This window comes from Aptenodytes patagonicus, chromosome 15, assembly GCF_965638725.1.
Source record: "Aptenodytes patagonicus chromosome 15, bAptPat1.pri.cur, whole genome shotgun sequence".
NCBI lineage: Eukaryota > Metazoa > Chordata > Aves > Sphenisciformes > Spheniscidae > Aptenodytes > Aptenodytes patagonicus.
Genome location: NC_134963.1, coordinates 13,775,538 through 13,915,465, shown reverse-complemented (window position 1 = coordinate 13,915,465; position 139,928 = coordinate 13,775,538). Strand labels below are relative to the sequence as shown.

The window sequence follows — 139,928 nt, the reverse complement described above, 5'->3', positions numbered from 1 at the left end:
AGTCAGGTACATAAGAGGGATTTCTCCTGCTTGCTTATGCTGTCCCTTAGATCCACCAGCATCTCAAGAATCAGACTCATTTAGGCTGGGAAAGACCCTTAAGATCACCAAGTCCAACGAGAAAGGATTTGGGCCGCTCATAGTGAAGGGCTATCTGCCCCACAGCCATTCTAGAGAGGTCCCTGCTTAGCTTGCTGTCTCTGCATAGTCAGCCTTCAGCTTGATCTTGATTCTTTTGCGAGGTGGTAGGTCAGGAACCTCTGATCTGAAGAGCATTTGTGTGTTGGAGTTGTACAAAAGTACTCTTCATCCACTTGGATTCTGTGCTTAGCTGAGTGCTGATGTTCTCCGGAGTTACCAGAGTGCAGGCAGCCGTAACCTCAGCCTTCTGCGCTGCTGAGAAAAGGCATCAGAGTCTTTCCATTGACTCAGTCCTCGGGGGTGACATAACTTCCCGGTACGCTGAGGGCAGCGGAGTGCTGGGAGCCAGAGCCCGTACAGCTGCTGGGAATGACTGGATCCCCATGAATGGCCTCCTGTCTGAGTCCCTGCAAGTACCAGAGAAGAGCTCATAACCACCAGCCCTTCTTGGCCACGGTGCAACAGTTCTGGTTAAAGCATACTGGAGCGCTGAGGGCTTTTTGTGAGGCCGCTCTGAATGTGGGTCCTGCCCATCTCACCCAACCTTGTTGGCCAAGGAGAACATTACCTGCAGAGCACACCTGCGGGTCACCTACTGAGTACCACTCTCCTGTCCCTTGGCAGCTGACCAAAAGCCAGGGTGTCTACGTTTGACCCCTGTTTTCAGATATTTGGCTTCCTGTGCCAGATGCCCAGACTGACTGAAACTATAAATGACACCATTCCTTGGAAGAAAGCAGCTCATGCCCCAAGTTCTACGTTCTCTCCTTTTTCCTCATCCACATCACGGGTCTCCAGGAAGTCTTGTGAATGGTTATTTATAGGCAGTGGGTAGTAAAAGGTAGAAGGAGCCTGACTTGGGACTTGTTTTTTTTGCAAGTCTGCAGGGGACTCTTGTGAGTCACCCCAGGGCTGAGCTTGCCTGGAGGGTGTTTCTTGGCGGTGTCTGCAGGTGTGGTGAACCTTGCCAAACTACAGGGGAAGCAGAGGAGCATGAGACCACAGAATTAGTTCGGGCACCTTCTGCGATGGCTCTGTGGGCAGCGTAACAGCAAAAACAACGTGTAAGAGCTCTGAAGTCGAGGATGGGTCCAAACTGAACTAGCCCAGCTGCAAGCCATTCCCAGGAACCGCTTGCACAAACTAACTTTTGCCACCAAATGTCCATATAATTTTATGGCCCTGGTCTATCCATCGCGCCTAATACATGGATATATAACCCATGTTTAAGTAATGAGATATGACAGGTTGTACATTTCTTGGCGATTATGGCATGTGTCATAAAGCAAAAAGCTGAAGGCAATAATCCCCTGGAAACACATTGCCCTGGGGTGTCTTGTTACTATTATGAAATAAAATTACAAATGAAAAAATAATGAAAACATTCAAGAACTTGTGCACTCGAGCCATAGGTATGGTAGAACTGTCAGGCAATCAAACCTCCAGCCCAAACTGTGAGGATCATTTATACCCAGTGTAAACACCTGCTCACCCACCCCACATGTGTTACTGACAGCCTGGCCCTGGATTCTGTTATTTCTGCAACCAGGACCCGAAGAGAGGCAGCCTTTCCTTGGTAGCTTGAGGGGTTCACCTGCACTCTGCTCCCCAGTGGCTCAGCACCTGGGGCTACTGTCCTCGTTTCAAACCCTCAGAAATATTAAAGAAGTCTCCACTCTAAACTCATTCAATAGAAAGCTTCATCTTTCTTTTTCCCCCCCCTGCATTTAAGGTGAAGAATCTTGTGAACTATTTGGGCTAATAATATCTCTCCTATTTTAACTAGGCTCGAGGCAGCAGCTTTCTGTGGAGTCAGAGAGACGTGTGGTATCTCAGGACGGAGTCACTGGGAAGGTGTCACTTGGGTTTCCTTTGGTTCTGGACTCCAGTTCAGCACTTTAATGAAGCCCCTCCTTCTCCTAGCCTCCACTCCCTGCATCTCGGGCTTGGTCTCCTTTTCCAGGTAGTAGCAAGATTTTTTCCAGTGAAGGCTGGGAACAACAACTAAGGGAGTTGCCTGAAAGCACAGGGATATGACTATCCTGCCTCTTATATATATATATATTTTTTTTTTTTGACAGTAGTGTTAGGATGTCACAATTTCTAGAGGTTCTCGGTGCTGTATGAACACACAGCAATAGGTCTGTCCCGGAGAACAAGAGGTGTGATGAGAAACAGAAGCAGAGTGGTGATGCCAACATTAGTCAGCTGGTTGGTGGGAGAGGGCTGGACGTTCCCCAGCTGAGGCTGGAGTCCTCAAAAGGCATAGCGAGCCTGGTTGTGGAAAAGAGAAGCAAGGTCATGACTCTAGCCGAGGGACTGAGAGAGGGAGAGTGGGAATTGATTTCTCGCAGCGTGGGTTCTCCCAGCACAGCCCTGACTGCTGCTGCTATGAAGTCACTAGAACGTTTTTCCAAAACAGCTTCTCTTGGTGGTGCCATAAACCCAGCAGTCAATAATGGAATAAGAAGTTTACTTGCATGCTGTGACTCCATCAGGGAATGCCTCGTAACTCTGCTAGTGGGTGAGTAATGCAGGCAGACCAGATTCGTGCCAATAAAAACTTCGCTATATGTGCTCTGGATGAGAGACATGTCATGTGAACTGACTTAATAGCGATGTTGGCAGAAGATGAGGGGTGACCACACCATCGTATTATGTCCTTTGTTTTGCTTGGTGGCTGATTCATCAGCTGGGAAAAACTGAAGTTCCCTAGACTGGGTGAAAGTGTAGCGCTGTTGTCAGATCACTTCTCCATCCCAAGATAGAGATGTAGAGCGTGGTGTCATGTAGTACTTGGTGGTCTTGGGATCTGACAACCCCAACCAGACCAAAGAACACACCAAAAAAAAAAATGTTATTAGTCACGAAGGAAAACCATGTACTAATATGATCATGGGGAAGGGGGAGGGGGTTTTGTAGCTTTTTGCTGGACAGAGGGCCCAGGGGGGTCACGGGATCTCCATTCTTGGAGATGTTCAAGGACCGACTTGAACATCGACAAAGCCCTGAGCAACCCAGTCTGAATTCAGTGTGGACCCAGCTTTGAGCAGGAGGCTGGACTAGAGACCTCCCAAGGTTCCTTCTGAACTGATATATCCTGTGATTCTACAGAAATACTGTGCGTTTTGGGGGTGTTTAGGAGCAAAGTTTGCCTTTCATTTCTGTGAAATCTTATCCGTGAGCAGGCCACTCACGCTAGTACAAGGGAATAGTTGTTATATTTTTTTATCTCTTTCCTCAGCTTCATTTGCATTAGATAAGGGATTGAAAACAGCACCATGATCTTGCAGCCAGAGGTTTGTGGGAGGGCTTTCACCACCACACATGTGAAATTAATACACGTTTTTTCCCCCATGTGCAAGCTGTAACCCCACACTTGCCAAGCCACCAAGTGGGTTGTCTGCAGCTGTGCAGATAGTCCATAACTATCTGTTATGAACTGAGGACTGTCACCTGCCTCCTGCCCATTAGCTCCCACAGAAACAGTCTTTAATGGGAGAAGATGCTGAGAAACTATAGCACAAGGGTATTTCTCTTTTCTTCTTTCTCTTTTTCTTTTTCCCAAGCTTAAGAAAAACATGCAACAAAGAGGATTTATTCCTTTTCCTTCCCACAGGTAACGACAGGAGTTGCCAAGTGAAGACGTTGCTGATTGAGGACCAAGATGTACTGCCTACCAACCCAGGAAGGTAAAATGTCCTTGATGTTCTACAGGATCCAAGGTGCCTTTGCAAATTTTTGGCTTTTTAAGAAAAGTGTGTCACTAGTTCCATTTTCTTGGCTTGCCAGAAGCTGAGTCTTTTCTATCAACTGCCCCAAGTTTTTGCTTAACTGATAACTCAAAAATGTTGATGGAAATGAGTGTCTTTTCTTCCTCCTTTCCTTCTGAGGGGAAAAAGAGTCTGAGAAATTCCAGTACCTTGAGAGCTGATTGAAAATTGCAGTTTTTGTTTGAAAACAATGAAATGAAATGTTCACATTCTGAAAAGCAATTAGAAGCCAGTATTTTTCATGCAGTAAAATTGGACAAAAGCAAACAAGTTTGTTGGAAGTCTTAAATGCTTCCTGACCGTGTTTTTTAAAAAACTCCATTTGTTTAAATAAAAATCTGACATTTTAATATGAGAAAATATTTTATTTGGACTTTTGTATACATATTTTACATTTAACATCATAAAATACATTATGACATTTAATATATAATAATATGTCATTAAATATTTTAATATATTTTAAACAAAATGCTCCAACAAAATAATGTCCAAAATGAAATTAAACATTCCAGCACTGCTTCTGGAAAGTTGAGGCAAACGCTTTGACCCACTTCAAAAATTTTGTAGAAATCGACAAGTTCTTGCAAAACGTTCTGATTTTGGTCCAAATGTGGTTTTGGAAGGAAGGCCTCCATCAATAACTTTTTGACCAACTGGTTTTGATCCATGGCTTTCGCGTTCCACTTGGTACTCAAAAATGCTGCTTTTCATCATTTTCTTAAACTGAATTATCTCAGCCCCTCAGAAGGAAAGGCAAAATCATTCATTATCCTCATTTTACTGACAGGGAAGCCAAGTTGTAGGGAGAGAGCTTGGCCAGTGCTTGTGGGGAGGGAGAGCTGAAGAGGAAGCCAAGACTTAGGGGCCAACTCAGCGCTTCCCCCGGTGCAGATCATACCCAGCTCCTCCAGGACCAAACGGGGCACGCGGTCTGTGCTGGCCAGGAGGGATGGGGGGAAGGACTGTGGGAAGTCAACCTCTCCATTAAACCCGCTCGGATGTATAGTACTGTGTGCTTTGCTGTGCCGTACCCCGAATAAACTGGGGTGTTTACGTACTGCAGCTGGTACTTGCTCGCATCTTGGCTTGTTACCTCGTGTTGCAATTGCCTAGTCTAATTTTGCGATTGCCCAGTCTAATTACCCTGGCAAGGTGCTGCACCACCAAGGCTGCGCTCAGTGTTTGCCAATGCTCCATTTTCTGGTTTGGGGTTTTTTTTTCCTGTAGAACTGGAAGCGGGGATGGGCGAGGGGAGGATACGCACTTGGAGAACGCTTAGCGTTGAATGAAGGTTGTATCCCGTTTCCTGAGGCTCTGCTTGATCTTGATGTTAGAAGAAGCTTTGTGAAAATAACATGACAATTGTCATTTGTCCCATCACAGTCAAGGTTTGTCCCATCAAGTTATCCTCAATAGATCTGCAGTGGGCTGGTTGTTAACCAGAGTTCTGAGAGTTAAACCATGTGTTTCTTTTTTTATTTTTAAAGTGCCTGGTTTTACCTGGGGGGGAATCTCTGTAGTACTCGGGAAGACTAAAGAGTGAATGAATAACCTCTCTTCTTGTATGTAGAAGCATTAAAAACTGGTTCAAGCTGAAAGGGAACATTGGGAATGTGATTGATTTCTTTTTTTTTTTTTTCCAAATTCCTATTGAAAACAAATAAATAGCCTTATGGAATGGCACCGCTATATTTCTTTACTTGGAAAACAAGCTTTTAATAACCTAAATATTGATGTGTTAGTTCTATTCAAAAGTCGTGCTAAAGAAAGGTGTGCCTTTAATGAGCCAGCTCTAGCTTGAAATTGGTAATGAATATAATCTTCACCAAAGTGTCTGACTGCAGTCACCTCTCCCAGTCTCCGCTATTTACAGTCGACCACAGCAGCATTGACCTTGGTGCACAAGGTCCTTTGACCTAAAACCTTGGTGGAGTTTTGCGAGACAAGCTCTCTGAGGCCACTTCCACCTTCTGGAAGTACCTGTTTCTCTCCTTGGAGGAGCTAACATGTGGAGGTCTCCGTAAGGTGAGGTGAATTCATATATTTCTGCTTTTTTTTTTTGTCCTTTTCCAATGCACTAAGCACCAGTCCCACTGCTAGTTTTGCAGTTTTGAGCTGTGTTGTCGTTGCAGCAATGGGTGGGAACCTGCCCATTCCCAAATCTTCATTAGCCCAATGCCGTGCTTAGAGGCATCTGACTCAACAGCTTCTAGAAATGTGCGTATCCAGGGTAGCTTTGTGGTTTCACGTAGCAGTAATAATAACTCAATAACGAACAAGTGACCCTCCAAAGAAATCCCTTATCTTTTCTGACAGCCACCCACGGGAAGAACGTTAATTTCCAACCTGTTTCTAAACATACTGACAGTGGGCGATTTGGGGAACGAGGGAAGCAATATACTGGGTACTTGGCCATAAACGAGGAATTAATTGAACACTTTCTCTTAATTTCCCCCCCTTACCCAAGGCTGAACCAAACTTGCATCTCTTTGGCTGACAGTGTGCTTCCTGGTGGAGGAAAGGTGCATGGCGATTCTTTTTCTCTGTTGGTTGGTGTTTCCATCACTTTCTGCTCGATTCGGACAGTTCTTTGCCAGTTCTTTGCTCCTTTCACACCAGCTCTTGCTTCTTGGTGCTCCTTTTCCAAGTATGGTAGAGCAAGGAGGAAGGTTTGGGTCGCTGCATTTAGCGTAGTTTCCTACAGTTAGTGGTGTCTGTGTAAAAGATGTTTCCTTCATGGTATCAGGTCCAGGTAGTGGCAATGTTTAGTCGATGCTATGCCTTGCTATCAGCTGTCTGCATCCTGCGCAATAGCTGGAGACCGTGGGCTGTAGCAGCCCTGGTTCAGGAGGGTTGGCTCTCCCCTGTCTCCCATCACATCCCTTCTTTTCGGCTGTGGGTGCTCCTGGTCTGGACCTTGGTGTGACTTCGGAGAGACGCTGTGATCCTTGAACTTGGTAGCAGGTAACTTGCAAGGGAAGCTGCTTTCCCCAGGGGATGTGGCCAGCTCCAGAAAAATATCTGCTGCTGTGGAAAAATGAGCTTTTTCTCACCTCTCAGTGTCCCTGAGGCTGGGAATCCCCCCGCAGCAGAGCCGTGCTCCTGGCTGGCTGTGCGGCATCTTTGTCACCTGCATACTAGGGAGAAACTCAGAGGCAAACAGAAATAACCAATTTGGGGAAAAGTTCTCCTGAAAATGATGGGAAAAATGAATGTGTCCAAGGAAGAATAGGAACATAACGTGGTCAGCTTACATGCTTTTCCCCCCTCCTTTTTCTCCCCACTTATTGGTAAAAAGGACCCATGGACACCTCTGGGTCTCCCCTTCCAGCTCAGATCTTTTTAGCTGAATTAGTCTCTTTGCCCTCAGTACTGGGCTTTCCTGGTGTGACCTCAAACACTTCTCCCAGAGCAGTGGGTACCATCCCTCAGCCTGAGCACTAGGCAGGATTTGACCCTGCCTGTACCACTGAGGAGATCCATGGCCTGATGCTCACCATGTTGCTCCTGATTTTCGGGAGCACGTGGTGTCAGCTGTCCAGTAGCATATTTTGCAGCAGAATATGGATTTACGGAGGAGATCTGTCTTTGTGCAACACTGAGAGCTGAAGTTTTCCTTTCTCTTTTTGTCTCTCCCTCTCTTCCCCCGACCGTTGCCCGGCCCCAATTACAGCCTGGGCGCTCTCGGAGGAGACAAGGAGCACTTCAAATGCAACAAAGCCCCATTGCACGCCGTCCTGCCAGCCCTACAAATGCGACATCTCCTGGACTTCTGCCCTAATGAGAGCAAATTTTTTTTTCTCCAAACATTTGAAGCGAGGAGGTGCCTTTTCTTGCCACCCCCTGCTGGGATTAATATTATTATCCAGTTCACTCTGGTTAGAAATTAAAACAAGGGCATTTGCTTCTTTTAATGAGAGGTGACAGTGGCTCCAGCACTTCAGAAGGGAATTAGGAAAGGAGGGATGGCTGCGGAGCCCGTCTCCACGGAGTCTTATCCACCAGCCCTTCTGCCCCAGGCAGCGCACGGGATCAAAGGCCACCTACCTGCTGCTGAGCACAAAATCCCCTGGGACACCCCCTCCAGGGGTTCTGCCCTGCCCTGGAAATAATGGCTTTAAAGGGCAGTGTAACGCAGGGCTTTTCTTCCCTGGCGAGGATGGGGAAAGAAGGCAAAGAAGACCCCGTTGAGCTCCTGGGCTTCATAGCCAGATCTGCTAAAGCGGGGTTTTTGGAGTGCTAAACCTCTCCAGGTTTTGACTTAGGACTTTGGTGGAGGGGAGAAATGTTGGCGTAGCCAGGCTTCAGGCAAAACTGGTGAAAATGCAGTAATTGAAATGTTGTGGAGGGAATTTTTTTTTTTAATGAAAAGCTTTGAACTTTAAGTTTTCAATGGACCTTTTGACTTTAGATAAGTGTTTCAGATAAGGGTTTTTGTTAGGAATTTAAAAAAATGCTTATTAGAAATACCCACCAAAGGCTCCCCATGGCTGATGGTCTTATCACTGAAAAATAGTGAGCTAAACCCGTTCTTATACCTGTCTCGGGACAGGTTTGATTAGAAACGTCAAAAAAAAAAAAAAGGGACAAAAATGTGGATTTTTAATCCCCTTTTAAAGGACTTTTACCCATGCGTGAACTTTTCTTTTGAAGTGCTGCAGTCGGCTCTTCCCCAGTCTGCTTGGAGAAATGCCTCCTTGGAGGGGAAGATGGCCTGCGAGCCCAAACAAAGGTTTCTTGCTGAACCCTTAAAGCGGACGGCATTGGTCGTTACTCGTGGCAGGATGCCAGAGCGCCGGCTCCTTATGCTGAGCCAGGCTGGGCACTGGGACATGACCCTTTACTGGGATGCCAGGGAAATTGCTGGTGCTCTGGAGGTGGAGGGGGATGGTGGGGAGCAGACTCCGAGCCGCATAACGCAGACCCCAGGGTGTGAAAATGGATTGAACAGGCTGATAGCAGGGATTGCAGTGAATTTTCTTGGTATTTTTTTTTGTGTGCTGGAACAGCTTATAGCTGCCCTGTGAAAGGAATGGGGAAGGAAAATAATTCCCTGTGCACAGATCACATAGAGGATGCTTTTTGCACGCCTCTGCTGTGGGGCTGGGGTTTCGTGAGCCTTGGCCATGTCTAAATGACTTCGGTAGCTGATATGGGGTGAGCTCAGCCTGAATCCCAGCCTGTCTCATGTGATGGTGCCCTGCTTGGGGAACATCCCAGCTTAAAATTCATGCTTTGGGTTTACTGGCACGAACCCGTTTGGGAAGACAGGATGTTTGCTGGAAGCAAATGGAAGAGAGCAGTCAATGGCCGTGTGGATATTCCCTTTCTCAAAGAGATGGGTCAGAGGTGCTGTTGCCGGTGGCTGGGGACCTGCTGGTTATTGCTGTCCCCTTGGTGGCACTGGGAGCCAAGGGACAGTAAATAATAGCTTCACCAGGGCATTCGCCGCGTCAGGAAAACATGAACAGATGTGTCGCAGCTAAAGCTGCTGAGGGGAAAAAAACCCATCCCTTTCCCCCCATCTCCACCACAGAGGAAAACTGCGCTTTTTCCTTGATTGGAAAGCTGAAAATGAATGCAGTTTTATGTTTCTGAATGAGAAATTTTCCATTTTCAATGGATAGCTTCGGGAAAGCTGACACTCTTAGGAAGAAATCGGCCTATTTTGGCGCTTAGCTCTGGAGCGGGGCAGGACCACGCGTGAGCCACCGCAGCACGCAGCTGCCAGGGAAAGGCAGTATTAACAGCGTGAACCCGCTCGTCCATCTCCATCAGGGCTGGGGGCTGCCGACAGCACGAGTGGAAGTGGATGGGGCTGTCGTCCTCGCTGAGAGCTGGGGGGGGGGAGCCGGGGAGCAACCCCTGGGGAGCAGAAACGTTGCAGCTCTCCAGTGCAGGTACACTCAATAAATAGCAAGCGATAAAACAGCCGTCTCCATCAGGAAATCAATTAGATGTGGGGCCTTTGGGTTGGGTTTTTTTTTTCCTATTTTTCTTCCTCCCTTCCCCTCCTCTTTTTCCATTTTTCAGGCAGATGTCTAAGGTGAGGGTTGTGGAAGCAATTGTTTCTTGAGGCAGTTGCTTTTCTGTTCCCTCCATTCACAGCTAAAGTGCAGCGAAGCCCATCGCTCTGGGGCTTCGTGCTTCTTCGCCGTCCCCCCCCCATCCACTGGGAAGCTGGGTGGAGAGAGGCTGGAGCTGGGGAGGTTGCTGGGGTCGCGCGTTTGAGATGCTCGCAGCTTGCAGGAGATGCATCAGCCTTGGAGCCAGGCCCAGCCGGCAAGACCCAGAGCAAGGCATTAGTGAGAGAGAGGAGGACTTGGAAGTGCTAGCTGCAACGCGTTTGCTCTGCGTTTGGCTTTCGAGCTTCCTCAGAGATGAGGAGGGGCTGAGAAGGGGGTTAAATCCAGCTCTGGTCAGGGCAAAACAGCGGGGTTAGCTGCTGGTCCCGGGGATGTGCTGGAAGTGAATGGGCAGCATGAGGTGTTTGGCAATAAAAGACTGAGCAGAGTGGTTTGGGTGAGATGTGCTGGTGACTGGGGAGATGCAGGTTCCCCCCCCGACATATCAAAGCTTCCTTGTGGCCCACCAGCCCAGCCCTGGGGCACCACACGGCTCCCCCGGGGCTTTTCCTCGGCTCCCGCCTGCAGCTGTTTGCGGCCACGGCTCTGCCAGGGACTCCGGGACCTCAGCTCCCATCCCCTCCCAGGCAAAGACGGTGCATCTGCATTTTAGCAGCGATGCTATAATCCCCTGTGCTCCTTCCCCAGCCCTTCTGCCCTCCTCACCTCATGTTTACAAGCGTTTCTGCCCTCCCAGCCTCTGTTGTGGTCTCCCTCGTGCATTTGCAGCATCCACCCAAATTGCTTGCAGTGCTCTGTCGGGTGCAGCGAGAACCACCCAAAACCATGGTGTGCGTGTTGGGGTGGAACTGGAGCTTTCCCTCATTCCTAAAAATATACAGACAGATTTTGCTCATAAGTACGTGAACGAAGGTTTTACAATTAGCATGATGTGTCTGAAATAGCTCACCTTTTCTTTTTTGCAGGCAGTACAGATGTTACAGAAACCCAAAGCTCTGAGTTAATCACACCTTGAGAGCACTTGCTTGTGTCCTGCGTGAATTCATAACCGCAGTAAACAGGTATTTGAAGTTCTGCTTTGCTCCTCACACTTTCCCGACTCATTCCTTACACTTTCCTGATTTTATCAGAATTGCAAAGTCCTTGAGAAATTTCAACTTGTTGAAATAGTGATGGGTTAATTTATTTAATTTGGGTTGAGGAGGAACTGGAGATAGAGTTCCAGAGACAGGCCCTTAATGATCGAAGCAAAATCCAGCCTATGGAGGTGGAATAAGTATTTCCATCTCTCTTCTCTTTTTTTTTTTTTTTTTTTTCCCTTCCTTGTCAGAATAGGAAAAGCAAGGTATTTGATGGGTTGGGCTTGGGGGACTCAGCAGGGCTGTGTGTATTTGGGAGCAGACCTGCCTTGGCTTTTGGAACTAGAAGTTCAGGTTGAAGGGTGACCCAGCTTCGAGGCACCGGCTTTGAGACTAAGTCTTTGATTTTTGTTGTTGTTAACGTCCTCTTTGTCACTTGTCCTTCTCAGTGTTTTATGACCTTGTCTCTTGTTTGCCTCGCTCCTCACTTAACCCTCAGAAGTTCAAAACTGCTCAACCCTTTCTCCTGCTGGTTGCACAGAGACCTGGGCGTGCGAGGAAGACACGGCGTTGGCTTAGCTAAGGAGGGCCAAGCTGATTTATTTTGAGATCTGTGTTCTTTGCAAAAATGGAGATGAATTTAAGAGATCAAACACTTACCATGGAATTGAATTTCAAAAAACTTCCTGCTTTGAGAACATCAGAGTATTTGATCGGCTGGGGTTTAATGTCACGTTTTCGTAAGTCAAAATATAAGCTCCTAAATAGCTACTTTGCTAACCTAATTGTCAGTGAAAAGGATAATTCGGCCTAAGAAGTCAAAATGAAGGGAAACGAAACAGCAGGGGCAAAGAGAAAGGCTGCTTGTCTGCCTGAGCTAAAGCACTTTGTTATTTGAAGGAAACAAGTAAATTTCTCCTGGTCAAAATTTCACCAGCGTTTTCTGCAAAATATTGTGACTTCTGCAAATCTGCTTTTTCTGCTGGTACTCTGTGTCACAAAACGAGCAGCAGCCGCCTCCTGCTCCATTGGAGAGTGACGGGTTTTTTTCCTAGAGAGCGGGAAGCAGGGGATGCTCTCCTGCTGGTGCTGCCGAGCAGAGGACAGATTGCCTTGAGTCCACGTCCTACACATACAGTACCTAGATGTAGGGAGAGGGAGAGACCTTGATGTATCATCTGTCCCTTTGAACAATCACAGGTCGGACGGGCAGGTTCATTCATCTTCTCTTCCAGAGAAGGAAAGGAGCAAATTCTCTCTGGTCTGGATTCCAGATGTTGGGGGGGGGGGTTGTCGTGGCAGTACATGGGGTGCAGAGATGGTGTGTCTTATCAGAGTCCTCAGATCTGGAGAGCACTGGGCGCTCCTGCTAACAGGAGCCAGCAGCAGCACGTACGTGTGCACGGGCAGCCGTACGCACGCAGATGGTGTGCACGGACAGACCTGCTCCACCCTCCGGAGCATCGTGGGCTGTAGCATGGAGGGGATCCCGTCTCCTGGTGGGGTTACCACCCATCAGCCGAGTGGAGATAACTGGCTGCACGCGTGTTCCTTACCTGTTGCAAAAGTAAAGTATTATTTAAATGACTTCCCTGACCAAATGGCTTAAGCTGATGGAGTTAACTTCACAGCCTCGTCATTAAGGCTCAGCTACCAAGAGATGCCTCAGCTGCTTTTAATTGTATTGACATCCCTTGAGCTCCCAGATGCCAGACTTAGGCTTATTACCCTGCAGGAACTTGTTAGGCTGTCAGCCCCAAATGTTCAAATACACCAGGTGAACCACCTCTCATTTAATTATATATAATAATTATATATCTATACTCATACATATATATATAGAGAGAGAGAGTCTTGCAGCTTGTAGGTTAAAATAGATGACACTGAAAGGAATGGATGTAAGAGCATGTTTACTTTGCCTTTTGTTCTTTAACCGTCAAACATAGATTTTAAACCACATGCAGACAGAAAGCTTTAGGATTCAGTAACAGGGGCTCATACATTTGCTGCTTGCATGTCTGATCTGTACAGGAGATGTGTTGAGCTGGTTAAAACGTGTGGTTTTTTGCTCTGTTAACAAGTTTGATGTTGGGAAAGGAAATGTCGTTCTGGTTCATAATTTCAGTGAAGGCTCTGGGAAGGGGATAAGGGAGTTGAGGCCACTGAACATGACCTGGTTTGGGCAAAGTGATATTTTTCACTGTCCTTTCCTGGAATTTATTGGGATTCTGCAATTAGCACAAGGGAACTCTGCGGTTTTGTTCAAACCGAAAGCAAATGGAAATATCATTAGAAAGCTTCGGAATGGCTTGGGTTGGGTTTTTTTGCTTGCCTGTACATGATGTAATCTTTACACAAACAAGTTTTAAAAGCACCGTATCTGCAGTCAGTCAGCCTGTTGCAGCCAAAGCGCTGTGTTGTAGCTCACGTTCAGCTCGGTGGGTCCCCAGGCTGGTCCCCGCAAAGGAAAGATAAAGCCATGAGTTATGTTTCCACCTCTCAACTGTGTTTTCCTGTTCACCCCAAATTAGCTGAAAACACCCAGGAAGACTTCTCCTGGGGTTTTTCTCCGCTTGCCTGTGAGCAGAGACTCTGCCCAGGCTTGAACGCTTGGAGCATCGTTGCTCATCACTGCAAAGACCAAGAGGTGCCTCCGGCTCTTATGGGGGACCGAAGGCTGGCCGGAGAAAGGGGGGCTTGGAAACCAAGCACATTTCCTTTAACGCTGCCTGCCTCCGTCACGGGTCGTTCCCTCCCAGCCCATCCTGTTTCAATCGCGCCAGCCTGGCAATGTTATTTCAGCAATCAGCTGCAAGACAAAACAGCTGGCCCTGTCAGCCGGCGTGCGGAGGTGTGGAAAGTCCACTGGGGGATTAAGCTGGTCTTACCATCAGTCCTCACTTGTGAAAATACAACCTACTAAGTTTTCCTAGATGATGCAGTTTTCAATTGCTTTTGTTTGCTTTTCAGACAGGTCTTAAATCAGGCTGTCAGTCAGCCTCCCTTCCTCCCACCGCCTAGCCTCCAAGGCAGCTTCCAGGCACTTTCTGGGAGGACCTATAATATCTTTCCTATCGCCATTTATTTACGGGGCTTTCCCTTCCTCCTGGTAGGAAGGGAGGTGCTGTGTCTCGCAGGGTGAAACGTGTGCTCTGCAGATCGTCGTTCGGAGCCCCCCGGATCGCCATCGGCCCCGGGGTACCTGGCAGCGATGCTGCGTGAGGCAGGGAGGCAGCATCTGGGGGAAGGACGAGGGGGGGACCCTCCCCTGGTGCTCGGTGTCTTTGCATCGTAACTCCGACCCGCTCTCCAACTTTCTGCTTTTGCCTTTGCGACGCAGCGGACTTGGGAGGGTGGGGGGATCGTTATCGGTGTCTGACAAACCTCTCACCCCTCTCTTCACGCCTGTGATGGGGGATTTCCCACGAAGAGCTAGGGGGGACGGTTTATCTATGTTTCCTCTCCTTCCTCTCCTCCCTTGGCTGTTACATCCATCTTCTTGGCTGCAAAAGATATTTGCGCAGTGTCCTGCGGGTAGAGCAGAGCTGAAGGCTCGTTAGAGCTCATTGCTAGAGTTTCCTATCCTGGCCAAAAAGGGTGCCATGGTTTTTGGAGGATGAAGTACTGGCTGAGATGTGGAGGAAGCAGGTCTGCAAGGTGCAAGCCTGCAAGTTCAGTGGGAGTCAGCCGCTCGGCTCGGCCCCGCGCTCCGTCCCACCAGGCACATTTTTATATATCTTTAGGTGCTTGAGTACAGTTCTGTCAACACATGGGAAAGGAGGTGGTCCTGTCTGCGTGTACGCAGCAAATCCAACACGTCGCAGGCAGAGGTTGACTCTGCTTGACATATGGAGCAAGTCAGTGCCTCCGGGACGTGGCAGCCCCGCGGTAAACGTAACGCAGAGCTGCTCCGCATGTGTTCAGGGGAGGTTGGTCCAGGATTTCTGACCATCCAGAGCAAGCCCTGACCCAGGTCTCTGGGCATCAGGTTACTGCTCCAAGTCGTGGTGCGCAGGTCCCACTGGCAGCGGTGGCCGATCTCCAAGGACCTTTACAAATCTGGCCCAAATCTTGTAAGCAGCCATGGCAACTTCTCTTTCCCCCACCCCGGCCTCAATGTTCCAGGTGTTTTCTTCCGCCTTTGTCTCATAACACAATACACAAAGGACAGACCTCTTCCAGATATGGGAATCTGTGCGCCAAGTCCACTCCCAGCAGCCCACTAAATCCTACCCCTCCATGTAATTTAAATCGCAGCGGTTGTGCCTAGAGGAAGGTGGGGGAGGTTGCTGGATTTGAATGTCACCTGGTTAATGAACGCGCTGTGATACCTTTTCCCCCTGTATCTACAGCAAAAGTCAGGGGATGGAGGGGTTTTGATCAGCAATGCTGGCTGAAGAAGCTGATTCCTCTGGCAAAGTGCTGTGGCTGGTATAACGCAGACCCGGTGTGCCGGCAGAGCCGGGATGACGTTAGCAGACAGGGTTTGCAGATCTCCCCAGGCTCCTGGGGGAGCACGGTGCTGAGCTGCTGGCAACTCTCATCTCGGATAAGGAAGAAGGCAAAGAAAACCCAGGGCACTTCCCTGTCCTGGAGGGGCCAAGGGCAAGCGACTGGGTTTCTGCATGGTGCAAGCGATGCAGGAGAACGGTCCCTTCCTGGCAGAGAGATGTGCCCTCCCACCTGAGCTGCAGAAAAATGCAAATGCTAGTCTAATATGCCCCATTGCTGCCACAGACACGCAAAGAATCATCCCCAAATATTTTTATTAGTGAAAAGGATGGATATCTGAGCAGATCAGCGAGGCAAGGTACCCTTAAAGCTGTTTGAGGATAGGGGAAGGGCTGAGTGTGATTTGGGGGTGCATGACAACCGAGTGAGCGGTGATCCTCTCTGGCTGGTTGCAGGAAAGCAGCGGTGCTTGGCACTGCAGGATGAAGGAAGGGGCTTCACGGGCTTTCCTCCTGCTCTTGTTGGTTGATGTGCAAAAGGCTTGGGCAACTGGAGAGCCCCTGAGAGCCATCGTGCAGACATGTGGTCCCTGCAAGAAGGGGACAGAGGGTGGCCGCCTCTTTGACTTACACAGCTAAATCCACAGGACCTCCTTGCTCCAAGCCTTGAACTGGTTTTACATCTGATTTTAGCTAAGCCAGAAGCCATCTAGATAAGGCTTTGGTTTCCTTCTCCTCTTTGCATCTCCTGCCAGGCAGCCTGGAGACACTTGGAGAAAGCTGCATCTTCCAGTACTCCAGTGAGGTGAGGAGGACCCAAATTCCTGGTCTTAATGTTACGTAGCCAACCATAAATCAGACTGGTCTTGCTCTGGGCAGCAGGAATAAGAGCCAGACTGAAACGTGAAAGTGTCTGTGCTGTTAAAAGGTCCAGCCCATGGAGCAAGGGGAAATATGTTTTCACTTGGGCCAAAGCAAGCTGAAGGACCGAAAATCCCTCGCCTCGCAACCCTGATGTGAAATCCAGGTTGCCTCCCCTGCACACATCTGCAGCACTGTTTCTTCCGGTGCCTTCGGGAGAAAACAAGGCAGGGACAAGCCATGCCAGATGGTCTCCAGCGCAGCGTGGTGCAAAGGTCTCAGGTGCTTTGCAGGTGAGGAAGGCAGGCTGTGGTGCACAGCATGGCTTGAAAGTCTTTGAGGGATGCTCTGGATGAGAGTCACCTTGTTGTCCTGCTAGCAGCATTGCCTGAATAGCTTCATCGCTGGCAGTTTGAGTAGGGGCTTATCCAATTCCCAAGCTCCCCAGGGCCATGGCTCACTCAGCTGTCTCAGCTCGAGGAAGGAAAAGCGTCTGGCTGGTGTCGGGGCTGTTTGTGGCTGATAGAGCAATGAGAAATCACTGTACTGTGCTTTGAACCATCCTCTGCTGGATCTGGGACCTCCTGGATCCATTGACAGTCTATCTGCTCTTGGACTGTGCTCCCAACCTATCCCCCAGCCACTGCTGCTGGGCAAGGAGAGGGGATCAAAGGAAGTCCTTCAGGCTCTGGTGATGGGAGTGATGGGAAGCCATGGCCCGCCCTTGTCCTGGCCTGGCTCCTCCTCCTTTGCGTCTTGCCCCAGGGGGTTTTGAAGATGTCCAACTGGCAGCCCTTCAGCGCATCCCTGCAGAGACAGGAGTGAGCTACAGAGCGAGGCATCAGACCAAGAGCTCTCTGCAACCCAAGATCATGAGCGTGCATCAGCCTGACGACGAGGAACAGCATTCCCCCCTCTCCCAGGGCTCCCAGAGGAGGGATACACAAGTAGATGTCTGTGTGTCCATCTCTGGAGACTTCACTCCTGGCATTAGTGAAGCCCTGGCATTGGAGAGCATGGCCCAGAGCCCAGGTGAAAGTTCTCACACCACCTGGAGCCATTGGGGTTTCTCTGCACAATGCATGTTGCTGATAACTTGGAAGCTCTCCCTGGTGAAGGTAATGACTGAAGATAAAAACTTGCTTTGCCCTGCCTAGGGAGAGAATCATGTTTGTAACTGAAAGCGGGGTTGTTTTGGCTGGTTTCATCCTTTCCTCGTGCAGCCTAGGAAGCAGAATAGCTGACTGATACCCTTGCAAAGCTGCTGGATTCATTAATGATGATATGTTACTTGGAAAATGCTGCTCAGGAGTCTTTATGTGCGAGCTTGGCTGTGGTTAAAATAGAAGCATCTCAAGTAAAAAACCAATTCCTCAAGGAACTCCAAAATACCTGCTGTGGGATGTCAAAGGGTTAATGTTTTAGCTGAACTCCTCCTCTTTCCATGCACCAGCCTCCCTGGGAAACAGTTTTTTAACCCATTATAGAAAAACTAAAAAAATGGCACGCATTTTATATTTGAGTGGGATTAACCTAGCTGGGAGCATCCAAAGCCAGCACCATTTCTCAGAGGGGTTCTGGTGGGGAGAGCTGGAGGCAAACCAGGCTGTGATATGTACTACAGATGGCATTGCTATCCTACTCGCTGGAGCAGGTCTTGCAAGGGGATTTTGGAGCAACTGGAAGCAGACCTGGCTGGGAATTTTTTTGATAAAACATGTGTTGGAGCTTCTTGGTCAGATGAAACTTCCCATAGCTACGTGTGGTGCCTGCCAAAGCTGAAGCTGGGAATGGTTTCCTCCATCAGTAGGGGAGAAAAAACGTGGATCCAGGAGAAGCAATGGCTTTGTGCAAGTGCGTCCAGGCTGAGAGTGTTGGCTTCAGCTCTCTGCAGCGGTCAGAAGCACAAGGCATGGCTGCCACTGACACCAGGGGTGTTGGACCTCCTTGCCCATCCACCCTTGCAAGACCCCCGACGCGGTGCCAGGACCCACCATGTACTGCTTGATGGCGTGTCCTTCTCAGTGGTGTGACGCGTGCCAGAGCCTCTTGTCCTGCGCATGGTGTCTTGGATGAGCTGCCAGTGGGCAATGCTCCTTCAAATCCCTACCTTGAAGCAAACTCTTCAGCCCAAGCCAGGGGACGGTCCGAACCCCCTAAGCTCTTCCTTCACCTTCCTTTTTCCAGTGCTAACAGAAAAATTTTGGAGGCGGCCCCTCCCGTGTGGTGGGAAATAGGAAATTCTTGGAAATGTCCCTTTTCGGCAGGCGAGCAGCGTTTCTGCTGCTCTCAGCACAGCGACGCCGGCCGGGAGAGTCTGTGCTGATGGCGAGCTCCTTACAGCTGCTCCTCCGGTATAAATCTGACCTGCGAGCTTACCCAATTCATTAGACACTGCCTGTTGAAAAGGCAGTAAATCAGCTAAAACCTCAGTCAGAACTGGCTTTGGCATGTTTTATGGTGGAATTAGAATAATGAATGAGGAGCCGGCTGTTTATGTTAGTTTTGGCTTGCAAGCTGAAGAAAAGTTCTGGTGTTGAACTTCATGATAAACTCTCCACACCAGCGGGCTCTGAGGTTGGAAACAACTTTTAAAAGCCTCGAGGGCCCGAGAGGGTGAGAGACTGGCACATCACAAGCTGAATGAACACTAGGGCTTAGGTAAGAGGCATGGGCATGTTTTGGGACATGGGGCGGGATAAGACCTTGCTGCTTGAGGGGCTCTCCAAAGCTTGGACACCTGCAGTCTTGTGCTCCTTGGGGTTGGTCTTCACACCATGTGCTTGAGGAGCAAAGTGAATTAGCCACACCTGCAAGTATCCAGCTATTTCCACGCTCTGACTGGCTTATTTATACCTTGCTTGGATGCTTTGGGATTCCTCCACACCTTGTGGTGGGTCACCCATCATCTGTCCTTGGCGGGTTTCTTTCCAGCTTTGCTCTAATATCCTTAGTTGAGCTCATCTATATAAAATGGGCTTCGTGCTCTGAATCTGCCAGAGCTGCAGGAACTGGAGTGAACTTTGCTGTGGTTTTCTCCAAGCTTTAACGTGGGCCTGGATGGCTCATGGTGGAGCTGGTCCAGTTTTCCTCTGACTCTGCAAAACCTGATGAGTGGTTAATGGGACACATCCATCTAGCTTGATGGATGGAAGGCATTTCTGTATTAGTATTAATAATCCAATAATGCAGTTGCAATGCATTATCCATAATCCAGGCATGCTGCAGCGAATTCCCATTTTCTTGAGCACTCTGCATCCAGGCTGCCCCTCTGAGGGTACGGGGAGGACTGAGCACCTTGATGTGTTGAGCTCCCTCCACCCCGTGACTCAGCAGGGCTCTCCAAATAGCTGGCATAACCTCCCTTTGCTGAATCCAGGCTTTCATTTCCTGGTGGTCCTTTTTTCCCTCTGACTCTCGCTGCTCGGCTCAGGGTGGGACACTCCTTTCACCAAAGTTTAGGACCCTTCTGTCGCAAACCCTTTTACCTCAGCCAGCAAACGCTAAGCAGACGAACCCAAATCTCTGTGCTTCCACAGTTTTACCAGTGGTCAAAACTTGGCAGTGCTCGTGGTCTCCTTTTTGCTTCAACAGTTGATCGACTTCTTTCCAAGGGCTCTAATGCATGTCACCTTTCCAGCAGAGGAACCCAGACCACTTGGCCTTGTCATTGTTCACCTTGTTGTTTTTCCTGGAGTTTTGAACTTTGCCTTCTCAAATTGTCTAAAAAGAAAGTGCATGGTTTTGTCACGGGAAATTACTTAGAGTTGCACGAAAGCGCACCAGGTGGACTATGAAATGCAGTTTGTAGATGGAGCCTCCCCATTTGTACGTGTTGCTTGGACAGGCAGGCTGAAGGCTTTGTGGAGGGCTGCTTAGAGCATGGGTTTTGAAGCATCCTCTGTCTGAATGCAAGCTACAAAATTTGCAAAGGGAGGAAATCTGTGTGCAGCTTTCCACCGTGCTGCTTCTTCTATAAGTAATCCTGTGCAAAGAGTCCAGGCTTGGACTTCCACAACAACGATCACAAGATCTAAGGATGCGGTAGTTCCCTCCCGACCTGTGACATGACTATAGTCTTTGCACGTCCATTTTGTGCTCGGAAGCATAAGGCATGTGCCATCTCAGTTCACCTCTCTCATCCATCCCTTGACTGTCGTCCCCAGACAACGAAATGCCCCGAGGGCTTAATCTGAACTCAGCTGGAGATGATTGACTTCAGAGGGCTCTGGATGAGGTCTGCTCCTGCAGGTCCAACCACAGCTGGGCATTGGCAGTCACAACTTTTTGTCATCTTCTAAGCTGTTTTGAGCTCAAACTGTCCATATGCTTGCCTGGCAGGAGGAGCAGAGCTTGGAGGGAGAAGAACACAACGAAGCTTCCCTTTGTGTCCCCTGGTGCCACCCCCTGCTCTCCCAACAGCCCCGCAAGACATCACCCACCGCTGGATCCACCGTGTCCTTCTGTCCCCTTTTATCTCCTTTCCTGTTATCCGCTGAACCCGACCACGCTCAGTTCAAGTTTATCCTGGGCTTATTCTGTGGCTGGATTAACCTCCCCGAGCGCCGGGGCCGCGGCTGCCTCCTGGCGGAGTGGCTCGCCCAAGGGCAGCTGCCCTCCTTTATCTCTTTGAAGATTAGGGGGCTTTAACATGTCTTTAAAGTGAATTTCTCCCCCCCTCCTCTGTTTTATTATTATAATTGATGACCAGCAAACTTTTCTTTTCCTTTATCTCTTAAATATGTTTCTTTACCCTTAAAAATGCAATATTTCTTTTAACTCGGAATATGGATGGGTCTGTGCGTAGCAGGGCCGCCTTTGAATCATCTGTCAATTTGATCGTGTAAAGCCTCTTTTTTCAGCTGGCATCCAGTGCAGATTTCAAAGCCGTGACTCACCAGTTCTTGCAGAGTTAGGACCGAAAGGGAAGGTAAAATAAAAAAAATTAAAAACAAAATAAACATTTTCCAAGCAGTTAATTACTAAGTTTTATTTTGTGAGGTCTCTCTATCGGGGCTATCAGAGAGTTTTGCGTGTGCGTGCACAGGAAGGATTAAAAGCGCTGCAGGATTTCAGTAGTGAGGACTACAAAATGAATGGTTGCTCCTTGGAAAGAGTGGGTTGGAAGAAATAAAATGATCGTAAATGAAGTTGGGAGGCCAAAATGTAAACTTTTTTTTACAAAGCGTAAGGCAGGAAAGGGGGAAGGCACTTGAATCATTTTATATGTAGTCAAAACATTGCACTTACGTATAATGTATATATGCTTATGTAGCAAATGCTTGAAACTGAAACTGCTTTTTCTCTCCGTGCATGTCTGTATAAATAGCTAAAACAAGTCTGCTTTCAGAATGAAAAGATCGGCTGAACTGAAAAACAGAAATTCCCTTTCCTCTGAAAATGTGAATATGCCTTTTTTTTTTTAAGCAAAATTCCCCCCCTATTTATATAATTTACCAAAAAAGATCGTTTCTTCCAAACGCTGTTTTTATCGGTGTGATTGCAGCCCGACATACCCGCAGCTGGGGACCGGTCCGTCTTTTCTGGGCCTGATCCCCCAGACCAGGGTGGACCAGCATTATGGAGCACCGTGCCCCCCCGGAGGTGACGGGGCACTGTGCTCCTGCCGCTGGTGGCTTCTGTTGCAGAACCCCAGGCTTTAACCAAGACAACTCTACAAATAGTGTCAAAAGAATATGCGTGTAGCAGCTCAATGTTTCCTCTGTTGTCAGATATTTTTATGACACCTTATCATATGCATCTTAAATCCACATGTAGAGAAAGCAGGCATTAAAAATGAACATTTGTAACCGACTGATGAGCACCGGTGCGGTCTCTGGGTCAGCGGCAGGATGCTACCAGCGGACGGGACGTTTCTTACGTCCATTTATTTATACAGGCAGTCCCTGCTCAGAGGTAGGGCAAGACTCGTTGCGCTCTGTGTGACGGTGCCAGCTTCCAGCCCCGCTTATTTTAAAACACCACACTCCAGGACGGGGTGAGCCGAACTCTCGGCAGGCTTTGCCCCGTTAGCTTTGGAGATGGGGGACGGGGTGATGTTGCTGGTGAGTGTGTGATGTGGGTCCCACAGCTGTCTGTGCACCCGTGGTGCTGTGAGGCTTCCATCGGGACCAGCCTTGCACTGGGAGCACGTGGGACCCATCAAGGCAGAGTGATCTCATGGTTAAATACCACCTTTTAACGCCACTGGGGACCCCAGAGAGGCCGCGTGTGGCAGCGGGGCCATGGTGGAGCTGTGTCGTCAGGAGGTGGGTGGGTCACAGAGGCTCTTGGAGCACACGTTAGTACCTTTGCATCTTTACAACGCTTTTGCTTGTGCTAAGTGGAGCCTGGGAGAGGCTGGTGTTATTGTCCAACACACTGGTCAAGTGCGTTGTCTATCACTTTAGCTCCTCGTTCCTTCATTCCTCATTCCCAATGCTAATCTCAGCGCTTATTTGGCAATCCCAAGCAAGCTGGGTTTGAGATGATGGCTGCTACAAGATCTTCTGGAACACAACACAGTTTTAAATCAAAATTTGCAAGCAGCTGCTGGTGGAAGGCACTTCATGATGTCAAGCACTGAAGAAAACCAGAGATCTGATGGCTGTTCATCCTTTGTAGTCAAGAGTAACACAGCAGCACAGGAGGGGTGTGAAGTGCATGGAGCTAGGTGCATGAAGCACAGAGCCCATGTGGGTCCAATCCCATCTACTGAATTTATTTTGCTTGCAGCAGCCAGTTTCTGCAATTATTCCTTTCCTCAAGCGCCAGTGTTCTCCAAAGCACTTTGCATATTGGCGCCTGCAGCCTCTCTTCTGGACTTGTGTGGGAAGTGCTACCTGACCATCTCTGCTGGGTCTTCAGCCCACCATTACCACGTGAAATGGGCCACATTCATCTTTCCTTTGGCACGTGACTGATGCTGTTTCGTTGTCAAAGACCCTTTGGCCAAAACTTGTTCAGCACCAAGTTCCACTTGAAAGTGGCCTCAATGTTTTCTTAGCCTCTGAAGACCAACAGCTGGCCACCAGGAACTATGTGCCAGGGGCACTTGCACCATCTGAATGTGGCCTTACAGGTCAGCCTAGAGCAGCTGCGAGCTTGAAATTAGCACTTTTCAAAACCTCATCGTTCATCACAGGGTTGTCTTGGGCAACCCAAAACAAAGTAGAAAGTATGAGACAGGGAAGGGAATGTTGGAAGGAGACGGTGGGGCAGACAGAGAGGAAGGAGGCCACCGGTGCTCAGTGGCCATTGACTGTCTTCATCTCCAGAAATACAAGATTCATCCCAGAATACCCCAGAGTCAGGGTTGTTCTCCTGGTCTCAGGATCTGAGAACAGGAGCTTTGTGGTGACTCCCAAGTTCTCCGGCTGCTCCCAACACACGATAGCGAACTGACTGCGCTCACATAGTCCTCCACGGCTTGGTCCTCCTGCAGACACCCATCTGCTCCTGGGAGAGGCGATGAAGATGGAAGGAGACAGTTTTAAAAGCAGAGCGTGAGTCAGCCGGAGCTGGGGAAAAGCTCTAAGCAGAGTCCCCCTTGCCCAGCCAGGCACCCACTGTTATCGGGGGGCTTTTGGGGGCACCGCCAGCGGTAGCAACTGGCTCAGGCTGGATCTGAGCCTGTGAAACGAGAGATGAAAAGCTGCCTTACAGGTCCGGGGAGCCCACCCAGGGCCCTACAGCCGGCCAAGCGCCAGGCGTGAGGATGGATATGCGGGCCATTGAAAGACCTCATCCAGCGTATATTTGGTTTGTCTTGTGTGACACAGAGAACCTGAGTTATTATTTGATCCTGCTCTGAGTAATAACCAGATAAATGGGCCTGCGGATTTCCAAATAAACATTTTAATAAATGATGGGTGAATTAAAGGAGAGCTGCTCCCCCCCTTCCCCTGCTCCCAATATTAATGTTCAAATGAAGGCAGGCAGTGTCTAACAGAGCCCCGTGTACTGTAAATACATTTCTTGCACTGTCACACATAAACACTGGAGAGACGGAGATCAAAAGGTCTTGCTGTGCCGAGCAGAGCAGTGTGATGAAGTGAACATGTTGCTTTGTGGCTGGGGTGGGGTGATGGGACGCCTGAGAATAACAGACTGGCTGGAGACGTAGGAGCCCAGAAGGCCTGGGGGGCCTCAAAGGGGGGGGGGGGAGGGGGGAAGTCCCCACTAGCAGCAGGAAAAATAAATAATTCCGTTATCTCTGATGAATTTCTGCCTTTGATCTAGTTTTTCCTCTCCCTCGCACTGCCTTTTCGTTCCCTCTTCTCCCCCCGCTCTCGCAGCCCCCCCACCTCCCCCTCGGACACTTTTTTTCCCCCTTCCCCTCTTGCGGTTTGATTTATCCCACGGCCGGCTCAGGGAGCCTGACGGGCCCTGATGAATGGGCAGAGCTCGTCTGCCTGTAGCCCTGCCCCGGCGTCTGCCAGGACATCCCCGGCTTCTTTTCATTCTTCGAAACCCGACGTCCCGCCGGGCAGCCTTGTGCAATATATTTGGTTCGCGGGTTCTGCTTTCCTCGGCGGTCTCGGGGAAGATGCTTTCTGCCTCTCCTGCTCAAACACACACACACGCACAAAGCCCAGCCTTCCCCATCCCAGGGTTATTTAGCTTAACCCTGACAGCTGCTAAATAATTGGGTGTTTCTTCCACAGCCAGTACCTCCTTTCTGAGCCAGTGGAGGCCACATGGGTGCCTCTGATATTTCCCTGCAGCATTGCCAAAAAAAAATAATAAAGATGGTTTTTTGGAAACAGGGCAGAGCGGGTGGAAGTGCTCCGAGTTGGGATGGTGGCATGGGAGGGGGAACAGCCCCCCAGGGGGTTGAACAGGGAGCTGTGATGGGAGGCGGCGGGTTTCCTCCTCCTCGGGGCTCGCAGAGCCGCTGGGCTGACCCTTCCAAGGGGAGGAGAGAGGAGTAACACCAAAGCGTTGCTCGCCTGCAGCTCATGGTCAGCTCAGCTCTGAAATTCAGGTCCTAGAAAGGGCCCAAGTCGTGGCACAGGTCAGCACGAGTGACCGACTTGGGGCACTTCTGTTTCAGTGCCCTGAGGAAGATGTCTTTAAAAAACCCTGTTTTTTTTGACTCTCCATGCTTGATAACACTGTGAAAATCCATCAAAACCATACCATGAGCCTTTTGTAGACCACCATCTTCTCCCTGAAACTACAAAGCCTACAAAATTTTGTAGCTCAAGTTGGAAAAAGACGCCAGCGAGATGCTGTGTAACAATCCTCCCGGACCCGTCCCTGCCTGCTCCAGCTGTCCTCCACTGTCCCATTCCTCCACTGGTGGTGGAACAGGCCCCTGGGTTGATGCATCAACCGATTCCCATGGCTTGAAGGCAAAACTCATACAGTAGCTTGACCACTGAATCATTAAAAGGTCCATTAAAAAAAAAATCTTGCAATTCTGCTTTGACATCTCCTCTCTCCCAGTCCAGCTGGTAAAAACTTTTGCTTCTATGTGATGCTTAATATTAACAATTTCCATAAAAATCACTGTGAAATACGTGACGTTTCTGTCTGATTCAAGCCCATGGATCCAGCCCAGCCCCTTGGTCAGATTTTTTCCCCCTCTGTTTCTTTGTGCCAGCAGTGCTCTTCTGGTTGATCATTCCTGATTTTCCATCCCCTGGAGATGTCTCAGTAATGGCAACCTCCCCCTTTGGGCTTCTTGGCCCTGAGTGAACTCATCCTTCTCCCAGAGGAGGTTAGCTCAAAAATTCATGCTCTACCCTTGGTGATACGTATTTGAAGCTGTTCGTACATCGATACAGGGGTCTGGTTTCTCCCATAGCCTGTTCACTGACCCACTTCCTTCTTCAAAGTCCTCTATCCTCTAATCCTTTTCTTTATGTAATTTCCTATTTTTGTTCCAGATGAAGATAACTTTTTGCATCGAAGAATTTTAAGAGTTTTTGTACAGTCAATATATTCATGGAGCCTGCTGACAATGAAATACCTTCAGACTTCTTATCCCCACCAAAAGGTACGTAACCCTTGAAAATTCATATATAAACAATGACTTAAAGCCCTAAAATCAAACCCACCCATCACGCCGAGCACGGTACAACCCATCGTGCAAGGCGTTCCTGCCCTGAACACTCACAGCAAGGATGAAGAACTGACAGCCAAAAGTAGAGAGAGATGAAATAACTCTGATAAAGTTGCAGAGCAGGTCGGAGGCAGAGCTGGGAGGAGAAGTCGGGTCTCTCAATGTCTCCGTGTTTCTTTTCGTAACCCGTTACAATGGTGCCTGCTCAGCCCGGGTCACTAATGGCTCTTGATGAGAAACCTGCCCCTGATAATTATGCATTTGTGTATTGAATAATCAGGAGCTCATATACATCCCAGCAATGTTCTTTTGGGGGCTGTAAGGTGAACGGTAGCAATCGCAGCGCCAGGGAAGGTCACATCCAGCCCCTGGGCTGGGTTTCGGGAGCATCCAGCCGTGGTTTGAAGACATCCAGAGATGGTGAATCCATCACTTCCCGTGGTGGGCTGTGCCAGCAGTTAATCACCCTCACTTAAATATGCGTGCCTCGTTTCTCACTGGAATTTGCAGGGCTTCAGCTTTTGAGTCGTCTTTCGATTTTCCTTGCAGGACCGCAGACCCTTCCACAGCCGGTGCACGGCGAGTTCGCAGCGCCGGCTGCGCTGCTCGGCACCCTGATGAAGGACTTGGACAGTTTTTCTGGGCTTGCTATCTGGGGTGCTTTATTCATTCACTTTTTTCTATAGCTCAGTACTGAGCTCTGTCCTCCCGTCATGATCTCCTTATGTTAATAAGGAATAAGCAATTGTGTTTCTATAATAAATCAAGAGATATATTTCCTTATCTGTGGATAGGAATTTTTTAAATTAAAAAAAAATACTCACTTAGAATGGATTTTTTTCCCCACTAAATTTCCCTAAAATGGTCATTTGCAAAAAACAATCAACAATCAAAAGGCTGCACAGCAAGTAAGGTGCCCTCTGCGTTTCTCTAGCATCATTTTGGTTCTTTGGTTTTCATTTGTCTATGCTATTTAACTGTAACGCTACACTAGATATGATAAATACTACGTCATTTAAGGAAACGTTTTTTAAGTGTCATTTTGTTTCCAACCACGCACCGCAGACCAGCTGTAGGGCTCCGCACAGCAGAGACACAAGTAAGAAGACCTCCACTCTGGCTTTAACAAGGAATGGGATGTCCTTGTCAGCACAGCTGGTGAAGACCCAGGCGTGAAGGAAGGAGGGTTAATTAGCTGAACAACCTGCTGGTAATTAGAGAAAGGGCAGGACTTTCCCTCCCTGGGGCGGCAAACCCTATATAAGCCCCAGCACCATGGTGCTTGCAGCCATGCTGGTGGTGTTTGGGGGATTGCAAGATGTGTTTCCCACAAGGCGTGTGGAGTTTTTTCATGTGGGGAGGAGGGTACGTGGGGGGGAAGGTGTTGTTTGCTTATTTGTGTTATTTTGGGGGGCATGACTGTTCTGTCCTGGGCGCTGCTGGTGTTCAGGGAGTGGCGTTTGGAGGGGATGCCCTGCTGTGAGGATACGATGGTCCAGGATGCACCCATGGGTGTGGAGTCCTGGGGGACCAAGGGGCAGGATTAAATCTCTCCCTGTCCTCTAGAGATGAAGATTACACTGTGCCCCTTCATCAGACAGAGGCTGTTTCATGCTTTTTGAAGGGAAGAGCTCCTGTTCCAGCTGGGGCAGTTTTGGAGCTAACACAGTAAACCGGGTGGATAATCTCTAAAAATCCGAAGAGGAGCTAGCCTGGGGCTTGGGTGTCTCTAGAAGTGAAAGTAGGAAGGAGAAATGGATGCGCTGAGTTCTGGTTTTTGGTTTTTTTTTCTTTCCTCTTTCTCCTAAAGTGCAATGGATAGACAGCCTTCAGGTGGCCTTACTGTAGAAGTGAGGGGTGAGGCAACTTCTCTGCTGGAGTGGTGTTAAACAAGGAGAGGTGAGGGCTCAGATGAGCCTGGTGTGGGTCATGCTCTGGTCGCTGGGTGCCTTGCGCGCCCCGGCTGGGGGCAGGGGGTGATGGACACGGGGGTAAAGGCTTGCACCTTCCCTCCTGGCCTCCAGAGGGGGATTGGTTTTGGGGAAAGCTCTCAAATGCTTCAGATGAAGCAGCCCCTGGTGAACAGAGCCCTTGGAGTTAGGAGCAGGAGCGGAAGCTACTGCCTGCTCTATATAAAAAAGTCCTCCATCGCAGATTTCTTAGGAAGTGGCTTGAAATACGCGACGTTTTAACTCTGCAAAGTTTTTGCTGTGTGCTTCAACTCTCTGCTTTTGACTGAGGGTTTGTTGCCTCCGGTCTCATCTGCCCGGGCTCCGTGATGCACTGCACAGCCCTCTACGTGGGTTGCAGATGGACGGTGAAGGCTTTGGGAGATGCTGGGGACCAGCAGCGTTGAGCTGAGCAGGCTGGAGCTCGCCTCCCAGCACAGGGTGACTTGCTTGTAGCAGCAATATGAGGAGGAGGCTGTTGATCAAACATTTCTGGAAGACCAGATTTGTGTGCGCTTTGCTGAGTGACTCGCAGAAATAGCCCAGGCTGCCATCCCTCCCGGGGAGCGGCCGTGGCCGGCAATCGCGCCGTGGCCTTATCTTTTCCTCAAACATCAGAGAACCGATCTTGCTCCTGAGGCCAGGACCTGACAGCCTTGTACATTAGCACTTTTTTAAAGTGATGTCCACTTTTGAAATAGTACCTGTCCCGAGAGTGGTCACTTCATTTGACAAATGCCAGTGATGACAGCTGGACGCCACTTTACAAACTCCAGCCTTCTGCTCGCCCTTGCTCCGGCCCTGCTTGCAGCTTGCCTGCCCCAAGAGACGCGAGGGAGGAGAGCTGTGTTCCCCTTCGCCTTGTCGAGATATTTGTACGTAGTGCCCTCTCTGAGCCTGCAGCCATGGGCCGAGGCCTGTTGGGACCTTGGATGCGGGCTGCTCCCCTCTGGGACATGTGCCCAGACCCCACCAGCAGCACGGTGCACGGAGCATCACCAAACAGGGCAGCTGACGGCAGAGAGCAGGTAGATGGGGATTTTCCCAAAAGGACGGTGGGGTTTTGTCACCCTCTAATGTCTGCCCGGTGCAAGGAGTGAAGCCAGGCGGAGAAACCAGTGTCTTCTCACTACGCAGAAAGGCTTTGGCTGAAAACTTCTGGCTGAGGCTCCTGGACTCTTTGACTGTGCCGGTGCTTGGCTCAAAAGCTGTCCCTAAATGTGTTTTTTTTTGCCCTGGAGAGACCTCGCTCTGGTGTCCAAAGGGACTTGTCTGGCTTCATGGGGTTGCTCTAGGCACTGTGCTGAAGAGCCGTGACAGCCTGGGCAAGAGGAGACAGGGCTGAGGCTCCTGGTGACCACGCAGCTGAGCAGAGATGGTAGAAGGGAATTCGCTCCCTGCTCTGCTAAGCCGGGACAAGAGCCCTTGGGCTGTTGCTGGAGCATTACTGGGCTCTACAAGTCACCCCTACAACCTGCATTGAAACAACATCATTGAAGTGACAAACCAAGAAAGCTGAGAAATACTAGAATTTGGGTTGCTTGATTAATTTTCTGCCTTTTATTTTAGTAGGAGTCTAAACGCACCCATTTCCTTGGATTGGGGTGCCCTGTTGAGGATTTTCCGACGGCGCTTGGGTGGCGGGCGTGCAGGCAATGCAGGCGTGTTGTGCTTACTGCGCGTGGGCTATTTGCAGCACCTATGCGAGGAGGTGGGGGGAGCAGCTGGGGTGCGGTGGCTGCCCGCCTGCGCTTTCGGATGCCCACCCGCTGCTGAAATGGCAGCGGGCTTTCGGAAAACTTAAATCTCAGCCCTGTAATTTAATGGGGATAATCTGTGGGTGGGAGCAGAGGGAGCACCTGGGAAGGCTGGGTGCCAGCTGTGCTCATCGGGGTCTTGACTGTCTTCTGCGGTTCAGTGAAGCAAAGGGATTCAAGTTGTCGAGTGTCTTGCCAAAGTTTCCCGTATTGCTCAGCGGGATTTCCTAGAGAGCAGCGTGTGCGTATGGGCGGTACGGTGAGTACGTATGGAATGCTGTGCTCTGGGAAACACCAGCTTTGCTGCCTGTGCCCGATGCGCTTCCCTCTAATCTGCATCGCGCACACCAGTGGTTTTTGGATGACTGCTGCCAGTGATGCCACAGTTCACGTGCAGTGCCCGGGTGGGCAGGGGCATTTGAGGCCTTAGGGCAGCCAGTGAGGCATCCAGAAATCCCCGACCCTGGTAAAATTTTTCAGGTAGAGGCAGAGAAAACGTGTTTGGGAAACTTGGGCATAGCTGAACTCCAGTCTGCCACTGATGTAATAGAGGAAAATGCTCTTAAGTGATCCTTAGGTCTCGCCTTGGCTGCTGTCTCTGCTCTGCAGGTTTCTGTGTGTTGGTTTTCTTCTCTTCCTTAACTTTGTGGTTCTCCATCATTCGGTCCCACCTCGCTGTGTGTTTCTGCACACCACCTCCTCTGCCAGCCCTCTCTCCCTACCCTTAACGTAAATCCTGTTGGACAGGGAAGGCCTGGGTAGACCGGCTTCATGGAGAGCTGGCACCTTGCAGGAGGATGGTTGTCTCTGCCGCTAAATGGCACAGGGAAGTGCTGCAGGCTCATTCATGCTCTTAGGAAATGGGGAGTCTCAGCAACTTTTCCTGACTCATCAGCTTTTTGGCAATTGTGGGGTGGGGAGGAAAAAAAAGTAGATCGGATGAATTCTCCTTTTTCTCCCTGACCGGCTCTTGGATGTTTTCTTCAACCAGCTTGTCTCCTCCTGGCCATCCCTCTGAGCTGTCTCTTGGTGCCCACCTCTCGATGGGGGTGACCCTCCCATGCAGCTGCCATCTGTCCCCCTATACGTCTCCCTCCACGACTCCACCGAGACCCAAGTTATGATGTGAAACTTGGACCCGTACGGACAACTGGCACGGCCCAAGCTGAGCCTGCAATTTCCTGGCTCATAAAAACATGAGCTTCTTTCAGGCCCGGGCCTCTGCCAGGTCATACTGATCTGAGTCCCACACCTCCTCCCCAAGGTCCCCCCACCCCTAAAATATTTCGTGACACCAGCTACGAGCTAGATTTTTTTTTATTGCTCCATATGTTGGAGACACAGGGAAAAATGCATAGGAGAAATCCCCTTAGCGAAGGATTAAAAAGCCACCGAGTTTACAGGGTGTTGCAAATAATCTGAGGCAAAACAAATGTTTAAGGCTGACTTGACTGCCAATTTTGAGTGCATTGTTTTAAATCCCGAAAAACAGGCCAAGGGGCAGTTGTTAACGGACCAGTAATTTTCTTCCTTTCTGGACACCCCAGAGCAACACATATCAAATATTCCTTGGGAAAGAAATCAAGTGTGGGGGTCTCTTTATTTAACATATCAAAAGGCATCATTGACTCACCCTTATAGAGTGCTGCTCCTTCCAGCGAGGGACTTTTACAAGCAATAACCTGTTTGCGAAGCCACGCAGCCAAGCTTGCGGCTTATTGTTGGTGCTGACTTTTATAAGACACTGGGGGGGCTTACAACAGACGTGCTTTTTGTAAACCAGTCCATTAAACAACGCAACCTGAGCTAAACAGTGGTGAGGGACGGAGCCTCCGGGGGCCTTGCCGAGCTGACTCCTCTGCTTCTGTAATAAACTCAGCAGCATCCCACTTATGGCTCGAGCAGCAAAGAGCCTCTGCAGAGAGGCTAATGTATTGCTGCAGAGAAGGTCAAGTGTGAAAAGACCCAGGCTGGGATTTTTCCAGAGGGTTTGGTTGTTGCTACGGGATCAGTTGGCCAAAATGCTGCTGGCCCATGTGGTTTTATTGCTGGTGGTGCTTCAAGCCCTGGGTTTGGGATTTTTGGATCCTTGTTGAGAAGGTTTCTCTCGCCCAGGGTTGGTGTGATCTTGTGGGTATTGCATTGGTCTGCAGCCCAGGAGAAGTGGCTGTGTGCTGGGCAATGGTCCCCAACCTGCCAGGGGACCATGGGTTGCTTGTTGTAGCTTTGTGTTCCCATCTCTCGCTGGGCATGGTGTGGCTGCGGTGGCTCTGGGCACTCCACGTAGCTGTGTTACAATTTCTCCAGCTACCTTACAGGGACAGGAGCATCTCCTGGAAACTACCTCAAACAGACCTAGCATGAATTTTGATGATAAATTGTCTCTCTCTTGGGCTGCAAGAGAAGGAAGGACCTGTTGTCTTCCAGCATCAAGTGCAGGACTCGCACTCCTCTGCGCTGTTCGCATGCAGTGAAAGCGTGGTGGCACAGGAGCCCTGGCAGCAACATGGGGTTAGGGGCAGCGATCGTCAGGATCTCTCCTGGCACAGGGGAGGCTTCTGGATGCTTGCTCGAACAGCACGGGTGAGAGCAGGGTCTAGCACGATGATGCCATATGGTTTGGATGAAAAATTCAGTTCTGAGAACGCAGTCTAAAGTATCCAAGCCAAAAGTCTCCATGGTCTTGTTTGGGCCAAGGAGACTGAGAAACCCCAAAGCTTGCTGCTGTCAGTGTGTCTTGTAGCCGTCAGTGGCTCCGGAGCAGAAGAGGAAGGAGATGGGGAGGGCACTTCATGTATCGTTTGTAATTGGCACTACTGAGCATGTTGCTGAGCTCAGCCTCCTCCACCCCTTGCTGCCCGCAAGCCCCTGATGCAGCGGGCAGTGATGGTCCCGAGTGCAGCCCTGCCAGGGATTGTGTGGGTCCTGTTCCCTGGCTCGAGCTCCTCTGAAATCCCATCGCTCCTGGGCACTCCTGTTGGTCCTGGTACAGGCTCCACCTGGGCTCCCGGTTCTGCCCAGGTGGGCTTTGGCCGCAAGGCAAAGCCTGTGACTCTTCGGAAGAGCAGCGGCTGCTATGGGAAAGCTGCAGCTCCGTAGGGCACTGGGGGAAGGTGTGTTTTGGAGGGGTTCAGGGAGGAGGACGAGGGGAAACCACTTTCCTGGGGGGGTCACAGGAAGGGGATGTGCTTGATGTCTGGGCAGGGACCACAGCCGGCAGCATGAGACGCCTCTGTGGCCAGTCTCTGCGGACCCTGGTGACACGTGCTTGGGGATGTTGGCTGAGGGATGTCCCAAGCCAGAGAGGGCAGCCAGCCCTTCTTTGAACTTCTCAAATCTTTCTGAGCTCTCAGTTGGTCTCCATGTCTTGTGGCAGGGTGTTCTCCAACTGGATTATGGGTTTAAAGGGAAAAATCTCTCTTTCTGGTTTAAAATCTGCCACCTGATCAGCACCTCGGTCCTTTTCTTGCACTGTGAGAATGGATGAGTGGGTGCCCTGTTTGCTCTGGCTGCCCATGCCATCGCTGGACGTGGGGCTTCTTGGGGTGGATGAACAGCAGGAGCAGCTCTGGGTGAAAATGCCACACCCTGAAACCTGGAGACCCAAGGAGGGGTTGGGTTCCCCATTTGAATGCTGAGCTGCAAAACCAGGCTCGGTGGGCCGTGAGGTGGGAAATAACCACCCGGCATCCCTGCCCCATCCGCTTTCCCCTGCCCATCTGTTTTTGCTATGGACAAAGGGGAGAAGAAAGGATTAAGCACTCACTTTTCACAGCAACCAGGAGAAGCTGTTGATGGGCGAAGCTCCTGCGAGCGCAGACCCCAGCCGCCCTGGCCGCGTGCGAAGGGCACAGGCACTCGCTGCCTTATTCCCTTCCTGAATCTGTCGGTGTTTTCTCAAGAAAATGCCATCCAGAGCGCTTAAATTCTTCCCTTCCCCTCGCAGGCAGCAGGGTGGAAATCCTGGGGCCCCCAGCCTGCTGCATGCAGGGCTCGGGGATCACCCAGCTGCAGCAAAACTCATGGTGGACTTAACCTGGGGAGGGGAAAAAAAAATAAACAAAGCAATAATTTTGACATCAAATTTAGCCTTGCTGAACCCCGCTGGTGTCCTCTCTCTGCAACAGCTGCCCTTGGTCCTCAGCTGCTGTCACTTGCTGTGGTTTGAGCAGAGCTGAGCAGCTTTGTGCCTGTCAAGGAGGCTGTAGGCAGCGAGGAAAGACCTGCTCATGCTTGTCCTTCCCTGAGTGCTTTTAGTATTTCACTTTGAGCTCGAGGCTTTTACCTGCTGGCAGGTCTTCTACTCCCTACCGGGGCTGGGGGAGGAAAAGGGGTCACTAGAAAATGCTCGAGGCTTGCTGCAGGTCTGTGTGCTGACGCTGAGGTTGGCACTGGTTGCACTTTTCAACAACGTTTTTAGCTGGGGAAAAATACAGACCTGACAATCTGGGAATGTTGTGGGAGTACCGGGCTCTCTGGCATATTGCTTTAGAAAACTGAATTTCCCCCTGAGTCAAAACTGCTTGCCTCTCTGTATTTGTAGAATAGTCCTGCCATTTGTCTGGTTTGGAGCAGTCTTTCCTTTTAATTTTTTTAATCCTGAATGTTGAGGGTTTTGTTCACATTGAATGAATTACTTTGGAGCAAAGTGTCTTGATGAGTCCATGTTTTAAAGATGTTTCCAATTTACTTACTTGCAAAAACGGGTTGTTTTGTTCTGAGTTGGGATAATACTACCTAAAAACCCTCTGTGCTAATTCATTTCTTGCACAGATACCTACTATTGCACTCTGGAGCCAGAAAGCTTATAATTATTAGTTTGAAAGCAATTTATTCCACTCATTTTTGACCTAAAAAGCCTGGGTTGCAGGTCTCTGGGTGGATGAAAAATTTAAGGACAAATGATTCCCGTCCAGGAAGGGGTTCAGGACCGGGACTGCGAGGGCTGGCCCTGTTGCCCTGTGCTGAGCATCCACAGCATCCCGTGGTCCAGCGCCGGTCACTGAGGGGGATGCTGCAGCCGGGGGTTTCCATGGAAACGGGAAGATGCTGAGTCTGAGATGCAATTTGGTCCCCGCCAATGTTGCAGGGGATGAGGCGGCAAAGCTGGAGCATCCCAGAGGGGCCGGGGGGACCCCTCGGTGCGGGCTGCCCCCGGCCCCGCTCAGGAAAGCAGCCCTGCGGGGGGCTTTCGGGGGGCGTCGGGCGAAGGGTGCGGGTGACATCTTGTGGCGATGGTTCCTAGCCAGGGCTGTGCAGTGATGCGGCCGCAACAGCAGAGGCTGCTCGGCCGTTCCGGCTCAAATCCCGGAGCCTGCGGTGAGGAGAGCCCCCCCGGCCCCTCGGGCTGCAGCCTTGCCCTGAGGCTTCGCTGCTGGCTCCTTTCCGAAGCGCCCACACATGCCCGCGCAGCTCGGGCTCGGCCAGGGCGCGAGGATGAAGCTGATGGTGAGGCAGCCCCGGTGCCCTGCAGGAGGCTAAAATCCTTTATTTTTTTTTTTTCCCTTTTGCCAATCAGTACCTGTGCCAGCGAGTGAAAATTTCAGCCATCCTAATAAGCACAGATGTGGCCAGGCTTTCCCGGGTTCGTGCTTTGATGGGGACAGGGGGTGCTCGGTTTAGTCCATCCTGATGCTCTGCGGCAAGACCTTGTCCTACCCAGTGGAGGGTCCGTAATCAAACGTGAACTCACTGCTGTGAGATGCCATGGAAGCCAGAAATATCAAGGGGCTAGAAACCTTCAGAAAGAAGAGTGCTGTCTATCAGGGGATGTTAAACACCATGGTTTGGGGATAACTTGGGATGTCCCTTGACCACTGACTCCAGCTGAGGCAGGAGTAACTCCATGTGTATGTTGCTTCCTTGCCCGATGCCGGCTGGTGCGAGGATGCTGCTGCTGAGCCAGCTGGGTGTCTGGACTGGCCCCTTGTTGCTGGTTTTTATGGACTTTGTGTCTTTTGGGGATCTCTTTCAGTCCTAGACGTTGAGATACAACATTGGGGCAGAGCTCTGAAAATTCATCACACCCCAAACTGCAGCCAGTGCCTGTCCTTGTGCTCTGGCACGCGGAGGAGGACTAGCACCCTACTTTCTTGGGAGGTGGGGAGGGTTTAAAAGTGTCTGGCTCTTTAGGGCTTTGCTCTTGCTGCTTATTCTGTGGAAGGAAAGGTTAATCCCCAGGTAGGGGTGATGGTTGGGACTGTGCTACTGCTGAGCAGCTCGGGGATTTTCTCATTCCCCTTGAGCATCGTTTGTCCCCTGGCTCCCAGTACCCTCCTGCCACCATCCCAGTCCCCATGAGTGACGGGGACCTGCCTCCTCCGAGCTGCCATGCGAGCAGCCTTGACCTTTGCAGACGGCAATGCCCAGCGTGTCCCCGGCATGTCCGTGCCTCAAGTACCCAGCGCTGCAGAGCAGCTCCAGCAGCAATCAAGGAATAAAGAGGTTCTGGGGGGTTTTGGTACCTGTAGGTCACTGGGGACCTACTCTTTGGCTCTGACATCCCTTCCCTGACATTAGCAGCATGAAGCAGGGTCCATCTCCCGCTCTGTGTGTGTATTTTTGATGGTGTGAGGTCCCTGGTTTGAGTCCCCACGGCTCTTTTGGGGTAGGACCTTCTTGGTTTGTACGACTCTGAGTGCAAGCAGGACTTGGGGTGCAGCTGGGATTTTGTACATGATGAGGGGGCTGTAGGTACCACAATGCTGTCATTAATCGAGTGGGTTTTGTAGTGCTGTAGGGAAGGAGACATGGGGTGAGCCCCTATTTTAGGGGTTGTGGCTCTCCTCTCCCCCCATGGACCCATGTGGGGGGCAGGTACTTCCCAAAGCGACTTTTGAGAGCCCCTCTTTGGGCAGCTGAGTTGATGGAGGGTTAATGAGTCGAGAAGGCCTCCTGGATGGAAAGGTTTAACTCTACCCTGCCTCAGCCACCATTTTTCTGGTCGGGTGGGCAGAAGGCTTAAAATGCCACTTCGGCTGGCAGAAAGATGGGGGCCAGGGGAAGGGCGAAGGAAAAAAAGCTTTTACTTCCAAGAATAACTCTGGAACAAAACGAAGAGGTCGGAGGGCGAGCAGGGAAACGAAGAAGTACCTTCCCCAGGGGTCAGCACTGACATTTTCATCCTCCGAGTACCCGAGGAAGGAAAGCTCAGCTATATTAAAGACTGGCCCCCGCTGCCAGGGCTAAAACAAGTCATGGCATGGTGAGCGCAGGCACGTGTGAGAGCAGCTGGGTGACCGTGGCACAGAACATCTTACTGCCCTTCCTCCCCACCGGCTGTTTGTTTTTGAGCCTCCCCCAGCCCATCCGCTAACCGAATTTTTCTCCTCCGTGCTGTCAGAGCCAGGATGCGGCAGGGCATGGCATGGCCAAACAGGACAGTGGTGGCATCACGGTGTTGGCCAGGCCTGAAGTCGCGCCAGAGGAGGTTTAGATTGGACGTGATGAAAAATGTCTTTACTGAAAGAGTGGTTAAACATTGGAAGAGGCTGCCCGGGGAAGTGGTTGAGTCACCATCCCTGGAGGTATTTAAAAGACGTGTAGATGAGGCGCTTAGGGACATGGTTTAGTGGGCATGGTGGTGTTGGGCTGACAGTTGGACTCAATCTTAGAGGTCTTTTCCAGCCTTTATGATTCTATGATCTTACTGCCCTTCCTCCCCACCGGCTGTTTGTTTTTGAGCCTCCCCCAGCCCATCCGCTAACCGAATTTTTCTCCTCCGTGCTGTCAGAGCCAGGATGCGGCAGGGCATGGCATGGCCAAACAGGACAGTGGTGGCATCACGGTGTTGGCCATGTCTCTGCTGGTGGGAGCTCTCGTTGCCCGGGTCTCCAGTTTTTGCAGGATGATGCTGCGGCTGCTCCCCAACCCCAGGACCCGTTCATGGCTGTGGCAGGGGTGGCACAGGACAGGAGGGAGATCGAGGGGCTCCTCTGCTCCACCGGTCCCTTACCCATGCGCGTGCTGGTCCGTGCCCAGGCACAGGGCTGTCTGGCCTTGGAGATGAAGATGGGACAGGGTGGGATCAGCGGAGGTTGGAAACATTTGTGGTGCTGCGCCAGGCTCTGCCCTCACCGGAGGGCAGATCAGCAGAGAGGGAGGAAGGATCGGGGTCTGCTGTGCATGAAGCCAAGCAGAGGCATGAGGACATCTGACATACCCTTAGCTGGGGACCAGTGTCCAGCTCCTGTTTACAGAGCAGGATTTGATTTGGACAGAGCGAGGTGCTGGGGCCACATCTCTACTGGCTGTGGGGGAGCTCTGGCTGGAAGCGTTACAGGTGGTGGAAAGGGGAACTTGCTGCTCTGCTGGCTTCCCCCCCCCGACACACACACACTTGATTTAAACACCAGTGTCCCACCCTTACACTGAGCTCAGGGCTTCTTGAAGAAGCTGTTCCCTCCAGCTTGGCGCTGAGCTGGTCAGAGGCAGCGGCTGTGCCAGCAATCCCCGAGCCATGAGACCCAGGAGCTGGCACAGCCCTCGAGCACCAGGACACAGGGAAATCGGGTACCAAAGTGGAAAAAAATCAGAGTAACGCCCCAAAGGGTGTCTCCTGGCCGAGAGCAGGCCATCCCGCGGCATCACTGTGGCCACACTGCCCAGGGCAAGGCGAGCACAGGGGCTGTCCTTGCTCCCCACCCTGGCACCCATCCCTGCCCCACGCGAGGGGCTTGCCTGTGGGTCCCAGCACCTGATGCTGCAAAAGCCACCTCCCGTGCACGGGGCCCTCCCCAATAAAAAGGGATTTACAGAAGAAGAAGATGCAGAGGGTATTTCCCGGAGCAATTGTTGGGTGGGCATTTTATCGCCGGCGGTGGCCGGTGTGCCAGGAAATACTGTTATTTCTTCCCTTCCTGAAGCTGGGAGATGATAAACACTGGGGTCTGCCTCCATTCAGCTGTGATCCATCAAGGCGGGGGGGGACTCGCACCAGCGAGTGGGTGAAGGGAGGTCAGTGATTGTGTAAACAGGCACTTTAGAGTTCACTCCGAGCTGGTATTACTGTAATTCATTAGAGGTGTCAGCCCTCTTTGTAGTTCCTCGCTTGGAGAGCCCCTTGCCTGGCAACTTCTAACATCCAGCCTTGCCACCAGAAAAATAAACTGCACGAGTTGCCTTTGCAGGAGACAAAGTTGCAGTTGCAGCATCGCCCTGCAAAAATAAGTGAGATTTAGCATCTCTGCAAGTTTTCAGGCCAGGCTCTGTTGCGCTAACAAAGGCTCCGCCTCCGCTGGGGCACCTGGTGTTGAAGAAGCCCTGTTTGCTCCTGCCAAACTGATGCTAAGTGAGATGCAACGTGGTGCCCAACCGCACTGGTCTGGCAGAGCCCACCCACAGCAGAAATTACAGAATTTGCTTAGGAAAAAAGCGTGAGGGCACTGAATGCGCTGCGCTTTCCTGCAGCCAGGATGCGGATTTGCTTTGGGGGGACCCCTAACCCCCTCTAGGCAGGAGGTTGGGGAGCACGGGAGCCTGCCGCCTCTCCCTGCACGCTGGGACCCACGGGCTGATACACCTGTGCGGAGCATCCTTTCCAGCTCGGATCAAACCGCTTGCACCAAACCCCCACCGAGCAGATATCTCCATTCTGCCCAGGGTGGCGTGGGGTTCAGGAAGCCTGCGCTCTCCTCCGCAGCCCACCTGGCTGCTGTGCTCGGTGTAAAGCTCGGTACCTCTCGTCAGCATCCAGGGACGGAGCGGGGCTCCGCAGGGAGCCAGCCAAGCCCATGTGCCAGAGGAGGAGGAGGGCTGCAGCGCTCTCCCTCGTCAGAACAGCTTGTTCCCGTCCCCTTGTTGGCTTGCTCTGCTGCAACACTTCACCCAACTTAAAAAGGCACTAAAATTCCCCCTCCCAGCGGCGGGGAAGCCCAGCGCGGTATATAAACTGCTGGAGGTGTCTGGTGAGCGGTTCATGCGGTGGCTTACGGGGCTGTAAACAGCGGGGAGGGCGAAGTGCTGCAGAGGGCAGCCCTGAGGCTGCAGCAACTCGGATGGGCACTCTGGCACGGTGGTGGTGATGCTGATGAAGACCAAGCTGCAGGGAAAGGAGGGAGCCATGCGGTGTTTTGCTCTGCCCAGAGGGTAATTAACGCCTCCCAGGCAGGGTGAAACTGCTCCTTCCAACCAAAATATCCCCGCAGGTGTGCTCAGTGAAGCAGAGGAAGGGACCTCACAGATGAAGGTGTTGGATGGCCGCTTCTGCGACGGCTTCTGCACGTTGCCGTACGTGGGAGATGCAGCGCGCTCTCTTAAGAAGAGTTACGGCTTCAGCTGCCTGTTGGCAGGAGATGAGCTGAAGATTGTGGGTCCACTGCGGGGAGGGCTGTGCCTCGCTGCGCTCTCCAGCTTGGTGGGGCTGCTCGGGGCGACCCTGTGTGGGACCACAGCATCCTGGAGAAGTTGAAGGTCGCCTCCCGGTGCAGGGGGCACCGTCCCCAGTGATGTGATAGCAACAGGCAAATAAATGCAGAGAATTCAAATCTGCTTTCAGATCTGGGGGCCTGGTGAACCCCTCTAAGGAACTGGATTAGTTCATCACCAGCCTGTAGATGACATGAAAGCCGGGTTTTCTGGCTTTCTCAGCATCAAAGGCTTGGGACCAACTTTTCTGCTTGTAAGGAACGGTTGAGATGCGCACGACGTGAGCGGTTGGGGTGGTACAAAAGGTGTAAACGGGAGTGAAATCCCTGGCAAAAATGGGAGATTTTGCATCTCTGCAAAGCCCAACAGGTCTGAAGCTGCAGCAGAGGAGCTGGTGTGGGGAGACAAGCTACTGGCCTTAAGCATGCAATGCCGCCTAAATGTTTTTATATTCAGTGTGAAACTCTTCTCATAGGATTCCCATGTTTCTCTTTTATTTAATGCTTCAGATTTGCATGTTTTCAGGCCAGGCCGTGTTGCACTAACAAAAGCTCCTCCTCCGCTGGGGCACCTGCTCTTGAAGTCCTATTTGCTCCCACCAAACCGATGCTGAGTGAGACGCAACGTGGTGCCTGACCACGCCGGTTGGGCAGAGCCCACCCACTGCCGAAATTAGAGAATTTGCTTCGAAAAAAGCGTGAGGGCACTGAATGCACCTTGGGTTTTGTGAGGACGCTTGGCTCTGCCACAAGCCTATCGAGAAGCCAGTGGTTCGGTGCGTCTCGCCCAGGCTGCTCGAGCGAGGCTGACTCCCTAGGGAAGGGACATGCGCTTCGGATGGGGTGGGAGGAAGAAACGACCCTGGGATGCAGTGGAGCTGACATCACTCGTGGTCTTTGCATCAAGCGCTGATGCTCTGCTCGGTGAGGAGGGTGAGCGGCGGGGCCGGGGCAGCCTGCGGCACAGCACCTTGTTTGGCCTTTAATGCTGCAAACAAACGACTGTTAACCCAGGCGACAATCTCCATTTCTCCCTTCCTTATCTGCCTCCTCAATGCCGCAGCCTAATCTAATCCCATCTCTCCACTTGCTGAACTTATTACTGCAGTATCGGAGTGCCACGTTCCCAAATAAACCCAACCTCTCCCGCCCTTTTGGGGGGGGGGGGGGTGTGCTGGTGGGGAAAACTCCTCTGTGATAGACCCGCTTCTGATGCCTTCGCGCTGGATCGAGAAAACAAGTGTCGGCTCCCAGCTCTGTAGTCGCTAATAAACCATCTGGCATTGCTTATTTTAATTGCATTGTGCTCCGATGGAGGGTCGGCGAGGAGAGAGGGTGCCCTACATTCTTGCATGCAGCATTTGGTCGGGGATAATTGTGCTGTGCGAGCGGCAGGATCCCAGTGCCGGGGCCTTTGATTCCTGGCCAAGGGAGGCAGGTGCTTTCAATATTCGCCCTGCTAAGCCTCTCTGATAGGGAAAAGTGTTTGCAAGATGCATATGGTGGAGGAGAGGCCGAGGAGGGAGTTCAGCCTGGGTAGGCAGCAAGTCCTTGGTCCGGGCTGCCCCACGGCCTCGTGCCGCAGCTGTCCCTCGTTGCGTCTTGCCCTTCCCGTGCTGCCTGTCGATGTGTTCGCTGTGTGCGGCTCTCCCGAGGTGTCGGCAGTGGCCTGTCACCCCACGCTGCCTCGGAGCGGCTCGAGTGGTGCTTGATGCTTTCCCCTCCCTTCCCATAGCCGCCTGCCCCCTTGCTGCTGCCTCTCTGCTCTCCTAAATCCTCCTTCCATCCGTGCCCAGATGCTGGCTCCGGTTTGCCCATTCGGGATGGGACGGGGCAGCTGCATCCCTGTGCCGAGGGCTGTTTCTGCAGCTCGGGAAGCCTCCGGCCACCTCCATGACCCACACAAAAGTGAGCATCTTGGCGTGGTCCTTGGGTTGCTCCTAGTGCTGGAGCGAAAATAGGCCGGGCATGGCACGGGGAGGCTGCGGTTGCATCCCTGGCTGTGTCACCAGGCTTTCCCCTCCCTGTGCCTCAGTTTCCCTTTCTGCTCTTTGGTTTTCATGCTCAGCTTCTGAGTGCTGAGATGCAGGACTCTGCACAGGCATGGCTGTAGAAGGAGGCTGCGGGTCTTTGGTTTGTTACCAGGTGGGAAAAAAGCACTTTGCGGCCTCTGGGATATTTTGGTAGGTAAATCTTTGGGCTGGGACTTGTATGACGTGACTATGTCTGTGGGGACGTGGCAGTGCTGATCAGGCCCTCCCCCCTGCCTTACTTCCCCTTACTGGGATCTCATTTTTCTTGCAAACCTTTCCCAGGGGTCTTCAGCTTCACTCGCTCCCCGGGGACACCCAGCACCCCCCAGCCCTGCATCATGCCGGCACCAGCAGGGAGAATAAAGCGGGGTCTGGCACGGGGTATTGCATGGGGCGCAGCACCCCCTTGTCCCATCAGCGCAGAACCGGGGCTGGGCTCCCCTCTCCCTGGCTGCTGCCCATCCTGGTCCGGAGTGGGACATCTCAGACGTCCCTGCTTGCCACTGCAGCCCCTCCACTTGCCCATGGCTTGCTGCAGGGATGGTCAGCAGCATCACGGCACAGAGCATCACCGCTCTGGGAGTAAGCTGGGAGCATAACCCTTGAGCTGCCGGTCTGTTCCCGCTGCTCTTTGCCTCCTAAGTCCCCCCTGCCCCTTCCTCTGTGCTGGCCCCGTCAACTCTTAAGCCCGAAGCCCTCCATCCACGCAAAATTGGCTCGTCCCTGCCAGATCCCCTCCCAGCCTGGCGAATGAGCAGACATTTTCATGTTCTCATTTTCCCAGGGTTTGCTGATAAATCCTGTCTCCATAACCCCGGCCTTGATTGACTCATTATCAGGCAACGCGCAGCGAGGAAGCGACCTGTGACCCTGCCTGGGGAGACGGGGTGACCCCGCAGGAATAACCCTTATCGGCCCTTTTTAAAAGCTTCCCTTTTTAACATGACAGAGGAGCCCTGGCCAAGCCAAGCAATACCTAAATAGCGATGGGGTGGAGGAAGATGTGTGTGTGGGGGGGGGGTGAGGACAAGGGGGCGCAGGAAGCATCGGGCACATGAGGTGGGATTATTTCTTCTGGCAGAGTGTGAGGGTGTTTGCTGAGGTTGGGAAGAGCCCCTGCCTGGGTGAAAACATCGACCCGGTTCCCGTCGGAAGAGCCGAAGCATCGTGGTGGAGCGGGGCTGGCTGCGGCTCGGAGGGGCTGAGCTCGCCCTCACCCAACGCCTTGCCTGAGTCCACCTGCTCTGCGCAGATGGGCTTCCCGGCTTCCCACCGGGGTTATCGGGAGAAAGCCCACCGGGAGATAAGAGCGTCCGTGGAGGAAGGTGACATCGGACAGGCTCGGCTTTGGGGCCAAGCCCACAAATCAGGCTGTCCCGCACGCTGCCTCCCATGTGCCTGGGATGGAGGGGAGGCTGTGAGCCGCGTCCTTGCTGTCCCCAAACCCCGGGTATCTCTCAGGAGGGGGCTAATTTGTCTTCCCTTTTCCTCCCAGCTGTTTTTATAGCAAGCGACCTTTCAACCCTCGCCTCATCTTTACAGAGGCGATAAAAGTGTTAGGGCATCACTGACTCACTTTCCCTTCGGCATCCCCTCCAAGGGGGAGGTGCAGGACCTGCAGGGTTTGGTGCGTGCCGGGTTGGCGGGGGTGCTGGCAGGGGCAGGCAGGGTTACTCAGCATGCGGGAGCAGGGATGAAGCCACGGAGGGCAAAAGAAGAGGTGGAAATCCCATTGCTTGCCTTGTTGTAGAGGGGATAACGCCTTGCTCGGGACAGAGCCCCGTGGGGCAGACGGGAGCGACCCTCCTGCCCCTCACCCTGCGTCAGGGCACGGATCGCTCCCTTCGATGGGCCGAGGGCCGGCTTGCTAGTGTGGGTCGCTGATCCGACCCCCCAGCTCCCCGGCAGGGATTAGCGGGGATGGGTTTTTGCCAAGTCCCGGCTGTCACTGTGTTCCCACCTTTGATCAGGAGTCGGCATTCCTGAAGTGCTCCGTCTCCCACATGTTGCGCTGATCAAAGGCAGCTGTTGCCTGGACCCTCCCCTGAGTCCATTTACACCACCACCACCCCCCAAAAAAAATACAGAAATACAAAGGCAACTGAAGGAGGTGGAAGGGGTGATGGATGGAGGAGAGACCGGGCAAGGGGCAGCAGCAGGCAAAATCCCTCTCCCTGGTCTCCTCGCAGAGGGTCCCATACACAGCCATCAGGAGGGCTGGTGGGGAGTCTGTTGTGGGTCTAAAGAGAGATGCTGAAGGCTGGCTCGGGGCACCCTGGGAAGGAGTTGGACCTTATCTCTTGTCTGGAGGAAACGGTGTCGTTGGTGGGTGACAGAAATTGCCTGGGCCAGATGCAGCTGCGGCAGAGCACAGCCAACATCTCCCATGGCTTTAGGTGGGGTCAGGGGGGAGACTGGGTGAACCTTTCTTTTAAGCCCACTCTGATCTCAGCAGTTTGTGTGTGCTCAATGCCAAGGTCCACGTGGTCCCCTCTGGAGGACCGTGGATGGCTCTGCTAGGGAGAGATGTTGCTGGAGACATGTGGGCTAGTGATGATGTTCCTCACCAGCCCATGGGCAGAGCAATGCCATGAGGGGTTTGACCTCACGGACCATCTCCTCCGGCTCTGCCAGCCACCAGCATCGGCTGCTTCAAAGGGAGAGGAAGGAGGTCTGAGACCTGCTCTGGTGGTGGCTCCTCTCCAGGGCAAGTGTGGTCCCGTTAATTGTGTTTTGGCAGATGATTTATTGTTCGTACACGTGATTTACCTCTGCTCTCCCGCTCCTGTAATGCAAAGGACTTGGACTATCTGGGTTTCCAAGTCCTTTCTGAATCCTTCTCCACGGCAAGCCTAGATGGCATCAGCAGCTCGTTTGTGCTCGGAGACATGATGGGGAAAATCTCTCCTGCCCTTCCTCATCCTCACACCCATCTGCTTGTTACTCAGCATCACAGTTTAGCTTTAAGGCTTTGAAAAGACACAATCTCCACCCCAAAACTGCAGATACAAAGAGGGCAGAGAGCAGGACCACGGGACACGCTTGCAGACGTTTCCTTAGTTGAGGTGGCAGGTTCAGGTGAGGGTTTATCTGGTTGAAAGCCAAATTCTGCTGCCCACAGTAACACTGCAGCAATCGCATCCCCCAGGCAAGGATGAAAGCATCCTCTCCCTCTAGCAGAGGGTCCGGCAGACCAGGCTGGGCAGAGTCCCAGCTGCCCAGGTGTGAAGCCCTTCAGAAGGGCAGTTTGTCCTCCTGCTCCTCCCTTGGCCCCATCTTGTTGTGCAGCACACGGTGGGGGGGCAGGGGTGTCGGGCACTGCCTTTCCAAGCACCAGCTATGTCATTAAAGGCAGCCTTTTATTTCCTTTCTCCAGGACCGGGCAGGACAATTTGCTCGTACGAGGAGGGTCCAGCCATCTCTGCTCCCAAAAGCTAACGTCTCCAGCAGCAAAACTGAGGAGGTTTGGGCAGCATTTCCAATGGTGCTGTTAATACAACGTTACCCATGTAAGCAGAGCGCCTTGGTGGGGTGCCAGCACACCAAAACCGGGCGGTGAGTGGTGCTGGGTCACATTCATCCCTGTCCTCGCTGGTATCTGTAGGTTAATTTAATCAGCTGAAGAAGGTCCTCAGCCAGGTTACAGTCCTCTGTGGTAATCCCCCGAGGCTGAATTTTGCTCGTTATCCACATCTAAAAGAAAAGGGAGGGACTCAAGGTCTGAGTGTCAAGGAAACTAAGCAGTTCTAGTGCTTACTGCCGTCGAGGGGTGTGGGTATGCTCAGAACCCCCCTACAACTCCCAAACCTCCTCGGCAGCATCCCGCAAGCACTAGAACAGCTGCCTGGCAAGGCTGCACGGGGGATGCTGTCCCAGCAAGGGTGACCCTGGCTCAAATGGATCTTACCTTCCCTGTTCACCTTCACCAACGTCCAGCGGTGGCTGAGGCGCTCCCGATCAGACAGGCATGAAGGGCTCCTTGGGGCTGTGCTCGTCCTTCTCGGGCAGGGCTGGCAGCGCCTGCCTCCAGCCCGGGGCAGTCGAGGGCAGGCTGGCTTGTCACCACAGCAGCCATCCTGGCTCAGGGTCACAGCTCTGCCTGCCCGGGATGGCAGGAGTGACAGGCTGTGCTGTGGCACCTGGGGAAACTGGGGAGAAACCGTTGGTGCCCCTTTGGACACCGCGGGGGCTATAGACCAAGAGAAGCATCTCTCCAAAGACCGCAGTAGACTCTGCATCTGACCTCTCTCTTATCGTACCTAGGGATAGACGGGCTCCGCGGCAGCTTCTTTCTTTCTCTCTTTCTCAATAGCACTTCACCCCCGGTGCGTTTACCTCCTGGAGCACCATGTCGGGAACCCTTTGCCCCTCCGCCCACACCTGCCTCTCCCCACCGCGAGATGCCCCCGACACTGTGGTCCCTTGCCCTAACCCTGCTTTCCAAAGTTCAGCTGCTCGGCTGCAGGCAGCCCATAATACCATTTTACGGCAAGGTGACACCTGCTCTTTGGCGCTGTGCAACCCCCTGCCCGGCCGACCGACGAGCCGGCCGCCTAATGCATTGTGACAGGTCAACTGGATGGAGCTCGCGGAGGGACCTCGTCTTCCCCCTCCTGTCGGCAGTGGGGTTGACAGAGCGATGGGTCCCCCTCTGCCGAGCGCGGGGGGCGGGATTTGGAGGAGTGAGGCCGAAGGGACGGTCATCACCTGCACCCCGCCACCGGCCCGTTGGACACCCCAACACGGAGCTAACTGGGGGGGACAGGAGGGCAAGCCTGGTGCTCTTTCCGGACAGCACCCCGGCTGTGGGTTGGTGTGTCACCTTTGCCAGGCACGTCACCTCCCAGTTACCCTCTGCCTCTCGTTGCTATAAGCCAGTTTAAGAAAGAAAACTTGGGCAGAGTTGCTTTTTCTTTCATTTCCCCACCCAGCTCCCAGCACGGCCGCCCACGTCCATCCCATCCACCGCTGGGGACCCCTCGCCGGGAGCAGGTCCGGCACTACTGCGGGGACAGTCTGTGGCATGGGGACAGGAGTATCTCACACAGGCATCGTCAAAGACAACAGTTTCCTCGGGGAAACAGACAAAAACCAATTTATTCAGTCTCTTCCCCAGTCCCCGCTTTGGAACACGGGCTGTGTGACCTGCACGCGGTGAGCCATCCAAGCTGGCCGTACAGTACCCGGCTGTGACCCTACCCGCGCTGTGTGCCAGCAGCAGAAGGGTCAAGGATGGTCTTCAGGACAGATGTTCAAGCACTGGGAGCTGCTTTCCAAAACCTCCTTTGAGCCTCCTCAAGACAGGGCCTCGGTTTCCCTCTTGTCTGCTCGGGGCTGGGATCTCTGATCAGAAACGAGCCTGCCTTGGGGAAGGACCTTCCACGGCACGGCAGAACCACCCGCTGAAGGAGCAACTCTCTTATCTCTCCGATACCCCCAAAATCTCCGGTTTTCCAGAAAAAGGACGTTGTTCCAACTCTCACATTTGTAAACTTAAAAACTTGAGCCACCCCGGGGAGCAGAAACCACAAAGGAAATCAAATCTAAAGTCAGTATTTGTAAAGCTTGTGCTTCTGTATTGAATCTTTGCATCCGGGGAGGGCTAAAATACATTGTTTTCAAAGAAGCGAGGTTAGCAAAGCTGAGCATCTCCATGGACTTTGCAAAACCCACGTCTCCGCATGAACACTGAGGCTTCTTTGCTGGGATCAAGAGTCAGTTTGGGTATCTGGCCAAAGTATGGGGTATTAGGCTTAACAGAGCCTGGCTCAGTTAAGCACCTCTTTCCCAAGCATCGGTGGAGAACTGGCTCTTTCTGGTCCCAAGCACCCTCAGAGGACACAGCCTCAGCAGCCGAGTGCTGGGGCCGAGCTCTCACCTGGGGAAAACCAACCCCAATTGCAGAGGAGGCTAGTAGGAGGGAAACTGCGGCCCCAGGTGAAGCCGTGGCTGGAGGTGAGGGTCCATGGAGAGCAGAATGGCTGGTTATGGCCAGGGTACATCTCTGTCCCTGCTGTCCCGGCAGCGCCCGGTTAGGAGGCAGGAACAGGCAAGGACAGTGCTGCCTGGCCGCTGTGGGCAGGAGCTGGGCACTGCTGCCGGCGGTGAGCAGCGGGTGAGGAAGAGGTGGGGAGGAAGAGAGGGGGGCAAGTGTCTTGGAGAGGACGGGAGTGACAAGGGCAAGGTCTGGAAGTGTTAGTGACAGTGCGAGTGTGGCCCTGTCAGTGCCAGCCTTCATCCCGAGTGACGGGCCTGACAGCCCGGCCAAGGACGAGGCAGGAACAGAGGGCAAGGGGGGGAGGGAGCTAGGTCCCCGGTACCGTGACACCTCACCAAGACCCCTTTGAAGGGCCAGGTGGACGGGAGCAGGAGCATCTCGTCCTGGGAACCCCCAGCCGGGGCTGTGGAGTGAGAGGGGTTTGTGCTGTGCATTTTCCCGTTGAGCAGGGCACCAGATGGCAGTCCCGGCAGCATCCCGCCCTCTCCCGTCTCCCGTGCACTGAGCCTGGCTGTTGCCCCAGCTCTCCTTCCCTCAAAAACACAAGCGTTTCCCTTGTCTGCTCACCTGGGGGGAGAGCGTGGGCTCAAGCTGGGCTCTCCCGTTACTAAGCCTGCATCCCAGTCCCCCCAGGACGCTGGGATGTAGCAGCGGTGCGGCTGGGGTGAGGACTGACTCTCCAAAATAGCTTGCTGCCGCGTGCTCCCTGCTGCTTTGAGCCTTCGGGGGTGGGCACGGCCAGCTGGATCCGCCTCGAAGGGGCATTAGGAGATGGTGCCCCTGCCCACGCTGTTTGTGGGGTGGAAGACAGGCCTCTGTGCCAGGGTGGCTTGGGCTGGGCAGAGGCAGCCTCCATCCCTGGGGTAAATCAGGTGCGGAGCCAAACCGGGGTGAAAAGCTAGTGAGGGCTGTGCTGAAGCGGAGAGCTGTCCTGAGCATCTTCCTCTGGGAATAAAGCTGTAAAGCCAGATTTCAGGCCCGGACCGCTGCCCCTCACGTAAGACAGGCAGAGCTGGGCTGAAGGGCGGTGAGCAAGAGGGGGTGTTTAAAGGAGAATAGCCTTGCTTCCCCGAAACACGCTCTCCCTCCAGCAGCGGACGTTCAGGGCAGGAGAGGACCCTCGGTGTTTAACAACCCTCAAGGGATTTTTTTTCCCCCGTGGCTTTCGGCCTCCTTTGCCCGCGGGAGCTTCCGCAACCACAACACCCGCGGGCCGCGTGGTTCAGCGAGCCGTTCCCCGCAGAGCAGCCGCTTTCGCTCAGTCCCGTTACCTTCCCTCCTCGCTCCCGCTGCCTGGGTTTCAGGCGGGAGAGCAGGGCGGCGAGGCACGCTGCGGCTTACCCCACCACCATCCCCCCCGCGTAAACCCCACTCCTCGACACCCCCCGCGGGAGTTTGGCTCCCGTGGAGCGCTGCCGTGCCCGGTTCGGGGCCGCTCAGCGCGGAGCCGCCGCCGGGAGCGGGCAGCGGCGGGCGCGGGGCTCCCTCCTCCGGCCCCGCGGAGCAGCGCGGCCGGGCCCGGGGGTGGGCAGCGGGGTCCCCCCCGTGACGGGGAGGGGACAGCATCCCCGAGGGGGCTCTAACAGCGGCCGGCAAGGGGCTGGCGGGGGACGCGGGGAGACACACACATCCCCCCCCCCCCCCATCCCCGGGGAGGCGCTGGTGGCTTCCTCCGCACCCGGCCGGGTCCCCTGGCCCCTCCGCACCCCCCCCGCCCCGTTCCTCCCTATACACTGCCCGGCCCCTGCCCCCCCGATGCTCCACTGATGCTCCCAGGGGTCGTCGTGTCCCCCCCCCCCGGGGTCCCATCCCCCGGGGTCCTCCGCTCCAGCCCACCCCGCCCCGTTGCCAGGGGCCCGTTGCTAGGGAGCCGTTGCCAAGGATCCGGGCCCCGCCCCTGGCGCCTGCGCGCTGCCGCCCCGCGCCCACGTGACTCGGCGGGAAGATGGCGGCGCCCGCGGGCCGGCGTGTGCGGCGCTGAGCGCGGCGGGGCCTTGCGCTGCGGCGGCTGGGTTCTGTCGCCGCCCGGTTTCTCTCGTCGCCATGTCGCGGCTTATCGTGAAGAACCTCCCCAACGGGGTGAGCCCGCCGCACGGTTGCGGCCTCTGTGGGGTGGAGGGGGCCTTCCGGGCCTGGAGATGGGTCTGAGGGGACACCCCGGGGCGTCGCGGGCTCCTGGGCAGGGAGAGGCCCCGGGAGGGGAGGGGGTCCTCGGTGTGCTGCGGACCGGGGTGAACGCGGAGATTGCCTGGGAGAGAGGGTCCTCGGTCCGGGGGGGGGGGGGGGAGGAAGATGGCTTGGTGGGCCAGCAGGGAGATGTCCTGGGGGAGGGGGCTCTAAGGGGGTAAGGGGTCGCGGAGATGTGCTGGGGTCCTTGCGGGAGCGCGGGGAGGCACCCTTGGGAGTCGGGTGGTGGGGGACCTTGGGCAGGGAGTGCCCCAGGAGAGGTCGGGGAGATGCCCTGGGCGGGAGGAGGCAGCGTGTGGGGCACGGGCTGGGGAGGTGCCCCGGGGGAGGGGAGCTGGCAGCCCTCCGGGGAGGGGGAGTGGAGCTTGTTGTGGCCACAGCCCTCCCCTCGTTCTCCAGGAGCTGGGCGCAGGTGCGCACTGTGCTCCTCTGCCGCCGTCCGGGTCCCCCGTGAGGGGTGTCACCATGCCTGTGGTTGAACTGGGGGCTTGATCGTGGCAGGTCAGCGCTGCAGGGCCCTGGGCTCCCCGAGAGCTGGACGTGCCCTTCAGCTGTGGGGGGATTGCGGACAGAGATCTGTACGCGTGGTGGATTCATGGAGGAAGTCAAGCCGTTTGGTAGCTGATATGTGGGGTTTTTTATCAGTTGCCACAATACCGTGTGGTTCCTGCAGCACTTCAGAAGCCCTCTGATAGCAAATGTTTTGCTTTGGACGCACAGCATCTCTCGTTGCATTGCTGATTTGCCTTCCTGTTGTCCTTCCTCATTTCCCAGATGAAGGAAGATCGCTTTCGGAAGCTGTTTGCCGCCTTTGGCTCGCTGACCGATTGTTGCCTGAAGTTTACCAAGGATGGCAAGTTCCGGAAATTTGGCTTCATTGGCTACAAGTCTGAAGATGAAGCTCAAGCGGCACTGAACCATTTCAACAGAAGTTTCATAGACACCTCCAGAGTCACGGTGAGTTGATCTTTAAAAATATCTTCTTCTGATTCTTGAGGAAGTTTGTCATTGGAGATTTCATTAGTCTTAGGGGTGAACAGCCAGGGGCCGAGAAAGCCTAGAGATTAAGTCCTCTGCAGCGAAACATCAAAGCCTGAGGCCGGGCCCCATTGCTGGAGGCTCAAGCAGGTACTTGATTCAGACGGGCTGTGTTCGTGCACTGGCAGTGACTTCAGTGCCGGTTGGAACAACAGTGTCGGGTTTTGAGCTGTCATAATCTGAACTTTTGAACTTGAGGTCATTTTTCATTTAAAGTCATTCATCTTGCTGTTCTGGACAGAGGATGATTCATGACAAACAGGGCGACTTATTTGACTGTGCTTAAATGAGCGCAACAAACTGTTGCCCATGTTGAGTGAACATGTAGCCCTGTGTTTTTAAAATGAACGTCTGTGTGACGTTGCCTGTTCTTCTGCACCCCCCCCCTCCATCCCGTCAGGGTTATCAGAAGGGTTCCTGAGTGAGGCTTATCCAGCACTTACAGAACCAGACTGTTGAACGTATGTTTAATTAAAGATCTGATTCTTTTCAGGTTGAGTTATGCAAGTCTTTTGGTGACCCTTCAAAACCCAAAGCGTGGAGTAAGCACTCTCAGAAGGCCCCCGCCTCAGAAAAGCAGACCGAGAAACCTGTGACAAGTGCAGCTCCTGCAGGTGCAAAGAAAGTGAGTCTTGCTTGTTTCCTTGAGGCTCTGCTGTATGTCAGTGACTTGGCAGAGAGAAGGGTAGCCTGGTGTGTGGAGAAGGGGACAGAGTAGCTGGGACAACAGATGTTGGAGTCCTGCTTCTGGTATTTTCTGCCTTAGGGTCTACTAGGTTACCTGAGAAATGATCTTGGCTGTGCTTCTAATAAGCCTTTCTAAAAATGGTTTCTTTTCCTAGGATAAAAAGAAGAAAGATCCAACGGAAAACTTAAAGGAGGTGAGTTGAGGTTGAACTGCAATCCCTACGTTCTTGCTAGCTTGTATTAAGAGCAAGGCTGAATAACCTTTCTGTACTGCTTCCAGTGCTGTTAGTTCAGGCAAGGAGTATAATTTAACCGGCTCTGTGACAGTCCAATTTTACTGTAACAATCCATGATTTTAACAATCCCAACACTGGGGAGCAATTTTTTATTTGTCGGCTACTCCTACGTCAGCACTGCATCCAGGACAGCCCTGTTTCAACGATTCTGGTTTTTACCATATACGAGTTTTGTCACGTTTAACTTGTACATTTTTTTTCTCTTTTTAATGTTTTGTTTTCTTCTTTGAAGTGAACATCACTTTCTAAACATCAATTACAAAAAAAGAAAGAGTAGGACTGAGAGATCTTGAAAAGACTAGTCGCTTTAAGTGCTCACCTTGTGAGTGTAAAGCGGACTCCCCCTTAGGGATTTTTTTTACATTGCTGGAAATGAGATGATATCTTTGAATTAAAACTTACTGCTAGCTCTCCTGTGTCTGCCTTCACAGCTTGTCTGCTTGGTTTCTTTTTCAACAGCTGGAAGAAGATAAGACATTCCAGGAGTTCTTGGTGGTTCACCAGAAACGGTCTCAGGTGGCCACTTGGGCTAATGACACTTTGGCAGAGGAGCCCAAGAAGGGAAAATCAAATCCGGCAGCTGATTATCTCAACTTTGATTCAGATGAGTCTGAGGAGCTGAGTGAGGAGGAGGAGGATGGGAATGAACCCTCTGAAAATGAGGAGGAAACTACAGGTACCGAAAAGAGCTATCACCCTTTGCTTGTCTTTGTCTCAGTGAATGGGAGAGCAGGTGCGCTGATAGGACCCAACTCGGAGTCCTGCCTCCAAATGGAGACAGTGTAATCAGGAAGGTGGTTTCTCAAGCATGAGACTCATTCTGTGCACTGTGGGTGTATGGACATTTTCCCAAATTTGGGGAAATGTGGGAAATGCAGCTTCTGGTATTAAGGCGATGGCATTTGTGCTTTCCGTGGGCACGTGTTACTCTAGGAAAGAGTAACAGGGCAAACATCTGCATCTCTCCCTTAAGTGCTCTCCTAGCCAGCAGCCACTTTCATCTCCAGGATTTCCAGAGCTGGGTGTGGTTTCTGTTTATTTAGTAACCTGTAGCTGATGTCTGTGAACTTGTCTGGTCTGCCTTTGATGCGTATTTCTGGAAATGTTGGTGTGTCCTTGGGCCCTGTCAGGGTTGATGGGAACGGACGGAGTTCAGTATCTTGGATCCTGAAAGGAAAACTGTATCTAGTGGAGTAGTGGGATAACTTAGAAGACTGAGAAATCTGGGCTGGTGGCTGTCGTCTTAGTCTCCAGTGTCCCTGCGCCAGCGATGAACGTGGTTTTGGAGCCTTTCTCCCTCCTTGTATGGTATTTCCTTACGCTGTTCTTTTGGAGTGAATGGCATTTCCCTGCTGTTTCTCACCTCTCTTTGGGTAACTAAAATGATCAGTTGATCTTTGGTGGGGAGGAGTGTTTTGGAGAAACAGCTTCCTCTGCCCTTTACCGTGCAAAACTAAACTGGACAATTGAAGACTTTCTCTGGGGTTGGTCTGAAGCATTTAGTTAAAATTGAGACAAAATACTCTGCCATGGAGTTCCTCAAGCTCCTTTCTAATTTGTTTTATACACAAACTGTTGCTTTGAAAAAATAGTCATCCAGACACGTTGGTCTGGAATTGCTGAGGTAAAATTGCTCTGCTATTCTCAAGCCTTTCCTCCCTGTGAAAAGGGTAGAGGAGAGGAAGGTGGTTCTTGTGATTGTGTCTGTTCTCAGCTTTCACCCGGCTGGGGAGAGAGCAGCAGCATCGCTGTGCAAAACTTCTCTGGTCTCTCCTCTCTGACAGCAAAGAAAGGAGAGAAGGCAGCTACCAGCAAAGACCTCTCGGATATGGATTACCTGAAATCTAAAGTGGTGAAGGATTCTTCCTCCTCATCCAGTACAGAGGAAGAAACAGATAGTGAGGAGGTGGAAGAGGAAAGTGAGAGTGAGGAGGATTCGGGCATTGCAGAAACCATTGGCACCCCCACAGATAAAAGGGGGAAGCCCAAAGCCCAACAAACACAGCAAGAGACACCAGCAGAGAAGAAGAAAAAAGGATCCACGCTAGAGGTATAGCTGAATTAGACTTTTGTCTCATCTAAAGCAGGAGCTTTATGGCATAGTATGTGTCTGTCAGTCACTCCAGGGATGAGCTGAAAGCTTAAAGTCTGCGGGACCCTTAGATACCAGCTTTCTTGGCTCACTAGGCAGGAGCCATTAAAAAAGTTTGCTGGATCTCCTCTTGGTGCTGATTGAATTCCTGAAGACAGGGCTTCCAAACAAGTGCTGCTAGTGCCCTTTTCGGAGGCTTTTCTGTTTTTCCTGTGTCCATGTCTGTCTGCAGGAAACGCTGTTCTGCAGAACTCAGTTTTTAGTGACTGGTTTGACTATCCCAGCCAAACCTTGCCACCCCCATCTGGCACCTCCTGCCCAGGCTGATGCAGTTGCGAGAATCTCTTGATATTCTCTCCCACTCTTCAGCCTCCTGTTTGCTGGGCAAGACCAGCTTGTTGTGCTGTGACTTTTGTTGTTTTTCACTCAGCTTCTCTTCTTTTTTTTTTTTTTTTTCCTTCCCCCCCATCCTTCTGTCCAGAACCAAGGCAGCTCAGCAGAAGCCAGCACACCGTACACAGTGAAACTTCGTGGTGCCCCCTTGAACATCACTGAGGCAAGCTTTGTGACCGAGCTGGGAATGGAGGCTCAAGGGTGTTCTCAATATGTAACTTGGCGTGACCTTTGCAGAGGCTTCTATCTTCACTTATGGAGCAGTTTTGAGGGTTGTATGGGTGATCGGGGAAACTGTTGAACTGGCTTTATGCAGAGATGTTGTATGTTGCACGTGGTGGTTTTTATAGTGTATATAAAAAACCTGAGTCTGAAACCTGCTGCTTCCTGTATCTGAGAAGCTATTTAAACAATTATAATTCTCCTTGCAGCAAAAGATTCGTGAATTCTTCTTTCCTCTGAAGCCAGTGGCAATCCGGATAGGAAAAAACACCCAGGGAAAAAATACAGGTAATGTCTGTATGTGGAAGGGGGGTTGGCTCTGTGAGCTAGAGGACCTCGCAATCGCACTTCTGCTCTTTTCATCTGCAATTCCAAATCGCTGGCTCATGTCCCGATTCGTACAGACCTTTCTATGACTTTGCAGCTCACCTGCCCTAGTTGCTGTCCATAGGATGCCGTGGGCAGAGCAATGTTGGCTGTGCTCCCTTAGGAGTAGCAGCAGGAGCCTTTTCTTTGATCTGCCTCCGGAACGTTCCTAAACATCCCAAACCATGCCAAGGAAAGGCCTCTTCCTTTGGGATAGCTGCAGCAGCACCCAGGGACTTTGCTGACCTGTGCATATCGGCTGCAGAGCAGTCTTTAGGCGAGGTGGGTCTCCTGACAGGCTGTGGCTACTGGAGGTACCCATCAGAAAGAGTGTGGAGCAGGTCCTCAGAGCTGCAGGCAGAGAACTTTGCTATATGCTGTTTTCCTTTCATAGCCTAATAGTGGATGCACCTTTTATTTGCTCTTGGAGACACCTGTGAAAGCCTACTTCAGCTGTTAAGTCGGGCTTCTTTGGTTTGCGTGTAGAGAATAAGCTTTTAAAAGGCAGCCTTCCAGTCTGCCATGGCCATTTTCAGGCTGGACTGAAACTTTAATGGGAGCTGAATGCTTTATCTATAGGAATCTATATTAAAGAAAGCCCAATTCACCCTTAATTAGCCAATTAGTGGTTGCGTGTTCCCCACATGATGCTCAGTTGAAGCTTTCCTTCCTCCAAGGTTATATCTTTGTTGACTTGAAGAGTGAAGCAGAAGTGCAAAGGGCCTTGAAGCGAAAAAAAGAATACATAGGTAAGGGCTGTTTGTTCCTTCTTGTTGTGGCTGATGTCGATGGCAGGGTGCTCAGCTGCTGAAGTGTTCACTGCAGAAGTATCTCCCATTGTTTTAGTTTTTCCCAGGCAGATGGTGGGGGTGACTTCCTCCGTTCAGCTGACGCGGGATAAACCAGGTGCCATGTCAGGAGCAGCGTAGAATTGACAAGTGACTGAGCTGTGCGTGTTGCTCTTTGGACCTCGTGCTTGAAGTGTATCTGTCTCTTCGTATAAAAATGATATTGTTTAAATCTGGTTGGGATAATGCAGGGGATTTGTATAAATCATTCTGTAAGCCTGTGTTTGAAACCTATTCATGGCCTAGACCTTAGTGGAACTACTAGAATTATATTTGCAAAATTCATTTGCAGAATGGGAATGTTTATGTGGAGGCCTGTGGACTAGACTGGCACAGGCAGAAAGGCTGGAGCCCTCCGCAGGGGAGGGTGACTGTGGAGTTTTCTAGCAAACGTTATCCTGGTTTTTATGAAGACTGATCTCTTGCAGCCCCCACCCTTTTTTTTTTTTTTTTTTTTTTTTTTTTAAAATCGGGCAGAGTTCCGCTCAAAGCTTGTGGAGTTGTAATTGCTTGTGTCACTGCTGTAAGCCCAGGCTCTTTGCGCATTGATATTGATTGCCCATGGCCTTGGGAAGCAACTGATGTGCTTCTGCGTGTGCTTGTGGATTAGGTGGACGACGCATTGAGGTATTCCGATGTGGGAATACCCCAAAAGAAACTGTTACAGCAAAACCTGATAACCAGCCATGGCAAAGGAGGAAGAGGGACGATGAGGAAGAAGAGGACTTGTCTGAATCGGGGAGACTCTTTGTCAGGAACCTTCCCTTTACTAGCACTGAGGAGGACTTGGAGAAGATCTTTTCCAAGTACGGTAAGTATTTGCTGTGGGACTGGGACTTGCAGGGCTACGTCTTTCCTTCGTGCACACAGAGGTTTTCTTGCTGGGTGTGAATTGACAAAGCTCTGTGTCGCACACCTCTCAGATACGGACCAGCTCTCATCGTCTTTATTGCCTGGTGCGGTAACGTGTGGCTGCTTGGCTTTGAAACTGGTGCTGGCTCCGTGCTCCTTCACTTGAAGCGTGTGCTGCAGTGTGCATCTGCTCTCATCCCTCTCATTGCATCTCTGATGCAACGGTAAAAGCTCTTGCCAGTCAGCGTAGTCTCTGAGTCCTAGTGGGATGATGATGAGGAGAAGATAACCAAAAGCACCTGCTGCATGAAATACTGGTCACGCAGGAGATTTCTAGATACTGTAGGTAAGAGGTGAATCTCTGAGATACACCCCAAATTCATGTTCGTGTTTGGTATGTCAGGTGGAAGCCTGAAGCTTCCCTTTTCTAGCTCAAAGTTGAACAAATTTAAGGTTGTCTTGGCATTAGAGTGTCTTGGGGGGGGGAGGGAGGGTTAGGTTGTGGAAATCTTTATTCCTGACTGAAGGTAAATGCAGCTGCTCAGAGCTTGCCTGCTTTGTGTCGCGTGTCAAAGCCCTGTGAGCTGCCACACGGTGCACAACCAGACTTGGGGTGCTTTTGCTGGGCCCGCCTTGTCAGTCTACAGCCAGCAGCTCCTCACCCGGGCTGGTGGCTCACCGCACACCCTCTGCAATAGCCAGAGCTGCTCTGCCCTCCCTGGCTCCCCTCCTCCCCGGCTTTGGCCGGGAGGTGCCAGTTCAGAGCATGTGATGGCTGTGCGAGGACGTGTGTCACGGTAAGGCCTTGCCTTTTGCAGGACCCCTCTCGGAGATCCATTTCCCTATAGACAGACTGACCAAGAAACCCAAAGGATTTGCTTTCATCACCTATATGATTCCCGAGCATGCGGTGAAGGCCTACGCGGAAATGGATGGCCAAGTGTTCCAGGTACGGTGACTGATTGGTTTTCCCGTCCTGTTGGACTGCAGCTGATGGGAATGTTTGTTAGTAATGCGGCCGAGCGTTTGCTTCTGTGCTTTGCTCAAAAAGTTGGGTCTCTTCTGTCTTGCTGTATGGGAACACAGTCGCTTTTGGTGGAGTAGCCCGGTTTGAACCAAAATCTGAGCTAGAGGCAGAGAAGGAGATCTGAGTCTCAGTCTCCCACGTTGTGTGGCTACTCTGACTTGCAGTAGTGTCTCCTTTGGGAATGAAGGTTCCCTCCTTCCACCTAGGCTTCTTGACTAGGAAAGGTGCTAGAAAATTTCCTCCGCTCTGTTTAGTTCATGAACTTCTGTGGGTTATTTCAGAGCTGCTGGACCTCTTCTTCCTTTTTTTCTAGGGTAGAATGATGCATGTTTTACCGTCCACAATCAAAAAGGAAAAGATCGAAGATGTAGATGCAGAAGAGTCTTCCTCCTACAAAAAGCAGAAAGAGGCCAAGGACAAAGCCAACAGTGCCAGGTACAGAGGTATCTTGTAGCGGAGCAAGACAACACAACCTGCCAAATTCCCAAGCGGCAGGAATGCCTGTGGGGTCTTTGCAGGGGCTGTGTAAATTGCCCAAGTCAATAAAGCATTTGCTGTGCAGCTTTCTGTTTCCTTTCTCTCTTGCCTACTTGATTCCTCTGTCCTGGTAGCTCCGGTAGCTCAATGAGCAGCAGAAATTGGGAGAAACATGCTTTTCAATGGCTTTGTGTATGAGTTTATTCCTCTGACGTCTAATAAAAGTTGGTCTGATGCTGTAATTCTTTAGGGTAGTGGTTTCAGATCAGTTGGGTCTTTCTCCTTTACTGGGCCACCTGTATTTATAAAACTCTTACCTTTCTGTGTGACAAATTAGTTTGAAAGTGGCCAATACTTTCAAACTTGAAGGGAAAGGAATGCAACCTTACTCGCACGGGCTTTGTGCTTTTAGGAAACGAGTTAAAAAACCCATGTCTTCCTCTGAGCCAACATCTGAACTTCCAGTTGTAACTGCAGAGCTGTGGCCAGTGACCTTTAGGGAAGAAGGGCAAAGCTGCCTGCACTGCTGCCTTTCTGTTGCCTCTCCAGTCAGGCCTCCCTTATCCTGACCCATCTCTAAGGACCTTCTACCCTTCTTTCCCTCTAGCTTTTCATCCTGGCTGCTAATGGTGGCATTCAAAGCTGTTTTTTCCCAGGACCATTGGATAGAGAGACACCGGTGGAAGAAGGGACTGTGTGACCTGGCTCTTCTTTCTCTTTCCAGCTCTCACAACTGGAACACGTTGTTTGTGGGGACAAACGCCGTGGCTGATGCCATTGCTCAGAAGTACAATGCTTCCAAAAGCCAAGTGCTGGATCATGTGAGTTGGGTTATTGATCAGCTGGGATGGGAGATCATTTTCCTATCTGTTTCTTCGTGCCCAGGGCCTGCCTGGTCTTTTTGTGCAACACAAGCTTCTGTGTATCCACAAACACCACACAGGCTGAGAGATCAGTGGTGCTGTAGCCTCTCTGTGGGATCTGAGCCTAACAATCCCTTTGTCACTGGAAGACAAAGTCATGCTCCCAGCTCCCCCAGCCACTCTGCTTTTCTGTGGCTGCATTTTGCACTTCTACATAACTGGTTGTTGGGAATTTGCACCCTAAAGCTCAGATCCTTCCTGGAAATGTCATTTTGCCTTGGGAAGCGTTCTGACTCCGACAGCAAAACTCCTAGCAGCTTCAGAGGAGCTGGAGCATTTTACCTTCAAGCTCTGTGTCAAATTCCCTTTGCAGCCGCTTATGAGAGCAGCAGGAACAACAGGTGCCCAGCATCTTCCTGGATCAGGCTCTTTGCTTCCCTCTTTTGGGCTTTGTCACATTGTCAACTGATGTTCTTGCCTGCAGGAGAGTAAAGACAGCGTGGCAGTGAGGGTCGCTCTGGGAGAAACCGAGCTGGTCCAGGAAATTCGCCGGTTCCTCATTGAAAACGGAGTCAGCCTGGATTCCTTCAGTCAGGTGAGATGCCCAGCTGAAGGCAGCAATGTGGACCTACCCCTTCTATATGATGGCCTAGTCCTAGCGTCCTCAGCTCTCTTTGAAATTAGTAGTTAAATCCTCAGCATCTTGCAGGATTGAACCCTTGCATGGGTTAGGAAATGTTCTGCCCATTTGAAAATGCGACTGCCCTCGAGATGGTTGAGATACATAGTATGACGGCTTATAGCATGATGGTCAGCTTGCTGTGGGCAGAGAAGGAGTCCTGTGTCTATACCAGGGTGGATCTGGAGCTGAAACCTCCATACATGAGCATTTGTGGAACAGGGAGGTTGTGCCGGGGTGTGCGTCTTATAGGAAGTGTTTTCTAAATGGCTGTTGGCCCTCTTGGATCCTGGAGGGGTGACATGGAGTGAGAGAGCATGGCACGTTGGATCTGAAATCTTCAGTTAGTAAGATACTGGGGTTTGCTTTTTTAAATTCAGTCTCCCCTTTCTTCTCCCGCCGAACGTGGCAGGCTGCTGGTGAGCGGAGCAAAACAGTGATCCTGGTAAAGAACCTCCCTGCCGGCACGAGCGCAGTGGAGCTGGAGGACGTCTTCGGCAAACACGGCAGCCTGGGCCGGGTGCTGCTGCCAGAAGGAGGCATCACGGCTATTGTGGAGTTCCTGGAGCCAACTGAGGCCAAGCAGGCGTTCACCAAGCTGGCCTACTCCAAGGTGAGCATGGCGAGGGGCAGGCAGCTGCCTGGAGCATGCGGATCTTGGCTAGTTGTGAAGCTGCAGAAAGGAGTGCTTGCTACAAATGTGAGGGGCAGAGGGCTTTTGAGGGAAGTGAGTTATCCCAGAGCCACTGCTGTTACTCTCTCTCTCTTGGATTTAGGGAGATGCCCGGTGCATCCTTGTGCAGCAGTGGCTGAGTAGGGCTCTCAACCTGCAGAAAGCTGGAGGAGGGGGCTGTGACACATCTAGAAAAGCCTCAGTGGCCTGGAGAGGGTTTCTTTTACCTCTCGCAATACAGGAGTGTGGTGCTGAAGCCTGGAGCCCCCCTTGGAGGCCCTTTGCCTAGCTGTGGCCTTGCTCCTCGACCTCTGGTTGTCACATGGTAGACTGTGGTCCTGTGTGAGGCCTGGACCTCTCTCCTTTGGTGAAAGAGAGTTGAGCCAGCCAAAAACGTTGCTCAGCTTTTCCACTGCTGTTTCCCGTAACAGAACGTTTGAGGGGAAAATAAAGCTGAGAGCAGAGCTTTTTCTTCAGGCCTTACCCTCTGCTCTTCATGTGTCCTGTGTTCTCTTTACAGTTTCATTCTGTGCCGTTGTATCTGGAATGGGCTCCAATGGGTGTCTTCTTCAGCCCAGCCCCTCAGAAAAAAACCCCCAAGGCTCCAGAAAAGGAGGGCGAAGCAAGGCCTGTACCTGGTAAGAGCTTTGACTTTGGGACAGAGGTATCTCTGGTTGTTTCTCCACTCCTTTACGTCTGAAGTGGCAATGCTGATATTCCTGACCCTTTGGGGATGGAACCAGCTTCACAAAGTCCTCTGCATGGTCCTTAGGATCACCTGCTCTGTGGTGTAGGAGTTGATCGTACCACACAAACATTGTGCTCGTTCCTGTCCCTGCCCTCCTCGCCTCCTGGATGAGGCGTGGGCAGTGAAGTGTGGCTCGTGGCGCACAGGTCCAGTTTGGGCTGGGCTAACGTGAGCTCTGGGAAGATTTTTGGTCCAGTCTGGTCTTGGCAGCAGCCGTCGGGAGAGCGGTAGCTGTTCTCTGTAAGGTGGACCTGACCCCCCGAGCGTGTGTGCGGTTGTGCACTGTGCAAGGACACTGTCCCTGTCCCTGCAAGTAAGCTGCAACAACAGGAGTACTGGCCAGCAGTGGATGGAGAGGCTGACTTGCCGGTGACAGGCTGTGGGTCCCCGCACATATTTCTCTGCTCTTGTGTCAAGCCCCACTGTATGCTTTGTCTGGGTGATTTCCCACTGCTCCCACTTGCAAGGACATGATCTTCCCTCCCTGCGTATACCCTCCTTCTCCCCGTCCCAGGGGCTGTAAAAATAAAATCTTGCCTGTGTATTTAAAACATTTCAAGATCCTTTTAAAAAAGAAAAAGAGGAGGCTGGAGAAGCGTGGTTTTATGTAGGTTTGTTTTGCTAGAAGCTATTTCAGGACTCTGAGGGTTTGGGAGGGGGGAGAAAAGCTGATGAAAAGCCTCTTCCTGGGCTGCCGTTCTGCGCCTGGGTCACAGGGGAAGGCTGGAGCCAGGGGGAGGTGGGGGGCCGCTTTATCTCCCAGTAACTGAGACCCTCACCTGCAGATAAAGAGCTTTAAGCACAGGAGCTCCTGGAAGGCTGCTCGGGGCTGATAATGGTCTTTGCTGCCAGCTTGTGGATCTGGGAGAGGGAAGGGAGGGGATGCGCAGTGAACACCTCGCTCACAAAAGGGCCCCAGGCGGCAGCACGTGGCCGTGTCGTATTGTGCCAGCTACAGACAGAGGCACCTCTTCATCCCGCCCCTGTCTCGCTGAATCTCTTCCCTCCTCTTTCCTCAGACAAGCTGCCTTCAAAGGCAGTGGTTTTTTTTCTGTGCCTTGTTGGCAAATATCCTGCTGGCTGGTATTGGACCACCAACTGATATGGACCACCGGACCATAAAGGCTTGGGCTGCGTGGTGCTGGGGGCAGGGAGGGCAGCCAGATGGAGCCACGTAGCAAAAGACAGCTCTTGGGATGGAGGTGGGGGGTCTCTGCGCACCCCTGGCCCAGTGCAGGTTCTCCTCGTACGAAATGAGGGAGAAATAAGCCTAGGAAAATCGCCGAGGGGGGTGTTAATTTCAAAGGGAGATGCATAGTTTGCCCCTTCCGAGCACAGCATCGGCTGTGCTGTAGGGGTTGAAGCTGCTCTAAAAGATAAGTGGTCTAGCGAGGAAAGGAGTTGGTAAGTCAGTGGAGATGAGAGAGAGAGTGTGTGCTCATGTGTATTCTCTGATGGCTAATAAGGGCCTAGTCCCACTGCGGCCTCCACTTCGGTGCAGGCTCTAACAGGTCTCTCCTCTCCCCTGTCGCACGTGCTCAGGAGTTTTGAGGCCTCTTCATCGCGTTAAGTACAGTAGAAATTATTAAGCCATTTTAGGAGTTGGGAAGAGAGGGAAATGGATGGATGGAGAGAGTCAAAATGCAGTTGCCAAAGCCTCCCTCCTTGCTAAGACCAACCAGAAATACCAGCAGACTTGCCCGTTGATCAGCTGTACGGTATCCAGGTTTCTGTTAACTTCCCAGCTGTGGACAGGGGCTCACAGCCCCATCGCGGGGCTTGGGTGCCCCAGAGGAAGCTGTTGCGCTGACTGCTGAATTGCGGCTTGATTACTTGGTTTTCTTTTTACAGATTTGTCTTTGCAGAATCCCAAAGCAAGATTTGTACAAAATAACGTGCGTCGCTGTTGACCTGAGCGAGGTTTGTGGGTCATGGAGTATAAATCCATGGCTCTGGAAGTGTTAATGCTATAGTGAAGCCCTCTAAGACCACAGCCTCTGTGCTGGGTGCAGTTCTTCATTGCCCTTCAGTATGTGTTTGGGCTTAACAGACCATATTCCTTCACATGCTGATGGGGACGTTATTTCGCATCCTGCGGATACGTATTGACAAGAGAATGAGGGTTCAGAGCAGCGCAGAAGGATGCTCAAGCAAGTTTGGGGCCCCTTGCTAAGTTCAGCAGGTGTCTGGCTAGGTTTGATGTGAGGGTGTCCGAGTGCTGGGGAAGCAGGTTTGTGGAGTTTCTACACTCAAAGAATAGGCAATATTTTCATTTTCATGGGGACGTGTTCCTATACTGCGTGTTGAGCTTGCTTCAGTCTGTGTCCCCCCCACAGAGAGCCAACAGAGAAGTGGCCTGGTCCTGCTGGAGTAGTAACTATTAGCTGGGGTATGGGCAAGCTCCTCCAAAATTTAGTTTTGTTACATCTTACAAAGTTGGGCTTATTCTTGTTTCAGGTGATGACACTGACACAGCTATAAAGGGCTCAGAGGAAACAGCAGCACAGGAAGAAGAGGAGGAAGAAGAAGAGGAGGAGGAGGAAGAAAGCATTCCCGGGTGTACCTTGTTCATCAAAAACCTGAACTTTGCCACCACAGAAGACACACTGAAAGAGGTGAGCCGTGAGCAAGGAGGGGGGACTGGGTTTTGCTTAGCATGGTCCACTCAGGTGGAGCAGGAGGGGGTTGAGTGTGTGGTTGAGGGCCAAACTGAGTTGCCTGATGGAGTAAAACCCTCACTCCCAGCATGGGCTGGAAGAAAGGGCTCTGCTCCGCTGCAGAAGGCAAGGGGCAAGCTGTTCTCCACCTCTGTTTAAAGGAGGTAAATTGCAGCCAGTATGCCCTAACGGGAGATGAGGGAGCACTGGACTGTACTGGGACTGGGAACCTCTGCTTTGGCGTTTCAGGTGTCAATTAAGACAAACGTATCTGAAACAGTTTTGATGGGGTTTAATTCCACCCCAGGACAGGTGGAGGCAGTAGGAAATCTTTTAAGACTCCTCGTTTCCCACGCTTTCTGTAATGCTTCTCCTTGGGACAAGCACTTGTGCAGCTGTGATACTGCTTTGGGTGTTAAGGCAATAAAGAAATAAGTGATGATTTCAACGAGATGTGCTTTTCATCTAAGCTTTTACCAACATTGAGCTGTCTGTGCTTTACCTCAGCAAAACACTTGGGAGAGATCGTAGCATTTCTAAAGCCATGTGGGATATTAATAGCAAAATAGGGAAAAGCAGCTGGGAGTTCCCATCTCTGCCACTTCTTGTAGCCATGTGAAAAGCCACATCTCATGGCCCAAGAATGTTGGCGCAATGTCAGTCCATCCTGGACCCGTGCTCCTCCACCTTGGGACTGCGGTACTAGTAGATACCCTGTTCCTTCTGGGTCTGGGGACAAATGTAAATGTTCGGAGAAGGACTGGGACTTGTCCCCTCTTCTTTTTCTGCCTTCTGACTGCAGTTTTATGAAGGAGTTGAATAGATGGCTTGTCACTGTAGGGCAGCCCCTGTTACCTCGACGCCCCTCCCGCATGGCTTTGGAAGGAGCCGTATTCAAGGGGCATCACAGGAGTCACCCGCCACTAAGGTCCCCGCCTGGGTGTGAGGGCGTCTTGTAATCCGCAGTGTTCCTCCAGAGCCATCCCAGACCTCTGTGCAGTTTCTGAGGAGTGGTGGAGGATTTCTGGGAACTTGTGTATTGATTTCTTTAAAAGTCTGTGTGTGTGTGGGGTGTATATGTGTACAGAAATAATTTTATAAGACGCAGCTGCACTGACTGCTTGTCAGGTGTGCGCTGGGGGGAGGTGGGCCTGCGAGTGTCTGCTCCTGGCTCTGGAAGAGGGCCACATTGTCACTCGAATTGAGTTGTAAGCCTGTGACAAAGGGAACTGAGTCACGTGTCCAAATTCCTTGCAGACGTTCTCCAAAGTGGGAGCTGTGAAGAGCTGCACAATATCCAAGAAGAAAGACAAAGCAGGTACTCTAGATGTTGCTGTTCAATTCCTTCCCTCGGCTGGTTTCTGAGGGCTCAGGTGTGGCATTGCTTTAGCATTCATCTGGCTGAGCATTTGTGTTCTCCTTGGCAAAATCCTTAATATTTCTAGAAGTGTGCCTGTTGAAATGGCTGAAAGCAGCAACCAAAAATACCCTGGGGTTCAGTCTATAAGGTTAAGCTTAATTGTGGGATTTGTGGAGACGTGGCCTTCTCTTGAGATCAGGATAGAGAAACCAACTCCTTCAGGATCACAGAAGAGGGCGGGATGCAAGTTGAAAGGAACCGGTGCCCTGCGATGATTAAACCTGCGCACGACATGCTTTATCCGGGATCTTCAAGGATGCCTGGCTGAATACTGTGCTGAGTGGGCTTCGTTTGCCTTCTGCCTGCCAGATTCGAACCCAGCAGGCTGCGGTGACGAGTGGTTATGCCTGTTGCGTTGACTGCACTCGCTTTCTGGACAGAGAAGAGTTTGCTTAAGGCAAGCGCTGGCTAGATGGGCTGTGTCGTCCTTCCGGATTTTAGGCTAGGGAGTTGCACAGCTTTATGGGATTTTGCCTTAACAGGCCTCCTCTTGCATGGGATGCTTGAAAACTCGGATTCACTGAAAGAAAAAGAAATAAAGCAAACTCTTCAGTACTGCTCATGTGTCTGGCTGCAGGTGTGCTCATGACCGAACAACATTTGAGCCTAGGCTGATCTCATACCACCTACCAAAGCGATCCCCTTCTGTCACTGTGGGGTGATCTCTATAGCCTGCTACCACTGAGGTTTTGAAGGTGGAAACTGGGCGTTATGGTTTTGCTTGTGGATTTGTTCCTTTCCTCACCCAGCCTTATTTATGGCTCTCAAAATGTGAAAGTGTGTTCCTCAGAAGCGTGGCGTGACCGTGGGTGCCGCAAACCTTTGCTGTGCGGGGAAGTGTAATAGATGTCTCCTCCTTTGGCATGGAACCGGCAGCTGCCTGCCCAGGTTTAGGGAAGTGATTGCTCCTTTTGTGCCTTGCAGACCCCCAAGGCACTTTGTCTCTCAAATGAAACGCAGGGCTTGCACTTGGTGATGACGGGGAATACAGCACGCGGCAGTCCAAACTGGAACAGGTCTCAAATGCTCGGCTCCCAGCAGTGGTCAGTAGCTGACTGCTTGTCAAGTGTTGGCCAAAATGAATTTCTGAAGGGGTTGCAGGTCTCCTCTGGGGACCAAACTGCAACCTGCATTTTGCCATCCTGCAACAAAAGTCATACCCATTTCTGGGTAGTTGGCACATTTTCCAAACGAAGGTCTCATTTCACTCATGAGGAAATAGTCCTGTGTAGAAACAAATGTCTGTGTATCCATAATGGGATCGCTTACCCTGAGTATGACCGGCGGTTGTTTTGTAAGACTTAGTGTTTTATTTAAGGAGGTTGCACTGACATTATGGAAAGCAAAAAATGTTTTGCGTGCAACATTGGTTCTCTCTTCGATATCAGCACCAAAACAAGCTGTTCTAGAGCAGCGTCTTGCTCAAAACAAGTCAGTAAGGGGTGCTCATGAGGAGTGTCTGAGTCAGGGCATGGGCAGGCTGGCCCTTTGCCTGGGGTATTAGTTTTTGTCCCCCCGGTTTTGGCAATTAGTGCTTGCTTCTGATTTGTTTTTAAATCTTCTGCTTAATATCGTCACTGTTTCCTGCTAGTTTAATGAGTCCCCTTTCTCTTCTGACAGGCACTTTGCTTTCAATGGGCTTTGGATTTGTGGAGTACAAGAAGCCAGAGAGCGCCCAGAAAGCCCTGCGCCGGCTCCAGGTAAGCTTAAGCACTGTCGGTCCAGATTTCTTTCCAGAGATGGTGGGTGAAGGCTTGGATGAACTGTGAGGTTCAAAATGTAGCTGAGGATGTCAGTGCTGTGAGTTACGCTGTGCAGATGGAGAAGCCTCTAAAATGGGATAGGTTTGTGAGGAAAGAGGGTGTGTAAAGGGACAAGACCTCATGCAGAAGAGTGTTTCCTAGCGCTGATCCAATACGGAGGTGGCAGAAAATGTGCAATGATTGAAATTTAATGAGTTTATTCTGCAAGGTTCCCTTTGCAGCGGTGTCGGAGACCCAGGCCTCTACTCGCAGTGAGAATAAATACTGCTTAGTGCTTAGTGCTGCAGAGTTCAGCTCTACCCTCTGTGAATCTGCTGTTGCTTCAGGGTCTTCTAGCCTCCTGCCTTCCCCATGACACATGCCACAGGGTTTGGCTGCACTTCGAAGGAATAAATCATTCCCTCTGCTTCTGGAACAGTGAGTGATCCCTTTCTAGGCAGATGTGAAGGAATTACTCTGTGTAATCTGTGCATGTTCAGTGACCACAATCTATGAGTCCCACCTTCAACGGGTGGTCATTTCACATTCCACAGCCTAGGTAGTCTTGGGATAGATATGTGTTCTCCATCCTTTTGAAAGGCAGAAGCCGGGGAAAGAAAGCAAGCAGGAAAATGGGTATTTTGTGGAGGGAGCAGGCAGCAGGGCTCCAGGATCCTGGTGTAGTGCCTTTGCGCGACGTGTCCCCTGTCAGGGCTGATAAGGCAAGAGGCTGCTTGTTTTCGGTGCTGAACTGCAGGAAATTCTTTGAGGCGCAGGAAGCAAGAGATAGAAGACTTCCTTGCGGTATTGGCTACTGATGGCCAATGAGACATCCTTGGCTCATTCCGGAACAAATAATAAGACGGTCACTGCCTTGAAGAGTTTGCAGTCTAGAGGGAGAGGAAACTGTAGCCCAGGGCAGTGATGTGACTCATCTTTGCCAGTTTAGTGGCAGAGCTGAGGTTGATGGACAGCTAGATCGGGGATGTTGGCTGCTGCTTCAGTCAGTCAAGCTGTCTCCAACCTCATATCAGAAGCCTTGCCTTGCATGAGTGACGTTCAACAGAGAAAAACTTTGGCAGGGAAAAGGGGAAGAATATATGGGAAAGAGCAAGATGTGAAATGCTGTGCTTGTATCCTGGAAGCTGTTGTGACTTTGATTTTTATTTTTTTTTTTAATTGTTGTTGTTTCTTTGTTTTAACTTCTAGGGCTGCTCTGTAGATGGCCATAAGCTGGAAGTGAAAATCTCGGAGAGAGCTGTCAGGTAAAGCTTATGTCTCACCTCTGTAACATGGTTACATTTAAGCTGCAGTAATGCTTGGTAGGTTCTTAATTTCTTAGCTAGCATCTCTGCATCACGAGGGATGTGATGGGTAGTGCTCTGACTGTTGAACACATCAGCCTTTGTTGTGCTTTACTCGGTCACTTTAGTCAGTCTTAGTGAAAAGAAAAAAGAAACGATGAATAGCTGATGCGAAGGTGTTTGCTCACTAAATGACGTATTTCCAGTTAAAATCCCGAAGCAGTGTGCAGTAGTGGGACCCCAAAAATGAGCCCAAAGTGAGAACCAGGCACTTGAGTTTTCTTCCACACTCAAGGAAGAGACTCCTCTAAAACCTCCGCTTTGGTGACAGTTTGGTCAACATTGCAAAATCCACTGATAGCCCAAGTTCCAGCGGGTTTAAAGAGTTCTGGAAGACAAATATTCTCTGGGTAATGAAATCTTTTAGCCTAGTTCATCAGGGAGAACAGCGGCTTAAGAATAATGTTCTGCTGCCAATTCTGATCAAATCAAGACAAACACAGTGGGTTTTTTTTTCTTGCTTGAAAAAAAAGTTTGGATTTAACTTCTTCTGTTTGGGCTGTCAGGTGCAGAGGAGACGGTTACTTCTGGATGAATTTACTTGGAGTTAGAGTCCTGCTTTTTAGGGTTTCCTTCCTAGTTTTTATTCAGTACGGAATCTTCTAAGTGCAAAGTTGAAAATTAATCCAGATGTTTGAAGGTGAATGTTGGCACCTAAAAACTGTCCTTTAGACACTTTGGAAGCCCTACTGGAGGAGGGATCGCTGAAATGTCAAAATTTGTTTGAAAACCTGGTCCCTGGGGACCAGAAGCAGTCTGACAGCTCCCTGTCTGCACTTTGTAATTCGATTCTTTAATAAACCGTTTTCATCCATTTTGATTTTTAAAATGCCTTCAGTAGGTATGCAGCCTACGACGCGGAATGCTTTGCTTTGTGAAATAAGCTGCTGTGTTTTGTATTAGGTAAATGCTTATCTTGTCCAAATGCAATACAGTTCTGAAGTTAAAGTAATTAATAATCTATTAAAAAATTTCATTTGCTGTTTTCTAAGCCAGTAAGAAAAAGAATCAAAATTAGTTTACATTAAGCTATTTTTTTAATATATCAAACAGTACGTTCTCCTGACAATTTGAATGGACAAGATTTGATGTCAAAAGAAAAGTTAGTGGCAAATGTGAGTCCAGGCCTGCTGCCTAACCTTAACTGAGGTTGCAGTCAGCAAGCTGGAAACTTTGATTTTCAGATGCAGGATTTAAATCACTTAAATTCATTCCTTCTCGGCGTACTGTGTGACATTTCCATTGTCGCCAGTAAGGTGCCAGTGAGGATATCGATGTGAGCTAGCTGGCTGATTTTTCTTTCAACTTTCTGTTGACTTCATAGGCCCACTGTGAAATCGTCCCGAAAGAAACAAACCGTCAAGAAGCAGACGACTTCCAAGATCTTGGTCCGAAACATCCCGTTCCAGGCCACCGTCAGGGAAATCAGGGAACTCTTCAGGTAGGAAAGCGCTTTCTGTTGGTCTGCGGAGTGCTCCGGGTTGGAGCCGGTATGATTTTCGTATGCGATCTTGCTGTCGGATTGTAAATATTACGAGTTTTGGTTTTTTTGTGGAAGTAAGCAAGCCTTTTACTGAGTGTAAATACAAATGGCTTGGCAGGTTATACCAGTATAGAAATTCTGCTGGTGAGACAGAGATCCCATAAGCCAGCGTTTTGGCTGGAGCCACTGTGAGCTGTCAGACCCGGCGGCCCATCACCGTGCAGCAGACGTCCGCGGGGCTTGGAGATCTCCCCGCCTGTCGAGTAAATGACATAGCGTTGGATATTTTTTTTCCTCGTGCCTTAAAGGCGTGCAGCAGCTTTCCTGATGCTCAGCACGCCTGAGCACTGGGAGCCGCTGCAGACAGCTGGTGTGAAAGGTTTTAGCTGGGGCTGGCTCCCTCCTCCGTCTGTCTTGCCCACGTGATGGTGTAGCTCCTTCCCGTCGTGGAGGGAGCACTTTACACCTTGCTTTCCTTTCCACGAGTGTTTCACTGTGTCTGCCTCGCATAGTCGGTGGGCTGTTGCCCTGTGGTTGGCAGCCCTGTGTCTGTAAGGATGTGGGACTGTGCTGCTTGTAATACCCTCTCTGGCAAAAAATAACCTTGTCAGCCGTGAGACCTGCCTGGGATAGTGCTGAGCATTGAATAGGGATTTTAGGATCCCAGCCCTGCATTCTTCTGTGTGCCGGCTGATCTCTGTTTTATTTGCATCCTCAGGCTTTTGTGCAGTGACTCGTTAAGCCTTGTAATGCATCCTGGAAAAGAGGTGAAACTTTGTAAAATGCAGCATCTTTTCTGCTCCCAGGACGAGAATCTTTTGCTCGTTGACCCAGGCCATGGTCCCTGCTCCGCTGCTGGCTTGCAGAAGGAATTTGAGGGAATCGGCGTCCAGCTCTGCCCATCAGTTTTTCTCATCTGCGAAATAAGGGTGATAGCTCACATCTGCAGGGCACGGTGAAGTACTGTGTTAGGAGGTGGCTTTTCTGTGTGGGTCTGTCTAAGCAAAAGACAGGCGCTGTCGTCTGGTCAGGGCTGGGGCATTTCTTTCCAAGGGGACCGAGTTGAGGAATCACTTAACCCTTTGAAACCTCCCCAGACCGTGCAGTGAAAACCGCCTTGCGAGGAGCTGCAGGGCGGTGATCTGTTCATTGCCGGGGAAATTATGCATTTCCCTACGTACAGTGAATTCCGCTTACTTTATTAGCGTGTGATGTTCTCCTGGCTTGACCACAGGTAAGGACAGTGGTTCCCGCGTGGCTGGTAAGCTGTTTCCTTGCAAGGTGTAAGGTGGTGAGGAAAACTCTATGTTGTAACACTGTTTTGGGGTGGGCTCTAGGGATTTAACTGGACGCAGACCGTGACTTGGCTCTTGGACAGACATTGCTGGAAGGGTGATGGTAGGCACAATGTAAAGATCCCTATAGAAGAGCGAAAGGTTTTTCTTGCTTGTGCTGTGCAGCTTGGGTGCTTTCATGTCAACGCTGCCCTCGGAGGCCCTACTGAAACAGGGCATAAAACCTGGACTTCCAAGTTACCGCACTGAGTTTTCTTAGCACGTGGGGCACTGCTAATGTGAACCCCAACACTGTGTGGCTGCAGACATGACCTTTGTAAAGCTGGAGTAAACAAAACCAGGGGGATCTATTTGCCTTCTAGGGCCCTGGGTTAAGTTCAAGGAGCTGGGAGGCTCCTTGATAGCTGGAGGCTATCATGAGGATAGACAAGCCCAGCAGAGACTGTGGGGAGGTTTTGGTATGTTTTTTCCTCCTGTCTTGTCTAGCACCTTAGCGCTGTGGAGAGGGGGGGCGGAGGAGCAGTCTGATTAATATTGCAAGGAACGTGCAGCTTCTAGCCGCGCGCGCTGTTGACAGCATTCTCTGAGCGATGCATGAACATCCGTTTCATTTACCTAGGATATTCAGAGATGTGTTTTTTTTATCCTCAAAACAAAAGCCAGCAGCTTGGGGGGGGACCCACAATCCTCCCTCCGCCCCTGCCATCCCTTCTTCCCTTCAGAGTGGCTAAAATCGGGCATGACAGAGCGCTACTAAACACTTCATCCTCCTAGATTGCTTTTTTGTGGTTTTAAATCAGATGGCTTTGCTCTGGAGCTTTTAGCTCTTTCTGCATTTAGGAACCTGTCTTATTTGTATTTCGTTATTTATTTATTTGAAATCGCGAACAATTGCTTGGCAGCGGAGGCAGCATGGACGACAGGGCTGCAGGGGGCACTCTTAGCCTGCCCAGGAAAGGCTGGCTGGGGACCACGGCGCCGGGGACCGCCGGCCTGGGGACCACCGGGCCACGCTGCCGGGCATCGCCATGCAGGGCAGCAGCCCCGGGCCCACGGAGGTGGGAGGCTTTGCAGGGCGAGCATCTCCTCTGTTGTTTCACACGCTCAAAAGCCACTGTCCAGCCCTGCAGTCTCCCAACCTGCTTCCTTCTGTGCTTGCTTTCTTCTTTTCTCAATTGCCTGGGCAGGAGAAAAATTAATAAATAAATATACATACACACACACACACTATATATATATATATGTATTAAAAAGTGTGTGTATATATTACCCCAAATACATATATTATGCAAATATATATTTCCAAATATATCTATATATTTCCCCAGACAAGTATTTCCATGTTTTGGAAACGTGTATCAGCTCAAGGAGCTGTGTCTTCCTTTTTAAATGGACCCACAGTACGTGTTAATGGCACTGGAACAGCAAAACAAGGGAGTTGGGTGTTTTGAATAGCGAATTTTGAAAGCTGTTGTACCTGTGCTGCTCAGCACTGGCAGTTCAGGAAATTCTGCCCTGGTTGTCTTTACAATATCATTTTAATGGATCTTTTTAATATCGTTGTTTATGGATCCATCACTTAAACGCTTAGACTTGCCCTGCACCATCGTTCATGTTCTTACAGCAGTCAAAGGTAGACCGTGGCTGTCTTGCATGCGCCCTCCCTTGCTGTTGCCCTTCCCCAGCTGCTTCGAGCGATCTCTGCAAACTACGGGGAAAGGCTCTGTGCCGTCCTCTGGGCTGGACCTCGCTGTGGTTTGGAAGCGGTTGGTGACACGCCTGCTTCCCATCGCACGACCGCACGTGTCCTCCGCATCATGAGCACCAACCAGCAGGTTTGGGGAGCCGCGTTCCCCAGGAGTTTCCTCCTGCCCGTCCCCGGCGGCGAGGTGGATCCCTGGGAGGAAGGAGGCCAGCCAGTCCCTTGGGAAAGGTCTGTGAGTGGGTGTAAAATTCAAATTGATTTTTCCCCAAGCTCATAGTTTGCAGGAGATTCAAAGCAAATGTGTTTCTTTTAATTTTGGAGTTTGGGGATATTGAGTTCTAATTCTTGGGCTGGAGAAAGGTGGTGCTTAATTTTCTCTGAACGGGAGTCATGAATGCTCTGGTTATCAGCTAAAGTCCTCCACCTGCAAAATAAATGTCTTGTTGCAGGGTGCCATTTGCCTTAGGTGCTGCCCACCTTCCACACCGGACCCGATGGCTTTGGGGTGTGCGGCGCTGGTTCAGAGCGTGTCTTGCCATCTTCTGCTGGAGGTGTTAGCCTCTCTTGCATGGTCAGGGGATTGTTGTTTTTTTTTGTTGGGTGTTTTTTTGAGACCCGATAGGTGTTATTTTCTTCAGAGGGAGAAATGCTTTTCAGTTATAGGGGCTGTTTTTGGGCTAGGTGTGAAGATTTAGCTTTTGTGGGCATGCGTGGTTTTTTCCCCCCCATTTTTGTTCTTTATTAGATTCTACTCTTATCTTTACTACCTGGAAAAATAACAAAAGACAAATCGTCCTTAGTTCTTTCCAAAGAGCCATAGTTAGGGGAGGAGAGGCAAAGGGATTGATATCCCATGAAGGCTGCTAATTTTTGCTACCAAATTGGGGGGCTTTTGTGGCAAGATTTTTTTTCAAAAGGAACTCTAGATGTGGCAAGCTGAATTGGAGTTCTGTGAAAGGCCACATTTTCACAGATTGGAGCTCTGGCAATTTCTGAAAATTAGACTCCTTTAAAATCTATCACATTAGATCCATACAGCCTTCATTGGAAGTTTCAATGAACTATTTGTTTCATAGCATCCTCTTCCATCCTCCTTCCCCCTCTCTGCACCAACTTTCATGAATATTAAAAATAAGGCTGTTTTGCAGTTGGCATATAACATTTCAAGGAGATGTATGTTTTATTTTCCCCAAAGGGGGAACGATTAGATTTAGAAAAAGACTTCTTAAAGATTTCTACCCAATCAAATGCAACCTGAGGGATAGATACTGTAGAAAGTCTGCCTAGACTTTGATGTACCTTATGCTTATACTACTGAAAGAAGCAGTTATTAGAGTGGCATCTCAAGTCGCATGTTTTGGGGCTGGCATTGTTTCCTCTTTTCTTTGCAAAATATATCTGAGAACTTATCGTTGGGTCTGCATCTATAAATTCTCCTAAAATTGCAACGACCATCACTTCCAGCCCTCCTCTGCCAATTAGTTGCGGTAGACCCTAACCCTCAAAATTCAGAGCGAGATCAGATGTCAGCACTGTGAGCGTGGAAGGTGTTTTAATGTCCGTCTGGCCATCCCTTGCCTTTCACCTGTAGGAACTGAATTCAAACACGTTGTGTAAAGCTGTAAAATCATAAAATTATTATCAGCTGAGACACTGGACTTCAGTTTGACTGGAGAAGCAGCTAGCAGAAAAAGCAATTGAAAGGTATGCCAGAGCACAGAACAGGTTATCGGGTGCATTTATCTCCATATTCTGACTTTCCTATAAAGTAAGTAATGCTGCTGCTTAGGAAGACCTTTGGGGGTGAGTGTCTCTTTTAATTTTAACTACTTTGCTGACTATTTTCTCCGTCTTGACAAAGACATGGCATTTATTGCATCTGGCAAAAAAAGTGCCTGGGACTGATTAGGAGAAAACGGATCTATTCCCTCTGATAGAGGGTAAAAGTGAAGACAGCCAGTGGGACAAGACTTGGAGTCGTGTCTCTTCTAGAACAAGAAAAATCTCTGAAGAAAGATACGGTGGATAAACTGGCAGAGATTTTTTTTTTTAAAGGCAGTCTTTATGAAGTTAATTTTATAAGATGATGCCTTTCACTTCTTCTGACCTATTATAATAAAGTGTAGTTATCAGAATGGGCTTTTCATTTCCCATTATAAAGGACACGGTGGTATAATGAATCCGTCTGCCAGACATGCTTGCTGTTCACACCTTTCTCCCAGTAATGGAGTCTACATGACTGGAGACAATTTCTCCTTCCCAGAGTAACGCTGCCTTGTTGAAGCTGTGGAAATCTTTGCTACCGAAAGGCAGAGGAGAAAAAAAATTAGTCCCTTCATAAACATGTGAGTTTGTTAAACAAGTGCTGGGCAGTATTAATTAGAATATTCCGTGCAAACAGCCCTAGGATGCACAGTGCTGCAAGCATCGCTTGCTGAACAGTCTAAGGTCAGTTTACTCTGCAAGTGGTGCTTTTGCTTTTAAAAGCCTAGGTGTTGTGCTAGAAATGTTTTGAAATCCATTGCTGCTTCCTCTTAGCTGCTTAAAATTTTTCTCTCCATACTTTTCCCCTGCAGTGAGATGGTCCATGAATGTGGGGGGAGCTGCAGAAGTCACAGTGAGCACCTCCTCGTGGTGTAAGGGTCTGCTGGGGGTAGGGCAGGGGCTGCGCAACTGCAGCCAGGCGAGATGAAGCTGGTGGGTCGGATGTTGGGGACAAGCCCCAGGAGCTGCTGAGCCCCTGCTGGAGGTCCGGTCTGGAGATGGTGGACACGCTCAGTGATGCCCAGTAACCATGGGTGCACTGGTCTGCCTGTTCCTTCTGCCGTCCGACCACATCAGTAGATCTCTCCTAGGGTGAGACATCTCCTCCTGGCCAAATGGCCTGCTTAGCTCCTTACTGTCTGCTGGGAGTGATGTCCCCCAGCGTGCACTGTGCCCTCCTGTGAAAAGCCAAAGTGCAGATCTTTCTCCACTGTTCAACAGCTGGAAACTCCCTCCAGCACCCTACAGAGTCTAGGTAAGGGCATGCGCATTGCAAACATGACTGTGATTCACAGGGCTATAAAACTTCCAATTTATTATGCTCTTAGCCCTTTACAATCAAAACAAAACTAACCTGACATAGATAAAATACTGAGAATATTATTTGAGGGGTAGGGGGGACAGGGCAGAGTTGCTGGATGCGCAGGCGTTGGGCACGCTGGGCTACAGTACTGGTGGAAGGAAGCGGAGCAGATCGTCAACCCTTTCTTGTGGTAGAAACCACTGTTGGGTTCATTCCCGGTTCATCTGGGTTATACCCGTGAACAGATTAAGCTGCATTTCTGAGTCATTTTATCAAGACGGTCCAACTGTCAGTCTGCAGCTAGATCCAGTCTGAAGGACTCGGAAAAGAGGGGGGTCGCTGTTTGGGTGATGAGCAGAGCCTGCCACCTAAATGTCTCTTGTCCTACCTGTGTGTAGTTACTGGTTTAAAGCTAACAGCTTCTGCTCCCTTACCAGTGAATGCAGAGGTGTCCCCCCGAGCAGCATGGCACCCCTTCTCCCCAGGAGGCTACTTCTGCCAAGGGAAGAGCCTCTCGGTCTTCCGCGGTCTGGTGCCTGTGGCCCAGCAACCTCCCTTGTTGCTTGGCGTGGAGTCAGATGAACAGAATCCTGTACTGGAGCAATCTGCAGATGAGAGGGGAGAGCCTGGTCCTGTGGGATCCAGCCTGGATACCTTGCTCAAGTCTTTGCTCGTGTTAATCAGGCCAGTATTGATCACTCACTTAACGACCTTTGTGGATTGGGGCTGTGGCACCAGAGAGAACGGACAGAACTCCTGAGAAGGACTGGGAGAATAAGTGTATTAAAACAAGCGCTCAGACGCAACAGTAGCGGGGCTGTGCCCTGCCAGAAGGTATTTGTGCAGAACTGAGCTGCCAGCTCCTCTGCAATACTCACACCTTTGCTTGTCCCAGGGTACCGTGCTTGCGAGCCTGTGCTTGAAGGGGGTGTACAAAAATGAGTCTGCACAAGCAGAAGGACCGCGGGGAAGCAGCTGGCATCGGCGTGCGCTCTGCACCCGTCTGTCAGGTCGGTGTTGGTCCTAGCTTTCTGGCTTTCCCTGTGAATTGGGACATTGGTGCCAGCACGTGGAAGGACTGTGGAACGTGTATCTTGCCGGGAGGCACGCATTCAGGTGGAAACCTGTCAAAAACAGTTTTAGGAGCAAGAACTGGAACATGTCTCATTACACATTTGAGTGCTGACAGCAGTAATGATGCCTCTTGAGTTTGGTTTGGTGTTGAGTGGGATCGCCGTATTGTGTTCTCGAGGAAACAAACAGGTGGTTTAAAAATGTGACTGGCCCTTCCTTGTGATCTTCAAAGCCATCTCCAGGCTGAACGCCTGGCCGGGGAAGCCTAGTTTGAGTTGGCTGAAGCTTTCAGGTTGGTGGCAGTGTGGGTCTCCTGTGCTGAAAGCTCATACCCTGCCCGGTGTCGAGCTGTTGGGTGGCAAGTGACGGTGGTTAGCTGGGAACGTGAGTTCGCCTGGGTGGTCTCCAGTGGCTGTGGCTATATCAAGCCCTTGCTTTGTCTGGTATGCCTTCCTAATTGCACGTGGAGCTCAGATGAGATGGCAAAGCCACGGGCAAATGAGCGTGCTAACAGCGGGGCAGCCCGGGCCACCACGTGCGAGCAGCTCCAGGCCATCAAGTGCCCTGAGGTTACAGGCAGAGCCTGGGCAGCTTCCCCAGTGGCAGTCTGCATCCGAGGGCATGCATAGGTACATGTATGTGTGCTGGTGTCTTCAGCATACGGGTGGATTCCCATGCTGACAGTGCTTATGCCCTGTTTTGGTCTGTCCCTAGGGATAATCATGTCTGGCTCCCGTCTTAAAGGTGGCTTCCCAAAACCATGGTGCAAACCTGTGCTCGGAGCACTGCAGGGCTGCACGCGTTGGAAGGAGCATCAGTGAGCCGGTTCAAGGCCACATCCTCAGGAGATGTAAATGCAACCAGCTTCCGATGATGCCAGCAGCTGATGTGGTGCTTTGTGTTAATGCTGGATTTCAGCTTCCTAATTAGGATGCGAGGTCTGTGCCTTGGGCTGCCGAGCGTCTGAGGAGGAGCGCGTCTGGCCCGGGGGGCTGCAGGATGCTGCTCTGGGTTGAAGCTTTCCACCCTGGTGCTCCCAGTGCAGCTCTTGCCCCTCTGTCCTGGTTTTGGCAGGGATAGAGTTAATAAACCACAGCACCCTCTCACCTGCCTGCTGTGTGGGCCCCCTCTGCCCACCTAGTTCAAAGGCACTTGCAAAAAATGTTTTCTTTGGCGTGGTTAGGAAGCTGGTTGATTGCTCCCCGCTGCCTGGCCAAGGAGCTCTGCCCCACTGGTGGCTTTTAGTGGTTTTTTTGGTCTTGCAAGGGGGAGATGGAGTTTCTCTGCTATTACGTTTCCCCTGCCCTCCAGCGTCCCTGGCAGCGTCTCCTCCCTGCAGCCTTCCAGCAGACTCGGAGCTGGTGTTTGCACCACGTCCTGGCTGCAGTGCCGTTGTGTCGGGCTGCTGTGGTCTCCCCTGTGATCCCACTGCATAACCTGGCTCTCCTCCTGCCCTTGGTCTCTGTTACCACCCCATTTTCTCCCTTTGCTGGGGACTGTTGGAAGATTTAAGTCCTTGCCCCTTAGGCTGGACCCCCAGATCCCCCTGTGCCATCCACTCTTCTAACGCATTTGGATTGTGTGCGACCTTGTTCTCCTGCACAGCCTACCCCAGGTGCATCCTTACAGCCCGGCTTAGCACAGGGGATTTACTAATCCTTGTGTGCTCCCGTGTCCAAATTGCAGGTGCCCGGGAGCGGTGCACAGGGAAGTGCAGGGTGCAGGTGCTTTTCTGGGCAGCAACTTGCAGGTATGCGCACCGGCCTCGTGAGCTGAGAGCTCCGGATGAGAATACAGGGATCTGCTGGGCTGGTTTCTCTCTCTTACTATCTCAAAAAGCATAAATTAAACATTTTTTATTTTGTTTTTTTGGTCCTTCTTCAAGCCTTTTCCTTATGTGCTGGAAACACAAACACAGCAACGTTGGGCTGATATTCAGAGACCAGAAATGTAACTGGCCACTTTAATTTGACTATCCAAAATGAGCCACGGGGCGGGGGAGAGTGAAATAGGTTTTCAGTGCTGTTTTTCAGTTTGAATCATAAAGGTGTTTAACATAGATAAGGAAATGTTTAACTCTGTGTTACCTTGACAGGGTTGCTTTAAAAGGTGGATCTTCCCAAGAGCAGAGGGAAGATTTTTCAGCACACCTCTTTCCCTGTCTTGAATTTTCATTGCCCTACTTGATTTTTATACTTTTTTCCCCTCTTCTACGCTCCACGTACTCTATACCCACAGGTCCCCTTTTCTGCTCGCCCGAAACCTCTGCCGAGGGGTTTTTGTCTGCCTGCTTTTGCGCAGTCCAGTTGTCCAATGCGAAGGAAGGGACTTTCTAGGCTGCTTCCTTCTGACTCTTGCCGAAGCGTCTCCCACCAGGGCACCAAGCCGAACCTCCCGATGGAACTTAATTGGTTTTACGCACAGACTCCGTTGCTCATCAGCGCGGAGGGGCTCGGGGAGGTGGAGAGAGATGGGGAAGGGGCTGCTTTCAAAATGTCTTACTCAAATGTAACTCTGGGATTTTGCTTTGGGGTTTTTGCCATTTTTCTGTGCCGAGTGGGACTGGCACACGTGCCTGTGTATGCGTGGGCTTTCTCTCCTTGATAGGAAGCAAGAAACAAAGCCTATAGGAGCTGCTGTCTCCTGTAAATAACCCACTCTGGGCTGTCAGTATTATAAGGTCTCCTTTTGTCTGAATCGTTAAGAAGAGTATATGTGCGTCTATATGTAAGGAAGGAAAAACATGTTGGTTTTTTGCCTGATGCTGTAGCCAGCTCTTGTTCATTTTCAAACTTGTCCTTTGGCCACTGAGGCTATTTCGGGGGCTGGCAGCAGCCAGGGTTGAAGAATCTACAATGTTGAAATGACACTGGACTAACTTTTGAGCTTGTGTCTTAGCCTTTAAGTCAGGGAGCAATCAGGGTGATTATTTTCTTGATCTTAAAATTCTTTTCTCTGTTGCGTTTCTTAACTAGAGTTCTTGCACGGTGACGTTGATCTATCCACCTTCCTGTCTTTCGCTAGCATATACGTGTGGGTATTTTTCAGTCTCACTTCATGAGAAGGTCCTGAACAAGCCTCTAATGAATCACAGTTTTCTCCTCCGGATGACACTGTGTCCTTTATTTACATCTCTGTTTGCATTTTTTTTTTTTTTTTAACCTCAAGCCTGCTACAGCATTTCTACCTCTTCCAATCCAGCGAGTTTTAAACCTTCGGAATATGGTTACAACTGAGGACCTTTTGTTGCACAGCCTTTTACCTTCCCTGGGGCAAAGCCCCTGGCAAAGGCGTTTGAACCGTGTTGGCTTCTGCAGCTGGTGGCACCGTGAGCGTTTCTGTCTGTGCTCCTTCCCCTGAGTTGTTTTTCCCGAAGAAACTAAGCTAAGGCAGATCGGGCTGACCATCTGTCTTCTCACCTCCCTTTCCTCCTCCCCCAGCAGTATCCTGACCACTTCCAGGCATCCGGCAGAGGAGAGGAGATCTTAAATTTGAGAACTTGGTGCAAGTAAGTATAGGAGGAGGCTCCTAAGGCTTGTCTTCCCAGGAAGGTGGTGTTACGGGATTGATCCTTAATAGACATCCAGGAGTTCACATAAGAAGCCCTTGAAGATGGGACCTTTCTTCCGATAGCTTTCTCAGGGTCGGTTTCCCTGGTATCTATCTCCTTTGTTCTGCTTCTCACAGGCTCACTTGTTAGCGGAGGGGCTGACTGTCGGTGGTCTGGGCACGCTGGGCTGTCTCCGTCATGGCTGGCCTTCTGGGGCTTGCCCAGGGAGGTTTGAAGGACAGGCTTGGTCCCCTTCCTGCCCCCCAGCTTTTTTGACACCTCCTTGTGGAGCCTTGCTTGGAAAGGCAGCAACGATGACTTTTCCAAGCCCCCGAGCATCTGAGCACCTCCGCAGGCTGGGCCTGATCGCAAGCAGCACCGTCAGGATTTGTACCAAAACTTGCCCTGCAAATTCAGTTGCCAGGTGGGCTGCGTGACCCCTCTTTGGTTCTCTTTAATGCAGGTTTTACTCTTCCCACCCTTTGATCCCGCTGCTGTGCTAGCAGCCAAAGGGTTAAAAGAGTTCGAGGGGGTGGAGACGAGGTATTTCAGATGCTCATTACTCACTGCCAACTTCCCCCAAAATCATATTAATTTCACGCTGTCACGCAGGACTGCGCTGTCTCTCTCGTCAGCATCCAGGAGGGTGACGGGGGGTGGGGGGAGCGCGGGTCCCCCCGCTGCACCACGGCTGCGATTTGGAAAGCTCATTGGTAGCCTCTTTCCTTGCTGCGGTACTGACCCCATGGGACCGCGCTGGGGCTGCTCACCTTGCAGGGGAATCTGGGGAATAGGGGGTGCTTCGCCATGCGCTGGCTCCCGATAATCATTTTCCACCCCGCTGCTTGTGCAAAAACCCCATGAAATTAGGTCTGCTGCAGCGGGGAGGTCTCGGGGAGGGAGGGGAGCTGCCAACCCGCCCTGCCCTACCTGTGGGCAGTGAGGATGCTGCTTAAAAGTTGGTCTTTAACCAGTTGCCTCCCTTTCCTTTTTTAAGGCAAGCGAGCGCAGCCTGGCTCTGCCTGCAAAGATCACCTCCCCAGCTGCCATTGCCTCCTCTCTCATTTCTCCCCCTTTTCGGCTGTTTGCTCACTGCGTCTGCCAGAGCTGTCACCTCTGCAGGGACTTCTCACTGTCACACGAGGTAGGGCTGGGACTCTGACAGCTCCCACGCAGGCTCAGTGCTCCCGAGCCTGTCCTGGCTGGCAGCTCGCTCCCCCTGTAAGGTTCTCCGGTGGCAGGGATTCTGCTCTGTCCCCAGCAATTTTTGTTTTTCTTATCCCTAGAAGGTGTCTCAGCTTTTTTCCACATGTGCTCTTGTATTTTTTTTTTGTGGGTTGGGGCTGAAAGGATCACCTCCCCTTTTCTCTCCTCATGGACCCTATGGCCACGCTTCTTGCAGCACTTGGCAAAATGCAGCAGCAGCAGCTTGGGTCTCCCTGTGTTTGCAGAGCTGAGAAGGAAAAAGCACGTTAAGAGGCACAGCTCTCTCCCCACAGTAGAGAGCTGATGGCACGTGATACTGGAGATTAAAAAGCTTTGCAGTAAACCTTGGGAGGGGAGTTACCTGCCTGTGTGGGAAGAGGAGTCCCGTGAGCACCAAGGGACCCGTGACTCTCATGCCCACAGAGTCCTGGACCCTCGGGAGCAGAGGATGAGAGCGGCAAATCCTGTGCCAGGAGCAGCACCAGCCTCTGGTACCCACAGCTCAGTGCTGGGTGTTACCAATGCTTTCTAATGCTTATTAAATACTAGAGAATCTATGAATCCAGGCATTACTCCATTTCTCTAATCAACTCTGCTCATGCTTTCCTGGCTCTGATTCCTTTCTGAGGTCCCCTCTTCCTCAGAAAGGCCATCCTCTGATGTGTGAACCGAAAGCTGGCTCCTCCTACATAGACACATCCCTTGGGGACATTGGCATCTCCGTGGTGCAGTGTGTTCCCCCGCCTTTGCATTGACTTTACAAGCAGCGAGTCCTAGCAGGAAAGCTCTCTGAACCTCCTTTCACAGGGCTAAAGCACCACACCTAGCAGCTGGCTGTCGTCTGGCGTCTTGTGTGTGACCAGCCCGCAGTGATACTGCTTAGCATCAGCTCTTAGTCTTTCCCGTGTCGGGGATCTTCCACTTGAAGCGACTGCGTGGGATTTTGTCTGTCCGTGCTGCTTCTTGTTGCATGTCCCGTGGTTTGAGAGGCGGCAAGGCTGTGTCTTCAGTTCTCCTGCGAACATCAGGCATCTGTCAGGGAAATGGCTTTTTCCAGCACTTTGTTGGAAGGTGCCAGCCCGTTTCCATCTCGCTGGCTGCTGGCAAATGGCATCATGAAGCTGAGCCTTGCTTTTTCTCTTGGGGATACGAAAGCTCCTGGAGCTTGTGTGCACAGAGGAGTCCATCACAAATGTTAAATACTCTGGTGGTGATAGGCAAAACGTTCAAGATTACATTTTCAAATAGTTTTCGCTCTTCTTGAGGAAGACACATCTGTGATCGTACTGTTGGTATTGTCTGCCTGGCAGCAGGAAAAAGTCTTCAGTATTAAGTTACTGGGTTTAGCATCTAAGATGCTTTGGGGATATCATCGACTGAAAGTACGAACACCTTCAGTGTGTCCTGGTCTGTACCTGACACTGGAGCGCGGGTTTAGAGCAGAAACAGCAGAGATGTTGCTTTTGGGAGGTACCTGGGATGCTGCGGCCGTTCAGAGGTGGACAAGCCGTGGTGGGAGGTGGTTTCCCAAGCCCTGTTGCTTGATATCAGTGCAGGAGTTGGAGGAAAGCTCATAACTTGGCAAGTGCATCTATTCAAGCAGAGCATCTCTTCTTGGGGAGGCATTACCCGCTCCCATCTCATTTAGTCCCTCAAATCCAGCATGGGCATGGCAGCTTGTGTACCAGCTCGGAGGGCTGTACCTATCTGTTTTGCCCCTAAAAATTAGGATCTTCTGTTGAAAGCCCCTGGCCTGGAAGCCTCGCAGCATGGAGAAATGAGGTCCCTGCTCTGCCTCCAGCTCCCTGCAAGCCGGCTGTCCCTGCCCGGGCAGCCAGCGGTCAAAAGCTGTTGGAAATGCCCCCGCTGGGGAGGGCAAACTCTGGCCCTTTTGGATCCCAGTCGGCCCTGGCAGGTTATTTTTAGATGTGTCATTGCCTCTTTTTTTTTTTTTTTTCCCCTCCCGGCATCCATGCATGCATTACAGCTTGTTCAGGTCAGCTGGTGCAGGCATCGCCGGCAGATGGAGAAGAACATGGTTTCTCTTCCTCTTCTGTAGCCCCTCGTTTCTACCTCGCGTTCGCCTTCTCGGCAAGGCTGCGGCTGCCACGCTGCGTTGACGGCATCTGTCAGCAAGGTGTAAGCGTCTGCTCTTGCCTGCAATCCATCGTGAATTGTGATGGGCGTTGTGATGAGCCTTCCTGAAAGTTTTGGGGGGGGGGACAGCAGAAGAGGGATGATGGGGGAGAGCTTGCGCCCCACCGCACAGATGCCCCACTCAGCGTTCGGCACTGCCTTCGAACTGTCCTGCCCAGCTCTGCCCTCTTTTGCATTTTACTGGCTCCCACTGGAGAGCAGAGCTGTAAAACGCTCAGGCTGTGTGGTTTTGTTGGGTGGTTTAATTTATTTTTTTTGAAGAGGCTTTGAGTTGGGAGGTGGTGGGCAGGGCTGGGGCAGGGGGACGGGGAGCGCTGAAGCAGACACAGCCTCCTCAAAGTGCATTTATTAAATTAGCAAGGTTGCAGTGGCAGGGTTCGCAGCTGCCAGTGTTTGCCTACTGACACGACGAGATGCTGGGCGAGGACAGTGCGGGGAGGCATGTCCCCACCTCCGGGACATCCCCCTCTGTTGAGGAGGTGGTAAGTGCCCGGTGGTGGCTCGCTCCATGCCTCGCAAAGGTCCATCCCCACGGGGAGGATCTGCCTCTGCTGCAGTGGTGGGATGCGTGTGCCTGGCCCCGGGGCGGCGCCGGTGAGCGTGGACTTCAGCTTCCCTACGCGTGGACACGCACGCTCCTGCTCGTTCAATTCAATCGCACTGTTATTGCAGTGCAGCCCTGCTGCACGTATCATGCTCTTCCATGCTGAGACATAAATAAGGAAACAAATTAAAAAAACCCAAACCCAACAAGCAGTTACTTCCACTGCAGTTTTCTTTGCCCAGAAAGTCCCACGGTCGTGGATCGGCTGGGGTTGTTGACTTCCACCCTGGGCTCTGCCGCTTTTTGCAGTGCTGCAGATTTCTCCATCCAGATGTTGCAAGGGTGGAGAGCAACAAGCTTTCTGCAGAAATAGAGTAGAAGCATCGTCGTTGAATCCCATGATGGCTCAGATGATGCTTGCACCGTGCAATTGCTCCCTGTCCTCTCGTCTTCCGAGAATTTTCCAGGTGACCTGTAAAGATGTGTCCCGCTGCATAAAGGAGCCTCTGAGCTTTAGCAGGCATTGTAGTTGTTGCAGGTTGGGAAAGGGTGACCAAAGGACAGGGCACGCCAGGAGCAGGAAGAGAGCAACCATCGTAGCTCGGGTAACAGCCGCACCTCCAATTTTGGGGATGGGGTGGGCGAATCGGACCGTTACCGAGTAAATACAGTACGTCTAGAAATACTTCTCTGCTCACGTTGCTTTTACAGTACAATGAGAAAAATCTAACGTTTTGCTGTTGGTCGCGTCTCTGGAGAGGACGGTGCTGGTCAGGGGAGCGCGATGGCGTGGTGGCTGTCAGCCTGCCTCGCCAGCGAGCTGCTGCGTGCCTGTTTTTAATGCTTTGTCTTGTTCTGATCCCTGGCAGACTTCGGATGTGGTCGGGCTGGGCTCTTCGGAGACTAGCCTGCGCTCAGGAGGTCTCACCATCCTTACTGTATTTGAGTCACCAGAACAGAAGCACCTCACTCGAGCGCCCACATTCTTAATGCATTTGCATGCATTTGATCTTCCTTACGTGTTTCTCTGTTCTCCTCATGAAAATAATTAATCTGGTTATTTTTCTAAGTCATCCTGCAGCTTTACAGGGACAAGACTTAAATAAGGATTCTCTTTAAAGGAGAGCTGTGTTAAAATAGCTGTCTGCCTATAAATATCTCATTGCTTCTATATTTATTCTCCAGCTCAGTGCAGGAGGTTCTACAGTTGAATCTGAGATATATATATATATATAAATTTTTTTTTGCCTGTTGGTGCAGGTGGTATCTTAAGAGGAAGGCTGCTTTCTCCAAAGGATGCCCTAGGTACCCCTTTGGGGGCCCACGAGGCATGGCTAAATCTCCCTTCTCTGTTTACTGCTTTGCTAGTTGTACAGATTTCCTCTTGTCTTTGAAACGAGCTGACTCATAAGAATCCTAGAGGAGCGGAGATTTGTACCGGGCCCTCCGGTGAGCACTATTTTTAGCATAACTTATTTTTGACCAGAGCTGCACTCTGATCAGGATTTTTCAAAAGAGCCCAGGAGAGATAAATCCCCAAATCTCAGCGCTGTTGGAGCTGCGGGTTCCTTTGAAATCCTGACCTGCTGGTGATTACTGTGGTGACTTGGTGGCTCCTAAGCCCTGGACCTGCAAGGTGCTGCGTGCGGGGAGAATTGTGGCTTACGAGCGCAAGCTCTGCGAAAGGCTTTGCAAGCGTTGGCGGCTCTCACTGAAGTCCGTGCGAGGATTGAGATTTCATGGGGTTTGGGATATAAGGGTCACGACTAGAGCCACCGTGGGAGGGGGTATTGGAAGCTGTAGTTTGGTCCTGGCACGGTCCTTGGAGGTAGGTGTGATGGGAGGCTGGGGAAGGCTCAAGACAAGTTGTCTTTCAGTTGTCCTGGTGGAGCTGGACTTTTCTCCACTATACTTGAATGTCTTTTCTCTCCCCCTGAAAAAAAAAAAAAAGAATTTACAGTAACATGAAGAAGAAAGCCACTGGTTAGGTGAAATCACAGAATTTGAGAGTGGCCAGAGCCCAGGCGGAGCCTCGGCGGGGCTGGCATGCGGCGGCAGAGGAGGGAAGAGCCCTGCGGTGACCGGAGCTGGGAGCAGAGTTCTCTGTAAGGTGGCTAAAGAGGGAGGAGAGAAGCAGCAACAAAACGTAAATAATATTAGAGTGGGATTTTCGATCTCTCTACTGGTTTCAAATGACCTCTTCAGTCACACATGTCCAACAGCAGTTATCCTTAAGTCCCCTGAGTCAGCAGCTCACGCTCTTTGGGACCAGCAGACGACTTTGAACCCCCAGCTCTCTTGCAGAGTTCAATGCAAGGCCAACAGCGGTATTTAAACCCGGGGCTTCCTAAAGCTTATGGCGTTCCTCGTGCCATTTCTGCACCTTCCCCCGTGCCTTGGGAATGGGCTTGGAAATTTAGAGCATTGAGATGTAAAGCTTCAGAAGGAAATCTGTTCGTGCTTTAACTAAATAGTGAATCGTTGGTGTCTTTAAAGCATGAAAATAAATGCGGATAATACGCAGGTATCTTCTCCGGGAGTGTCAGTGTGCTCAGCGAGTCCTGGGCACTTTTCTTTGATCTCGCCAGCTCTAAAATGAATGTATAACAATAGGTAGATTAAAAAAAACCTCCCCACCCTATGTTAGACCTGATAGCACACACTCCTCCATCAGCAAGGACCGGGAAACAAAGGCAGGACAGACGTGACGCTGCTTGCGCAACACCCTGCAGGCAAGCACAGGTAGGAAGGGATCTGCAGAAGAGCTGAGATCTCACTTTGCAGTCGGACCAGGGTGAAGGCAGGAACGAATCGGGAGATGGCCGGGTCCGTCCCTCCAGCCGAAAGGCATGCGGAGGCTGCTGGGTGGTTTTCTGCACCTTAGCATCTCCTGCCGCAGACACCCGATGGCTGGCACTCATCCCCCCCGCCCCGCCAGCGCTTCCCACCTTTCTTTTTGCCACGCTGCCCCGTTAAATTCAGGCGCAGGAGCCAGCTCTGTAGGGCTAAATTACTGTGACGGTCGTACCATAGCAACTGTACCTGTCTGCCTCTGCCAGCCGCCAGCTGCAAGCCGGGAAGCTGTTGAAAAATAATCATCGTTTGGGAGGAGCGGGGGGCCGAGGAGCGGTGAAGAGAGGCCGCAAGACAATGCGACGCCGCTTCCACCGGCACGGCAAATCTGTGCCGACTGGGGAAGGGAAAGGCCCCTTTTAACATTAGCCTTTAAAGCAAATCTCTTTAAGGAACCGAATCTCTCGCACGACGTTAAACCTCGCAAAGTAGGATTAAATGCGGCAAAATTAAGAAACCAAACCTGGTTGCAGCACCTGTTTAAAAATTACTTAAGTGGAGGGATATTAAAATTTTAAGACCTGCTGCTGTGCTGGTGATGGAGGATTTAAAAAATAATAATTACTGTTGTTTTTTTTTTTTTTTTCTTTTTGCTTGGTTTTCAGAATTGGTTTCTTTCTGTTTAGCATGCAGCCTAATTGCGTAATTACACGATAGACTGGAGTAGAATTTAGTGCGTGTAATACCAGTTATAAAGAAGAGCCCTAATTATGTATATCTTCTCAGGTAAATAATACATCAGGGGCATGGAGTGGCCTAATTACTGTTCTGAAAACCTGCCTAATGATTAATTTACTTGGAATTTCAGAAAGCTTTTGATAAGGTCCCTCACAAGCAACTGTTACGGAAAATAAATCGAGAAGGGGTAAAATGTTTTGCTACACTTTTAAACAAGCCGTTTAAGCAACGGGAAACAGCCGCTGCCTTCTGGTCTTGCCTCTTGAGGAGAGGGAAGGTCCCGTGGCTGCGTGTTGGTCTGGGGCCAAAGCTGTCGTGTTTCTGATCCTGCTTCACTGCGAGCTCCAAGGGAGGCTGCTGCCGAGTGAGCCGTCCACAAAAAATGGGACTTAATATTAGCAGGAGTCTTGTGGGTTAATTCACAGTTCCTTGGAAGAAGGGCATCTGCGTCCATATAGTCTCTGGCACTGGCAGTACTTGTGATACTGAGCATCTGAATATCTTCTGAAGATCTGGTCCAAAATTCGATAAATCCAAAAAGAGCTAAACTTTGCTTAGTTTTCTGCACGCGGAAGAGATGGCGAGCGAGGGCAATCCAAAAGCCAGACTAGTTTCTCCAGGGCTGGTTTCTAGGTGGATCTCGTGGGCTTCCTCCATGTGCTGGAGCTGGGACCAGCGCCGCCTCTAATCCGGGGAGCGTGGGGGGCATGTCAGGGAGACACCGCAGTGGAACGTAAATCAACAGCACGGATAAAGGAGTCAACTGGTGGTTCCCGGTGAGAGATGGGCACTGAGCTGACAAGGAGGGGTAGGAGATGCGAAGACGTGCGGGTGAAAGAGAGGAGAGTCCCGGCACAGCTTTTAGCTGGGACAGAGGAACCCTGAACCAGCGGGATGATGGGATGAAGGAGGAGAGATCGGTGAGGACTGCCTGGTGCAGGCGCTGCAAAGGCTGGGCAGGGGGTGCGGCGGGGGGGGCTGAGCCACGAGGCTGAGCTGGGGCAGATGGGCCAGGCCCGTGTGGCGGCTGGAGAGGGGAATCTGGGAGGGTGGCGTAGGGGCGGGGATGCGGGAGCCTTGCAAGCTCCCCTCCACTCCCGGACCACATCTCCCTGGCCACTGTGTCTACCAGGATGATTTTTTTTGGCACGTATTTGTGGCAAAGCGTCGCTTTATTCTGCCACGGGCACGGTGCCTGCCTCTTCCCCAGATTCGCAGTTTTAAAAAAATAAATAAAACGTGCACTTCGTTAGCAAGACGCTCCGCCACATCTATCGCAATGGTTCCCCCTTCGCCCCTGGACCTTGGGCTCTTCTCCTTCAAGCGCGGCTCTGCCCCGCTGCTTCTCGACATCTCCAGGTACGGGCAGGTTTGGCAGCTTGGGCTGGCTCACCACCATGCCCTCTCCCTTCGCAACCCTCCCGCTTTGCTTTTGGGTCTGGGAGAAAGCACGGCCGTGTATTTCCAACTGGAGGAGCCGAAGAGATGTGGGGAGAGCGGCGGGAGGGAATTAGCGCCGAAGGGTCCTCTGCCGAGCAGCCACGGCGGAGATAAAGCAAGAGGATCTTTGTGCCTAGCCGGCAACATGATAATGGGCTTTCCTTCCTAGCAAACTTTGCAAATGATGCTCTTTAAGTCGTCGGCAAGATAAACAGTTGCTGTGGCAGGTGTGCCGAAAGCGCTGTCTGGATGTAATTAGACGTGTTCGTGAAAGAGCATCCCGGAGACATCGAATGGTGCTGTTCGTGCCGGGCTCATCCCGGGGGCTTGTCCCACTCCCGCCTCCCCTGCCGCGGGCAGGGCTGCTTTCGGAAAGCGTTGGTCGCTTCCAGCCAAATTCCAGGGGGACGCGAGGTGGGAATTGGGCTGGTGTAGATTTCCTACAAGTCTGGTGGAAATAAAGCCTGAGGAAAGGGGAAAGGTGTTATTTGTGCTGCAGTGGCAGAAGGGTGGAAAATTCCTCTCGTCGACACATAAGAGACTCTCCTTGTGGGACAGGGAGGGGACGGCCACCCAGGCTGGACATCACATGTCCCATCACCACAGCCCTCAGAGCAACATGCTTCTCGTGCACCTTTCTCTGGCCCCGATTCTCCCATCAAAGAGAAATCCCTAGGTGACTTCCCTTTCTTGCAAGGCCAGGTCATCCTCTTGCAGGACTTCCAGCTTTTCTGCTGCTTTTGCCGTGGGGCTTTTGCTTTCTCTCTCGTACCAAAGACGCTCACGTTCACATTGCACGGGGTTTTTTTAAATCACGAGTCCCTCTGCTGCCTTCATGGATTGATCGAAGCGTTGTATGTCTGCGTGAGGTTGGTAGTCAGCAGCCACGGCTTTGCAGGCGGTGAGCTGGAAAAATGGGAGAGGTGCGGCATCGCAAGGTCACCTGTGTGGGGGAGCGGAGGCTGAAAAGGAGCCTGGGCTCCCCGCTTCATTCCCCAGCATCGCTGCTGGCTGCTGAGCTCCTTAGTAGCTCTAGGGCTGCAGCATCTCTTAGTGCTCGCTCCTGCCTCATCAGGACCTGATGGTCATCACCGATCCCGGAGAACCTCCTGGTTTGAAAATGCCGTTCCCGATTTTTGTGGGCCCTTTACGTAGGACTGCATTAAACGGCGCTCCCATTTCAGAAGCCTTGTTTCAGAGAGACCCCTGTCTCCTGGGGAGACTTGGGAGTTTCTTTGAGACTTGGGAGTCTCTCCCCTTCGCTTCACTGTGTTGTTTCACCGCCCTGTCAAGCAGTTTGTTAAAGCTTCCAGGGAAGGAGTTGCAGGTGTTTTGGGGGGAGTACGGAGCTGTGCACTGTCTGGGATGGGATCGCAGCACCCTGGGAAGGCAGCTGTGTCTGGGGGGGCTGCGTGACCCTGTCCTGCCGTCACCCAGCAGTGCAGGAGAGGGACAAGTGGGAACCACCTGTATCCAGCTGAAAACGCAGGAGGCGTTTGAACACTCACGATCCCATGTGAGCTGAGGATACAGGCTTGAATAGCTCTGAAATCTTGTCGTGGTGAGGCTTCCCGCAACTCCGACCCCAAGCAGACAGGGCTGTGCTTCGTTTAGGTGGTGTGGAGGAGGTACCCCACCACATCCACGAGTGCAGCACGGCCGGCAGCTCCTGCCTGGAAATGCTCAGTGCCAAAAAGAACGATTCGTGGTGAAATGCCGTGGCTGAGCTCGGACACGTGCCGTCGGTGCTCGGCTTCCCTCGGCACGGGTGGCCAAGAGGGGAGCTTGGCTTTAGATCTGCCGCGGGAGGCTCTGTGCAGCGTGGCCAGGTCTCCCCCAGAAAACTGGCCTCAAGAAGGGGTCCATCTCTTGGAAGCAGATGAGCTCGGAGAAGACAGCAGCACTTCTCCCAGCAGCATGAGGCTGGTACGAAGAACAGGAATTGCATAAAACAAAACCCAGTTTTGCTGCAGCAGCAGGTCAAGAGGCCTCCAAAGACAGACGATGCTCCTGGGCAAAGAGGAGAGGAAGCTGGAAAAACTTGATGATCCATGTAGTAAAGAACAAGGCGCACGCGTGGCTGTCCTCCCTCCGTGTACCGCTGGCTTTTCACAGGGGTTTTGAAGGTGATTTGATTATCCAGCAGGACTGTCTGGTGCAGGTGAGGAGCCGCTGCGGGAACAGAGGATCAGCTTTGCAGCGGGGCCAGGGCAGGCAAGGACCCGCTTTTCCGCATTGCTTCATCCGTGCAGCTGTGGGCTGGGGGTCCACCGGGACACTTGGTCTGCTGCAAAGTCCCTCCATCCATCGTCTCCTGCCCCCGCGGCTCCACCGGAGATGGAGGCAGCGGCAGTTTGCACTTGGTTCAGCGTGTCAGGAGGCTTCGCTCCCACCTTGCCCTCCTGCACATTCATTTGCTAATTTTCAGAGGTTACCGAGGAGACGTTATTGATGATGATGATGATGATGATAATGGTAATAGGGGAGATAGGTGGCAGATTAATTCCTGAACTCTCTAACAGGATTTAAGCTAACAAGAGAGGAGGGCTTTTTTCCTCCCTCTCTCCTTTCCCTTCCTCCCTTCAGATATTTCCTGTGCTGGGGATAACAACACCAAGGAGTGTTAAATTGGCTCTGAATGTCCACCCCTGGCTGTCCACATTCTTGTAACGATTTCATTAGCTTGAATTATCCACGTTATTTTCTTGTAATGGGATTAGCTGTACTGGAGTCAGCTGAAGTCCTGGAGCGGGAGGCGGGAGGGACCTTCCGCTGCGTATTTCATTAACTCTCTCATGCAGGGGGTGGAACTGGCCACGGCTCAGCCCAGGGGCAAAACCATTTGCCAGGGTCCTGCGTTCCTAAAGGAGGAAGAAAGAAAAAGGACCATTATTCCCCCCCTCCTCCATAATCAGCAAATCGGCGCAGAAGCAGAGGCTGGCAGGGAGGTAATTTGTTGGGGGGGGGAAGGTCCTATTTGGGGGCGAGGGGGAAAAAATAATAAAACGAAGATGACCATTGCGAAGCGATTGAGTGAATTCTGCTGGGCTGACGTGTGGCTGCAGCCTGCTGCTGGGGAAGAGGTTGTGCAGCAAGGGAAGGAAAGGACTTCTGTCTCTTTTGGACTCGGGTGTCCACTGCCCAGAGCCATTTCTGATGAGCGGTTACGCTGCCTGGCTCATTCGCTTGAGCTCCATCCTAGGGCTGCCAGCAGTCACGAGGCGGGATTTAGGCAGCGTCAGGGCTTGGAGATGAGAAGGCAGCGAGAGGAGAGGAGGGGAGAGAGGAGGGGGCGGTAGCAGTAGATGGCAACCCACAAGAAGGTTGGCAACCTTGCTAGAGGTTTTCATGACCAACTTTCCAACGTAGTTATTGCCTGTTTGTTTTTCTTGAAGGGACATAAACCAGAGAGAGGGTTTGGGACTGCCCCATGCAGTGGGACATCTGTACGTGTCTGGAGAGACCTAAGGGTGATTTTGTTTGTTTGTTTTCCAAGAAGATCTGCTCTTCTGGCAATGGGCAGCAGTTGGTCCTTCCAACCACGTGCATGGATTCACGGTATCAGTTGTGCTTTCCCCTACAGAACTTGGCAACCAAAGAGTCCTTGATCAGCTCGTAGCTGAGGGCGCACCAAGATCAAGCATGATGAACACATCTTTGTGTTTGGGACTTTAAAATAATGATCAGGGCTGGAGAGGTCTTGGCCTGTCCCAAGGAGCTTGCGGTTTAAATGCTCTTATTTGAGATGGAGGGGACGTTTCCCAGCTGGAGTACTGTTCAACCTCGTCTGTAGGTATCCGTCCCATGAACGAGCGTGTGCGAATGGCCATCACGGCTGCCTGGAGCCGCGGTGGGGCTGGACGTAGACACTGGGGGCTGAGCGAGGGTGGGGAGAGACTTGGAAGCAGGGGGCAGAAATTCTAACAAAACCCGATGGGAGAAGAGGAGCTGTGAAAAGAGGTGATGGAGTCAGCGGCAGAAGATGGTGCTGGCACTCGTGTGCCTGGCGATACTGCGGTGGATTTGGGGCTGTGTCTGCAGCAGGAGAGAGGTGATGGAAGGGGAGGGAGCTGCAGGATGGGAACTTGTGTGTCATGCTGGCGGAGGGGGGAAGAGGGTTTCTGGAGACCACCTGTATCCCCGTCCTCCTTTTCCCTCCGGCTGCTCGGCCCTGTTGATGAAGGATGCACAAGCACCTTCTAGTAAACAGGCAAAGCCAAGTGAGCAGTATGTTGTCTACCGAGCTAGAGTGTGCTCTGTTTAATAGCGATATAATGTCCTATAATTAGCAGGCAAAGGACTTGCCTCCCAGCTGGCCTGTGCCAGAAGGATATAATTACAATCCCAAGGAGTGATGTTGCTCTGACCTGCAGCCAGCTTGCAGCGTACATCTTACAGCGTGGGGGAGAAATCTACTTCTCTTCCCTCTCTGTTCAGCCAGGGAAACGAGGGGGTGGCTGCAGCACCACGGGAAGAGCTGCCAAAGCATCGGGAGAGCAGCTGATAGCCGGCAATGCCATGTAGGAGTGCTGGATCCCTCGTGGGTGGGAGGAAGGGGATGTCCCTTCTGGCATCTCTGGAAACATCGTGTGTTTCTGCTGAGCTTGGGACCGGTGACTTGTCAAGGGAAAGGTTGTGGCTGTCTTTATTCCGCAGCCGTGTGGATCGTTGCTCAGCCAGGCCAAATACGGGCTTTTACTGGTTTCCCCTCTGCCTTTGTAAATCTGGATCAGCATGAAACAAAGGTTCTCGTTTAGGAAATATCTTAGTTGCAGCATTTGTTCGGGGCTGTCATCCCTTCCAGCCAGCAGCGTGAAAACATGCCAAGCCTGGGAGAGCAAGCACAGGCGTGAGGATGGATTTTGGCAGCCTGGCTGGCAAGCTGCCCGCGGCACATGGGGAGCAGAGGGAGGCCGGGAGAGCCACGTCCTCCAGACCCACCCACGCTTCTGCCTGGGCTCTGCCCTCCCCTCTGGGCCCTGACCCCGACTTGGGATTTCAGAGGACTGCCGTTCGGACACCGTTCTTCTCGAATACGTGGGGAAGGAAACCAGGAAGCGACGGAGCAGCCGCGTGCACGGCAGGTCGCTGGGGGCTTTGCAAACCTCCGTGGCAAAGTTCTTGCTCTTCGCTTTTGCCCCCACCTCCAAAACTGCCTATATTAATTGTGAGCAGCTCCGTGGGGAAGTTGTGTACGTAAGACGTTTCTTTTTGCCGCAGACCTTAGCTGCAGTCATCACGGATGAAATCACAGCTCAGTACAGTGCCACCAAGAACCGTGGGGGGTCCCTGCCAGAAATCCAGCCCTGTGCCAGGCACATGGGTCTGGCAGGGCCAGGATTCACCAGAAAGGAGGTTACAGTCTTCTGCAAAGTTAAGCCAGGCTGAGTGCAAACAAGTCTGTGTCTCAAGGAGGAAAGGGCTTTGCTCCCACAGCTGCCAAGCCCTTCAGTGCTTGTGCTGTGGCTGAGCCCCAGCACAGGGGCTCAGGAGCACTTGGAGAAGACCTGGATGCCGGTGGGTACGAATGCAGAAACCGCTCGGGTTTCACACTCACGCTAACTCCGGGGACTTCCCTGTAAACCGTCGTGCCCGGGGCGAGGAGCCTGGCACGGTGCTGTGCTCCACGGCGGCAGCGGGGTTTGGTGCCAGCACTTTCTGATCTCCGTCCAGTTTGCCACGGAGAGAGGAGAGAGACATCAGCTCCAGGAGAAACCCCCACCCCTGGGGCGCGTGCTGCGTTTTCACGCTGTTTGCGCCCATCGGAGCTGTGTGCTGGAAGGGGAAGGAGGTGGCAGCAATACCGGGTCTGAGCTGCTGTGAGCCCCCCCCGCCTCCACAGCCATCCCCGCCCCTGGGGAAGCACGTGTTTTAAAGCAGCTCGGTGGGATCTTACGGGCGAGCTGCAGTTTAGCATCCTGTATAAAAGCTGCTTTCTTCCCTCCCGTGTCATTTTGCTCGAGTTTCGCCCAGGCAGTGAGCTGCATCCCTTTTCCTTCCACCGTCCCTGCTCCCATGGCTTTGCCCGTGGCAGCCGTGTGCGATCCGTGCGCAGCCATCCCAGAGCTGGAAGGCTGCGGCATTGATGCAGCCAGCGTGGGAGCAAACACGGCAGCACCTGGCTTCCCTGGGTACCGGGAGCCTGGCACTGCGGGGGGTAATTGAGTTCCTTCCGCCTCTGCCTCTCTCCCCCCAAATCCGGAGGAAATAATTGGAAAAGAGAGGTGTGAGTCTCTGCCTGGCACTGGAGAGGAGAACATTAAAGGCCCAGGCTCTCCACTTCATTCGCAGCTCCCGGGATGGTAATTGCTGTGTTGTGGTTTCTAATTAGTGCCACAGTGGGAGGGAGGGTGTTTTACTCCGCAGCCCCCGTGGGGTCAGCCCTGTCTCTGCTGTGCCCCTCGGCTTTCCTCGCTCCCCCCCTGCTTTGCCTGCTCCCCGTTGGGAGCTGCGCTGCAGCTTCCTCCAATGGACCCATCTCTCTGGGAGCCCTTGGTGGGTACCACTGTCCTGCCTCCCCCCAGCCCTCTTCCCAGGGAGATGCCTGTGGCCAGCCCCGCTCCAGATCAGGTCCCCACCGCCTCCGCACGTCTCCCAGCATGGGTGGCTTGGGCCACTCTGAGCTGGGGAGGAGGGAAGAGCCAGCTTCTCCCGTCTCTGCCCAGGCTGATGTGGGTCACCACAACTTCCCCCTGGGACCCCGAGCCCCCGGGTTCGTAGCCGTCCTGCTCCTGCTGGGCACCTCCTCGCCCATCCTGCATGTTGGGTCTCGTTGTCAAAGGGAGACATGTGGTGTTTTAGTGCACAGAGCGAGTGCTGTGTGAGACCTCCTCCCTTTTAGCAAATATTCTGCTCCCCCCAGGCAATGCCCATGATGTTTTCCATGGAGCAATAGGTTGGAGTGAGCTCTCCCCTGCCTGTGCTGCCCGCCGCCTGTCTTTCCTAGCTAGATGGTCATCTTCTTGGGCCAGGAGCTCTCTCATTACCTCTCCCTTAACCCAACTGCGGCATTTGAGGTCATACAGGGATGCTGCAAGTGAGAGGAGCCACCTGCAGAGCTCCTGGGGCCCCCATCACCCGCACCCCCTTGCAGGAGGATCCTCCCGTTGCTGGAAGCCACGCGGTGCTCCTGCTGCTCCCGCAGCCGAGCATCCCCGCCGGCCGAAGCTGCTCCCTCGCCTCCGCTCGGGTTTGTTTGTTTGTTTGCACAGCACCAGCTCGAAAGGGTCAGGAGGGAGAGAGGGATGGAAAGCGCTGAGGAGGAGACGTGTGGATTCATTTTGAGGCTTCATAATGGTACATTTACACACCACGTTGCCTAAGGAAATTGGGTAGATGAATGCCTGGTCATGCTGCCAGTGCACCAGGTTAACTCCCAGGATTTAGCTTATATCATTTCACGAGAGCGTTTACGGCCTTTACTGTGTTTATTCCCAAGTGCTCTTTGGCACTGCTGCATCCCAGGCTTCTTTTGTGTATGCGCGCGTGTGTGTAGATTTTCAAATAAAATAACACATCTATTCAGACCCGGTCCACATTAAATATTTATTGCCTGCAGTTTGTGCATATGTGTTTGATAAATGGGTGTAAGGGGAGGGGAGGAGAAGGGGAAGCGGGAGCTCGGATGCAGAGAAAGCATCGGCTTTGTCCTGGAATTTCTCCGGGGGACGGCACTGGAGAGGGGTGTCAGGCGAGCCCTGCCTTTGGGTCTGTTTTCAGGCTTTTTGGACAAGGTCCAGGCTGGTGGGATGGCTGTGTGCTTTGGTGCTGAAGCGACAAGATCCTTCTCCGGGGACAGGCATGCTGTGACAAGGTTTCTGCTGGGCCGTGGCCGAGCGCGGATGCTGCCAGCCCTACCCCACACCCTCCAGCTAAACGGGAACCCCCTTATCTTCCCATTTCTGACTTTCCATCCCGTTGGCACTCAAAAACTTGTCTGAAACGCTGCTGGAGCTGGGGGTTGTTATGGAGGACTTGGGTCTGCTGAATTCACCTGTTTTCCTTATACATTCAGCAAGCTTAAATAAAACCAGTTTCATTCGAGCTCATGAAGGAGGTTGGGTGGCTGCCTGCAGAATGGGAAACGCAGGTACCCAAGTCAAGTGTTAAAGCGAGGAAATCCAGTCTTAAAAATGATGCCCAGCATCGGCAGAGCAGAGGGATGACACCTTTGCGAACATGGTGCCTACAACAGGCTCTGAGGACGGAGGAGCTATTTTGGAAAGAGACTAGGTCCCCGTGGGGCCATGCTCCGGCTCGTGCCCGTATCCTGTGCCTCTCTTCAAAGGTGCAAATACATCTGTTTCGATGGTGGTCGGGAGCAGCCCTGCCTCCTGGTAACCTGGAGATGCTCTTTGCCCGCCCTGAACAGGGCATGGCATGCAGGCTGGGTCCTTGGTTTCTGCGGATCTCCTAGAGGGAGAAACATAGCAGTTCTATTAAAGAAGGTTTTTGCTTTGTTAAGGTTTGAGACTGGAAAGGATGACCCTTGAAATCCAAGCTGAGTTTTTAGCTGTTACTAGGTGCTTTGGACATGGGGCTTACAGGGGAGCAGAGCAGCTGCAGGACACCACTCGCCCGAGTCCTCAGCGCTGGCAAGCCTGCAACGTGGGTCTGCAACTGGTAGTGCCGTGATTTGTGTTAAAATGATGGTTCTTCCCTTGATCTCACAGTGTCTTTGCTTTTCCCTCTCTAATTCACAGCACCTTTGGAGAGCTGAAGACCGTCCGGCTGCCCAAGAAAATGGCAGGAACGGGATCCCACCGGGGCTTTGGGTTTGTGGATTTCCTCACCAAGCAGGATGCCAAGGTGAGATGTAGACCTGCCACGTTCCCCTGCCCCTCTGGCACCCTCTCAGCCTGGTCTCGGAGCAGAAGGTGAGGAGGGGAGCTTGGAGGCTCTGTCCCACTGAGGCGTAGCCCAGATTTGGGGCAGGCTGTTAGCATTCACCAGCAAAGCTGCACTGAGGCTAAAACCCCCATGTGCGCAACCACTGGAGGTTACATGACAGAAACCGCAACCTAAGCTGTAATGGGCATAGGTTTGGTGCAACTTTGGCTAAAAATTCTTGTAATGTAGAAGGACAGGGACTTATTTTTCAGGTTTGTCAGAAGCAAGGTGAGAAGGGGTGGTTTTGACCCGACGTAACACATCAGGAAGCCTGAGTACATGTCCCACCTCCACCACTGCCTTGGTTTGAGGGGAGTTTTGGATATTGTGGCTGTTTACTGATTTGTAAACTGTGCAAGGCCCATGTTCATCAGTTCCTTCGTGTGTTCCGAGACCCCCTGTGAGCAACCTTACCCTGGTGTTTTTCAGATAGTGAGCGTAACAGAAGAGCAGTAGTTGTGAATTGGTCAAAAGGATGGGCAAGCAGAGAGAAAGGTCTGTGCCTGCTTCACCTTGCTGAACACAAGAACAAAGATCAAGTTCTGTAATGCAGTCATTGTCTTGGTCCGAAGAGGGGACCTAGCGGTGCTGGGTTGCCCAAGGATGCTTTCTCAGAGTGGTTTGCACTGGCAATTTGACAGCAATGTGGAAAATGTCAGCAGCAGGCAGCTGTGCCTGGGAAACGCCTTTCTCAGCACCAAGAACTGAGCTCCTGAAGCCTGCAAGTTGAAAGCACGTTTTGCTTTAACCAAAAAATGCAAAACCCATCATTCCAATATCTTGACATTTTTGCCATCTGTATGCACTTTATGCTGCAAAATATTCCATAGCATTTTAAGCTGGGATAGATTGCTGTCCAAAATGCTCTAATCTATTATTTTTTTTAAAGCTTTCTTATATATTCCACGTTTGCAGAAGAAACAAGGGGGTTGTCGCCTGTCTGATAGTATTCTGCTCTTACCCTTTGCTAGAGGTTCAGGAGCGGGCTGGACCAGGCATGGTCTTTCATGCACTGGGCAGAAGAGGGTCCTCGGCCCCGCTGTAAGCTGCTGCGTGGGCACTCCCAGCACCGGAGCAGTGCGGGTTTCGTCCCTGCTGCTGGCTCCTGGCGATTTGTGCAGTACCTGGAAGAGGAACGGTTGTGGGCACAAGCCAAGGGTTGTTATTGCTGAGGGGAAGGGACCACATGGCTCCACTGACGCCCTGAGACTCCAAATTTTCAAGACCATGAGCGGAGATGAAGGAGAGAGGAGGGGGGAGCAAGCGTAGCCTGTGTTTATGTTTTTAGACAGGATTCATTGATCTGGGATCACAAGGGACTATTAGATCATCTGTTCCAGTCTGACCTCCCGTATAACACAGTACATAGAGTTTTCTTTGTTAGTCCTGTATTGATCCTAATTCAGACTTCCTTCCACTCAGCATTCGTCCTCCCCTTGGGGGCCAGCTCGCTGGGCAGCGTGGGGTGCAGTGAGCCCCCCAGGAGCGTGGTTCCTCTCCCTGCACGGTGAGCTGTGCCTGTGGCTCTGCTCAAACCCCAGCTCTGGGCAGCTTTGCTTTAACCTCTGCTTCACTCCAGAGTCGTTCAGGCTTTGTTCCTGGTTTTCGAATTAATCCTTTCCTAAGGAAACTTTAAGCATTTGATGGAAAGGTGCATACAGGGACCTGGCTGGTTCTTTACTGCTGCTCGGTTTGGGGGTGAATGAGACAGCACCTGCTTTTCTGCTTGGTTTCTGGAGGAAACAGGGCAGAGGCTCAGTGTCTGCGTCCAGTCCCTCTTCAGCCCCTTGGGGACCCAGTGGCTGATTGCAGCTGCAGTGGACAAATAGAGATCTCGACAGTAGGAAACCCGTCTATCGCTGGTGAGCGCCGGCAGCCAGCTGGAGGGGAGAGAGCTGGGCAGGGCGCTTGCTCAGGGCACCGCTCCCAAAGCTCGCAGAGGCCATAGGAGGCGAGCGTGCGGGGAGCGAGCCGCCCTACGGAAGACCGCTTTGGGGGGGGTTCTTCTTTTCCAGCAAAGCAGCTCTTCTTCCTTCTTCTTTTTTTTTTTTTTTTTCCCGCTCTTGTCTCTTTGAGGGATTTAATTGTCTCACAAGTGGCACATCAAGTACACTCCATTGGCCGTCTGGAAAAGGATGCGCTGTGTATTGATGAATAGGATCCTGAATATTGTAAACACGAACATAATTGGCTTAGAGTTTATTGCTAAGTGAAATGAGAGAGGAGGGGAGTGGGCCTGGAGACCTCTGAGCTGAATAGCTGTGACTGTCAATGACGTTTTTGCTCAGAGTGGTAATCTGGAAATCGCTTATAAGCATCTTACAAAACATGATGTTTTTGTAATAGCATAATTAGGGTGGCTTTGTTGGGCATTTAAAGCCTGTGACCTCCCGTGTTTGTCTTTTTCTCTGAGCAATCACAGCTGCTGTGGGAGCGCGTGCAGAGATTTTCCAAAGCCAGGACAGAGATGTGGGGCTCTCCCTCCGAACTCCCCGATGCTGTGCTTGCAGCCCTGTCCTGCCGGGCTGGGTTTCATCCCCTCGGCCTCCCCTGATGCTCTGCCACCTGCTCGAGGAGAGCCAGCCCTGCCGAAAGGTGCTGTTGTGGGAGGGGTGAGCACCCGAGCCGCACTCCTCAGGCAGCCTTGCCTGCAGGGGAGGTGACGTCCAGGCAGGGCACGGGACGCTGCCGGTGGTAGCATCTTCTCCTTCAGAGATGGAGATGCTCGTCCTTCAGAGCCCTGATCTCACGCCTGGCTTTCCCACGGTGACGTCTGCAGCCGGGGCTGTCTCTCGGGTCGTTTGACGGCTCCCAGGGTGATGGATGGACCTCGACTGGGAGTGTTACACCACCATCAGATGAAATTAGCAGCCCTCTCTCTTCTATGTCGCAAGCATTTAACAGATCACAGCACGCACACGTGCGAAGCCAGGAAACGGGGAGGAACCCATGTCAAAGATAGCAATGGGAGAGACAAAGTAATATTCACAAAGAGGAACATTCAGCAGCATACCCGCTGGTCAAGCCTTTGATTTTAAATCTCCAGTGCCAGCTGACCACTGGCTGGGAGTGCATGGAAGTTGGGGGATGAGAAGGGGAACTTTGATCCGCTGGCAATAACAAATTAACTCCAGTTAAGGAAGCATTAACCATTTGACATGTTTCCTGACGTTGCCTGTGCAGAATTGTTGTGGGATTGTTTTTATTTTTGAACTATTAACTGGAAGCCGAGTTTCCACTTTTCTCCCCTGTCGATACAAAAATACATCTGGTCTCCAAATAGAAATTGCCTGTTCAGGAAAGACAGTCAACCCTTTAAAAATGCACACACACGGAAGGAAAAATCCTTGTGTGCAGCTGGCATCGCAGAGAGCATCCTCAGTTGGGACTGGTTCTTGCGAGGAAGGGAAATTTATCAATCTCCTAATGTTGTTGACCCTTTGTCCCTCTAATGACTCCAGCCCGGAGACTCTTCAGCTTGAGTATTTAATAGGGCAAGGGGGAATCTATAGGCAGAGCAGCACTGTCCTCCAAATTAATACGGCATTTAGGGATGGAGCCGTAGTGCTCAGGGGTGACGGACGCGATGGTCCGGTCTCTTGATCTCTGCCTTTCCAACACCCTGGCACAGCAGGCTCTGCTCCAAAGCAGTGTCTGTCTTGTCCTGGCAGCCCAGGCTTCATTTGAGTTTATCAGCCACCCCTTAATTTTGAAATTCCCTTTCTGAATCCCACAAACATTTTTAAGCTGTTGCTGGGGGCCTCTCCTCATCCTCTCACCACTTTTCCCTGCTCCGTTCGCCTGTCCATCCGCTGCCTGGGCTCTAGCCCTGCCCAAGCTGTATTCGGAGCTAGCGACCAAATCCTGCCATGCTGAGCCATAACATTAAGCTCGAACCAAACTCTGCAAAATCATAATCGGGAGGGTTCAAAAATGACATTTTTAAGCATGCTCGCATCCTATTTTCTAGGGGGGAGAGGGCCATAGGGTTCTCATGCAATCCCTAAAGCATTTGGAAAACAAAAGAGACCTGCGAGGAGGTTTGCCAGGGCTTTTCAGCTTTCACTGTTACCTGGCAGTGGGTTTAATTAAATCCTTTTTTTGGCATTTAAGGATACCGAGCCTTGTGTGGTAGAGGCTCCCCTTTCCTTAAAGGCGTAGGACGACACGAAGCTGTGGCAATTAGAGGTCTTTTCTGGTGAGTCTCTCTCTCGGATGAACGGGCACCACACCTCTCTGTATCCCGAGTTCGGATACAACTAAACGAGCCTCTGGCCATCCGATGCTTTGGTCTTCAAAGGAGGTGTCCTGGGAAGGCAGACACTCGGGTGGAGGAGCCGCACCCTGAGAATAGCTCCTGCCTCCAGCCCCACTTTCTTTGAAAGCCGGTCTGCTTGTCCTCATTTCATATTTCTCATGTAATTAAAATATATTTTTTCCCTACCTACCTTTTCATTTGGAATAGCAGCAGTGGCAAATTTCCTCCTCTCGCTGGAAGATTTCCAGCAATGCGGATGCATGGGGATGGCATTTCTCCCCTTCATCCCTTTGTCTTTTAAATCATCGGTGGCTTCTCTTTTCTTCCCCTGAAAAAGTCTTAATTCCTCTCAGAGCAACGAAGAGCTAAGTTTTATTTTTTAGCTGGTTTCCAAATGAAGTGACATTCGGTTGTTTTTCACCTGAAATGCACGGCTTCTCTTCTGCAGCCCCAGCTCCGGGAGCCCATCTGGAGGATGGGGCCGTGGGGACCACAGGTCCCAACACGCCCTTTTCCACGTGGGCTGGAGCAGCAGTGGGCTGGGAGGGTCCCTGCCATCTCGCCCCGGCATCCTGAGCTTTGCTTCGTCCTGGGTGCAAAACAGCTCATTTTGGGAGTGCGTTCGGCTGGGAGGGGCCAGTGTCACCAGGCTGCTGGCAGATGCGTCTCTCCCAGCGGGTTTCTTTCATGCAACACAACTTGATGACAACATCTGCCTTCCTTCTTGCTCCATGACCTTTCCCGGTGCTCCCCGCAAATCTAGAGGATGCCTCATCCCGGACTGGGCCGAGCTGGGCTGTGTGTGCCTAGCGGGGCATGGAAGCAATCCTGCAACCAAGAGGACGTGGCAGAGCAAGCTGCTTTGAGGATGAGAGCCCACCAAGTGCTGCACTTTGCACCGTGACCGTGGGCGCATTCGGCACGGTCTGCCCTGCTCCGTGACCTGCTGCAGGGCGCAGCGAGGTTGCCGGGGCCGTATTCTGTCTTCCAACCTTCCTTTTCCTTGTGCTATGGGAAGTGAGAAATTAAAAAGTATAAATTAACAAATGAGACCCGGCGATTAGAGCTGCAGTTGTGTGCCAGGCTTTGGAAATGGCTCTTTGTGCCAACGTAAACAGCCATCACAACTCCCTACTGCCACCTCCCCCCGAGTGTTTATTTAAGCCAACACATTGCTCTGCTAATTGGATACCATTCCAAGTGAAAATAGGCCTTTAAAACAACAGCAGCGGCAAATAAAAACAGCTGTAGCTGCAAAAGCACCAGCCAGGCTTGCAGCCCTTCGGAGAGGGATGCACCCCCCGAAAAGGAGGCACGCCGCCCTGCCGGGGTCAGCACCGGGGAGCTGGCGAAGGTGGGGAGGTGGGGAATGTCAGCGATGCTACGGAGCAGGTGGAGCTGGTGCTCCTCGTTTCTCTTTTTTGTAATGAATGAGAATTATATGAGTGAAAGGGAGTCGGAAGGAGGGGGAAACGCAGGTTACTGAGTGCTGGTCACTGGAAATGGGTTGTTTTTTTTCTCGGAGGAAAGGGCTGGGCTTCTCCAGGACAACTTCGGTGCTGTTTTGGGGGCCTCCAGATGGGAGGAGACGTCCCTGTTGGACAGCGGGATGTGTTTCTGTGGTCTTACATCTGCTGTATTTGTTCCAGGGACGCGAGTTTGCAGAGCTTATAACCTGACTTAATCCCAGCCTTAGCTGGGGTTTTTAAGAGAGCATTTTGGCCTCCTTTTCTCTACCCCTGTGCCCAGCCATGTGTCACATTGCTGTGGAGCACTTTGTGGGCCCCTGGGGGTGAAAATATTTGACCGGCGTGTTTGTGTATTTGCATTATGGGCCTAATCCTGCTCAGTCCTGAATTTCCTTGAAAGTCTGTGGGAAATAAAGACAAAGTCAACCTTCCCTGGATGGAGTCGCTGTTCCCTGAATGCCTCTGCTGGTTGCCTACAGGCATAGAAAGCTGTCTGAGCTACTGTGCTGGCCGGCATGCTTGTATTCAACATCAGCAAGAGATTATAGCTGTACGGATGTTGTTAAGCAGGATCTAACAATGAGGAAACCTCTGGATTTCTATAACACAGCAAACCACCATAGGCAAAAAGAGAAGAGGACTTCTGCGTTGGCTTCTGGCTCTGCCACATTTGCTGCCACCACGGCCAACATCACCAAATGGTTGGACGAGAGGAAGGCAGCTTTCCCCGGCGAGCTTGTGCTTCAAACTTGTTGCCCCTGAGCAGAAAGCAACCTCTCTACTCACATTTGAGCTGTGCTTTACTGCGTGCCGGCGGAGAACAGGGTGGGTGGAGAGTCGCGAGGTTGCTCTGCCCGTGCTAACCCAGCGCTGCCACGCTGCCCGTGAGGGCCCTGGTTTGCAGTCGACCCACCTAGTGCTGCCCCAAGCCTTTGCAGCCTTTCCGGGCTGCAGCTTTCCCGGCTCAGGTGCGGTCCCGGGGTGATGCAAGGCTGCAGCCAACCTTGAGCTGCTTGCTGTGCTGGATTTCAGCCTGCTCCCCAGCGAGCAGCAGCAGCCTGCAGGAATGGCGATGGGTATTTGCTCTGCTGCAAGTATGTAGAAGATAAATGATCGAGTCAGAGCCACTGATAGAGATGAATCCTGCCCCATCAGAGCAAAGTGCTCAAAGTAGGATGTTCCCTGGTGGCCTTTTAGATTCAGGGCAGAGGGAGGGACATCTTTACTTTTCCTCATGTGAGCCTGTTTTTATTTTCTCCCGTACTATTTTTTTTTCTCTTAATTCTGCAGAAAGCATTCAACGCCCTGTGCCACAGCACGCATTTGTACGGCCGGAGGCTGGTCTTGGAGTGGGCAGATGCGGAGGAGACGGTGGAGGCCCTGAGACGGAAAACGGCAGACCATTTTCACGGTAACGTAGCAGCATCCTTCTGGCCTGTCGATACAGCCCCGCCTGGCACCGTCCCATCTGGCACACGCTGCCGGTCCATGCCAGCCCTTTCCCCGCCGCTGCCGGCTTGCCGGAGCTGGCAGGTAGATGCTGGAGCCTGACGATGCAAGCGCAGGGGGAAGCAGGAGGCATCCAGGCCTCGGCTTTGTCTGGCAGCTCTCTGTCTGCACGTGAGCCGGTTAACTCTCCGTGTGCTGGCACTGCCGAGGCGCCTCAATGCCACCTGCCAGCTGCAATGCTTTTGCTCCATCCACCTGCACCCCAGGGTGCTCAGTAGTTGGGGACAGGCTCTGTGCACGCAGCACACAGATTAAAAAGGACAAATAATTTGGCCACCAGCTGGATGCGGAGAGGGCTGTTTGGATCAGGTTCCCAAGAATTACAGCTCCGCAGATAACAGCACTGCAGGCTCCTATTGACAGCCATCGACAGGCACAAATGCATTGCTTGGCAAATACTTATGTAGGAAGGGCTCCCCTGGGCTGGAGGACTAAGCTGGAGATCAATGCTTTTCCTCCTGCATCCTCTCCCAGCCTCCCCTCTCCATCACGCACATGCCCATTGCCCAGGGGGTTGGCATAAGCAGTTCTGGGGCTGCACGTTGCAATCCCTGGCCACGGAAGAGCAGCAAGCCTCGCTTATTTAGCAAGCCTGACTCCAGCAGGACCTAGCCTCGTGTTCGTGAAATAGTGTGCACAGCGCTGATTATCACAGCCTGGAGAAGCTGCAGTTTGGTGGTGGAAGGGCTGAGGGTGGATATGGCCAGAGAGGTGTGGAGCGAAGGGGGATGTGCTGGGAGCCACGGGCTGATCTCCAACGTGGTGCCAAAAAGGAGACCAAAAGGAGCACAGCAATGTCTAGGTGTATGTAATAGCCTGGGTGTAGACCTATACTGCTGGGGGCATGCGTGAGGCAGCGGGGAGGACAGGCACTGCTGGGGATGGATGTGCCCATCCAGAACCCTGCGCTGGAGGGGGACACACGTCATGCTTGATCACAGTAATGTGAGTCTCCACCCGGGTGGAGAAGACAGCAGGTGTGATGATTCATGCACCCCATTTTATATTCAGGATCTCCTTTCTCCCTTTCTACTCTGCTCAGTCTAAGGGGAAAAAATAGTCTTGGCTTTACGGTAGCTGCAGACTTGCAGCAGATGCTGGCTGCTGCCTGCGAGCTCTGTCACTTCCCTGTTTCCCCCAGGCTCAGCTTGCATCCCGATTTCTGTCTGTGTTTGCTCCAGCCCGCTTGTCCGGGGTCTTCCTCACAGAGGTGGGGACTCTGGGAGAGCGGCAGAAGAGCGTTTTCACGTCCCAGGAGGGATGCAGCCTTGGAGCTGTGGTGGCTCCAGGGGCTTGGCTGAAAAACAGGAGCAAGGTTATCACTCCCCATCTTTAGGGACTGAAAATGTGATTGAAGGCGGTAGTCATCGCTGTGCTCCAGCCCGTCTCGAGGGGAGAGAAATAACATGCAATGGTTTCAGCCCTGTCTGGTGCACACGCGCGTCCTCCGCTGCAAAACTGCTGGTAGCTAATCCTGCGGCAGAGCGGGAGCTGCCAGAAGTGGATCTCCATATCAAAGCCCGTCTGGGACACAGTAGCGGGCACCGGGAACTGGCTGGTGCCTGGGACCAGGTCCCAGCCTCTCCGCACCGCACTGGCAGGCTGGAGTTTCATGGGTGGGATTTTATTTCTTTGGGAAGTGCCCTCTCCTGATTTCGAGGCGGGCTTGCTGCGGGGTGTCTGGCAGTGATGCCCAGCAGCCCCGGGGAGGGGAGGGAGCTGTGCCCTGTCCCTTTTGCTGTGGGTGCGCAGAAAGTGATAGTGATAGCGATAAAGAGGGAAAAACTGCAGCTACCACTCTGCCTTCAGCCTCCGTGGGGATGCTCCTTCGCGTTTCCTCCCCGGCGTAGCTGGAGGCTGATTTTCCCACGTGGAGCTGGGGTAGAAAGGATACAGAGCCCATAGGGTATTGCCACCCTGCCTTGAGTCCTCCCCATCCCTTCAGCCTACCAAACAGCCGGGCTGAGACCGCGCATCTTATTTCGCCGGCCATGCAGACTGGACTCTGTCGACCAGAAACCAAGCTCGCTTTTTCCTGCCGATAACCATTTACCCCCGCTTTCCTCCTCTCCCCACGAGGTGCAGGAGCAGCTCAGACATCCCTGCGCTGTTCATGGATGTCCCCCGTGAGTTTTCCTCTCCCACCTCAGTGTGGGTGACTTGTGAGGGTCTTCCCACAGCTTTGCAGGCTGCAGTGGTCAGGCCCCTCTGGTCCCTTATCTCCAGGTAGGAAGGGACCGAGCTGGGAATCGGAGAGAAAAGATAATTTTGAGTGTTCAAGGCTCAGGAAACAGAGTCAAGACCAGGGTCCCTGGTGTCTTCAGCTGCTCTTTGCCACCAAAAGCCTCTGCTGCTGCTGTCCTCGCGTTGCTCCCCAAGCCAAGCCCAGCCAGCAGCGTCTGAGAAGCAGGACGTGGAGGCAGATGCCTTCAAAAGGCACAGTGCGGTGGATGGGGTGGGACTTATCCCACCATCCAACTCAGCTTATTCCTCGTTTCCTGCCCTAAATTTCTTTGCAGGGTTGAGCATTGCCATCCCATGGGAGAGTCTTTTTTCTTTTTTTCTTTCTCTGAAAATCTTCTGTGATCCTTTTGGACCTGGAGGCCTCCAACACCACAAGCCACCCATGCTGTTCGGAGAGGCTGGTCTTGCTGTAGCGGCGGCATGTGTTTCTATCAAGCCGTGTTGGCAGTGCTGTGCCACCAGTACAGGGTGACACGTGGCCTCTGCTGCTCCTGGCCCTTTTCCTGGTTATTGCACAGAAATAAAAGCGACCAGGGAGCGTGCCAAGGACTTTGCACATACCAGAAGAGGTGAAAGTGTTAAAGCAGGACAAAGGACTGAGACTGCCCATCTCACGGGGCTTTCAGACACTTTCCTCCCAAGTTTTATGCAATTGGAATTTAAGTATTTTGAAAGGCTCCTTCTTTTTCTTCTTCCGTTTCCTCTTTTCTGTGCAGTTCTTGGTTTGCTGTGGGCACAACAGTGATGTACAGATGTTTCCACGGTTAGCATGTCACGGATCTGTGTGTAGGAGAGGCTGCAGAGTGCTCACAGAGGGTGAGAAGATTGCCGTAAGGCCTGGGGGGTTGCTATCACCCGGGTCCAGCGAGACAACACGGTGACCTGCCTTCCCCTAGGTTTGATGGCGAGTTTGACTTGAGCAATGAGCTCATCCTGCTCCGTCTCGCTGCCGTCACAGCAGACTTCTGCATCTCCAGCTTTGAAAGAACCACCTTGATCTTTCAGGCTGGTGTCTTGAGTAGCAGCGGCCAAAACCCCTCACCCAGCAGCTCCAGTGTCAGCCCCGTCATTTTGGTCTTAGCAAGGAAGTACTTTGTAAAGTCTAGACCTGGGCTGCGAGAGACACTTCCTACCACTGTCTTCTCTCTCCTACAATTATGCACCTTATTTCTAGACACCATTTATAGAGATTTGCCTTCCAGTTCCCAGGTCCCACTCTGCTGTTATTTGTTAGGTTAAAGAGAGGTCTGGTCTCCTAAATCTTTTCTCCGTGCAGGCGTTTGTCACGGCAATCAAGCCACTTCTAAGCCATCTTTTCAATAGGTCTAATAGATGCAATAAAAAGGAATAGGCTTCCTTCCCATTTCATGTAGTTTTCAGGTCATTCTTTATGGCTTGTTCTGAGTCTTTGTAATGTTCCGGGAGAAAGTGAGGACCCCAGAAGTGGTCACCGGCTGCCAGAGATGGTTTCAGTAATTCTGTCAGGAGCGAAGCCACAGCCCAGCCCTGACGGCTGGGACTGCAGCACTACACCCCGCGCTTGCTCTCCCGCCTCTGAGCACAGTCTGTAAGAGGTTTAAGTCTTTTTGCTCGTTGCTGAGTGTACCTTTTCTTCGTCCCAAGGCAGGAGGGTCTTATATTAGGAAAAAAAAAACCAACCCACTTTATTTGAGTTTTAATTGCACCCCACCATGTGTTATTAACCTGTGGGACCTGCTGCTGCAAGGTGGCTGGAGAGCCCGAGAGCTTGGCCAGCTGCAGGGGAGGATTTGATGCTGCTGTGGATAAAGAGACTTATCTACTGTAACGTGGTGAGGAGAAGCCACGGAAAGGTTGGCCAACGGTTGGCCTTGGGGCCTCTAATCCAGCCCATAACGTGGAGCAGGGTCGTGGCAAACGCTACATCAGGGCAGCGAGGGATGCACGAACCCTGCCACCGCCAGCATCCTGGCCCTCATTTGGGAAGGGGGATCATCCCTTTGGAAAACAAGGATCACTGACGTCTTTGAAACCAGCAGGGAGAATATTTTGGCTCCGCCGAAACAGTGACGAAGGGTTCCCAGTGCCCTGCAGCTGAATTTGCCAGCCCTGGGGCGAGGGACAGATCTGGATCTGTGCCCTGCGCAGGAGAGAGCAGTCTGGGCTCGCATCCAGAGCCCCGGTGCAGACCTGCACATCTCCTGCATCCCCGCAATCCCATAACTGCAGCCCACGAAAGGTCTGTGAACAGCTCGATCCCCCTTTTCTTCCCTCGCTTGCCTGGCACGGGGTGACGATTGCCGGTGCGGCTCCATCCTGGCAAGCCTTGCTGGGAGAAGATTTGCGAGCAAGGCGGCGATACCCTCCGTGTGCGCGCGCTCCCTCTCTCCCGGGAGCTCGCAGTCCGTGCAGGGAAGGTACTTGCTCCCAATCCAGCTAAATTACTATTGACTTGTGTTCTCTGCGCTTCACAAACATTGCACTCAGCCGTCACCAGCGGGGCTGGCGGTATCCTGCCAGGGCTAACTTGGGAAGCCAGCTGTGCTGGGCCGTTTTTTCCTGCTCTTTCCCATCGATCAAAGAATTAAATTGACAGATGGGGAATTTTCTGCGAGACGCAGGAAGGGGAAGGAATGACTTGTGGGGGTTTTTTTATAGGAAGGACAGGGTGGAAAGAGGGGCTGCGGAGGCTGCAGGGCAGGCGAATGAAAGAGAGATGAGTGAGGAGGGGGGGTCTGGCTTGTATTTCAGTTGTGAGAGCGTTTCCAGCGAGACCCCGGGTCTCGGCAGAGGGCTGTGGGTGGGTGTAAAGCAGTGGAGCCCCACTGCAGCTCGCCCCTGCTTATTTACAGTTGTTTGCTGGAAGCAGAGGGTTTGCAGGGGAAGGCATGCTCCACTCTGGACCCGATCCTCGTGCCCTCCCCGGTGGGGTGGGAAGAGTCTTCCCCGTCCCCGTCCCCATCACCTTTCCCAGGTGCTCCTCCGTTGGCCGCAGACCCCCAAGCTGCTCCTTTTACCTCTCAGCTGCATTACAGACCCACCGCGCTCGCCCTCACCTCCCAGCCTTTTGGGCTCCCTTTTTTCTCCTTTCTTCTTTTTCTTTTTTTTTTTTTTTTTTTTTTTTTTTGAGCAGCTGTAACTAATGCAAACACATGCCGTAGCCGGAGAGTAAAACCCTGCAGGATTAGCGTGGCATCCGCAACCCTGCCACGTTCTAATCCCGTGGTAATCCCCCTCTCGGCCCACCCCCGCCGGCTTTGGCTATTGTCTAAAGGAAGCAAATGGGATCGTTAGCGGGCAAACCTTAACCAGCTTGGAGCGGCAGAACAGAAGTCGAACCAATTCGCTTCCCCACCCTCCTGGGATTTTTTTTTTTTCTCCTTTTCCTTCGTGTTGGGCGGATGGGGGGATGCTCCCAGTGCTCCCCAGCAGCGCTGTGGCTGAGCCGGTGAATCTGGAGCACGCGGTGGGGGCTGGTTGCCCTGCCAGCCCCCTGCCCATGCCACGGCAGGTCCCCTGGGTGCACCGCACTGCTTAGGGATGCTCTCTTAGCGGCCCGCATCCAGCATCCCGCATCCAGCATCCCCTCCGCCGTGCAACCCCCATCACTGCCTCCGTGCGGGCTCTCTGCATGGGGCACGTCGGGATCTGGTGGGGAAGGGGTGGCAGGTGGGGGACACGCTCTTCCCTGCTATGGATTTGGGAGCTGAGACCACATTTGATGCCATTTCCGAGCCCCGAGTGCGAGGCTGGCCGAGGGAGCGGGAGCTGGGAGGGCAGAGTAAAGGGGAGGGAGAACCGCTGAGCTGGCACCTTCCTCCAGGGTGGGTTGTCCCTTGTGCCTTTGGATGATTGAACTGGGAAGAGCCGCTGGAGGGTCTCGGGGTGGCACCTTGCAGCCCCCCCTCAGCTACCCCAAGCTCAGTGGGGTGGGCGCCGGGAGGGGAGTGGGGGCCACTGGCACCCCCATCCCCCTGCCCGTCCCCGCAGCCCTCGGCGGGGGGGGAGGCGGGTTCTGGCGCTCTGTCAAGGAATTAATTGAAAAATAAAATCATTAGATGGGAACTCCAGAAATGCAAAATTGTTGGGAGTTGGAGGGGAGGCGGAGGGGGGGATGTGAGCTTTTGTCAGGTTAATTTCTTCTGTATTGATGTTTTGTGACATTTACTTGTTGTTTATCTCCCGCAGCAGCTGTAATACTAAAAGAAAATGCACAGCTTGTTCCATTTATTTATTTTACACCTTTTCTTTAGTCCTATGGTATGTTTGTTTGTTTGAGAAACCCAGCGAGGCTTTTGATGTCTGAAAGCAGGATTTAAACAGCTGTTCTCCATGTGCTGCTCGCAAACGAGAGCCGCTGGCTGGGGAGCGAGCAGGGTGAGAGGGGGCTGCTCCACGGCTCCTGCTGAGAGGGCACTTCTTGCCCAGTGGAGAGGAGGCAGCGCTGACGTTGTGCCCTCAGCACAGGGACCAAATGGCTTTGTCACCCCCGGCACCAGGCGCTGATGCAAGGTTGGGATGCTTGCTCACATGCTGGCAGCCCCCCAGGGGTTTCTCGCCCTCCCACAGGCTGTAGCGTCCGCGGGGAGGGATGCGCACACGGGGCTGCGCCTCACGGCAGTTTTGGGAGGGTGACGATGCCGGGGGGTGTCACAGGACGGTGCTGTTGGTGTGGGACAAGAGGAGCGAAGCAGGGACATCCCTGCCCAGCTGTCGGGGGAGAGCCAGCCTCTCGCCTTCACCCGCTGCCAGCTGAGGTGGGAGATGCAGGCTGGGCTGCAGGGCCGGGCAGCGATCTTGTGTCTCAGCAAGGATGTTGGTGGGTCTGTGTCCCGCCAAGAGCCTTGCCGAACCAAGGCTGGTGTCTAGGTTGGTCTTGCGACAGCTCTTGGACAGCGGATGGGCGAATTGGGGTCAACGGGAAGGGTCGGCATCGCCAATGAGCCTGTTTGGACGCTGGGGCCGTTTGCTTCCAGCAAAGCCTGTGAACCAAAGCACGGGTGGTGGGTATGGAGTCACACCTCCAGCCATGGTGCCCTGCCAGGGCCTGGCTGGTGAGGAGAAGTAAACAATAGTTGAGGGGCTTTACCCAGGAGGGGGATGAGGGGGGCTGGAGGTAGCAGATGAGCTGGAGGTGGTTGTGCGTGGGCCCGGATTGTAATCTTTACTTTTCTTCTTCTCCCGCATCCCCTTCACTACCACCCGGGCCTGGACAGACTCCCAAAAGAAGAGAAAACGATCGGAGGTTTTGAATGAAATCCTGGAGCATCTGGAAGAGGAGGAGAGCAACAAAGACGAGGCCGTCTAGCAGCTGCCTGGCATTTGGTGAGGTGGGTGCCGGGGCAGTGGGGCCGTGGCGGGCACAGCTGGCCCTTAGAGGTCAAAATGCCTTGGGCTGCTGCAGGGACAGCAGTGCCAGGAGGAGGAGAAGGTGGCATTGCAAAGGCTCAGCAGCCTCTGAGCTGGGGTCCCACCCGCTGCCTCTCCTCCCTGTCACCCCGCAGGCTCGTAGCCGTGGTCTCAGGGGGTACAGCCCAGATTTGGGCTCGGTTTAGGCTCCGTGACGAAGTGAGCGCATGCACTGTTTGTGTTTCTGTGTGTTCCCCAGTGTGTTTGCTTTCCTACAAGGGAAGCCAGCAGAATTGCTGTTGCGGCAGAAATCGCTGTCGAGTCACGAATTGGCCCTCGCTGTGGTTGGGGGAGAACAGATAGGCTGCCAAAAAAAAAAGAAGCGCCTGTTTGGAAACCAGCCTGCAGCTGCCACCACAAAACAGATAGTTTGGCAAAGGCCTTTTCCCTGCTAGCACCCGCAGTCTCCATGGCTTCACTCCCTCCAAGGGCACCATGCGCCCCAAGGTCTAGTTCATGCCGTCTTGAGTCCTGGCTGGCATCGCTCCTCCTCGGCGTGTCTTCTTGGAGTAGCGTCTCGAGGCTGGAGAGTGCAAGACGGCAGAGGTTGGCAGGAGGGAGCCAGGATTAAATAGCTCCCTGTAGTCAAACACCGCGCAGTTCAGCCAGACCCCCACCTCCTTTTGAGACCGCCTAGCAAACCCTGCGTGGGTTCAAGAGAGGTGAGACAGGCTCATGGATCTCCTTTGCGTGTGTTTGTGGCCACGGTGGAAACCTTGGATTGCTGGTAGGAAACCTGTTCACCAGCCACAGCATCTGGAGAAGTGCAATAAAAACACCAGGGAGGCTCCTAGATCCCTTTGAACTGCACTCTGCCCCCCCTTTTCCATCCACTGGGGGACTCGCCGCCCACCTCCCTGGTGATGAAACCCCATCCTGTGCTGAGAAACTCATGCAGGGCCGAAAGAGACAAGTGCATCACGCCGGCGCACTGCCCACGGGGAGGTGACTCGGGGCGCTGGGTTGACAAATCCTTCATGCTGGGGAGAAAGTCCCTGCGGTGCTTTCTCCAGCAAGGCTGTATTTGCTCAACACCACCGAGGGAACGATTTTGACATGTTCTGGCTCCCACTTTTACAGCCACAGAAATGACGCCGGTTCCTAAATCTCATCCAAGTGGCCTAGGGCCCCCCTGGTTTTTGGGGTGCTGCGTGGTGCATGCATCCAAAGTGGCGCTGAGCCCGCCGTGCCGGGGGGAAGCCGGGGCTGTCCTCTGTGTATCAGCGCCGGGAAGCCGCCCCGCGCTCGCTGGAATGCGTTTGCGTGCACGATGCGCATTACTGCCGAAGAGGCTCTTTTCCTCTCGGCAATGTCTGCCCGTTGCTGCGAGGTGGTACCCAATACACCTAGCAGTGGGATGCTCATAACCTTACTTATTACCGGACTTTTGTTCAACCCACAACACCGCTGGCCGCCTGAATAGCAAACGCATCTGGGCCTGGAGCCGACCAATAACCCTGCTAATACGTCTGCCTTCCCGGGCTGCCGCAAGCGCTGGGCACGAGCACGGCGCCGGGGCCCTGCTGATGAAAGGGAAGGTGCTTACGTGACCGCAGGAATAATCCGAGTTGGGTTAAATAACTGCCTGCTTCATGCAGTGCCTCTGCAGTAAGTGCCGGCGCCTCAAGATAACATTTGTTCCCTTGGAGCGGCTCTGATTTAAGGATGCCTCCAGGTGTACGTGCTGTTAACACCTTCTCCAGCAGCCAGCCCCAGGATGGAGCTGTGGAGGGATGGAGGTGGGGAGGGATGGAGTGGTGCAGGAGGGGCAGGACAGGCAGCATTGCTCGGAGCCCAGCCAAGCCCCATGCTTTTGGATGTGTTTTCCTGTCCCAGCTCCTCTGCAAACCTCCTCCCCGAAACCGGTCCTCCCACGGGGCCTGGGGCTCAGCACCGGCGGGCTCAAGGCTCACCGGCTCCTCGGCTCTTTGTGCGGTCCCCGGGGAGGAGGCCGAGTGCTACGGCTCAGCGCCCAGAGCTGTAACACCCCGTGCCGGTCCCCCAAACCGTGTTGCAGCTCAAGAGCCCTGATGCTGCCTCCGAGCGGCTTCCCGGCCCCCAAGGCCGGGTTTTCCTGCTGTCGGAAAGACCTGGGGCTGCTGGCTCAGGGGACAGACCCCCAAAATTCAGGGGTGCCCCCTTGGGACCTCTGCAGGGCTGCAGTGTATAAAACATGCATCCCTTACGGCAGCTCCAGTGCACCCGCCCTGCCCCGCAGCAGGCGGGCGTTTGTGCTCGGCAGACGGGTGGGTAAACTGAGGCACGGGTGTCAGAGCAGCGCTGTCAAAGGGGGTCAGCCAAAATGGTGCCGAGCTCACCAGGGAGGGGGGAAATCTCTTTTTTTATTTCCTTTTTGTGCTCAGCATTGATCAGCGGCGTTCCCGTCCCCGCTCCCTCCGCTGCTCCCCACTGCCTTTGCCGTCTGCGCTGGCACAGGGGGTGGCAGCGGTGGGACCCGTCCGTGGTCCCGGGGCAGCTCTGCGCAGGGGGGGGGGTCACCGCAGGGGAAACGGGGCTTTAGCATCCCGGGGGTAAAGGACCAACCAGCAGCGCTCAACGCAGCCGATGGCCGGCACAGAGGACGGAGGAGCCAGGCAGGGTCCCTTCCAGGCACGTGTCACCCAGCACATGATTTAAGCGAAGCTTTGCAGGGTTGCAGGTTGGGATTGGATTTTCCTGGGGTTTTTTTTTCCTGGGTTTTTTTTCCCTCCCCCCCCCCCCCCCCCTTCATTGTCTTTTGTGGCGGGGCAGGTTTCTTGCTGAGCGTCTCTGAGGTCTGCAGCGGCGACGAAAAGGATTAGCGCAAGCAGAGCATGTAGGCTTTAGAGAACAGAGCAGAGTTTGGTTTCAACATCTAATTCAATTTGTTCTGCCGAGATTGAAATATGAAATGGTTGCCAGTCAAACGTTCAAAGGGGGAGGAGGGAGGAAAGAAGAGAGGGAGCCTTCTCAAATTTAAATTTTAATGAAAATTAATTTAACCCTTTGATATGTTTTAAAACATGTTATTTCCTGGTCTGGAAACAGGCTAGAAAACATTCATGAGGGTTTTTTTTTTTTCCCCCCGCACCTTCAAACATAATGAAGATTTTCTTTTTCCCTTAATGATACTTATCTTGTTGAGCAGTTTGACATTGGTTAATTTTTCAGGCAATTTGGTATCAAGGAAATCTGTTTGATGTGTGCGGGGGGGGCTGTGTATGTGTATACAGATATATATATGCCCGTACATTAATTATGAAAGTGCTGATCGCAGCTCTGGAGAACAGTTTGAGTTAATTCCTACTCCGCAAGCAAAGACTCGACTTCTTTGTTACGTATTGAGAATCCCACACATTGCACCCCTAAAATTACAGCGGGTTTAACAGGAATTTTCTGAAAACGAGCATATACCTGCTAATTACCCTGAATTAAAACGAATGCCTAAGTAGGTCTGCGGGAAATTCATCACTCCCCGCTGCCTTTTTTTTTTTTCCCCCGATCTGAAACAATCCTAATGATACAATAATGCAAACTCTCTTAACTGTCCACGTAGTTAAACCTGGGAAATAGCCTCCCACCGGTCCTTAACCCCGGCGGTACTTCTGCAGCTGAACACCATCGCGATACGCTTATTTTGTTCGGGAGTGATAATAGTTTCTTTTAGCGGTAACTATTATTCAGAAAGGTTGTATCTATAACAAATGATCGCACACTAATTGTTGTAATTAAGCTATGATGAGCTGTAGCCCTGGCCCCCTCGTTTTGCTGGCTCTTGACACCGCAGGGCTGGTGTCGCCGTGCGTGCCGGTCACCTCTCGGCCGCCCTGTGCTCCCTGGGGAGATCTGGACACTTTTAGGGTGCGATGCTCGTCTGCTCTGGGTGTCCTTTTCGGGGTGGGTGCGTTGTATCCAGGCTGTGCTGATGGCAGAGAGGATGAGCAGCCCGCTCCAAGCCTCTACCCCTGGCCGGCTCGTCACCCATCGCTCTGTGGGCAAGAGCTGTAGGTAACAACCGTCCTGGGGGCTGCGCGGGTTATTTCGGGCTCCGGCAGATGAGCTCTGGGGAGTCTCTGGGCTCGTGCAAAGCACGTGCTCTCCCCATCGGAGAACTGAAACCAGTAGTTTATGCTCGGTCCTGTCTTCTGCAATCCCCGGGATACGGTGCAGGGTCCCCGGGGGGTCTGCAGACCCCAGGTTGAAGCCCGCTGCCCCGGTGGGTGGGCTCTTGCCAGGTTGTGACGGCTTCATCCAGGGCGAGACCCCGGAGGGCTGGACGGCAGCGGGAGCCGTGACGGCTGCGGCTGTTCCGCGGGCACCCGCCGTATCCCTCTCCCCGGCGCGGCTCTGGAATTGGATTAGGATATTATTCAAATGCAGCCTTTTTACTGAATTAGAGGGTTAACGGGTTTTAATGTAAAACTAGCTGTACTTTATTGCTGCCTGTTGCCAGAGGCCTGTGTGGGCTGTTATCTACTTAAGGGGACAGCAAGCAAGTCAACACGGGGAGAATATCCAACGGGCCCCGGTTTTGCTGGGCGCTGCAAGTCCCTCCGCTGCCAGGGCTGCGTGTCTCCGCCGAGCGATGCTTCCCGCTGCTCTCAGAGCCAGGCTGTGCGCCGGTGCCCTCTTCGATTGCTCAAAGTGACTCATCGCCTTTGGAAAACTCTCGACCACGATCTGTGTTGTTTTTCTCACTGTCCCACGGGAGGAGGCAGGGGACTCGGCGCAGGCATGGACAGGCAGGTAGCATCCCGCTCTGTGAGCTGCTGATTTTCCGAGCTGCGGGCTTGAATTGCTGCTGCTTACAACGTACCCCCGTCCCCCTGCCCAGCAGCTCGTGGTTTCTTTTCATCACCATTGCACTGGTCCTGGCTGCAGCATTGGATCATGAATTTCAGCTCTTCTCATCTTTTTAGTCCCGTCCTGCCTTTGCAAAGTCTTCCTCCCAGGTGTGCCCCACGGAGCGGGGTTCTGGGAAGCGCTGAAGGGCCAAGCAAGCCTGCCTCTTCGCAGCAAGCACCATAGATGCCATTCGCCGGCCCTTTGCCAGGGCTGCAGGAATAGCTCACGTCCCCCTGCGTCGTGCTTGCTGCTTTCCAGCCCAGCTGCTGGCTCCAGGCAGGAGCTCTGGGATCTCAAGCCTTTCTGTCTGCCTGTTGGCGTTGGCAGCCATCCCCTTCTCCCTGGCAACTCTACCAGCTTTGCTTGTCTGCTCGCAGAGGCAGTAAGTGCGGTGTCTGTGCATGCTTGAAGTTGTCTTCCTGAGCAAGATGTGGCAGGAAACACGCAGGAAGGGTTTCGGCTTGAAAAAAAACAGTGCTTCGGTTGCTGCTCCCTCGAGATGGAAGAAGCAGTGCGAAGGCGGGCGTGCTGCTGGTGGAGCAATGCTCTCCTGCGGAGACCTTCCCTCGCTGCCTCGGTTTCCCCATTTGCAAAGCACGGTGCGGACCTACAGGTGGAAGCAGCTGTGCACCGTGCCCATTCCCGCATCCCTGCCGGGAGCAGCCCGGCTCCCTGCCGGCTGTGCAGGTGTGCTGCAAACTCCTGTTTTAACCGGCAGTCGGGGCTTTTTCTTCAGCTCCTAATTGTCTCCCTTCCTCCTTTCACCAGCCCTTTGCAATTGCAAACCCCGTTTGCTTCTCCCCTGCCGGAGGATTAGCCAAGGGATGCCTCTGCTGCTGCCCCATCGTTTCCCCGCCTCGCACGGAAACCTCCTTTACCTTCCCTGCAGCCAACATTAAAATATTGTGACTGTGTCTAAGGGATCAGACGAGTTGCCGCTGGGTAACCGATTGCCACGGATCAGCCGGGCTCAGCCCCAGCCAAGGTGACTCCCGGTAGCCGGACCCCATCGTGGAAGGGGACAGCAGCAAACTGGCATCACCCTGGGCTGCAGCCGCCCATGGGGACGGTTGGCTGGGATGCTGGCTGGAGATTTGCTCGGGATTTGGGGAGCACGAGCTTCTCCTTAATATTACGGCACGTCTGGACCTTACCCCGGGTTGCACCGTGACCAGTGTTCGGCACCACCACCTTCCAGCTTCCACCACCACCTTCCAGCTTCCACCACCACCTTCCTCGCCGGGAAATAAAACGGGAGAGCGAGGAGGCAGCGTGCAGCTTTCCTTTCCCCGGAGCGCGGCTGTGTATGACTGAGACACGCTGCCTCCTGTTTTCCCTAAATATATGCATCGGAGAGGGAGAGAAATCGCATGGCAGGGCTTGAGATTTCAGACTTAGCCATTCATGAATAATAATCAGGCTCAGTAATTCACAGTAAATGGATATCCAAATTGGCTAATAAGGGAGGCTTTCACCCCAAACTGGAGCTAGGAAGGGAGGCAGAGAGAATATCAACAGATGTTGGCTGAGGCGGGTGCGTGCACGGTGTGACCTGAATCGGTGAAATACGGAAAGCGGTGCCAGCCCGAGAGTGGGGAAACCGGAGAGCAGTGACGGGGAAGGACCCCGGAGAAGGGACGGCGTCCGACCTCCCCCGCCGCGGGGCAGCGGCGGCCAGGCTCGGACCTGCAGGAGCACGGATCCCTGCGTTCCACAGCCCGTAATTAGTGCCACGTAATTAGGCTCAGCTCTCTCTTCCAGCCCTGGGACCGTGCTGGGCTGAGGGGCATTAGCGTGCCCGGCCTGTGCGTCATCCTGCCAGCACTTCTGCCCCGCAGCCCACGTGGACCAGAGGGTACGGAGCCGGTGTCATCGCGTCCCCACGTGTGACGTCCCCAGCTCAGGGCTTAGCAAAGCTGCCGGCACAGCGGTTGCACACGGTGCTGCCTATCAAGGGGAAAGTAAGAGTAGGAAAGCAAGAGGGATGTCTGTAGCATGTGTCAGGAGAGGTGATGTGGGGGGAAAAAAGGTTTTCTTCATTTTCACTCAACTAAAAATCAGATTTTGCTTTGTCTGCTGTTTAATTTTCTCCTGCGAGAGCAAGCGAGGCAGCGGCAGGAGCTGCGTTCAGGCGCAGTGAGGTGGGCTGTCGGTCTTCATCTGCCGGCAGCAGGCTCCGATGGGGAGGAGGTGCTGCCCCACGGGCCCCCCTTGCTCGTGGGAAACGGCTCCCGGACGGAGCAGCAGCAACGGGAGCTCGGGAGGTCACAGGGTCCTTCCCTACCGCAGATCAGCTGCTGCTTCCCAACCAGTGTTCCTCTAGCAGCATCTTAAGATGATGTTAGATGAAGTTAAGATAAATAAAAAAATGGGAAAGCACCTCTGCAGATCTCGGTCTGTGATTTGGGCTATTTAAATACGCAGAATAGAAGCTCAAAATGCAGCTGATTAGCTGAAGGAAGGATGCCCCTCCGAGGGCCGGCTGTTGCCAGGCGGTGTTTTGCAGCTGCTAAATGACTTTTTAAATTGAGGAGAAACCTACAGCCACTTTTACGGTCCCCTTAGCTCCCTTATATAGGGCAGCGCAATGGCTGGAGAGCACCATGCTGCCGCTTGGCTGAGTTACCAGATATTACAGTCCCGCTGTCCTACAGCACGGAATCGCAATGGATTCGAAATAAACCGCAGCAACCCTGGCCAAAGGCGATTTTCCTCCTGCCCTTCCGCTCCCCCTCACCACCTCTCCCCTCCCCGTGCCACTGGATTGAGGACGCTCCCAAAATTTAGCACGCTGGGTGGCATGGAGCAAACCAACCTCTTTTCTTTTTTTTTTTTTGTCCTGTGACTTGGCTTATTTGAGTGTGTTGGAAAATGGTTTTGGGGTGTGCAGAGTGTTTTTCCTTTGGGTATGACGGATACTTTCAATGCCCCAGCAGCTGCAGCACTGCAGAGCTGGTGGCCGGAGCGCCCCCCCCCCCGGCCCCCCGCGTCCCTCCGGCCCTTCCCTACAGCTTAAACTGTCCCTCACGGCCCAAAACCGGAGGTGGGATTTAGCAGGTGTAATGAGGACAGCTTTATAAGCCACGAGAGATGGAGAGGAAAGCGTGCTCCTGCCTCTCCCGCATTTGGTGACCTAAAATCTTTTCGGAGTTAAGTGTAGCCCGTGTTAGCAGCCGGCTCGCTGATGCTGATGGGGCTGGAGAAGTGCTTGGGTGCTGCCCTCTGATCAGTCCAAAGGTTTTCTACTTCATCAGCTTAGAAATCAGACCACAAAATGCAAAATAAAGCTTCACCCAAAGCGCCGCGAGAGATCTCTGTCCCAGCCATGCACTAGGCCTCCGGGCAGCCATCCCCATGGGGCCATACCCTGCCTTTGCGGGGTCCACCCTGCCCCGAGAAACCCGGCAGTAAAGCCCAGGCTTAACTTCAGCCTCATCCCTCCTGCCGAGCCTCGGCAAAGCTGAGCCCTGCCTGAGCCCCACGCCGGAGACTTAGTGTATGGCCGGGACCGAGATCTCTTGTGGCACTTTGGGTAAAGCTTTGATTTTGCATTTTGTGGTCTGATTTCCAAGCCGATGAAGTAGAAAACCTTTTAATTTCTTTTCTCCCCCAGGCTCCGGGTGGGTGTGCGGCATGAGCTGCCACCGCCGGCTCAGCCCGAAGCAGGACCCCCCTCCAGCCGCTCCGGTGGCACGGCCACCCCCTCGCCTGCCCCTGCCGCCCCCCGGGGCTGGGAGCATCCCACCGGTGTCTAAATTAACCCAGGTTGTTTCAACAGAGCCGAGCCAGGCAGAGATGTGGTGCTGGTGGCTCCGAAGGCTCCGTAACACCCGATGGGGGGGCAGAAACGGGCAGATTGCAGGCAGGAGCTGTTTTAATTTCATTTTCGGCCGAACCCAGCCCAGTGTGTCAGCCTGAGCTAAGGAAACCCTGGGAAACAGGAGGACGGACTGTCCCCGGAGCAATTTTAAGCACATGTCAGAAGAAGTGATGCAGGGCTGCGGGGGGGCTCGCCCTGGGGGGGGTCACAGCTCACCATCCTAGCCCCCCTCCAGCCCCCGGCAGGATAAACGGGACAGGCACATCGCCCCCGGGCAGCTGCAAACCAGAGCAGGCACTCCTCCCACCAGAAATCGGGGCTGAAAAATGAAAACTGGGAAGTTTTTGGGTTTTTTTTTTTTTTTACGTTGAGAAAAAATTAAAAAAACCCCAAACCCACCCCACTCCGTGTTTCAGCTGCTGTGCCTGGAGCCCCGTGCACCCGGCAGCGAGCGCGGCTGCGGGAGGCGGGAGGGGGGCGGTGAGGGCAACGGCAGGCAGGAGCCTCGGACTTCGTTAGGATTCAGCCGTTAGATCTCTCCTTTCTCTCTGATGGCTGAGTGTGATTGACACTTACAAATTACCCAGCCAAAAGTGTCGAGTCTTTGACCCCTGAGTAACATCTTTGGCAAGCCTGAGATTTGCCAGCATTTTGTCATCTAATTACTACAAATCCCTTGAAAATTCACTGGCTGGTGAATTTTTAATGCGGGACGATTTCAATGTGATGCATCGCCCAGATGGGCACGCACGCGTGCTCCTTCCCTCTCCCCCCGCCGCCTCTCCTCCTTCCCTTTCTTCTCCTCTTTCTCGCCTTTCTTTTCTCCTCTTCCTCCCCCCATCCCGTTTCTTACCTTCCTCCCGCTTGTGTGCATCTGTATTCGCAGGAATCGCCCCGGCATCTCATCCCCTCCCCAGGCTCTCCATCCCGCTGGAGGAGCCGGCCGTGCCCGGGATGGAGCCAGGCACTTCATGTCCCCCCCCCAAAGCCTGGCAGCAGCGTGCTCGAGTCCCCCTCGCTGTCTCACCGGCGGTGGCAGGGAGCTGCTACGCGACATGAATTTTTTTTTTTCCATCTTCTCAGGTCTCTCGCTGATGGATGGAGAGGGAGAAGCCTCCGCTGGGGACTCGGCAGCCAGCACACTTGTTGCCAGCGGAGTCCACTCGTCCTGTGAACCCGAGGGCTGATTTATGCCACGCGTCCAGGTCTTGGTATTCCCATCCCAGCCTTTTAAACAGACCTTGAATTCGGAGCGGGAGGAAGAGCCCTTGTCTGCTGGCGGCTCCTGCCCGAGGATTTTCCTCTTAAATCCGGGCAGGAACGTGACTCCCCTCAGCTCAGAAACCGCCCAACCTGGTGGCACAGAAACTTGGGGAGATGGACACCTCCCCTGCTGACCCCAGGGACTCTGGCGGAACCTGCTTTCAATGTCTGAATTAAATGATCCTTTCTGTACATTAAAAACCACGCGTATATTTTAGGAGTTTTCCAAACTGAGTCACATCTCAGGTTTGTTTGGATTTGTTTAATACATATTCACCACAGCTAGGTAGTTATTTTGGTCCGATAGGGAGATAAGCATATTTTAGGAGGGAGGCCTGGGGTTTGCTGCGTTCGGCTTTGTGCCTGTGTCATTTCTGTCCCCGCTCTCAGGCAATCGCCTCCCGTCTTTCCCTTCCCGGCTTTCAAAGGGAAAGAGGCTTTGCTTTTCAACCAGGGTACCGCTTTACATATGTACGCAGCTGATAAAGTATTTTCACTTCGCCCCTTTCCCCTCTGGGAATCGCTGTCTTACGGCAAAACTGTTTTGTCTGACAAGGGCTGCAACAGATTACACGTGTTGGCTGCAAACACAGGGCCTTTTTTTTCTTCTTTTTTTTTTTTTCTTTTGGAGATCCGCATACCTTTAAAAAAAAAAAAAAAAAATCTCTGCACTGCCGTGGCGAGCTCTGCCTCTTGCCTCATGTCCCCAGGAGCAGCCCCGTGGTCAGATCTGCCTGTGGCATCAGACCTCCCGGGGTGATGCATCTCTCCGGGTTGTGTGTCCGGATTGTTTTTCTCACGTTAATTTGAGCCTGAATCCAAAAAAATGCCACTGATTCTGTCGGGGCTGAGCGTTTCAGTTGGTCTGGCCTGGGGTTTTGGCTGCGGTTTGGGGTGGGATTTCTTGGGGACCCCCTCGGCATCAGCATCCACAGCATCCACGGAAATCAGCGGGACTCGGAGGAGCGATGCCCTCGTGCTGCTGAGGACCAAGCGCCGAGTTTCACACTGGCAGCTGCAGCAGGCGACCGTGTGTGATGGACTCGGTGGCTCGGGGACATCCAGGACACCCCTGTCTGACCCAAATGTGGACCATAGTTTTCTCCCATCTCCTCTAACTGGGAGCCAGCTGGGAAAGGTGTGGGCTCTGCTTTTCAAACAGGTTGTTCAGGCATTAAAAGGAAAACCTTAAAATCCTCGGCTGGCTCTAGCAGGAGAGGGGCAGAGCCAGGAAACCCCTGCCCAGGAAGGGGGTCTGTCCCCCAGCTCCATCTCCCGAGCTGCCCCTTCCAGAAACATCCCTTGTCCTCCCAGCAGGAAGGCAGCCCTGGCACCCGGAGGGGAAGGGCTCAGAGAATGTGATTGTAGGCACCAAAGATCAAGGGAACACCAGGATTCACTGATGTTTCACTGTTCAAAAGCTGTGCACCAGGGCTGAGACGTGCCTGGATTTCAGGGGGCAAAAAATTAGGACTCTCTGCAGTGTCTTAGAGAGGGCACCCAAAGCTGGAGGTGCCTGAGGATGCTTTGGAGGAGAGGAGCTGTTCTGTACTGGTGCCGTGGGAGGGGTGCAGCATGTGTGCTCATCACTAACTCGTCCAGACAGTGCCTTGCATGCTTTGAAGGGAAAATACAAGATGTTTAGTGATGTGTATGAAGAATTAGGGTGCATCACTGTAGATGGAAGGCAGCTCAGGAGAAAGCTGTCCTCCGGGAGGGATGTTGGCTGGGGGATGACATCTGAGACGGGGAACCCAGACTACGTGCCATGGGGAAGTGTGACCCGCTGAAAGCGTGACGTTAAGGCACAAGGTTCGATTTAACCAGAAGCCCGTCCTCTTGCACCGGGTTCCGTGTGTCGCAGAGGACCCGGAGTTACGCCATGGTGCCTGGAAGGGACCCACAGGGCGAGCAGCTCTCCCTGTGGCACCGCCGATGGACACGAGTCGTGCCTGCTCCCAAAGACCTTTGGTGACCCCACCATTGAGCAGACTTCGGACCCGGGCACCATCCATGAGTTGTGTCGCCCCTGGGGATGCTCAGACCCAGCGGGAAGCTGTGGTTGCCTCAAGCGTTTGTGATCTCACCAACTGATTCGGGGGGGTTTCACTGTGGTTTCTGGGGGAGAAGGTCCCACCAGCAGCACAGTCTTGACTCCAGACTGAGGACACCGTCCTTCTGGACACCTTATGGATGGGCATTTTCATGCCCGAGGACACCCAGAAGCGAAGTGGAGCCTAACCTGCTCTTTTCCAAGTCAGCACTCTTTCCCCCCCCATCTCCACATCTTCACCTGTGAAATCCCATTGAAGCAACAGGCCCAGGGAATACTTTGCTTCCCCCGAGTTGTTTGCGGAGATAATGAACTGTGTGCTCTCTCGGCTGAAACCTGCCGTGGCTGCACTGAGCGAAGGGAGCCTGAGGCCCACGGCTTCAACGGGGGATGGACGGGAGAGATCCACGGGTGGAAAATGCGCAGAGCAAACCAGCCGAGAGTCTGTAATTGTCCCTCACCCCAAGGCCTTTCAGTTTTGGGGCCATCCTTTTTGCTCTCAGTGCCTTTTCCAGCTTCTCTGTGTCCTCGTCGAGCCGGGGACAGATGCTGCATCCTCTTTTGCAGCTCTGGTTTATACCGTGATGTAGCGACTATCCTGCTTGGTCCTTTTCCCAGTCTTCCCATCTTTTCCCAGTAATTTCTGACCTTCAGCCTCCCATTATTTCACCCCACTCCTGTTTCTTAAAGAGCCAAGTCTGACGGCCTGGAGATGCTCCCGGCGGTCGGGGGGGGACACGGTGGGTCTCCGCCGGCGGTTCAGCCCAGGGCAGCTGCCTGCTGCCTGGGGTGATGCTGCCGGTCCGGACAGGGCCACCCGCGTCCCAACACCTCCCCTGGGTCTTCCCAGGCCTGGAAACATCCCGGTGCCCACCGGCAGCCCGTGGCACTCCATAAACCCCCTGCTCCAGTCTCACCGCGACGCCTGGGTAACTAAGAAGTAATTAGTGCCGCTTGCTACAGCGAGTAAAACCCAAATGTCAAAGAACAGCAAAGCTATTAAGACCTGTTTTTACTGCACCTTTGCAGCCAAAGTCTGTGTGTGTGTGCTGAAATCTGGGGGGATGAATCTGGCCCCGAAGGACTGGGCGAAGTCCCTTCTCCTGGCTGTGCTGCCGACCTGGCAGGTCATTCCCTGCTCCCTGCCTCAGTTTCCCCTCCATCCCCTCTGTAAGGGACCCGCCGTGCTCTACATGGGGAAAACCACGTAGTTGTGTGGATGGGAGAGGCCAGATCCTGCCCCGGGGGGTACAAGGCTGGGTATCGCCAGCTGGGGTGGGTAAGGACGGCTCAGCAGCTGGGGGAAACCTTCTGCTCCAATGTAGATCTTAAAAATCAGATGAGCCGTAATGAGCTGAAGGGCTGTCCCTGTCTGGGTACCCACCCGCGTGCTCCCACGCTCCCAAACCTGCGTCTTGATGCCACAGCCAGGTTTTGGGGGAGCAGGCAGGGGAGCAGGCAGCTTGGCTGGGTGCAGGCAGGGTGGCGGGTCCCGCAGCAGGACCGTGATGCACCAGCCTGCTTCCCGTCCCCGTATCAAGCAGGAGAGGGAGAGAACGAGAGAAAGCGGGAGGGAAAGGACATGTCAAATCAATCATATTTAAACAAAAGCCTCTTCGGCCCAAGGGCCCTTTTAAAAGCTGCTTATTTAATTAAAAGTCCCATTTTCCATATTTATGGCCCTTATTCAGTTAAATATTAACCGCCTGGGCCAGGGCTGGTTTATTCTTTGGGAAGAGGCAGTGTTGGGAGGTTCATTAGGAGTTTATCAGGCAGCCGAGGCACCTGGCAGATGGATGGATGGAGGGAGGAATGGAGGGAGGGAGGGAGGGATGGAGGGAAGGATGCGGGACAGTGCACGTGGGCTCGTGCCAGCGCCTGGGGACCGCAGGGACGGCACCACCACAGGCCTGGCTCTTTGGGGCCGCCTCCCGTCACCTTCCGGCGGGATGCAGGGAAACGGGGTTAAAAATAGGGGAATTGGGACTGTTGGGGTGGCGTGAGAGATGGGCAGGCACAGCACATGTGGTCACATCGGCTCCTGTAGGAAACAGCCTGAAACCCAACCACCGGGCACAGCTTATCCCCTCCAGCGCCCCTAAGTTGCAGCAGAATAATCATAAAAACAGCCCAATTTTGCCCTGGGGTCATTGGACCATCGCTGGCTCCTGGCCAAACCCTTTCCAGGGCTGTGGAAACAGGACTCTTTTCCCCCAGGATCAAAGTCCCAGCAGCTCAGCAGGCAATCCTCGCTGGCACGTGACAACCACGGCTGTGCTGAACCCAGCTCAGCTCAGAGCCGTTGCAAAACCTCCCTAAAGGTTCAGCGGGCGACCACGGTGCGCATAGACCAGCCTGGCCTTTGGGAGCCGGAGGCAAGGACGGACCTCTGCGGGGGTGGAGGTGGACCTCACTGGTAGGCACAGCTTGGAGGAGGGCCAAAGCAGCACAGCTGGCTGCAATGAGTTGGCAATGCCTTCAGAAGCTGTGGGAATGAGCGGCACCTGAAACTTATATAGTCTCCCCCAGGGTTGAGTTGGGTTGTTGGTGCTCCAAGGAGAAGCAGCATGTCCTGGCCACCATGGCGGCAACAAGAGCGAGGGGAGTGACCGCCGTGTCAAGCAGAAGGTGCTGAGTTGGAGAGGGATGAGGTCTTTCTGCCCGTGGGGCTGAAGGCTTTGTGTGTGTACGTGGTGGCTATGCTCTAGCTCATGCTGTGTGAGGTGTCAGTGCTCTTTTTACGGTGACTGTTCTCCTTGTCTTTTGGTGGTTGTTTTACCTGGCTGTGTCAGATGGGCTCTTGGCTCAATGTGGTTGTGACCTTGGTGAAAACTGATGATTTGATGATGTCTAACTGCTTCAACCTGCTCCCCCTCGGTACTGTGCAAGGGGCATGGGGGCTCTGCTTGGTTGGGTAGTTTGTAGATCATCACCAAGTGGTTCTTGTATGTCATTTTACAAGGCAGTAGTGAAGCAAGAGAGTTGACCCGGGCTCCATAGCTTTGCTGGAAGCAGGGCTGGTTGGGAGAACCTGACTACGTAGCTGTGAATCTGGAGCTGGCTCAGGAGCCCCACTCATGGGCCAGCCTAACTGGGGGGGAAGATGGAAGGTATCTCAGGCCAGAAGTTTCTCTGTGCAAAGGTGATCTTCCTCCATGTGCTGCTCGTTTTCCTCCAACAGACCCACGGGCAGCTCTCGCAGCACAGGGCGATGGCTTTGAGCTGCCACCATCGAGGTGAGCCTCTCCAAGGGGAACACCGTGGAGTAGAGGAGCAGCCACGCTCCAGAAGGCGTCCATGGGTCCCTTACCTGGATGGGCCCCCAGTGCTCGCCCCTGCCATGGGGCAGGCTGTGAAGCCCTGGCAGAGGAAGCTGCGGTGTCCTCCTGCGGTGCAGGATCCTGTAGGACATCCTGCTTTAGATGTGCTGGGAGATGCTCTCAGGAGGGGAGGTCCCCTGCGAAGGCTACGGCAGAGCGGGGCAGGCACAGGAGCTTGCTCTGAACTCCGTGTCCACCCTTGGCCCCCCCCCCCCTTTTTTTTTTTTTTTTTGGAAGACAGCAAGTAGCCCTGTCCAGCCCCACAGCACCCTGGCATACCTCAATGTCAAGGCAGGGGATGCAGCGGTCGGGGGGAGGGACACGGACGGACGATGGGAGCATCTCCCCTTCCACCCCAGCATGGTCAACACAAACCAAGCCCTCCTTTTCCTCTTTGGGCAGCGGAGCCCAAAGGAGACCCCGCGTTGGGAGGGTGGTGCTGGTAGGGCAAGGAATGAAACGGAGCCGGCGATTTCCTCCGGGGAGCGGGGAGGCGAGGGGGGAGAAGGCTGGCATGCGAGGAGGGGTGGCGGGAGAGGGAGAGACACCGGCTTATCAGAGAAGTGTGAAGACAATAATACAATCTGACATTTCTGAAATGAGACCCCCCGGTTGCCCTGGCAACGGCTCACGTGGGACCAGCTCCCGGGAGACGGCTCCGAGATGTGCTATAAATGATGTTTGATTAGAATTTAAATCATTTAGGCGGAGAGAAGATAGGCCTTTTGTCAGCACGGGGACCCGCGGGGGTCAACCACCCAGCAGCTGGCTGGGCGCGCGTCGGCCCCGGGCAGTGCGGGGACCCGGGGCGAGGGGTCGCCGGGGGGGGGGGGGGGGGGGGGGGGGGCGGTGTGATTACTCCTGCCCTCCCCTCTGCTGGGGGGGTGCTGACCTTTCCAGCCGGGCGAAGAGGGAGCTTGAGGCCAGAGCAAACACGGCGTGGGAGGAAGATGCTGCATCCGAGCCCTGGGAAGGCAGCTGGCATCTCGGCAGCGACAGCATCACCTGAGTTTTGGGGTTTTTCCCAGCTGGTGCAAAGGCACCAAGATCCTGAGAACCTGGCCCTTGGCTTTTTCAGCGGTGGCAAATGTGCGCTCTAATTAAGATAACAACACTTCAGAATCAATTCTGCCTCCCTAAAAGTTTCCGTAAGGAGCAGGGAATGATGCATGTTCTTACCTCCAAGTGGAGTGCCCTTCCCAAGAGAGATGGGCCCAGGTTGCCTTCAGGGACGGGTCCAGGTTCTCCCCACCACCTGCAACCATGGCCCAGGTAGGCTCTCCAGCATCCAGCCCTGTTTAGAGGAGCTGTTTGGGGCAGGAATCGTGCTGGACAACTGTACGCTGGGCATTCCTTGCTCTTTCCAGCTCCTTGACGCATGCAGTGAAGTCCTCATTGCTGTACAAAGTCCTCCTCGTGATGAAATATTTTGCCTGGGTCCAGGGGCTTGGAAGATTTCACACATGGAGCAGCTGAGATTGAGGTGGGGTCGGCAGCCGTGGTTTGTGTTCCTGTCATGCCGAAACTGCAGTTACTGGGTTTATTGAATGAGGCCTCCAGGTGGTGGTAATGAAATGCAGGAAAGTCTCAGCTCGGGTGCAAGGTCTTTGCTTTGCTGCTGTCTCCTGGTGCAAAGGGCTTGTGGTTCACTCTGGTTCTCGGCTGCCAAGGACACCACTCAGAGCAGCCTTGCTCATCCAGTTCAGTTAGAAGGTGACTTAAAAGCACCTGGACCTTCTTCTGAGGTCTTACGAGTGGTGTGCAGAGAAGGCCACCATCAAAACCAGGAGGCAACCCCGTTCCAGGAAGGCTGACTCCCTGGAGGAGGCTCCGGCACTGCCTGGCTCTGGTTATCTACCTACAGGAGATGGTTTGGTTGCGGTGGGTGGGGACCTCGTGAATGGCCATTGCTAGGTCAAGCGTTGTAGACTGACAGAGGCTGGGAAATGCTCCATCAGCCGAGCATGGGAGCTCCACCACCCCAAGCCTGGCCGAGGCACTTCGCCAGCTCACCTCAGGGAGGGATCCAGTGTTGACTCCCCCCACCGAGCATCCCACATTCGAGTCAGCTGGAGGAGCCGTTTATTGCCTTTAATATTACAACGCCTGAGCCCTGGCCTGAGCTTGGGTAAGGAAGAAAAGTGGCTGATTTCCCAGCTGGTGGGAGAACGGTGTTAAAAGCAAACCAGCAACTGGGCACGGACTTTCTTCTTGGAAAAATTTTAAATTGCTTGCTCTTCAATGCCATGGTTTAGGTTCAATGACTCTTTAGAGCTTGCCTTTCAACTTCCCGAATATGCCGTCTGATCATGAAATTAGAGCTAAACTAATAAGTCTCAACAAATATTAATCTAATGAATTTAGCTTCTTTCTGTTTGTGGACCAGCAAAGAGGGAATTGCAATGTTCTCATATGTATTAATTATTTGAATGTATTCAACAAACCTTTCCTGACTGTTTTAAGCGTGCGGCTTGGTCATGAATATTCTAACTCCGGGTTTTGTTTCTTGGTTGCGATCACCCTGTGAGCTGAACTACAGTTGCCCATCGGTTTGGGCTAGGAGTTCAACCGAGGGGAGCGCTGGGCCTTGCGTGCAAGCTCTGAGCTCTGGTGTAGGCTTTCCATCTTCTGATGGTCCTTCTCTCATCTCAGACGGACTCTCCGAATATCCGCAGGATGAACTGGGTAGGAAGAGAAGCGTTGCAGAGTCAATCAGGTCTCGGATCTTCAGGTTTCATGGCGGTGTTAGCCAGGGTGGGGGATGCACAGGGCTGGGCTTGGTGGCTGGAAGATGCTCCTTGATGCCTCTGGGTGGTTTTGGTGGGCCTCACAGCAATTATAAAATCACTGATGAGTATCTGCGGTGTCTCCAGCAAAGCCTGTGGGCGTTGCACTGCGTTGCTGGGTTTGCTGGCTCATTTGGCAAATACTGTAGTCGGTGTTGAGGTATTCCTTAACCAAGCAGCACAGCGGACACGGAGTCTGTTCCCGCAGGGCTCTCATCTGGGCAGCACGGTATTTGGGCTGTTCCCCGAACCACATGAGCAAGCTGGGAGCTTTGCCAGCATCGGAACCGCTGGTCTTGTGCTCGCGTACAGCTACAGAGCCGGTGTAGCTGGGCGGGTTCGGGTGGGTCAGACCAGGACCACAAGAAACCTGGTCAGCTGGAGTCTTCACCCTTTCATAGCTCTGCCTCTGCAAATGAAATGGGGTTTGGAAGCTAGAAACTGCCTGGGCAAGACCCCTGCTTGCTTCCCTGAGCACCCAAGGGGCAGAGCGGTGCTGTTCCTCACTGGGTTGGAGCATTACTTTAATAGGTGTTCTGCTCAGCTTCGGAGCATCTTCTGGGAGGAAGCCTGGGGGAGGTGGGGGGGTGGCAGCAGCAGAGCCAGCCGGGTGCCTGCCGAGGCTCTGGCAGGGGTCCAGAGGGCTGGCACCGAGGGGCTGTTGGGGGCCGGATTTTCTTCCTCCGGCCCGTCCTCCGGGATTTGTGCACCCCCTCCTCGGGGAGAGGAGGTGGTTTGGCTTTGCAAGCGGGCGATGCTGGGAGGCACGTAGGCAGGAGATGCCGTGCGGGGCCAGCTCTGGCCCCCAGCTGCGGTGCTGGCAGAGAGACCCCTTTAATTGGCACACACAAAGAGTGCAAACCCGTTACGGAACGGGCTTGCCACGGGCAGGTCTGTGCCTGCCGCCTGGGCAGGGTCTCCTGCAGCTCTCGGTGCCTGTGTCACCCTGCGCACGCTGGGTTAGAGCTGCTGCAGGTCTCCAAACCCGCTGGTGGAGGCGGTCAGCAGAAAAGTCGATGTTCCGGTATGCAGGAGCCCAGCGCCTGCCCTTCGCTTGCCGGGGCTTTGCTGGCTTTGGCAGGCTGGTCTGAGCATGCCGAAGCTGTCGGCTGGAGGAGGGAGGCTGGACAAACGTGTTGCTTTTTAAATTAGCACTGGATTGATTGGGTTTGCGATAGGGAAGCTCTGACTGGCGCCGGGCACCCGGCTGGCTGTCTTCTTGCATCGCCCAGGTGGAGATGTGCAGGGCTCTGGAATGGGCTTTGCTGATGTCCAGCCCCGGGAGGCTTGTGGGGCAGGGGGGTGTGTTTTAATAGGGACTGGCTGCAAAATGGAAAAGCCTGCTTGGGCCCTGCGCTCCTGTTGGGGACTGTCCTGGTGCTCTGTAGGCTCAGAAATGCCTCGTGCATCCCCGCTTTGCTGCCATGGTGGGCCATGTGCTGCCCAGCGCTGGTTAAGCGAGCCAGGCGCTCCCTCGCCAGGAGCGGGACCAGGCACGAGGGACCCAAGAGAGGAGATGACGCTTCTCAGCGGCCACGCAGCTTGGTGAAGGGTGCAGGGACAACTCGAACTGCTGCAGGCTCCCCTTGCAAAGCCCCTCCCAACGCTCTCCTACGGCTGCAGTCCCCAGGCCACCTCCCCACTTTTGGAAGAAGTCCCTTTTGTCACTGATACTGCTTACCCTGCTGCCTCTCACCTGTGTCCCGAGCTGTTAGTGCTCAGCTGGCATGGTGGCACTGCAGTCCTAAATGCACTGAAGTCCTCTTGCCACGGTGTCCTGGGCAGGTCTGCCCCGCTCGTGCTGAGCCGGCTGCCGATGCGCTGCATGGAGACCTGCTCCCTCCTCCGCGCGGGGGCAAGAGTCACCCATCAATCCTCCCGGGGGAAACAGTCTGACACTTAAATCTTCAGATTCTCCTCGATGGTGTTTGGAAACACCCCCCCTCTCCCCTCCCTCCAAATCAAACCACTTGGCTGGGCAGTGAATAAGCGTTAATAACAGGCAGCTTGCCCTGCAGCTGAATGGGACTCAGTTAATTGCAGTATTTCAGTCATGCCACAGGAGCTCCTCTTCATGGTAATTTCTCCTGCCCCTTTTGTTGGTGCTGGTGCAGGTTACTTTGCCCCCACCCCCAGCCCTCCCCAAATCACATGGGGGGCATTTCGCTTTCTGCCTTTCCCCTGGAGACGGGCTGGGTCGGGAGGACAAGCCCCAGCCCCGAGCTGGGGGACAGGCAGGCTCCCGCCCTGGTGCCAAGGATCCTGCAGTGGATGTGGTGGCCAGCACGGGCCAGGGATGCTCTGTGACACAGGGACGCTCTTCTGCGCCCTCCACCCCCTGGAAGTCCACCTGCCTCGTGTAACCAAACCACAGGGTGGTTTGCTGGAGCGGAGCAGGGCTGTGCCCCCAGCCAAGGGACACAAGCCATGGTGTCTCCCTGCTTTCATGCACATCTGCTCTCCATCCTACGCAGAGGGCTGTGAAACCTGCTGGGTGGGAGTGTGGGAGAGATGGGGAGAGACAGGAGAGAGTCACCGACATGCACACGGTCTCATGTCATGCTCTGCCCTGGTAGAGTATCTCCAGGCTGCTTTAGAGAGCTCCTCCTGCATCATTCAGCCTCCTTCATGAAAATACTTGAAATGCAAGGTTTCTAGCCTAGCTCCTGCCGCATTTCCCTTGGAGGCCTCATCTCGGGCTGTGGTGGCACATCACAAACCGCATGCCCAGGGCTCCCCCCCGTCCCTCCGCCTGCCTGACGGTGAGGACCTGACAGCTGGGAGCTCGTGCAGGTCTGTGGGCCTGGGGCTCCCTGGAGAGACCCTTCTCATTCTCCCCACAGGACATGAGACCCCACCAGCTCCCCATATGCTGGTGGAGCCCAGGACCCTCCTCCGGAGTTTGCAGCCCCCCTGCTGTAGGGCATCCTGGAGCGGAGCAGGTCTGTGTGCTGATGGGGAAGACTTCAAACTGTGTCCCCAAGGGATGGCATGGCAAATCTGTCAGAAGTGGCTTTGGCAGCTGGCTAAAACCCTCAGATGTGTTTTCCTCAAGTGAGCTATTGCCCAAAATGCAGCAATCTACCTATGGGAAATCATGAAGAAACCCTCCAGGGAAGGTGTGCTTTCTGGTCCCTGATGCTGGCTTTGCAAGACACGAGCTCTCCCTGGGAATTCCTCTTGCAGAGACGGTTACTTTTAGATGGGGCCGGGAGGAAAAAGTAACTTGTTAACTTCTGATCTGAACCAAAACTAAACATCTTCTCCAATGGATCCACCACCAAGCTTTGAGTCGTTTGACAAATATCCTTTTTTTTTTTTTTTTCTTCTCTTGCAGCACCTTGCTTTCAGGGCTCCCCCTGTTCCTGCAGCACGGGGGCCCTGGGGACGCTTCCCTGGGGTACCACCTGCGCCAGCCCCTGCATCCTCCCGGGGTGCTGGTCCCTGGCAGAGCATCGAGGAGCAGGTTCCTGAGCTGAAGTGGCCCAAGGTAATAAAGATAGAGACAGAACGGACAGAAAACTAAATATATTGCTGCATCTGATTAAAGACAAATGACTTTTGGCAAATATTAATGTTCTGGCAGGAGTGTCACAGGAGCCGCTTCAGCACTCCTGGGAATATTTTTTTTTTTTATTTCTTTTTAGGTCTTCTGTTTGATATTTAAAACACCCACCCAGGTCCGGTGCATCCCTCCATGGGAAAGGCCACCTGGGGCTGGGGACAGGGACGGGGCGAGGCAGCCCTTGCCACCTCCCTCTGCCCTGTGGCACCAGCCACTCCCCTCTTTCCTCGCCTGTAACATGGGTGCAGGGGGGGGGGAACCTGCGTTTGCAGCTCAGCCGTTTGAAGTGTCCGCCGAGGCTGGGCTGGCTGCGGAGGGGGCTTTCCCAAGGGGAAAATAACCAGAGAGGTTAGGAACCAGAGAGGTCAGTGGCTTGGCTTTTAACACAAAACTCTCAACTTTGGGAAGGGGAACTGCGAGGTGTGATGGTCTGGCCTTAGGAAAACCTGGTCTGTGGCAACCATCGCGGATGGCTGTGGGATGATGCTGTTACGCTGGTGTAACTGCATTAAGGTGGTGTGGCTTTCCTGGTGCCGTGGCTCCTCTGAAGTTTGTATCTTGGGGAACCCCTCCGCTTAGACATAGTGGGGCCAAATCCAGCACGAGTGCCGGGGAGAGGACCAGGAGGGTTAGCGAAGGGTCAGCCCCAGGCTTGGCTTGCAGCGGGGAGCCGGCATTTGCAGAGGAATCGGCATTGGAGCCCGATGGGGATATCGTGGGTGAGGGTTTGCTCGGTTATAACACACGGTCCTGCCGCAGCCAGGCATGGCAGCGCCAGCGGGAAGTGGCTCTGCCGTCCCCGGCTCTGCAAACCACCCGTGCAGCAGATGAGAGGTCCCAGCTCTGCTTCCAGGAAGGCTTTGATCAAAGCGCAGAGAGCCGGGAGCCGGCGGTGCCGCTGGAGCCGGCAGCTGGCAGCGCCCGCATCTCCCTGGACCGTCTTCACTTGGGCTTGCAAAGCACCAGAGCCCGTGACCTCCTGCCAGGGCTTTGCTCCTTCTCGCCCATGACGTCTCTGGGAGGAGGAACAGCCATCTTCCCCCTTTGTTTGGCTCCTCGCAGCCGCGGCTCCGGGAGCGGCGGCGCAGAAATGACTGATAGCGGGGAGGGAGGCAACGCCGGACACCGGGATGCCTGGGACGGTTGGGGACCAGGCAAAGGGGCTTCGCAGCACCGCTCCTTTCGCTGGCTGCTCGACTGGGCAGGTGCAGGACTGGTTTCATGAAGCTCTTCTGCTCCTTTCCTCGGATGCCCATTTCCCAAAGTGCTGCATGGACCTGTGGTTAACCCTTTCCGCACCCCCCAGCAGCAAAGTGACAGTGGCCGTCTCATCAATCTCCTGAACCCTCTTGATATTTTTTTTTTTATGTCTCCAGACATTTGCTGCTTTCCCTTGTATTAATGGAGGCATCTTCCATCACCAAAAAGCCTCCAGGGCAGAGGCAAATGGCATCAATAGCTCTGCAGCCTGTCAGGAGCACATGCCTGCCAGAGAGCACCGGGAGGAGGGACAGCGTGACACGGGGAGCAGATGGGGCCAGTCCTCTTCCATCACCCCTTGCCAGCAGCAGCCTCGGCCGGTCGGTGCCTCCTGGTTCAGACTGGTCTTTCCCCACCCTTACCTCGCGCTGCTTGCTTTTACCCTCCGGCACTGTGTCCTCCCTGCAATTCCTCTCCGTTTTCCCCTTTTCTCCTGTAACATCTGCCCTGGCTGGGCTGTTTGCTGGCCCAGCTGCGTGCCTTTTGCCCCATCTCCCCCTTGCTCATGAATATTTCGCACGGGAGCCTGGGTTTGGGCTAGTCGGTGCTTCAAGAGCATCACGCAATATCAGAGTGACCGACCTAGGGATGCAGTGGGCTGGGGCAGAGAGAAGAAAGAAAGTGGGTGTCTCGCAAAGAAAACCCATTTATGCAATTGTCTCTCAGCTCGAGAGAAGAAATACCTTCATTTCTCCGTGGGAAACCAGGAGATGGCTCCGTGTTGCTGCTGCCTCTGCGGCAGCGCTGTCGGGTCCCGCTGAGACAGCTGTGTGTGAGGAGGTGTAAGACTGGGGGGGCTTTGGGGGGCTTGGGGTGCGTGAGGCCCCACACCTAAGCAGGATCTGCAGAAAGATAACTTGGAGCCCAGCTGTCTGCCAGGCACTGATCCTGCTGCCCCGCTGCCACGGGTGATGGGGACCTGGAGGGGTGGCACAGGGGGGTGTTTCTGGCTGCTCGGTTGCGCCAGGAGACCTCCAAAAAAAAAAAAATAACCCCTGTCCGTGGCAAGGTGTGTTTGGATAGCCATGCTTTGGTACTGCTCTGTGCTTCCCAGCCCTCCTCCAGGTGAGGAATGCCCCTTAGCATCTCCCACAAGGTTTTCCCCGTGCGCAGGGGGCTGAGGTCGTGCTGCGGCCAGCGTGCCCAGCGCAGGGCTGCAGCCGCCGGTGTGGTTGCAGAGGCTCCGGGAAGGTATAATAAACAACCAAAGGTTAGTGAAGCTGTTTTGCCAAATTTACACCCCTTCCCAGCAAAGGGAGGGGGTGGCAAGATCCATGGCCGCTCCCCCTTGATAGCCGCATCTATCACAGTGTATAAATGGCCGCGCTCGAGGAGGTATCGAGCGGCGTTTGCAGAGATGGTGCTGGCTGTGTCACCCCCCCCCTCCTCGTCCATCACGCAGCCGGGGAGGGCACCGGCAGCGAGTGGGAAGAGCTCAGGGATGCTTTGGTAGCAGCAGGATCCAGCCTCGAGCTCTGCCTCCTTCCCTCCCTGCCACAGCAGCCAGAAGGTGACAAGGGTGACGTGTCCACGCAGGGCACAGGTGGCTGGAGGCTGGGCAGAGGCAGCATGGCGAGGGGCTTCATCGCACGTTCCCTTTTAAAGGGAGTTTTACGGCTGCTGCTGCCAAGTTTGCAGAGCCCCGTGGGAGCAGCTCGGGGCTGGCGGGCAGCTGAGGCGGCAGCAGCATCGCTCCGGCTCTTTGCTTTTCTTCAAAGCCATAGTGCCTCCTTCTGTCTTCCAGCACTTGTTTTGTCTCTCTTCCCGTCTCCTCTTTGCACGTACCATTCGAGTGGCTCTTGTCTATTTATTTTCTCTAATGGCATCAGGCTACAAGTGGCTGAACAGTTAAAATGAACACCATCAGGCTTCCCCCCCCCCTTCCCCCCCGCCTTACATTCACTCTGAAAATGGGGATCTTTGCTCTTCTCTAGCTGGGTTCCCGAGGGACGGGGCCTGTCCCCTTCCCTCTGTCCCCTTTTGAGCCCGTTGACCGAACTTCTACTGAATTCGGTGAATGCGGAGAGGCCTTAAAAAGGGGTGCTCCCGTACCTTTGGGGGTGGCAAGCGGGTGGGTGGGGGGAGAAGATCCTTCGACGTCTTCACCAAATCAGACTGTAGGGTAAGCTCAGCTACCACTGATGCTGGGGATGGGCGGCCACCGCTCCTGCGCGTGGAGGACCTGGCCCTTCTGCTCATGCAGAAGGGGGAACCAAGCTGAATTTTGTGCCACCAGGAAGGGGTTTGTGCGAATCCCACCTATTGCAGTGCGCTCCTTGTGCTTTCCTCGCTTTGGCTCTAAATCCCCCGCATCCCGTCCTGCTGGGATGGAGGTGGCCGAGTCACGTCCCTGCCTTCTGCGGGGGGCTGTGGTCTCCTGGTCCTGCGTGTGATGGGAACCGGGGCAAGATCCGTACCGGTCCTGGGAGCACAGCGTGGCCCTGAAATGTGGCTCCTGGCTGGGCTGTAGGGGTGATCGTGCGTGCTTCAGGGGAGACAGGACGGGGTTTGCAGCTTGAAAGCATCCCTGGGGTGTGACAGGTGCCGACGCGCACACTGCTGTGGCCCTGAGCTTTCCCTGCACCGTATAAATCCACACCCCCGCACTACAGCTGGCTTAGGAATAGCGATTAACACAGCCGGGCTCCTCCAGGTTTATTCCTCAGAAGTTAAATTGACCAACTTCAGGCAAAAAAAAAAAAAAAAAAGGTTATTTCCCCCTCTCTGAACTGTTTTTCTGCGGTGCTGGCAACCTGAGCATCCCAACAGCTGAGCACCACCGAGCCAACCCGCCCAAACCACGCGGGGAGGGTGACGGATCTTCCTCCTCTGGCCAGGCTGAACGTGGAGCAAATGAGGGAAAAACAAATGAGATTGCAATCAATCCTCTTGTAATTTGTGGGGTTAATAGAAACATCACAGCTGGATTTTAAAGAAATATATAGCGTTGCCAAGCCAAAGCTTCATGAATTAAGTCCCCTGTTTGCCGTTGCTCCTTCTCCCCCTTGCCCCAAAACGCAAACCGTGATCGAC

General features: G+C 52.9%; 1 protein-coding gene across 2 annotated transcripts; it reads left to right on the top strand.

The window, feature by feature from the left end:
- Positions 1-50,523: 50,523 nt before the first annotated feature.
- Positions 50,524-135,616, top strand: RBM19 (RNA binding motif protein 19). Of its 2 annotated transcripts, none has more exons than XM_076352747.1 (25): positions 50,524-50,643; positions 51,526-51,708; positions 52,283-52,414; positions 52,632-52,670; positions 53,232-53,448; positions 54,557-54,822; positions 55,346-55,420; positions 55,689-55,767; positions 56,523-56,594; positions 57,304-57,504; positions 58,364-58,494; positions 58,886-59,007; positions 59,774-59,870; positions 60,397-60,507; positions 61,004-61,204; positions 61,785-61,902; positions 64,470-64,627; positions 65,927-65,987; positions 67,710-67,789; positions 69,041-69,096; positions 70,520-70,636; positions 98,950-99,055; positions 106,154-106,274; positions 113,812-113,925; positions 135,408-135,616. In XM_076352747.1, exons 1-24 carry the CDS (start codon positions 50,608-50,610, stop codon positions 113,901-113,903), a joined length of 2,871 nt encoding a protein of 956 aa, XP_076208862.1. In that variant the 5' UTR covers positions 50,524-50,607; the 3' UTR covers positions 113,904-113,925; positions 135,408-135,616. The 2 variants fall into 2 exon arrangements, with proteins under 2 accessions (XP_076208862.1, XP_076208861.1); XM_076352746.1 differs by lacking the exon at positions 135,408-135,616 and adding an exon at positions 123,732-124,141.
- Positions 135,617-139,928: the final 4,312 nt, after the last annotated feature.

Bases quoted from the DNA above. Each gene is read 5' to 3' on its own strand.
- RBM19 (XM_076352747.1), top strand. From the start codon at position 50,608: ATGTCGCGGCTTATCGTGAAGAACCTCCCCAACGGG. The intron at 52,671-53,231 runs GTGAGTTGAGGT...CTTTTTCAACAG, and splicing joins CAACGGAAAACTTAAAGGAG to CTGGAAGAAGATAAGACATT. The intron at 61,903-64,469 runs GTAAGAGCTTTG...TTCTTGTTTCAG, and splicing joins CGAAGCAAGGCCTGTACCTG to GTGATGACACTGACACAGCT.